The sequence below is a fragment of the Seriola lalandi genome, unplaced genomic scaffold (genome assembly GCF_002814215.2).
Source record: "Seriola lalandi dorsalis isolate HSWRI2012SDOR001 ecotype SW California unplaced genomic scaffold, Sedor1 jcf7180002054351, whole genome shotgun sequence".
Classification (NCBI taxonomy): domain Eukaryota; kingdom Metazoa; phylum Chordata; class Actinopteri; order Carangiformes; family Carangidae; genus Seriola; species Seriola lalandi.
The window spans coordinates 784,017-928,195 of record NW_019524904.1 but is presented as its reverse complement, the minus strand read 5'-3'; the positions used below and the strand labels follow the sequence as shown (position 1 = coordinate 928,195).

The 144,179-nt window shown below is 39.8% G+C and overlaps 2 protein-coding genes across 3 annotated transcripts; both read right to left on the bottom strand.

The window, feature by feature from the left end:
* Positions 1–72,960: 72,960 nt before the first annotated feature.
* Positions 72,961–104,150, bottom strand: plod2 (procollagen-lysine, 2-oxoglutarate 5-dioxygenase 2). Of its 2 annotated transcripts, XM_023407925.2 has the most exons (20): positions 103,647–104,150; positions 92,366–92,457; positions 91,316–91,452; positions 88,442–88,605; positions 86,114–86,226; positions 85,944–86,007; positions 85,536–85,633; positions 84,312–84,413; positions 82,207–82,332; positions 81,991–82,112; positions 81,105–81,209; positions 80,059–80,184; positions 79,056–79,197; positions 78,145–78,207; positions 76,834–76,947; positions 76,449–76,514; positions 76,142–76,246; positions 74,657–74,803; positions 74,313–74,438; positions 72,961–74,106 (listed from the first exon to the last, which is right to left on the bottom strand). In XM_023407925.2, the coding sequence occupies exons 1-20, from the start codon at positions 103,747–103,749 to the stop codon at positions 73,951–73,953; spliced, it is 2,271 nt and encodes a 756-aa protein (XP_023263693.1). In that variant the 5' UTR covers positions 103,750–104,150; the 3' UTR covers positions 72,961–73,950. The 2 variants fall into 2 exon arrangements, with proteins under 2 accessions (XP_023263693.1, XP_023263694.1); XM_023407926.2 differs by lacking the exon at positions 78,145–78,207.
* A 7,545-nt stretch (positions 104,151–111,695) lies between these two features.
* On the bottom strand, positions 111,696–117,059 carry LOC111656225 (phospholipid scramblase 1). Its single transcript, XM_023407869.2, has 7 exons — positions 117,019–117,059; positions 116,287–116,376; positions 115,515–115,557; positions 115,183–115,403; positions 114,833–114,994; positions 114,173–114,334; positions 111,696–113,720 (listed from the first exon to the last, which is right to left on the bottom strand). The coding sequence occupies exons 2-7, from the start codon at positions 116,353–116,355 to the stop codon at positions 113,691–113,693; spliced, it is 687 nt and encodes a 228-aa protein (XP_023263637.1). The 5' UTR covers positions 116,356–116,376; positions 117,019–117,059; the 3' UTR covers positions 111,696–113,690.
* Between the last annotated feature and the right edge of the window lie 27,120 nt (positions 117,060–144,179).

Genomic DNA, 144,179 nt, shown 5'->3' with positions numbered 1-144,179 from the left:
AACTGGGTGTGTTGCACCTCAGAGAGCTTCCCTAATACAGGAGCAAAAATCTGCTGCTATTAATAATGCACTTCCTGCTGAACAGCAAAGGACATCACTGTCTCAAATTGACAGAGGCACACAAAGGCCAGTAATCAAAAGCCCTTATACTGTAATGAGGCAGAAATATTAAACAGTACATCCTTGCCTTTGATCCATGGTACCACCTTTGGGTATGATAATAAGTCGGATGCTAATGTGTGACGTGCTAACAATAGAGACTAACTGCTCTGGATAGGGGCTGAATGCCAATCTGGTCACACAAACTTGTTGCAGAACATCCAGTCAGATCTGAGAGACAGGGTAGAGGAGACCGTCAAAGTGCTGTGACAGCTGAGGACTCCTTGAGTGATTTTACTGATCTGGAGTCGACCGTGGGGTGGGGAATGGGGGGGAATCATCAAACCAGCAACGAAGCAACTATGGGTAATGAAATGTGCTTGCTCAACTGGGTAAATACACAAATTCATTGCCGACCCAGGGCTGAATCTTGACATACATGAACAACATTGCTAATGAACCAAAGAAAAAATTTGGCTACATGCAAATATCAAAAGACGCTGTTGTCAGCCTCCATCATCTTTTCACCACTCTGAGCAGAACAAAACAACAACAAATCATTTGCTACTGTAATATAAAGCTACAAAGAGAGCCAAATCATTTGAAAACAGGGCTGCTTGTTAAGTTTATGGGGTGCACATTTCAGTGCTCAGGCTTAAAGCATTAAAGTATAATGCATAATACAGCAGAGCAAGATACTCTTGTACCCATTTACAATGAGATGAAATGCAATTGGCTGCTAGGATACAAGGGTAAATGGGCCAGGGCTGGTTTTCAGTCAAGTACCTAATCCAGTGGGTAAGGCAGTCAGACAGCCTGACAGAAATGCACAAATATCAGCTGCAGCATGATTAAGCATCATCCCTTTTATTTTCAAAAGCCAGCTCAGTTTTGATTGACCAGTGCTTCTTTATATTTAGGTACACACAGTAGGTCCTTTGATCCTTCAGTCAGCACTGTGTAGAGCCTTCAGTGTGAGAAAAAGTTGTTCAAAGTAAAACCTAAAGGATGTTGGAAAGGAGAAAACAGACATAGTCTGTGCTTGACGCTTCACTAATTCTGACTGTAAAATGCACCAGCAGGGAGAGAGAGAGAGAGAGAGAGCCATAATTAAAAGAGTGCCTGTCTGTTTTGTGGCACATTGTAAATGACAAGCATGCCAAAACACACGCTTCCTAATTTTTCTGTTTAAAGGTGGAGTTAGCGATTCTAATTCAATACACGTTTTGTCAAATTCAGTGAATATCTCCTCATGGTCCACTAGCTGTCTGCTCTGTGTGTGTGCTCAAAATAAATCCAGTGTTGCTCCACAGCCCTGGCTGTGTAAATGGGAAATAAACAAAGTGGCTCGGACCGAGACACACAACACTATTCAAGCCAATCAGCAACAGGAGGCGTTCGTGCTCGTACACAGTACAAGGGAAAGAAGAAGAGAACAGGGGAGATGGAGGAAAGGGGGCAGTGGGAGCGAGACAGTCAATCTGGCACCTTTCTAGATTGCCAAGATGTGTTGTTGGTGTGACGTGAGCTATACCAGCAGGAGAGTTTTGAATATCACTTCCTGCAGCTCTTGTGCTGGCTATTGGAAACAGGGTCACCCTCTCTTCATTTTAGCTTTGCAGCAACTGTAGCGCAATCTGCTGTCTCTTTTTTCGCTCTATATCATGTTATTTGTCTGTACAACACGCAAAGGTTTTTATGGGCACAAAGACCTAAAAACGCAGGTTTGCAAGCACAGTGGATTTATTTGGTTGAATATATAATTCTAAATGCTATGCCAGATAAGGTTACCTTCATTGTTAGCTTAGCTATAAGCCGTCCTCTCCTTTGTCACTCTAGTTTTCTAAAACAATCTAACTAACTCCGTTGTATTTGGATGCTGTGTTTGTGAACATGTTGTTTGTTTAACATTTTATGTTATAAGGTTTGTTTTAATTTAGCTATGAAGAAGAGTATTCACTTCCATAGCGTATAGACGCTCTGGATTGTGTTGGTGTAGGCAAAGCGCATCCATGAATTTGGGGGGTGGAGCTTTTGAAGGAACACTGAAGGGAGGGATGTATTTTTTTTTACTGTTGAGTTCAAATTTCAAAACTCTTTCTCCAGTATTTCTTAGTCCAACTTTAACTCTCCAACAATATTCTGGATTTAGTGTTTGCTTGCTGTTGGATTTGACTGCCTGTTGAATGACTGTTGAATTACCTAATTCGGGATCACCTATCCTTGGCCTTTAATCAGCATTCAGGATTGTTTGTTAGTGGTACAGAACAGCTAATAGCTGGTTGTTGTGAACAAACCATTTGCTGTTATAGCATTATCAGCTAGTTGCTGCAACAAAGATTAGGTACAGCCAAGTAGGCTGAGAGCTCTCCTACTTTTCTACTTCTGATATTGCCTTTAGGTTGTTAGCGTACCTTTGTATTGTCCTGGCTATGCCTCCACTGGATAACCAGCTATTTACCTTACACAAGAAGGTTGAGCTCACTTTTTATTCAACCCACTGGCAGCAGTACCCTCCTGAGTTTCTGAGAGTGACATCATCTGATCCCCCCTGGCTTGGTACCACCACCAATACAGAGACTGCAATACTATAATCTCTGGTTATTGTGAAAACTCCACCAGCCTTCAGGAAGAATCTCTAACCGAGGCTGGGGGCTAAACCCAGGCAACTGGCTTCCTCTACTCCCTCTGCTCCCTGGTTTGCTGTTTCTTGGATCCCAGTCACCATGAAAATGGCACCAGTATTTTAACATAGTTTCTCACCCCAGGGGCAGGCATTGGGCATAGGGTGGGTGTACTCCACTGCTGTCATCCATGACTCCCAGTCTGTTGTCTGTAACAGATGAACAAATTTGACGCCTTTAGATATTCTAGTGCTCCACCTTTTTCTTCGGATCTCTCCCTTTTCTACAAAGGTTGAGTTATCTCTTGGTACTGTTGTGTCTGCTCTTGAGAGAAATCCTCACATTACAGGATTTGTTCAGGACATGCAATGATATTTATTTGCAAATATTATTGTGGGGGGCGTGTCCTAGTAATCACTTGATTTACTCTCAATAATCACTGCCAGCTATCCGTGCCAAGCCTTCCATCAGGATTTTTTTCCTGATTTTAGGGATAAGCAGATCCCCTCAGGCATGAAAATAACTAATTATTTCTCAAAAGCACAAAAAATATTTTAACAAAAAATTTTAATAACTCAAACTAGATTAGTGTCATTGTGCAATTAAGTGCCCACTCACATTCTGACCCTCTAATTAGGTTGTCGACTGGCTCCATCCACTGTTAAGAATAATTGTTATTCTCAGCCTGCTCCAGCTTTCAGCCAACAAAGAGCTATTATAAGACTTACTTTGATGCTGTCATGTGACAGTTGTTTGGAGGCCTTTGTAGGTTAATGGAAGGATAATCGGCAGTATTTGATCTCAGCAGAGTTGTAGCTGGTATTACCCAGTGACGGACATGTCTTGCTTCTACAGTGGTCTGGTATGTTTCTCACTTAGGATTTGTAGCTGTCTCTAACTTAAATGCACAGAACGTTGTATGTAACAGTCAGGGGTTTAAAATTAATAGCCTTGAATGAAGTTATTGATTTATTTTTTTTTTGTCTGAGATTTATTTAGTTATTTTCTCCGAGGGCTCTGTCATACCAAACCAACTTCAAAGACCTATACCAACAAAAGCTGACTGATCAAACGCTTTGTGTTGCCTCACCTCACCTCGTGCTTGAAAAGTTGCATGGTAACACACACCAAAGTGAACCAGCTGCCTGCTGACATGTACATGTGCTTTGTGTCTGCATGCAAGGAAATAACTAGTCTGTAGTGTGTATTCTTAATCTGACAAAAGCAAGACAGATGCAAATAGCACACCTACCTTTTTCATACCCTCAATAATCTACCTGTGATTCTGTGGCATGGTCTTAAACGCTTGGAATATGTCTGAGAAAACGTGTTGACATGCACTTTAGTTTGTAGAACAACATAAGAAAGCACAAAGACTTTGGTGCTGTTTCTAGGTTCAAGACCATTGGTATTAATAAAGAGACAAACTCATGTTGTTTTTTGACCTTCACAACACATTCTATTATTTTGCCCAAATCCAACCTCAAAAGACAGTTTTATGTTCATAATTAAATGAATATTTGATGATGTAGCAAGAAAGACCTTAAATTTATACAGTGTTTCTACCATTTTTCCGACATGTGCATAGTGCATTATAAAGGTGCGCTGTTCAGATTCACTGTTGGGGAATTTTATTGTCTCTTCTATTTTCCATTCCTACTGATCCTTTCATACAAACGTGCAAACACAAGCAGAGTGGACAGGGTGAAGGTGTAGTGGCTGTTATCCAATGAAGGCTCTGTCTGCACTGCAGAAGAGAGGAAACATTCAGCCTGACGTTCTTCTATGTGGTGCATTATCATGTAGTCACTTCTGTCCCTCAATATTCAAAAGCTTTTGTTAGGGCAGAGAATTTTTTTCATGTTCATAATTTTTGTGTCCAAATTCCTGACCCTATAAGCCAATAAGAATTTTATGACGATATGCACCACTAAGGGTTTAGGGATGGGAATTCAGCGTCATAGTCCCTGGTTGAGAACATCCAACGTAATTGCTCTCAAATGTCTTAAAAAAGGGAAATTTATGCAGCTTACACCGATTGTAGTCTTGCTACTTCAGTCAGTCCTTGTGCGGTACACCATCTCACAAGTACTCATCATGATCTTCCATGTACTCTGTCTACAAACACAGCAAAACATCTTCTCATGCACCTCCCATTATTCTCGAGTAGAAGTGAAATATTCACGTGAAAATGTTTGTTAAAATCTTTTTGGTCAAACAGGATTTTTCTTCCTCTTCTTCCTATAGGGATTAAGTAAAGCAGAATAAATTGAAATAAAAACCTAACCTTAATTAATTATCGAGGCTGATGAGGAAGGTGGTCAAATGGCTATGGAGTAATAATTCTATTAAAGGAAAATTCCATTCAGCATTAAAGTCTTTCTCTCACTCAGAAAGTATTATGATCATAGTTTCTCACATGATGCATCCAAGCAACATTTATCTGTGCAATAATTTTATTTTGTCGCCTGCGCCCAGAAAAGCGTTTCCCATCTGCAACCTCTGGGTCTCTAAACTCAGAGTTCTCCTGTTTTTCCCCTATCAGGTCGTTTGTATTCATGCAGCATTCTAGATCTAAATCAGTCCCTATTAGATGAATAGAATGAAATATAGCAGGGCTGTGGGTGATGTGATTATAATTAGCAACTGGGGTTGGAAACAAATACAGCGTTTTACTTTGGGAAAATTATCTGCATTCCTCCCGCGTGCAATCATTTTCAGGTCTGCTCGGTGTCTAGAAGTTTTAACAGGAATAATTATTATGAGTTTTCCTGTATTCAATCAACTTAACATTTTAGATATTAAAATGGGGCTACAGTGATGCTTGGATATAAATTTGCCTCATAATGAGCAAAACATAAAGGGGAAATGCGATTATTTATTTGGCCTGAACATTTAGATCATGATCCAAAACAACAGTATCAATTTCAGCACAATGATATGATGCTTTAGGAGAGGAAGACCACTGCCACATGTTAAACATTTTAGTATCATGCCCTCTAACACAAGATATCAGGGTTGGGGCTGTTGTGTACCTGCTTTTCTTTAGGGTATTTATGGGAAATAAAAAAGATTCCTCCTTCTTAAGCACAGTGTGTATTGTTCTTCTTCAGCGTTGTATACGTACCCAGCTCCTCTCTTTGTTATTGTGTCGTCAATCTACATTTTATTTGACCTAATACACACTTCCAATTACCTTTGCCCAGAGCGGTCTCCTTCAGGTGACCGAGGGAGAGGATTTGATGAGTAATGAAACACGTGTCAGCATGCAGCACTGTGTGTACTGTATATTAACAACAAGTTTCCCTTCTGTGCATCTGCAATGCAATATTCTTATCAAAGAATTATGGCATTATCAAAAATAATTTAATATTTAATTAGAAGTTTAATGTACAGTGTAAATATATGGATCCCACTTTTTATAGTTGTAGGATCATTTGAAATTGAATACTTAAACACTGTAGAATTCAAATTTGCATATTTTTATCATAGTGGATATAACATATTCTTTGACTCCATCTACATACTAGATGCTCAGAGGAAGGTTTTTATGTGCAGTAGTAATGTAACAGAAATCATTCTGTTGTCATCAACACAAAGAATCCATCTTTACTGTATTAAACTTGAGAAAAGTGTTGTTCACTATGTCCATCCAGCATTCCTTTGAACTTGGACTTCAATGTAGTGAGTCATTTTCTGTGTTCATGATGAGACATACCATATTAAATTGACACATTTTTTAAAACTAAGGGTAGATATTTCCACACCAACACAGGGAGGCTTTGTCATAAATTCAACCTTGTCTTTTTCCAACTCTAAAGAAGAAATGAAAGTTGTTGTGTGCTGTTTGAAACACTTTTGTTGTAGCCCTTTTACAAGTTTGTTGAGCCATTCCTGCCAGAAGCGAGTCTTGGAGTGAGAGGAGTTCCATACATCATTGTGCTGAGGCATTACTGTGGGTAATGAAGTGTGAACTAGGAGCAGCACTTCGTTTTGTCATAAAGAGTGGGAGGGAGCTCAGTGTAGCACAAGGAGATTGTGGACAGTCTTCAGGCGATCACAGCCAAGTGCCTCAAATTACAGTTGTCGGTTGAATAAAAAATTGAACTCCGTTGCTTTACATTTCACTTGGAAGTCGAAGGCAACATGATCTGTGTCTGTGGTATAGATTTCCTGAAGATGAGTTTAGAGTTAAAGATTTAGGGGTGGGCTATCTGGCCAAAAGATTATATGACAATCTTTTTAGGTACAATCTCTATCCACGATCTGAATCAAGAGTCTTTCCACAGATTTCGTTGAAGAGTGTAGTGATCACGTGAGTAGTTGTGCATATCGTTGCCTGGCCACAAAACCTTTCTCTTCAACTCATTCCCAACCCACAAATCTCTGCATCCTGTTTCGGTTCTGATTTTATTCTGAAAGTCCTGACCAGAAGTTGTATCTTTCTGCAGGTTTGACTCTTCTTTCGGATGTTTGTCTGCTTTCTGCTACTCTTTGCCAACAATGCCACAATCGTCTGTTCCTCCATCTTCTGTTCATATAGGGTATTCGACTGGACGACACTGTTTTTTAGCCGCGGCTTGTCCCTCCTTGTGTTAGGGCCCCATTTAGACTTGTCATTGTACAATCAATGAAATTCATACAGTTATATTTACTCTTAATTTTGGTGTTGCAAACCATGCTGGATACAAATCTACATAGGGTCTAACATAATCCTATCCAGAGGGTGGATGTAATGCACCAAAAGCTGGTTGCCACACAAACAAAAAAAGCATGACGAACAAAGCAGACAAATAAAAGTAGGAGGAAGAAAAGAAGCCAAACAAACAAACAGTAGTGTTGAAGCTTCCACTCCACCGAAGAGACGAAAGATAGCAGCAGACGAAAGCATCACATCTGTGTGGATCGATCAGGAGGCTGTAACGTTTCACATTAATACATGAAGCAAACATAATTGTCATGTCTTCATCATTTTTTCTGGTTTAATTCACATTTACTTTTGCCAATTTTCTCTAAATGCGCTAAATTTGGATGGAAAACATGTTAATGAGATATATGCATTTATACCCTCTGAACATCTGGTTTCTGGAATGAGATACTAATAAATACAGTGTGTGATCCTTTTTGGTTTTATATTTACTCTAGGCCTTTTAAATAATTTATTATCTAAAGACACAGGCTAGGTGTAAATGTGGTAAAATAGTCTGGCCTGTGTTTCTGGTTTCTTTTGGTTAATTTGCTCCAGAATGAATAGTGGTGAAGAAAATAAATAGTCAAGTTTCACAAAAGTGTAGGATTAAATTACAATCTTCAGGCTGTTTTTTTTTTTTTCAGGTCAGCGCATGTATGGCAGAGTGGAAAAACTAATAGAAAGAACAGAGAGAAAATAGAAATACAAAAAATGGGTATGAGAGTACAATAAGTGCATATGAGAGAACATACTGTGCTTTGTCAACTACTAAATCAAAGTGACGCAACATATTGATAGAAAATCTCCCACCTGTTTTTGCTGTACACTGGATTGCTTTGATATCACCCCTTTGTCTCCCTCTCTTCCATGTACCTTATTGTGCAGCCAGCCTTTTCCCGTAAATTCAGTACAACCCCAAGAAAAATATAACCTGCGGGCTGAAGCAGGCTTTCTGATGGAAACATTCACAGGCTTGCACTTGTTTCTAGGCCGGCACACATGATTTTACAGGATGATTTATTGTCCGCATAGACAACATTGCCCCAGGATATCTTAAATAAGTGCAGTACATTAACAAAAGGGAGCCTTTGTTTTAAGCAGCTGCTTATATAGTCATCAGATTGGATTCAGAGATTGCTGGCAAAGGGGGCGTTATGTTTAGTGACACGTATTATGATAAATGAATACAACTGACCGTTTTGTAATGATGAATGCCAAACATTCTTTTGATTTGACACAAAAGCTCCAACCACCGGTTGCAATTTACAAGTCCTGCATTTTACTGGATACACCTCTTTTCATGCAGGAGAGGTTATGTAGCATATTGATTTTTCATTTTTCTTTTGATTTTTATCTAAGTTAACAGTTGCCTTAAGTATAAAATTGAAAAAAGAAATCTCAAACACAAAAACAGCTGCTATAACAAAGATTACAGAACCCCGAGCTGCATATATCTGATGCAGACTAGTCCTGAACTGCAGGTTTGCCAGTGGATAATATTGGGTAGGTGAGATTCCAGGTACTATGAATCAATGAGAAGATACATCTTTGTTCATTTATGGAAAAAGACATCTCATTTTGCCCAAAGTAAACTATAGACAATTGTTAAAAATAATGAATAAGATGCTGAAAATCCCTACTTTATTAAATCCATAACCGTAATGGTAGAGAATAATAGATCTGACAAATTACATGTTGGTTTAAAGGTAGAAAAAACAAAAGATTTGTACAATTACTGTAAGTGTCTTGTTCATGTTACCACAGTGACGCAAAAGATAGAAATTCTGCACGTAGCAGCAATTGTATGATTTGGCTTTTCTTCCACATAAATTTCACAATTTGTGTTTATACAATAGATAAATTCTATTATGATGTGTCTGTGTTTAGCTGAGCTCGTGGCACTTATTCTGAGCTGAAACCATCGGAGAGTGCAGCTCAGTTGCTTGTCATACCAAGCATCTCTTAGAGAAAATAGTTTACATTAGCAGAATTCCCCTGGTTAAGTTGTGCATTTTATCTGTCTTTTGACTGCCTTTTGTACCGAAATGTCGTTCTTTCTTCACCCTGAGAAGTTGGACACACTTCTCCTTCTCTCTTAAAGAAAGCTCATACCATCCTCGATGATGAACATGAGTGTGCAGGATGTAATTTGCTCACATAAAAATACATGATTTTCTAAATATTTTCCCCAGTGTAGCTTGAACATGTCATTATCAATAGTCACTTTCTCTCTTCTCATGAATCCTTAACCACCCGTAAGCAATGTCTTGAATTCATTGTCTGCACCATTGTTCCGGAGGGTCCGGAATTTATGGGTTCCTTCAGCTGTGATAATTGCAATTTGCAGTTTAGTTGAAAGAAAAAAAAGGCAGTCCTAGGGGAGTATATTAATGTATGGTTTGTGGCTCAACACAGGGCAGGTCATTTGTTTTTATCATCTGGGTTAGCTAAATGCATTAAGTCTTTGCATTACTGTATATAATGCTTGAAGGCACTATGATTGCTCATTTTAATCGGAAAGAATTTTTGATGATTCAACTACCAGCTGTCATTCACACAGTAACATTTACAAGGTTGGATAGATGTTAAATAGAAATAGCTTTTCTGTTGCATTTATTCATTTTACTAACACAGACAATAAGTTTGCTTTTTTGCAACATAACGGTGCATTACTTTAATCATAACCTTTGAGATAGCAAGGAGTTCGGAACTAAGCAAACATTAATGGGATTAGGAGAGACAACAACAACAACATAGAAGAAGGGCTGTGTCTAATTTGTGGTTGAACTATGTAAAGGTAGTTTAAGGTTGTAGCGCAGGATTAGAAATAGCCTTTGACTCCCTAAATCTCCCCATAGAAAATTCAGTGAATGTTCCAGGATTTTTGAATTGTAGTGTGATGTTGAGACTGATCCCAAAACCATGTAATTGCAATCACTGATTGTGAGTAGAGCATACTTTAGCATAATGGCAAAGGCCAGGGGAGCAATGGTGGAAGGTGTCGATCAGAGAAATCAATGCATTATATATTCAGTACTTCAACATGGGGACACACAGAGAACCTAACATTTGCTATCGATTTGTTTATTCCCTTAAAGTTTGCTGTATTTCAGATCCTTTTTTGTGTATGGCCAGCCAAGCTCAAATGCACAAGTCAGGCTTTACTGTAACAGCTGACACAGCAGACAGCAGCCATGCATCTGGATTGGTACCCAACAGGAAATCGATCTGATATAGAGAAAACAAATAACTTGTGTCAGTATAGGGAAGAATAGACTGGATTTTTCTAAATGTGACTGCGAATGTGCACATATTTCTTTGTGTTTACACAGGGTCAGTATAAATGCGCAATACTTGCAAATGTGTATGAAATGTAGAGGATCTATTTGTAGTATATTTCTTGTAATGTGGTCTCATGTTTAACATTTCAAACATACAGTAGCAAATGTTCATATAGGTTGTATATGCAATAATGTTCCATGCAAAAGACTAGCTTGGAAAACATGGAAATATGGTACTGACTGAGTTCAAAGATTTTGAGAGTTAAGGGGATCTGTGGGGAGCTATGTCTTGCTTTCCTTCCGTTGAAGGCCAAGCTCATTGCATCGTCCAGTTTCAATCACTTAACACAAAATAAGATAAAAGAAAAAAAACAAACTTTCTTCTTGTGGTTGCATCTGTAATTATAATCAAAAACAGCTGGGGTGTGAGCACATGATATCCTTGTGCATGGTGTTTGCCTTCACATTCAAACAAAACAATCAGTGCACAACAAACAGCTTGATTTGCTGGGTGACGGACAGATGTTTTTAAAACGAATAGCCTTAACCTGTTTTAACACAACTGCTTTTTTTTCCCCCTCCAGATACGCTGTCATATCACACATCTTCTCATTGCCAGATGCTGTTTGCTATTTTTGTTTGAATAAATTAAGATGTTACACAGTTTTTTCAATGTCTTTTTCTGAGTTTGTGAGCACAGTGATTACTCTTTACCAAAACAATATATTCATGGTCTTAGAGTTGACGAAGGCCCGTTCTAATGGTGCTATTTGTATTCTATAGGTGTGATTTCTCAGTGAGTTAATTTATTGTTTTCTCTATATCTATTTCTGGTCTTGTTTCATGTTATTGAATCAAGGTGGGTCCAAGGCACTAGCAACTTAATCTGGGGAATCACATGCCATGAGCCATCAGAAAGGCAGTGAAAAAGCAATGGAGTATTTATAGTTTTTATGTTGAATCTATATTCCCTTTTGAAAACACAATACTACAGTACAGTTGCTTATTCATGTTCAGAATGTGCCTTTTTTTTCTTTTTAGATCCAGAAAAAGACAGGCAACAAAAAACAAAGCGACATTTAGATGTTTTTAATGATGTGTTTTACATTTAAAAGTGTATATATTTTCTTGTTGGTTTTTACTTTAGTGATACCAACTGGGACTAGCTGCGTGACTCCTGACAGGAGTATGAGAAAGTAATGATATCTTCTTCCACTGCGTGTTGTTTATGTCTCCAAGGGGCTAATTACAATAGTGGAAGTGTGAGGCTGTCAATTGAAACTAGGATCTCACCACTATACTCAAGTCTTGACTTCTCTCTAAAGGAAGGAGTCCACCCTCAAATATTGTATAACTGAGATCTAGTATAGCAGTTTTCATATGTTAAAAGTGACTGAATTATCACATCAACTTTTACTGTGGATATTTTATCACATCAAATCAGATTCATTCTAAACCTTTATTTTATGAACGTTAGCACGGAATGATATATTTTCATAGCCGCCAAAGAAGGGATAATGAAGCCCTTATGTTGATATGAATAAGCAGACAGTTTCTCAGACAGGTAAATATCAGCGTGTGAACAAATTTGGCATTCTGTGATAACCAGCTCGAGGCCAGATGCTGTCAGAGTAGACAGTGCATCATAATCTTGTTCCATCTGGCATAAGGTGGATCCAACCTCCAAAAATGTTTCACTTGAGGGATGTTCTCTCTTAGGGCTTAGCATATCCCCTCCTGTCAACATTTGAGATATTGCACTGACTGACTCCAGACATTCCATTTTAGCTGGATGTCTCGAAATGTCACCCCTGACATCTGTACAAAGAAAGCCATCTCCACCAATCAGGTGGCTCAGGTTGAAGAGATAAATGGCATTCTTTTGGAGAGAAAGTGCAATCTAATATCTACAGCATCCGTAAGTTGCACAGCCCTGATAGCCTTGCACATAGCTCTATTGCCTCTGCCCCTTTGGGAAAGCAGACCATTTTTCTTTTTGGCCACAGTGTAAGAGCCTAGCAGGAGCCTGTGGAAGCCAGATTGGCAATATTTATCTTGGTCTGAAGAGGGACTGAACACAAACATTCAGGGTAATTTTAACCTCTGGAAAGACTGCTAGGGAGGGGTGTGAGGATTGTATCAATATCAAAGTGAAATAAAGGCATTTCATTACCATTCGTCTGGCTAGCATTTCCAAGTGGACACTGCAGTAAAAAACAACATCAGTGAGGATGAAGAGATGAGAAAAACCAAATTGTAATGTTGTGATTTGCTTGTAATATATTAGTTGAGCTCGGTTACATTTTTTGGTAAACTCTACAGTATACGAATGCAGTAGATTATAGACTGTTTGAGCAGATATATACATCTTTTTGAGCAAAATACAATATATATATATATATATATATATACACACATATACAACTTTGGAGGGGTTAGCTGTTGGAACAAGGCCTGATGGGAAATGTTTTGTTGACCAATCCCCAATTGCCAATCAATAAAAAATTCAGAGCCTATTAGCCTCCCTGAACTATTTAACACCAACTGACCTCTATTACTCAGGCCAGTCAATGATGTTTGTCACTTAAATGCGATTAGTACCATTTTCTATTAAGCTTATCACAGATCTCTATCTGTGACTCTAGGGGTCCGTGGTGGGCAGCTCTTCGCACTTAACCAACCCTTGGATGGCCAATCCTCCATTGCTTCCACAGGTTCAATGTTTAATTAAGTATTAATTGTCATGTATTGGTAATCTTTGACGATTTTAATCCATTGTTCGAATACTGTTGTAACAGTTTGTTGTTTTAAAAAAAAAAAAAAAAAAAATTGTCACTTTAAGCCAGCACAATGAGCTAAAAACACAACATTGACATATTATCACCTTGAATAGTTGATATTTTTGCAAAGCTGAGATGGCCTATTTACAACTCAAGCACACATGAAGCATCAGTACCATTCATTTCGAGTTGTGTTGCCTGTCCTAATACCTGACTGCTAGTTCATTGCTAACCTTGTCTTTCTGTTGTTTGATGCTGGGCTGTAAAACCAAAACATGATCCAAAATAGGCTAAAAGGCTCCATAGAGGCTGAGGGAGACTAGAGTTGGATGATTATTCTCTGTGGGTTCATCACTTCAAGCAACATAACACTGTCATTTGACACACTGGTAATATAAAAATATTGATTAGTGCAGCTTTAAATATTAATAAAACTAATCATTTTATGAGACTGGATGTGAACCCTGACTGCCAGACCATGGCTTTGCACCCCAATGTCACACTGTATGGCCCAGCACACTGTTAAAGTGAGGAGGAATCGTTGCTCAGAATAGCTCGGTGTCCTTAGTGACACAAATGAAAGAGGTGGAAGCAGAGACTGTGGCTCACACCTGCAGAGATGACATATGGCCTACCATTGTAAATTTTCTCATCAACTTGCAAAACATCTTGTCATCTGTTTTTGACTTAACACGTCCAAAAAAGCTGCACACGTCAGCATCTGTCAGAGGAATACTTGTGATTGTTACTTGTGTTCTACAGTTTTGTATTTTTAAACTTAAGACAGATGTAGTGTGACCTGTTTTTGTTCTATTGTTCAGAAATATTTTTACAGGGTTGTTACACTTATCTGTAATTTGCCAGTGTGATTGAGTGTGAACATGAAGGTGTCGATGACTTCCTTAGCTTGATCAGCCGGCTGTAGAGGTGGGTGAGTTCAGACGCCACCTTTGCTGTTCTCCCACAGACAGGAGACAGAAGATCAATGGATTGAGTGGAGATGAAGCAGACAATTCAATTGACTCACAAGTCAACCAAAGAAGCTGATCCTCTTTTCCGCTTTATTATAATCATAGTTCTCTTTGAGCCACTTGGGAATTGGAGGAAAAAAAAAAAAAAAAAAGGTGGCGTGACATAAAATTAGACTGAAAAGTAGGAGGAAATAGCAGAGGTTTGGACTGCAGGAAGATGAAAAGAGCTATCAGTTGATACCCTCTATAGCATGCATCTTGCTTGTGGCACTGTTGGCGCTTCCTTTGTGGATTTGTGATGAGATGTTAAATACAGGAGAGATACTGTCAGTAAGCAATGATTTATACATGGACCCGGATTCAATGCAAGCAGTTATATGCGCTAACTAATTGCCACTTCTGTAAGTCTTGAACCATTTTAAGGCTGACATGTATGGAATTAATATTTGACGTTTTGAGTAGTTTTAAATTTCAGTGATGTAATTAACAGAAATATGTTCAATTTTACCGAATGGATGTGAGACAGTTACAATTATGTAAGGAATGCTGCCTGTCATACACTAAACACATTTTTCATGTTTAGCTCGTATGTTTTGTGGTGTTTCTCAGTCCCTCCACTTTGAATCTGGCAGTGCAGCATTTCAGCTATCCACTTTTTCTTGTTACCACATTATAGATAATACTAATTTTCTTTTCACCTTCCAGCCGTTGGAAGCAAAACACTATTTAATACTTTCTCCCTTCCCATTCTTCTCTTTCTGCTCAGTTGGGCCCATAGGCCAAGATGTACGCTTGTCACATTACTCTGAAAAACACATTAATATTCTGCCCACAAAGTGTTTTTTGTACTGTATGCTAATGAAAATGTACTACACTACTTCTGCATAGACTGTTTTTACCAGGAAAAACAGGCAACAGTTGCTTGGAATGAAATGCCTCGTGTCTCTCTCTCTCTCTCTCTCTCTCTCTCTCTCTCTCTCTCTCTCTCTCTCTCTCTCTCTCTCTCTATATATATATATATATATATTTATTCAAGTGTTAATGCACAAGAATAGACCTGAATATGAATGTTATAGCTAATACACGTGAACAAATAGCTGTTCTTTGAGTAGGCCAGTGGGTGTTCATGTCTAGAAATACCTAAAAAAAATCCTGCTGGGTGACAAATAGGATGCACTACTTCCTTGTCTTTTTGGACAAACCATGCATTTTACTCTTGTTGTGATTTCTTTCATTGATTCTGCTCTTATCCATCATGTGTTTAGCCAGGGTAGGCTGAAGAAGACAATAAATTCTCTTCCCCATATATGGCTCCATGTATTATCGGAAAGGACACATGACATGGGTATTCCCAGCATTTGCCAGTATTACGGGTGTGTAATGGTCTGAAGTGTCTATTTGCTGAGGAGGAGAAGAAGGGGAAATGAGAAAAATTATTTGACAGGGGCCCATTGTTGCAGTACTTCACTCATTATAATTGGATGTGTATTTTTGTGCACGTAATTGCTTGAAATAATTTTTCTCCTAAGAGTTTGGGATGTGTTGCCCGTTTAAATCCTGTCAAAAAATGGCAAACTAAAGTAATTTCTGGTAAATATGATGTCGCCACAAGATGTTAATAGGACAAACATTTTTCAGCTGCAGCACCAATGATGGTAAAAGTATACAGTCTAAGAAAATTTTCTAGAGCTATGTTTGCCATTTGTGTGAGCCATGTTTTTAGCATTTTGTGACTCAGTGAATTTACAGACCTGACATCTTGTATAGCTATCTGTATTCAGCACTATTTTACACCCATCAGTGCATTCAGACAGGCTGCTACAGCCAGCCCAGAAAAAGTGCTAAAGCAATTTAAAGGTAGAGCCGAAACTTTGGACAGAAGAAGGCAAGTCTTTATAATTTTCAATTACACCTTTTTGCTGATGTGTCTTATCACAGTGTGCTGGACATTATGCCTTCAGTGTCTTTGGGATCGATTTTTAGAGTGTCTCTTGGCCCTGTAGGATTTGATGGTCCCAGACTCAGTGAGGCAGGAGGCAAGTAGCTCTATAGAGGAGCAATTAATGAGATTTTGGCTCAGAATTGATCTGTATGCTGGAAAAAGAAGAAGGGACCTAAACATCAAGTCCTTAGACATCAAAAACCAAACTTTCTGCTCTGATACTGAATTTGTAGATTAGCTCTGCGAACTCCTGAAATCTTTGTTCAGTTTATGTCCATATACAGTGTTTGACAAGTATGACGACCAAACTACGACAGCCTTTGAGTCCACGTGCTTTTAGTTTTAACATCGGGGCTGCTCCTATTCACAACACTGAACTCTGCAAAATTAGAGCCCTGTCATAGTGTTTCACTTTTTAAGCATGTACTTTCCCTTCAATTTGCTCCAGGGTGTAGCTCAGTTTTTTTACTGGCCTGTTTCTCTTTAGCCTACAAACTGCTCTGCTGTCAGTAAGGCACTATGCTGACAATAAGCTGTGCCACTGGTGAGAATGCTGAGCAGACAGAGAAGCATAGGTAATGCATTTTTGATGCCCACAATGGCTTACCCTTTCCTTGCTTAGGGAGTAGTGTGACTGTGCTCGGAGGAACCCTGTGAATTTCCAGGTCTAGCCTCCGAATAAGTGTTAAGTGTCCCATTAAAATGGATGTCCAAATCAGCAGGGAGAAGCAGATTCTCCTACATGCTGCTAATCTCTCCTTTCAGCCCCACTTATCTGCACTATCTCAGAAGGAAGTTCTCCAAAGGTAACACAGTTTGAAGTCCTTGTGCCCTGCCCCTTGACGGCTCACACCTTTTTCCCCAGACATGTAATCAAAAAGTTTGCCGCCATCACTTCTGCGAATGACATCTCTCATTTTTTGTTTTTTCTTCCATCGTGGACTGTGTGCCATTTTGAGAACATATAGCATTTGTGTGGTGAATCACTGGAACCTATATATTTGCTAATGTAGTATAGTAAATAGGCTATATATATGAACACGCACGTGCTTTCACCCCTTGTGGTATTAATCCTTTTTCTTTTATGTGTGCTATCCATTTTAGTTTAATTTAAGTTTTATTTTTAATTTTACTAAACCTTTTCTCTCACGGTTGGACCACTGGGCAGAAGCCTCTACACTGGGGTTGGGTGTGGAGAACCGGTTCCAAAATTCTGAATTCCAAAGGAATCATTAAGAAACAAGCTAGTGACCCCACAATCGGACGATGACACTCCATTCACTTTTAGCTGCAGAGGGAAAGATGTCAGTGGAGAAAGTTAAGGAGTGCCAAAAACATTTAGGTAAGCAAAGATAAGAATAGAGTTAAGCTAGCTAGCTAGCTACTCACCCCTGACCTACAGTTAAGTTATATGTTATATTTCTTTTTGTTAATACAGGGATATGATCAATTCTATATACCTCAAGGACACCCCCTCCCCTAAAAGGGACTATTTGGCAAATCAGTTACTCCCAGTTAGAACCACGCATACACCTTCCTACTTCTCTCTGGTCAACACCTACATGGGCTGCAGCTGCCTAACCTTGGTTGGTTTTTATTCTGTTGCTGTGTTGTTATCTCAGTGGGTTTCAGTGTTACAGTTACAGTTACAGTACAGGGAAGAAAAAAAACCCCAGTATGACTGAATACATCGTGACTTGTGCTAGGGTTTTTAAAAATACGTTATTTCGGTCAGATAGGCATGTGTAAGCACATGACCTATTTTGACCCCGCTCCTCGAAGAATCAATCAAGAATTGTTTAGAACTGGAATTGATCGCCGGAATTGGAATCGAAATTGTTAAAATCCAGATGATACCCACAACCTTCTCTCCACACTCACACAGTTCTACATAATCTCAGAACAGAACCTGAACCAGAAAGCAAAAGCATTAGTTTTTTTCTTCCCCACCTACAGATGTTTCCATACACAGCCACCCCACTCATATAGCCTGCCACTTTCGGCTTCAACAGAAGCCCACTCAGATCCTCGGGGGCGGATCCCTGTCATTCAGGCATTGAGCCGACATTATTGAGGAAGGTAATTGGCAGGGAGCCTCATCTCTGGAGGTTTCCCTGTGCTTTAGCGATCTGTCAGAGGACTGTGGGACTCTGCCATTAATCAGTGTAGGGATAAGCGAAAGGAGGGATGTGCCAGCGTCGACACAGACCCTTACCTTTCCTTCCTCCTGACAGAAAAATCCTTACCTAATCAAACTGCCCACTCTAATCTACACTTAGCATCTTTGTGGATGTGGCAGCACACAAAATGAGGATAAAACTCTCTACCAATGGTCCTTTCTTCCTAGTGGATCCATTAAGATGGAAACTGTACTGTGTAGTTTTAGTTATACTAATGTATTTTTTTCTCAGATGACATTTGGTGTGTATGAAGAAGTAGTGTGCACTATATGTAAAGAAGTGGAACATATGGGTGTGGATGCTGTGGTCGGTTTCGTGCAGCAGATTAGCGTTTTCAACCTGTTTTAGACTTGCAATTAGAGTAACATTCACCTTGTAATTCACCATGACCACAGTCTGTACTTAACCTTATCCAGGTGTTTTAGTTGCCTCCCCCTAACCATACCTTAAAAAGCAACTGCACCCAGTCTAATAATCTGGCTTGTCCTGACAGCTAGTGGCCACAGAACGCTTTTTCCACACCCTGTGGTGCAGTGATGTAGCGTGTCACGATAGGCCACACCTGACCACACCCAGCTGCGATGTTGCGTGTGATCAGAGACTTATCCTTTTCAACCAGTAGAGGCCAGGAGAGATATGCTTTCTCCTTCTTCCAAAAACTATTGTGAACTTACCTATACTCATACCATATATGTCATTCACAGATACTGTAGAAAATAAGAGGAGAAAAAAAAAGAAGAAAAAAATTAAACTACATTGACATTGTTGTCTGGCGATGGGGTTGCGCTGCCACTTTCTGTCATCTGTCACATCAAGCTGGATGTTCCTACTGTGCGTGAACACACCACAAAACAACTACAATTTTTTGGCATGCACACATCGCACTGTGCAGCCGCGGATTCTTTCAACTAAATAGGATAAAGTGTACAAAAACATCAGTATGGTGCTTCTGCAGTATTATAGAAGGTGCAGGAGTAAAGAAAACAAATATGAGCACCACTGTAAGCAGGGCATTAACACACAGCAGAGTAGGCAATGGACCAGATACCATACACTTATATTTATACATGCTTTATTGGTCCTCATACCTGTACAGTAGTTGTATCTGGAGAAAAAAAACACACAATTTACCAACTAGATACTTTGATTTTCCAAATTATTTGGCTTCTTTTGACCTGTAGATGTTGTGAAACAATTGCAATGAAAATAATTATTGCAGCTATTTTGCAAAAATACACTTCTCTGATTTCTTCTTCAAGAGAAATTATTACAATTAAAATAATATTACTTTGTTTTTGATTTTGATATAAGAAATACATCAAATGCCTTATTTTACCTGCAAAGTAAAAAAAAAGAAAAAACACTGAAAACATCAACAAAAGAGCAAATCTGTGCCCTCTACATCCAATCCCACATGTCATAGTGATTCTCACTTGCTAAGCCCTGGATAGATGCTGCCAGAACATTGTTTTGCAAGTCAATAAGACTGTAATTGCATGAGGTAAGTAGATATTTTAGCAGAGGTCAGGGTAGGAAAATCATTTTGTGGCTATTTGACTTTATGTTCTGCTCAGGAGGGGACGAATGCTCCAGAATGCAAAGTGGCCTCTTTTTGCAAACTGATGGGGGGGAAGATTGGAGGAGAAGCCTGACCCCTCCCTGTGAGGTTACTCCTAATTCCTTTTTGGTCCCCTTTTTTCCCACTGGGTGCTCTGAGAGCAAAGAAAGAGAGTTAAGAAAAAAAAAAAAAAATCTTACTCAACATTTCTTCGTCTATCATTTTTTTTTCTTTTGAAAGAAGCAAATTACTGATTTGTTCCTGAAATAGCAGTGTGGTTGTTCACTCAAGCTGTAATCAGGCAAGCGATCTCGGTCTGTGTCGTGCTTTGGACACAAATGGCTGTGAAGTACAAAGATAACCCTCTGGGCTTTGAGATGATCTTCTAAAATGACCCACAAGATCAAAACGAACGGCAGACATTTGAAATAAACAAAGTTCAGAAGTACGAACTTCAAAATGCCTGACCCTAATCATAAGTCTAGAGCTGATTGGATAATTTTGATCTGGAATAATTGCTATTTCCACTGGCTTTATGTAGAGATTGTTGGAACAGATTACTTCCACCAGAGAAAATTATTTCTTTAGAAAAATCATAATGGTGGACCTAAAACATACTAAGTGTTGAACATATGAATTTAGCAAATAGAACTTCTATCTCAGCATTCAGAATCTGTCTTTGACTTTTCAAGAGTGACCCTTATAAGCAGCCCATGAGGGATGATAAGCAGGTTCACATTTTGCCCCGTGCCTATTGATGAATACAGATGTGATTTTTCTGACAACAGTGATGGATATTCTGACAGGTCCCATTCCTGCTGCCTTTGCTGATGAATTTTCAATCAAGGGGAGAAAAAAACTCAAGAGGCTGGGTATAATTTTTTTTTTTTGGTTTTGGACTGACTGGGCTTGTCTATTCATGTTTATCCTTGTGAATTAATGTGAGATGTGGTCAAAAGTGACACACCGGTTTAGGGCAAGGAGTGAATAAAAGCAGTGAAAAACAATAAGCCTGGTCCCAGCGAATCACCTAAAAAGGAGCTGCGATGCTGTTTGCCTTGTAAGATTAGATCATGTTGTCATTATTGGCATATTCCATGAAAACAAGTTTAAAAATATGATGCTGCACCATTTATTACTCTGTGGACTAGAGTATGAGTCAGACGTAGGGCCAAACTGAACGCAGCATGCAATACTGAAAATGCCTGCATTTAGTATTCAACTCAATGCCATTAAATCCCTGCTACAGTAAGCCAAAAAAAATCTTATCACTCTTATGTCATTGCTTTTCTAATTATTAAAACCATTGTATTTCAACGCACAGCCTGTTGACATCTTGTTTATAAAGGAAGCCATTACATTTGACCTTGAGACCTGTGTGTGACTAATTGCTGCTCCTGCATAACAATTTGAAAAGCACTAACAGCACTGAGAAAACAGCATCCATCAGTGGCAGGACTGGCAACTGGATAACAACTTTGTTTTTACAAGAAAAGAAAATGACAATGTAAATGCGCACGAGTTGGAGGCTCTGGAAATACACTGGACAAGACATCTTGATTAAAGGAGATTGAATTCTGACTTAAAAGTAGAAGGGTTTTAAAAATGTACCCTGTTGTTGTGGATTGCCACATTAGTCGAGACTGAAATATCTCAGCTATTGAAGTGGTTGCCTTTCAGTTTTCTACAGACATTCATGGTTAGTATGCAAAGTTTGCATCCTTGTGTCTTTGGTGACCTCACTACTTTTCTTCTAGTGCCATCATGAGGTTCATATTTGTGGTTTTTAGTGAATGGTGTTGACAATTATAGCTTGGATTGCCATGAAGATACTTTTGTTTATTATCATTAAACACCTGCAAAACGATGACATGCCCATCAGCATCAGCTGAACTTTGTATTTAGTACTAATTAGCAACTCTTAGCATACTAACATGCTAACCCAAGTTGTTGAACTTTGTAAACATTATAGCTGCCAAACATCAGCATATTAACACTGTCACTATGAGCATGTTGCAGGGCCAGATTCAAATTATTTTAGGAAATGACAAACAGGGAAAACTTTTTGCCTTTTTCAAATATTTCCTTCAGGTTTGTTTGAGGTTTGCTTTTTAAAAGATAAGTACGGTGGCCCCTGAGGACAAAGCAGAGACTGAGTGAAAATACAAACACTAAAGGAAATTTGCTCCAAATACAGAAGAGCAACAAATACCAAAACACATGCAAATAGGGAAAACAGATGCAAAGAGACTTGCTACTCTGGAAGTGCTCCAGCACACTAGGGGGAGTGATGGGCTCGATTTGGATAAGCAGCAACATTACAAATGCTTTTATGTGCCCATCAGACTTGATGTACCTAACCTAACTGTTTATTACATTCATTTCTCAGGTGAGAAAATAACCACTTAGATTTCCAATATGTGGCTAAACAGTCTTGTAAGTAGAGTTTTTAAATATCTTATTCAGATCATTTCTTTTGGAAGATAAAATTTGTTCCTGCCAGTTATCGACACATACATGTACAGATACATCACCTCATTTTAATAACATTTAACACATACCACCAAGATTACAATATTTTCAGATATCATGGCCTGTGTCGGTATGCAGCTCAGAAACTGCAGCATAATAATTGGGGTGCAGGTCAATATATTGTGGCCGTCTAATCGATGTGCGTTGTCAGAAAATAATGTGGTCCACATATGATTGAAATCTATCTCGATTAGGGATGGGAATCGAAAACCGGATCCAAACTGTCCCAACCATCATAGTTGTAAAAAACACCATGAGGGTGAATTATTCAGGTAAACTTGTTATCTCTTCTCCAAGTTTGATGTCAGCAAATAACAGTAGGCTGACTTTAAGGTGCTACTCAGGCAGTGCACCTCTTTATCTGTCTGTGTGTTTAATTACCAGCCACTTCCAGGGTTGTTCCGTGACTTTGTGCCTGACAAAAAGTGAAATACAACTTTTTATTATGTTTGATAAACCAAATGAAACTCAGGGTTTCTTGCAAAAACCTCCGTGGAGACCAGTCCTGAGTCATTTTAAACACAATAACAATTATTTAGTCCCTAAGTCAAGGTTTAGTTACAAGTCTGGACTAATGCAAGATGGATAAACATTGACTATTGATTAAATATTGAATTTAAATGTTGATTTGCTTTGCATACTGGGCAATGTGGATACACATCTCTCAGTAATCTTTTCTAAAAGAAAATCTGGAGGAGCCTGATTGAATGGGCCTGATGCAGCTGATGGTGAAATTAATAATAAAGCAGCAGTCATAATCTAAAGGCTTATGTTTACATTGTATAGGCAAAGCTAAGTCAGGTGTGACTGTATGGAAGAAACTTGTACTTTTTACACACAGAAAATTGATCAGGAGTCGTTAAGGGAAATGATAAAGAATCGGACCAGCAGAATTGACAATGGCATTGGTATCAGTAAACTCTTATCAATTCCCATCCCTAATCCTGGTCTCATGCAAACCCACAATTATGCTTTATTTATCATGATTGTTATGTGAGAAGCTTTTCCACCCCTCAAGAGAAAAGATACTCATTAAATATTTAACATTTGAAATGAAAGCTGGTGAAAAAATGTACATCTTCACTTTCTGTGTTGGTATTTGCTTGCAAAAACCCAGACTGGTTGAATCGTGGTGAGAACAGTCAATTAAAGAGTCACTTCCCCATTATACTTTGATGTTCTTCATCTGGGACTGAGAGCAAACCCTAATCATTCTGCACAGAACATCGATAGCTCTAATGCATCAAGGGCTCAGCGCTGGTACATGGTACAGTGTTGGAATTGGAACCTGCTAAATGTGACTTAGTTATATGAAGGGGTAGAGAGGTGCTCTTCCCTGCCTTGGCTTGACTGGCAGTCTTCTTGAGTGATTGCTCTAATGCATCACTCCTGAGGGAATTTCTCATACACCTGAGTACTGGCAAGATGTGCTAATTAAGTGTGGTAACAGCATAATCCCCAGAGATGCATCTCTGCTTTAAGATATCTTATTCTCACATCACACGGAATCCGTGTTGTGAGAAAGAACTTAAAAAAATATTTTTAACAAAGTGGAGGGAAAATAGAACCTTGTATAAATGTAACAAATGGAGGCAGCTAAAATTTTCAATCACATTTTCTTGTGGGGATTATAGGTATGACAAATTGGATTAGGGAATCAGTAATTATAATGGCCATTGGGCAAAAACCCCAGGTTTATCTTCATTCTGTGAGGCACAGCACCTGTGCCACATATACCGAGTCAGATTAATCATACCCGTCTGCATGAGCATAATCACTCTTTCTCTCTCGCTCTTTGTCTTTTTGCCTGCCTCCAGTATCTATTCTGACATTCAATACATGTACAAATACAGACTTACAAAGTTGCGCATCTTATGGAACATTGCACGACCGAGTTCTATTTGTAGAAACATATGTGGGGAGAAATCGTACCATTTGTGAAAAAAGAGTTGATGGTGTTATAATGTGCCGCAACGCTGAGGAAAACCTGTTTGAATGTAGAAAGGGATTTTAGCTGTAACCGGCGGAGAATATGTAATCATTGCTTTTTCTTTTTCATGGGCTGTATGAGCCATGGTTAGCAGTAATCCATATTCTATGCTGCACATAATTAGACATCATAACCAACAACCCATGGTCTATTACGCTGTGTGTTTAACATGCATCACAGAGGTAGAGTAGCTGACAAGGATTTTAGTAAGTTGCAGCACCACGGTTAAAAGTAAATATCTGGATCGCTCCTTAAAGGGATTTTGTAGACTACTTGCAAGTTACTACTACTTCAGAAGTGTTTGAAAAGGGAACAGCACTCGGTCTTGTTATAATGACACAGTTTTTGGGAGATCAGACTATGGAGAAAAAAAAAGTGAAGCCTTATGACAACATTTCATCTCGTTTTGCGTTTCACACGTTGACAGATTTGTCAGGGAATTGTTCTGATACAGTACATCATTTCAAAGGAAATTGTTGCACATGATTTAGTGCTGTGGGGTTTTTAGTCCCTTCTGTTCTCCAGAGAACACCACAGCATTAAACATGGTTTTCTATTAGTTCCTCCAATCCCATGTCTACTGTTTGGAAGATGTCATAAAATACAGGGAATGCTCCTTTTATTAACAAGATCAAAAGATAAAAGCAACATAAAGATCTTATCTGTTGTGCACTGTCATAAACACCCATTGTGGGCTTAAGCTCTGCAGTAAATACGGCAATAAAGGAAAAAAGACAGATCTTATTACATGGTCGGTCAAAGGCAGAGGTGAGAATGGATTGAGGATTGAGACAGAAGCAGTATTTAGCCATATTTAAGAGAAAATATGATTATTTGGAACATATTAAGCATATAGATGTACAGCTGAGAAGCAGATCATGGTGCAGGAGTGATTTAAGACATTTATTCTTTCCTTTCTGCCAAGAAAACCTGTCAATCTAATTAGAATTCTCTTCAAAACAGAAAAATCTACAAACCTTTCAAATCTACAAAGACTTACTAAAATGGTTTGGCGGAGAATCACTCTAAGACTGCTAAATTACAGTAAATTCAAGTCTTAGTTTTGTCTGTTTTGGACACTACTGACTCTCAGCAGCCTCTGTTTGGCCTTGAGAAAGTCATATTGTGTAGTAGCAGATGTTTTTGTGTGTTTTTGGTGTTTTCTGCAGGCACTGCAAGGCCTTTGATGTAATAATTTCTTGTTAGCGCTCTCCAGCACTGATGTTGATCATCAGTGTTTTTAATAATGCACATAATACAGCCGTGACTTTGCAGTTGCTATGACCTAAACTAAACCTTGGCATTATCGTGTCTCTTCTCTGTTAGATCAAACCACCTCATGTCACACTAACTCTGTTTATTTCCTGTCATCGCAGTGCGCAGACTTCAGACTTCTCTTTTTGATAAAGCGCTGGAAACCTAGCAGGTCTACATGAATAAAATAAGATGTTGAATGTGCGCTACTCATTTCTTCATTCATTATTGGAGATGCTTTGTGATGCAGTGTAAATATAAGCTTTAACTAAGACGCCAGAAGTGGCACCAATCTCGATGAGAGAAAAGTTGTTTGAGTTGCACAATAGCTCGTCCTGTAGCATTTGCTTTCAAACATTCATATTCAGATGAACTGACAAAACGGCGCCTTTTTAAGTTGCTTAGCATTGAAAAATAAAACTCAGAAAATAAAAGGGAGCGAAAAGTACTGCTGATGATTCATGTCTCTTTTCCGTTGTGTTTCTGCGACTGTGAGTAGATCCAAGGAAGGCATCAATATTTTACACTTTTTTTTTTTTTTTCAGAACATGAAAGATTTGTTGTGTCCAAAATTCTGATCCCTGGTGAATGATTCAGTTTCTTTGCTTTTGAAATGTAAAAACATCATGGATTTATTTGTTTTTATAATTCACACACAAAAAAAACATTTCATAAAGGGATTTCAGATTTTCAGAAACAGCAGTCAAGTCATTTGTACACTTGAACAACTGCTATCATTCCTCTTTAGAACTGCATTAACATGTACACATGTAGTGTGTCAGCATTCAAATCAGAGAAAGAGAAACCACACACAGCTCAAACATTGCTGCTCATAATATACATATATATATATATATATAGTATTGTTCTATTCAGATTTATTTTAGTTGATTGTTGCTTTGTCCAAGGCCTTCAGGGGAGTCACAGTGATCAGAGAGCAAAAGCCCAAAGCAGCATTCAGGTTGAAGAACAATTGTTGTTCATTTCTCAAAATATGACAAAAAAGCTTTTCATTATTAATAGATTTTCATGAGCTGAGCAAATGTTTGATTCCTACATATTTTTTGTACATAACAGGCAGCATGATATTGCCTGCTCAAACAGCTGGTCAGCATGAGCATCAATACAAACATCAAAGCAAACTAAATTTAATTTAGAACAAAAATCAAGACATCTGCAAGTCCAAAATCCGCTGATGCCTAATGGCATGGGTCAGAACAGTTTTTATTTTGTCTGTAGACCTACACACACCAGTGGCAGCAATGTGGCTGGACATGTAGCCCTGAAACAGAATACTTTTTGAGGATGAGTCAGTGGTCATGGATGCCCTTTTATATTATGATTGCTTATTTCTGGCTACTGTAAGTCATCATTCGGACACAGCGATAGAGTCGCAGAAAAACCAGATGCATTACAGATAAGAGGATTGCAGGCAACCCTCCTGCTTGCTCCTCATTTGAAATTTCAAAGCCGGTGCGTTTCTCCAGGAGCAGCAGCTGGATGCTGCATGCTAATCTTGGCCCACCAAAGTCAAAGAAATGGCTTTCAAAGCTTTGCTAGGTCTCTCTGCCATCATCATTACTGAAGCCACAGATGGTCCTAGTTTTGCATGGCTACTGCAAGGCAGGGGGTGTCAGTGAAGCTGCTACTGAAAGGGAATAGACTGGTTTGGTGAGAGTAGTTTCAGGTGGAGAGACGAAATGTAGGAAATTAAATGTTTCATAGAGCCTCCAGAGCCTTTTGACCATTTCCCAGGTTTTCTTCATCTTCCATTAAGTCATGTTTCTTTTCAATTCTGTATTGGCCATGACTGCAACCCTTTTGCTGAATTTCTGATGTTCGTAGACTTTTTTCCTGTTTTACCACTCCATATCAGGCACAATAACATAATAATACAAAGTTATTGTAGTTTATATCTCTTAACATTTACCCATTTACACAGTTTGTAATTGTTTTCTTTAGGGAAACATTACTACTGGTCATGGGAATAGGCCACAAAGCACGGTGAGCTTTCTTTTTTGATGTTTGAATAGTTGAAAAGCCATGTAGGAAGTCCATCAAACCAGATTTGCACGACCACACAACCAGCAACCCGCTCAACAGGAGCAACGAGGTTGCCATGGTGAGCGTGATTGAGAGCCTATTAGTGAACTGTTTGTATTGGTCACACAACAGGTCGCTGTGATCTCTGTGGAAGCACTAGGCATTTTCTGTTTTTTGTTCTTTCCTTTTGGAGGGATTTGCAGAACTTGATGAAACATTATGCTCTTGAAAGACAATGTAATTACTCCTTGATAGAAAACTTAATAGCCTCAGATTCAATGATTTCTGCAAGCCTGTTATGAAACGTTGGAAAATCAACCGGCAAATTTTTTTGAAGAAAAACAAAGCGTACAGGAAATGGCATCTTCAGCAGTCTTTTATTGTTTCTGAAAAACCTTTTGAAAAATGTAAACAACTTTAATCTAATCTATGAAGAACCTTAAGGCTAAAACAAAAGGTTGAATGATTTTAAATGTCACCAAGGGGCAATCAGTATAAACCCTCTATCTATTACCACCAAACTATCAGAGTGTGTGTGTGAGGCCTGGCTTTTCATACTGTAAGCTGTAACACATGTAGATAATTAGAACATTGACACGGGGGAATGTCCCTATCAGTTTATTTTTTTTTAATTTTTGCCAATCAGTTGCAACCCTACAATCAATTAATACAGCTGCACAGTGCCCACATAGCTCAAAATTTAACTTTTTTTAAAAGAAGGAAAGCAATTTAGATTTAATATATTTGACAGTTAAAAAGCTCTAGAAAATATAACCTGTATCACAGCTTTCTGTTAAATGGTTTCTTACAATGTTTTGAATAGTATTTAACAGAAATATCAGCATGGATGACGCAGCATGAAGTTTCTGACAAGATGTTAAAAGCCTCATTTCATCCTCTGCATAAACAAAATATGGAGGTTTGGAGCAGTTTTCAACCGACAGTAGCACGTTAGTGGCATCTTGTAGGTCACCTGCAAAAAAAGCAAACTAGAATCAAAACAACCTTTTTTTATTTTTTTTATTTAAATAATGTATTCAGGTTCTCAGGTCTTAGGCATATGTGAGTTAGAAAGAAGTGAGCTTGTCAGACCTCGGTAACCCTCCCCTCAGCTCTGCGCGAGGCTAGCAGCTCAAGGCTACATTAGTCGATACCAGCATAAAATACGCACACCGCCAATTGAACTGTTGGTGGCTGGGTAGCATTGTGGGTAATGCAGATGGCAGATACTGAGAAGAAAGATGATATCTCTAAACTACCTAACATCCTCAGACTCATTATGTAGTATTGTAATGTTAAATTGGTGGCGTACGCTTTAACAGGAAATTTATGGGTTTAGTTTCACCCAAGAAAAGAAAATGTGACCTGTTTTGAACTCAATGTTTTCCTCAAAAAGCACTTTGTGTTTGTAGTTTCTTCTGTTTTGGGGGGAAGGAGAAAACATTTAAAAAGGACAGGATGTTGGCCTCTGGCATTTGTCATTGTCAGTAACCCCATCACAAAGCCTATCAGCTTTTGCAGAACTTCAGTAAGTTGGACCTACTTAAACATCTTGCCCAGAGCAAAGGAGACAAAGGAAAGAGAGTCATCTAAAAATAGGGAGCCTCCAGGTTATCCCAAGGAGGTTTCATATCTCAGTGGATCCAAGTTCTATTTCCCTTTTCCCTGTTTCAGCCTGGGTTGTACATACTGAGGGGCGAAGGGTCATTTTACTCAAAGACACTCACCCCGCAGGGATCTATGAAGTTAGAGGGATTATATTTCTAGTGCCTCTGGAATTATTTTCCCGGTTCCTTGGTCTGGCCAAAAGTGGTCATTGTGCAAATATCAGATCAGCAAATCATTCCTGATTTTAAGCATTAAAAGGTGGATTCTTTTAATATGTGAACTAACTTTCTATGTGTCTTTCCTGGAGACAAAGACATCTTCCCTTGGTGATGACAGAGTGTATGTCTTTCCCTCCATTAATCGGTCTATATATACATTTAAACCCTTGGTGATTGTCACCACATGGTTTTCCAAACACATTTTTGCTTGTCATAATCCTCATTGTTACTTGGTCAGCAGGGAGTACTCCTAACATGCTTGATGTACTGTAATATTGCCTTGGTCTCCAAGGATCTTCTCAGCATTACGAATATAATACAAAATTCATATTTGCAAGCATCTGAAGTCTTGACTCTCAATCCACTAGACAATGAAGAGGCAGAAAACATTTGCTTTGCATCTACACAGATATATCTTGTGGGAGCATTTGCATACTGGCTATCATTTGCATGTATTTATTTAACAGAGCTTCCGTGACGTGATTAGTTACCCTCAAAAAGATGTCGAGTGGACAAATGGTAATGCAGGGCCAGTGTGGTCTGTAGGTTCCTCCAATGTGTGAGACAACAGCAGTGGCAAACTGATGGTAATTTCTGGCAGTACAACCTTTCAAACACCCACCTCACTCTCCAATCCTTTATCTCCTGCTCCTTCCTTGTGCCCTTGTGATTAATGTGTTTTACTCTCCACATGCTGCCCTTAAGACAAGAGCAGCTTACTGCTTCCCTTACCCTGCCACAGGTCCCCAAAATGACACAGTCAAATAGGATTAGAGTTCGAATTTGGGGCGGAGGCTGTTTTTGTGCGTATGTGAGGGCACAGAAGAAACATCCATGAAGTAGTTTGTTTTTTTAGCCAATTTATGTCAGAAGAGAAGAAAGGTGCAGCCGCTCGGGTGGGTTGATGCCTTGGCAGTCGTGTTGTTGTGAAAAACAAGACTGGAGGGGGTGAGATAGGGATTCGAGGGGGTGAATCATTGCAATCTGCTACAATGGTATATGTGCCCAAAGCTGAAATCTCAGGCTAGGTTCTGCCTTAATGAAGCCTGTTGGCGTTAAGCCTTATTACTCAGCAGTCAAATGCCAAAAGACATCTGATGTCCCACAGTGAGACTGCAGCGCTCTCTCTCTGGTCTTCCATTAATAAGAAGCAGCACTTTTTTTGTACAGCCATCCATTCTGTTTATGATGCGAAAATTATTTGTCATTGCACCCTGGAGAACATGTTTACTTTTCAATATATAAGGAAGGATGTCGATTAATTTCATACACTCAGTTGTCAGTTTATTAGTAACACCCTAGCTAACACTAATGCAGCAGTCCTGCAATAAATCCCTCCTTCATGCTGGTAATGTTTATGCAGGGAAGTGTTTATAATATTTTCTCCACCCCATTTAAATCAAACACATCTCTGTACATGCAGTTTATTGCAGGACTGTTGTATTGGACTGCATTAGTTTCAGCTAGGTGTACCTAGTAAACTGCCAACTGAGTGCATGTTGAGCTTTGTATAAGTTTTAGGCAGAACATACAGTGCAAACATTAAATTTAAATTGTTACAATTTCACCTAAAGGCAAGAAAGAAAGCATATTCAGCCATTTATTAATACAGATAAGATACTGGAGGCTGATGCCACCTTAATAATTACATAAATTAATGACAGATGCTTTAAAACAACATGAGCAACAAGGGAATGTCTACATTTCAATACTTTCTTCAAGCGACTAGAGCCATCAAGATGAGAACAGGCTGGGTTTTAAATGGTAAGTGATGCCAAAAAGTCCGTCAATCCATTGTCACGTTTTTTTTTTTTTTTTTTAGTATATTTTTTTGAGCCTCTCCACCCATGGCAACCACTGCCCTTATTTGCAAGGAAGCAACCTTGGAGAAATGGGAGCCCAAAGGGAGAGTTGCAGACTTTGCCTCTTTTCGCCTCATCACCCACTCTATCCCCCGGACAAAAGTAACAACTTACAGACAACGCAAGGCCAAGAACACAGATGTTAAGCAATCTGGGTCTCAGGAAAATGTGTCCCTGGTTTCAGCTGCAAATGGGAGGAAATTGTAAAGAAATTCTTTTGCTGCCAGCAAAATCCTCAGACATATCACGGGTGAATCTCTCCGACATGACTGGAACAACAATCAATATAAGTTGCTTCCTGTTTTTTCACACTGTGGATGTGGATTCTGACAATTTTACTCAGTAGCCATATATCTTACAAATGACCATCACAATTTTCCCATTTCTTGTTACTGCAGATGATGGTTTTGTTACTTTATGATGAAAGTAGAATATTGGAATTGGTGCCAAATAAAAAAGACCAAACCCCATAGAAATGTCTGACTTCATTGAACTGGATGAGATTGAACCTGTCTTCTTAACCACCTCTCTGTCCACCTGCCAGTGAACGCCAATTGAGTTGATGCAGGTGCATGCTGAACCTTGCTTGCCAGTCAGCAGTCGAAAGGCTAATACAGAATGACACTCTGTCCATCTGTGCAGGCTCAGTCTCTGTTTATTTTGGAAAGCACAAGTGGGGGATAGTTAGCTTTCTTCTAAATCTACTTAGCCTAAAAATGTGTGTCACATTTTGTGTGTGATGGCATATTTGCTCTGCCTTGATTCTGCTGTGCATCAGTAAATGTGAGCCATTTTCTGCACCTTTCTAATCCTCTTACACTCCATCTTTGACCCCTTATCTTAGTTTTTCTTAAAATTACAGAGCCTAATTACGAATCACCAGTAGAAATCCAGCTGGATGGAATGTGGTTCTGGGCCATGTGTGATGTAACAAAATTTGCTGTGGAACTTCTGGTGCTTAAGCTAATCCTATCAAATGAGGATAAGTACAACACAATCCCAGGTCTAACACAACCACATAGGAAGCTGATACTGATTCCCTCACATCAACACAGCTGATTGAACTACAAGGATAAATGTTTCTGTTGCACAGACCAAACCTACTCTTAATATCTCTGTTGCTTTTAATGTGCTTCAATTATTGGTATCATGATCTACTTTTGAGAGATATTATTTTATGGGAATATTGCGGAAAACACTTAAACATGAGCCATGATTGCAAAACATTATTCGTCTACTTGATTTTTTTCCCTCTTGTAAAGTAGGACTGATGCCCCCCATGTAAAAAAGTTACCTGTTAAACAAGAGAAATTCAAAACAAAGTGACAAGCAAAAGTCAAGCCATAAACCAAGAAAATATGACAGCCTGTTGTACGTTTACATGGTTTTCTGTATTTGCACGGAGCTGTCTCGTTTCAGCAGTGATATGAATTACAGTTACATTTGGCTGCCAGACAGTGGAAAGTTTTTAAAATATATCTGCCATATCCTCTCATAAGCCCATGTCTAAACCCACAAATACTGTATTATTGTCCAAACACATCACAGAGGAAGCCTGTATAGCTGTGGCCTCTGTAAAGCTGCCAAGTTCGCCTGCCGTCTCCATATGAATACTATATATTTGCTGTCGAGGAGTGTAGTCATAAATGAGCAGGTCCATAACTTTCCTCTTATTGTTTATCATCCCATTCCAGACCATAGTCACTGTCTCTAGACCCCCACAGAACAGGGTCATCTCTCAGGAAACATAGATCTGAATTTTGACACCAAACCTGGGATGGAAGGGTGGAAAGAGCAGCAAAGTATGAAAAAGAGAAAAGAGGATGCTATAATTTAAGAATGACAGGCTGTTGGGGGGCATCTGGCTGCAGTTTCTCTCACCTGTGGCCTGTGCAGCTGGGTCATGAATCAAGTAAGTCAGCCAAGCTATCACATATAGTAGAGGTCAAACTTTATCCTCACAAGCACAAATTAGATTTACACTGACAATGATGGGGCAGGACTGGCAAGGCTCTAGAGACCTCAGGACATTAGGGGATGTAGGCCAACATCCCACATACTGTAGATTGATGATGCACTAAGTCTAGGACATCACTGTTCTTCAGTGACAACGTAATATAAAACAGATGTATTCTGTATTGTAAATTAAAGATTGTTTTTGATGTTGTATATTTGGCACAAAGGGACCATTGACTCAATTTAGGACTAAACGTGTGTTCACTCTGCAACCTCTAAGGTTTATGGGTAACTGAGGATCAGAATCAGAATACGTACAGGAAAAAGTTTTGGTGTATATTATGAAAAAATAAAAACAGGATAAAGACTAAAATTAAAGCAGCAATAATTAATTTTTACTCCCCACTTGGAAGCAACAGAACAAGCTGTAAACACAGCACTGACATATTATTTCCTCATGAAGCTGATAAAACTAACATGTTCACAAACAGCAGTCTATGTACACATCTGGCAAACATGGAGCAACATTAGCATTCATGTGGAGTGGTGTTTTTGGCCACCTCTCAAATATAAGTCCAATATTTGTTAAGTTTGTCTGTCTGTGCTGTGCTGTGGTAAAATCTGACAATATTATTCAAAAAAATGTATCAAATATTTTCTGTGAACAGCTTATTGCTGCTGGAAAAGATGTGGTGAGACTGAAGTAAAACAGTACAGTTACAAGATATAAAACCAAAACAATGAGCTATGAGACACTAGTGGTAATTTCCATTACATTTCCATAGTTTTTGAATATGAATTAAAAAAAGGAAATACGGAAGAGGATGTGGATGATTAGGATATAATGTACGTCATCAAAAGCACAGGAAATGTGAGCAGTTATGAATGGGGTATGTAAGTTGATGTAATGTATTCTGTTTTGGTGTTGCTGTTAATGTTATTACATCATTGTGATGAGTTAAGATTGTTTAGGTAAGTAATTGAAAATCAATAAAAAAAACTGGCTCAAATAGAGTGAAACACAAGATGCCAGCATTCTCTAAGCACTTACTTTAAGAAATTCATTGATTCGTTGTAAGTTATATAAAAAACGGAGGGGTTTGTTTTTACTTTACCACCGTGTCATCCGTTTTCCAACCTTTTATTGGACATCTGGTTAATTCTTGATCGTTCTGTTGGTAGCATGAATACTTAATAAGTCGTCTTATGGAAAGACCTGTCTCACCACGTGGGAGAAGGATGATCAGGAGTCCTGCTCTTTCCAAGCTGTAATCATCTTTAATAACAGTATATTTACTATATTAGTCAAGCTCACCTGGAAATTATCTCTCTAATTGCTCTATTAGTATGTGTAGCATCAGCCCCCACAAAAACCAGTTCTATCATTATGTGAAGTTGTCTTGTAAATGAAAGACTCTGCACTGCGTTGAAATTTGCCTTTAATTATTTTATTATTCAAAGTTATGCAAATGTATCATTTCTGTTTTAATGATGATTACATGTCAGTGTTGTCTTCTCGTTAATCACAAACCTCACTCTCGGTTTAGAGTTAATGTCATCTGTGGGTTTTCTTCCTCCTCTGCACATTAACACAGCTGAGTGTGTTGTGGCTTTTATGGACAGAAGTCAAACACCTGCAGTATCTTTACGCTCACATTTGCCATCATTGATGGTAAAAGAAAGCCAGAGGACCAATGATGTTATGCAATTTCCTTTCATACAGAGAGATAATTAGGAGACGAATTTGATTCATTAGCCTATGGAAAGAACCGTACCTTTCTCCCTGAGCGGACGGCCCTCCCACTTCAAAGGGAGCACAGGTTCTTTGATCCACGACCAGGAGTAGGAGATGGGTAGAACAGTACAGAGTACCACTGTGATTACTGTGCACTTCATGGCTTCGCTGGTGCCTCTGGACACCAGCTCTGGAAGATGGATGGTGATCGTCAGCCACGTTAGAAAGATAATGTGATCTGATTCCGAGAGGATTTGGCCCCTGATCTTGCTGTCGAGATTAACTTTGTGTCATGTCCTGTGATGTCCATCTCAGGTTTTGTAACTTGTAGTATCTTTCTTTTCTTTATTTCTTTCACCCCCTCTCCACATGTGGTCTATTTTACAGCTCACTGACCTCAACATTGGCGCAGTCACACACAGACTTGGGAGACAAATGTGTGCGCATGAACATACGCTTCCCTTTGACTCTTTTCTGTCCTGAGAACAAAGAGGACAAGGTGATATTCCAATTCACTTGTTGGTTCTGGTTCTCTCTCAGTGGACCAGTCATTTTCGATTCAATTACAACATTTCGGATGCGATGCTGATGCAAAGCTGGTAGGAGCCTTTTTCAGAATCTCCTTTTTTTACTTGCACTGTCCTAGCTTCTCTTAAAAAGCTCTTCTACAATTCCTACACAGATAGATGCGCTACTTTGGGCCGGGGAGAATTCCAATTAATTTAGAGGTCGTTTGTTTAGTCCTTCTCATCAGATCAATTTTATGCAGGAGGGAAACAGGGAAAATCGTTATACAGCTTAAAAGAAACCTAAGTGAATTACAGTAATTATTTAATGCTTGGTCTTGATCAAGCTAAGTGTCTGTACAGGCTCTTATTTATTTTCTTAATAGCCCCTTTATCTCCCAGGGTCCCTCTGTGGACTGTGATAAAAGAAACATTCATGAACTGAGGATGCATCCAACTGTAAAGAAAAGGAGCTGCTGTTGGAAAGTTTGTACTTATGATTTTTGTTAAAAACCATTTTGGAGAAGTCTCGATTTAGTGGAGAGGCCGTAAAATGGACACACATTTTCCCCACTGATATAGGAGATAGTTTTGTGCCCTGAGATATTTGCTCGTCTTCAGCTGTAATCAAAGAGGGTGCATGCTTTTGTAAGTCAATAATAATGGCACACAAGGTGAGCGGCACAATACACGTAATAGCTTGTTACCGTGCTGAGAAGTTGGACGTGTGCAGCCTGTTGCCTGCAGCTTTTCATAGAACATCTCACTGTGGTTGCTCCCTCTTGTTCCATTCTCTTGAAAAAAATAACAACATAAAATACCACAAATAACCATGGCTCTTTTTGTAGACACATGTTTGATAAATGATCGCGGTCAGAGCTAACCTGGTTGACAAATACACTGTTTTGTGTGACTGCTTCACAATGAAAGCCACCCGGTGTTTAGATGCTGTTAATGTGAAGCTGCAACAGTAGGAAATTTTCATTTGGCATTTGCAATAACAGGTCTGATACAACTTAGGGAGAGTGAACAGTAAATTGAGCCTGATGTCAATGAGATAAAAGTACAAACATCCACAGTATGCTTGCATTGTTTACAAGGAATCACTTGTGTGTGATGAAAGGAATTTGAATCCAGTGTGGGACTGGCGGACCCCTCCACTGACAATTTTAAACTACTCTTTCTGTTTTAGATTTTTTTATTTAAAGGCTATTGCTGAAAAAATAGATGGTAGTAATGATAAATATTAACAGTGTTTTGTTTCTTGAAAATATTAAAGGAGCTATTTGTAAGTTTTGCTATTGCTAGATAGCCAATTACCAGTCTAGAAGAAACATGTCCAACATCAAAAGTTCTTCCTTCACTCGCAGAGAGCTGTCTCCAGTGGTAGAAGGTAACCCTTTTGCTTTGCTTCTATTTCTATAAGTTCTTTTCTTCTATTTAAGTTACCATGCTAACCAACCCGCCCCCATTTGGCTGGAGTGTCTCATCACTTTCTGTGATAGAGTTGCTGTAGCGTCCAGCCTGCCCTGAAGAAGCAGCTCTGCTCAGAGGGCGTATTATAACCTTTTGTCTTGTAAATGTAATGACGGCTGCATATGTCAGAGACTGGTAAGTAAGCAGCTGTTAATGTTAATGTTGACTATGGTGCATTAGCAAAACTTACAAATAGCTCCTTAAAGCTTTAATATGTTTGAATTATTGAACTTCATAAATCGATGAAATGTATAAAAATCACTTTTCACAAAGTTTCAAGATGTTAATAACCATCGTTGTGTTCAAATCCATCTTTGACATCTCAACTGCTGCTATCTTGTCCGCAAAACCATGGAACCACATTGTTTGTCAACCACAGAATCATAGCTGTGTGAAAGTTAACATGGTTTTGGCTGCACTATGTCACAATATGTAGTTCTGTTTTGGTCCAAAGTGAAATAACATCCTGCCAGCTGGAGTTTCACTTGAAGTACAGAGAATTTCTGTGCTGTTGTTGGTGCTCAAGTCAGAATTGGTGGAAATTCCCTGTCAACACCTCTCACATACAGCACACAAAGCTTGACACTCTTCAGAGAGTAGCAAAGTACTCCAGCACAAGGAGGCAACAGGAAGGTCAGTTAATGATTTTTTGAGCCATAAAGCCAAAATTCTTCTTCTTTAAAGGGCACTGCCTGTACAAGAGCAACAGTTTTATATTCTTTACTCGGGACTGGAGAATGAGAGAAAACAAGATGATCAGACAAGACGAGACAGTTCAGTGCAAACAAATGAAGATAAATGTAGCACCACATTTGGCAGACCAGTTGGAGCTGCATCAAACCCACCTGCTAATTCATATGGCTACACAATCTGACATGGCTGGAACTCTGAGAGCAGGTTCTTTGCTGCCTGGTTTAAATTGCTCCTTGTTGTAAATGTGCATTAGATGGAAGGAAGAACTATTTAACACTGGAGTAAAATCAAGGAACTATTGCACAGAGGTAGCAAGTGCACAAGGTTTTTTTTTGGACAGTAAAACAGTGTCATCGCTAAAGCAGAATCATTTGAGCCAATAAAAAGTATCTTGTCATCATAGATGACATGAAAACTTGCTTCATGATTCTGTCATTTAAAGAAGGAAATATGGGTATGCAGTGTAGCAAATTGGGATAATACTTTTGAATGAAACTTTTTTTTCCTATAATGTAATTTCAGATTCACTGTGTCCTTTGAGGTCAGTGAATCTCTGTCTGACTGTGCCCTGGGAAGGTAAACTTAATTTACTGCTATATCTCTTTCCACTACTGAGGCGCAGCATATCCAATAGTGAACCTCCTAAACATAATCAATTATCTGAGCTCCAATGGCAGAGAATGCAGAATGCTGATAAGACTTTGTAGACTTTTTTTTTGTCTAATGAAGAGAGAAAAGACGATTTGGTTCAATACCCTGGGGGAGTTTTTTTTCTCTCCTGGTAAAAGAGAATTATTCATTGCATCCTCTAAGGGAAAAGTCGATCATTCCCAATAAGTCACAGAGTTGTTGTCCCTTCTCGGTTGTGCTGAGTAGGACCCTAGGCAATGTCGATTTTATGTCATATGCTTTGCTTTGCTTTTTCTTAAAGGCGTGGTTGTCAGGCTGACAGTGAAGTGACTTTGACTTGGTGGTATTATATATACAACTGACACTCGGCCATATTTACCAAGGTGAGACAGTGAGACTGTCATGTTGGACGTGCTGGCACAGCCTGAAATCCGTATCGCCCCTGCTCTCGGTGCAGCCCTCTTCCTTCGGAATCATCCTTTCTTTCTGTACTATTCAGCACTGGCAACAATGAAGCATGAGATTTATCAGAAGCCAGATACTGAGGGTGTGTATGTGTGTGGGCTTTTTCGGTATGATTACTTTGACTACACTCTCTTGGCTGTAATATTTTAGTATTCATGTTTCTGTTAAAAACATTTATTTTGCCCCTGGGTCAAGTTTATGAGAGGCCAGCTCCCTAATGCAATCTATTGATCATTTCATCCAGCTGATTTGCATGTGAAGAGCCGCTGTGCAATGCTGCACATAGATAAAGAATGACACTTCCCTGAAGATCATCTCTATTGATTTTTGCTCTTTTTTTTTCTTTTTCTTTTTTTTTTCTCGCCAAGCTTGATGACATCCTCAGGCTTGTCTTGACAAATGCTCCACGTGGGGCTATGCAAACAAGTGAAAACAATGGATTAGCCTCTTCTGCCTTTTTAATTTTTAACAGTAAAATGATTCAAAGTCATGCTGACCTTTTGCAAGCAGCATCTGTGGGGAAACAGAATTTATGTTCCGTGGGCCAGGCTTTATGCCAACACACAGGCTGCTGTTTTTCTACCATTAAACAAGAGTTATGTCACACTTCCCATTTAATCACAGGCTTTTTCAGGGGTCTGGGCTGAATCAGAGCGCTCAGCCAATGACTTACTGTGGAGGGCCCATTTGACAGATTACACCTGCAGTCACACTTAAAGGTAATGTTAGCAGGCCCTCGGCTGAGAAGGAAGAGAGCCTAACAATTCCATTAAATGTTTTCAATTGACCTTCACGGCAAATGAACAGTTGGGTTCCACATAGTCAATGTAGTGCTTAATGCTCAAGGAAGCCACAACATTCAATATTCCTGTTATAAAGCTGTTAGTCATTATTTCTGTCAAAGTAATGCTTGCTATCATTGTATAAAGTCCACCTCTATCCTTATAGAAGTCAAATTTTATATCCTAAAATTACTTAAGTCAGAGTGTTTTCTCAAGGGTATAGCAGCAGCTTTGAGGACAAGCTTGGCAGTGTCATGGTCCAGTGGTGTGCTGTAAGCTCTGCGCCGCTGCCTAGGAGAGTCTCCCAATCATCTAGACAGCAGAGTGACAAAGTGGGGAGCAGAAACCTGTTTAACACTTCATCATCACTGTCATAGACATCCAGAAGGAGTGAGGCAATTCACCACATACAGGGAGAGAGAAAGACTCCCGGCAAGGTTGATCACATCTGTGAAATTAGAAATACTTTAGGCCTAAATGGCCACCAAGTGTGTTTGCTTTTGTAATTATCTGCAGCCACTCGTTCTCAGTCTCCCTTTTCCCAGAATAATGCTACATGCTGTCCCCATCCTGAACACATACAGCCTGAATTTGTCAAAGTCAAATAGAATTTTTGGGCAAATCTCACAGCAATGAATAGACCAACAAACTCTATTTCATGCGCTGTTAGATTTAAAGAGTATTATAAGCCATCCAGGAAGATATGTCTTAAGGGTATTAGGTTTGGGTGTGTAACACAAAACATACTGTAGGATGTTATAATGGTGGTTAACTGGCTGAATCAGTTTATGATAACACACTGGTTCAATAACAGTTAAAGAAAGTCACTTCAGATGATCTCTTAAGAAGTTTATAAACACGAATGTGTGTTTCTATGGAACTGCTGTATTTCTAATTTTCTATTTAACTGGGATTTTATTGCTGCATATTGAGGTTAATATTATCAAAAAGTTCCATACAAGTATGTGCATGTATTCTAACCTTGCCTGATGTTAAATATCTAAGTCCTTTTCTACTTTTCACCTCTGAAATTCAGATTGTTTTCGGAAGCAGGGCAAGTTCCTGGCCTTATTGTAGATAATAAGTGCACTATATGCACATACTGCCCCTGCTAGTTTTACTCAACCAAGGATATGACCCAGCCGGCAAACTGAATGCTCCATTTAGTAATGGGAATTGAATAGCAAATGCTTTCCACCTGGCATAGAACCCACCTTTGTGTGTGTCTGTGTGCGTGTATACGGGTGTATGTGCACGTTGTACGTTCATGGTTGTCTGTCTGTACGCTAGGTGTGTGAAGAGGATAAGAGTTTGGGGGGGTTAAAAAGGAAGACAGAAAGTTATTTTTTATATTGACCCACATTCCCCGAGTGCGTGGAAGTACAAAAGGGGGAGGCAGAGATAGTGCTTCTGTTAAGGCCGCATGGGGTGAGGGATGAAGACTTGCTTTGTGGAAGTTTAACAATAGAAAAGCAGCAAAGCTTCTGCCCTGGAAAGTATCATTTTAAAGCCTTGCTGTGAAATCTGGTTCAGCGTTCTCTGTGAACTGGCTCTCTTAGAATGGGTTTATTTGCAGTGCAATCCACGGGTCCGGCGCCCTTTTTGTAAAAGTTGCTCCATCATTTTAATCTTCACTGGAAGGCGATAGTTTTTAAGAGATCTAACTTGTAAAGGGAGAACTGGCTTTGGTTGTATGGGAACTGGGAATTGTTGGTGAGCGAGAGCATAATGAAACTTTTACAACTAATTCAGTTGATATCCATATTACACTTCATAGTTTTTGAATGTTTTAGAGTTTGGGCTTTCAGTGGGTTGTGTGTGTGTGTGGGTTTGTATGTGTGTCAGAGTGTGGAACCAGAAAATAAAATAGAGGCAGAGCTGCTTGAACATTATTGAACATTTACCAATTAGGATTCACTGAAAAACCTCACTACAGGCCTCATCGTGCGGTAGCTGAGAAATACTCAATATGGGAAACGAAAATGAATTAATTTTGTGAGCTTTCATAGTGTGTTAGTGCACATGGCAGCTTTTGCTCAGTGATTAGGGATCTCGAAAATATTTAGGAAGGCCCAGCTAAATATACAGCCAAGGAGACGTTCTCATACCTTACTTAACCAAGTGTGAAATAGCTTTGGCTAAGTAAGGGGACAACCATTAATACTGATAAAAATGGGACTAGGTGCTCTCAAGGTGGAATGTGAGTTCTCACTAAGAAAGTGATTTATGTCACCTTCAACCGAGGTTAAAAAAAAAAAAGCTGGCACTTTGAATAAAAATTTTTCACAGACACATACATACTTGTATGCACATACACACTTCCTACCAGGTTGTTGTACTTCAACTCTGAAAGTTACAGTTGTTATATTGCATAACTTTTATAATACTACATTATCTTTTATCTACTTTAAAGCACAGTATCCAGAGCTAGTGACACTAGATCAAAAATTCATTTTAATGTAGCATTTACCTTTATCTTTAAGAGCAAAAGTCTTGTCAGTTGATATGTCTTGTATACTCCTCTATAGCTTTATGATCCTGGCTTTCTTTAAAATCCTGTCTATATTGCCTGCTTGGAACACATACACTAGTTTTTGGAATCAGTTGTCGCTGTTTTTTTTGTTTTCTTTCATAGTCAGCAAGGCCAGAAAGAATCACGGCTGGTTGTAGGACGCTGGGTGACAGTTATTTCTGGTATAATAATCTTGTCAACCAACCCACATTTAAGATGCAATTTAGAGGTTATAATTCTAATTATAAAAGCTGCAGCTTTGCTCTATTTTCTTAGCTAATGAATGTGATAAACAAAACAAGCACAGACTGTTGATCACTCTTATTTTATCATCAACGTTTCAGTCTTCAGACCTTCATTAGGTAAAATCAACTTCATCAGGTAAAATTTTACGTGCTTAAAGGGCCTCTGTGGAGTGTAAACAATTTTCAAAGCTGATTTGTAAGGCATTTTAAATCTTTGAATAGATTTTACATCAGTTCACTAGTGTCCTCTACTCTGCCTCTGATGGCTCATTCCTGCATTTCTTGTCATGTTACTTCCACTTGCAGATCAGGCGAATAGTGTGACACCATTGGTAAGACTGTGTATCAAGCCACTCACATACATGCGTGGATGTGCATCATTGTGCGTGTGCTTGAGATAAACAAATCAGGGACCCTCATATAAAGAAAAAGCTCTATACTAGAGGGCAAAAAAAACACACGGGGAACCTTTTAAGGTGTGAGAACGAAAACATAGCTAATAGAGTGAGTACAAGCGATTGATAGCATGCATTGATAATACAATATCCTTAAAAGCAGTATATTGTATTGAGAAAGAACTAGTAGAAATCAGTCATTATACAAGGTTCATTTGCATGATGTTTTCTGTTATGGTAACAGAAAATGACCCCGATTACCAAGCTACTTAAAGCCACTGAGGCATTTTTATGTAATGCAATGCCCTCTGGTATTCATTAATTTCTTAGTTCACATTAGGAGTGTTTACTTGCAACAGTGCCTACAGTCAGATAGCAACAGGGGCTATTGGCACTTTACCTCCAAGTCTGGAGCCCCATGAAGGTTGGGTCTGTGGTTGGTACAGATCCGCCCCAATATACTGACTCTATTCCAATAAAGAGCTTGATGTTCGTCCGACTTCAGCTCTGACAAAGTGAGTTTACTAACTTTTAGCTATGCAACATCTTATCTGATAAAATCACAATAAATCCTTTGCAATCTGTTGTTGTCAAATGACCTCAGAAGATGTTTTAAACAAGTGTCAGATCCCCCATCTGTGAAGACACTTGTGCTGGGTAGTAAAAACTGGTTTCTCTCATCCTTTTTTTAAATCCAGTTTCAAAATTCCTCCCTTGCGTCATTATCATAACATGAGATTCTGAGTGTCTGCATAGAAAATATGTCCAGGGTTTGTCACCTTCCTAACTGGCCGAATCAGCGCGCTGTACATGCCTGTGGATATGCTTTATTAGCCTAATCAGGTCTCTAGAGGCAAGACCTCCAGCATAAGACCCTTCTCAAGTAGCTAATAAGGTCCTTGGTTGAAATCAGGTTGTAGCACTATAGCATGCCAACAATATAACTGTGGGGAGAAGGGTTGTGAACACTGTATGTCTTTCAGAAAGGATTAGGGATTTATGTATGAATACTAAGCAAGTAATATATGCAAGTGCATTCAGCACTGCTGATGCTTTTTTTTTTTGCGCAGAAGCCTTAGTTGAGCCCAGCCTTAGCCTGAAAAAGACCATTACATTAGAAATGTGTACTCAAGGCTGCAGCAAAGGCCCTGGACAATGGCTGTGCGGAAACACTCCACCAACATCCACAACAAGAAATCACTATTTACTGGATCTCCTTCACATGTTGCAGCACAAATAAGAAAGACCAACACGATGACTTACATGTGCACATTTATTTTGAGAAAAAGGATGTGATCAGTATCTGTGTCTGAAGTTTCTAAAGATGATACTGACACTTGGAATCTCCTTTTTGACTTCGGCACCTGTATGTACTCGTCTTGAAAAATGGTTTCAATAACTAACATTCAAATACAGTTGAACATTGTTTACCTAGCTTTGCCAAGACCCTCAGGAAAGTTTTTGCTGTTGTAAATCGTCTGGTGCACAGGAAGTGATGCATTTTATGTTTCTGGCAGAAGCATAAATATAATCACCATAAACTGAATCACTGTAAGACATTAACCCGATGTGTAGTCCCAAGCTAATGCAAACGGTAGAACTATAAAACAACAAACCACAATTAGCGCTATATCTCTAGCTAAGCACTCCGAATTAATGGATGTCTCCATAAATAATTTTCCCCTTTTTATCCTCTCCTTAGCACAAGGTGATACAGAAGGGCATAATGGCGGCACCCTTCTTTAAAGCTTGGTACAAAGAAACTAGTTTCTAATGCAGACTCGTATCCTCCTCACTGAAAGTCTGTAAATGAAATAAAACCCTAGCTTCTTTTCAGCTGCAGCAGATCAAATACAACTGAACAACCTCAAATTTATTTGACTCTGTGCCCTCTCTGAAGGTAAATCAGAGAACATCACACTAAATTGCTAAGCTCACTAAATTGCAAGAGCATGCCTATATTCCAGAAGGCCTTAGATGCTATTGTAGCCGACGTTTGTCAAGTGTGTCTACATGGGGATGACTGAATTCAGCACCATGGACAGTGTGTTATGCTGCATCTGTGCTAAAGGCCACGGACAAATCAAGAGCATCACTGCAGGAGGGAACACTTAAGTAGCCTACCCTGCTTCTTCAGCCACCCTTTCTGCCCCTCACAATCTTAACAATACCAATATCTGACTGCAGGACCGATTTTGTTTTAGTGAAATATTTCACAGCTGCTGAGGCTTAGAAAAATATACTCAACCTGTGGGTTCATAGTTTCCAACGCTAAATTGTATTCTTTGTTTCATTTGAACAAAGGGGTTATAGAACTGCCAGCTCTGTATGAAAGAAGGTGTAATTTTCATTATATTAATTACCTGTTTTAATGATATTGGTAGTGGGCATTCATTTAGCAATAGCCATTCAATATACTTCCTTCCTGTAACTACTGATGCACTTCAAACAGAACTCGAATGTAAATATCACATCAATCCTGACAGAATTTTTTATGGATTATATCTTAAACTAGCTAAACACAAACAAAATAAACCACATTTAGCCTATATTAGACCTTTAATTAGCATTATTGTGGAATTGTATCTTGAAATTATGATCACATGGTTTATAAAAATAGGATTGTCCCAATTAATTTATTCTAGCAAACTGGAATATTAATTTGATTATTTCATATATTGTGATATTTGACAATTATTCATGTCAATATTAGCGATTTCAACCATTTGATCTGGGCTAATCTTGACACTTATGGAGCTAATAATGATCAAAATAGGACAACAGGAAAGTGCCATGGACTGTTGGCTTGCTATACGAGTTACTGTCATATATGACAATATATTATATACTTGAAAGATTAAGCCTGTGTGATTGTAATGCCTATGAGTCTATGTAAATACTTAACTTAAGCACTGAGGGATGGTAAGATCAGCATTGCTCTGATGCTTAACTAAGCATTGCAAGTCTCTAGTATCTTTGTGGCTATCAGTCTATTTATTTATATCCAGTTTTTCTCATGCACTCATCATGTTTATTCTCCAATAAAGTCCACTGAACAGGAACTGTGCTCCATGACATACAGTAGGCAGGCTCTGACTCAGAATGGCCCCACATCTCTGCCGCTCTGCCTGTCCACTGCCCGCCGCCCGCCTGCTGGCTTGTGCCTTTCCCTGCCATATGCAGCTGTTTCATGCGCCTCCTAGCAACAGCTCGTCCCGCAGCCCAAGCTGCTTTATAAAAACCCCGACAGAGTCAGACAGACACACTCACATGATCACATGTGCATAAATACAACAGGCTTACTGGTATACACTAACATGTTTACATCCACTAACACTGTTACACAAACGTGTACATACATGCATGTAAACTGAGAAATAGTGCACATGCTCAAATGAAATCCAGTCTGCCTTCTAATCCTTTTCTATATAAGCAAATGAAAGTGACCGCGGGAATCGTTGATGGATGCTCTCAGTACCAACAGAAAGGTTAGCAGTTATTAGCCATCATACAGAAAAGGCAGTCTCATCCCAGTGAAAATATCACAGCTGTGCCTTCACATAAGTGTTAGCTGGATGTGAACGGCAGCCCCGGGAAACCTCATGTCTCTGCAGTGATCGAAATGTCTCTGTACTGATTAAACTATACAGACCCAAACCTTTATTTACTTGCATCCCCCACATGGTCAGCCAGTCTGCTCATGTGTTGTGGGCTGGGATATGGGGCCATGCTATTTATGGTGTTGATAATTGACAGATTTGTCCACCACAGCAGCTATTCCCAGGGTATCAGGATGTATTTCCCGTGTGCTCGCATTTCATTTTTTTTTTTTTTTTCCATTTTGTTGTCTCATATTGACAAAATGCAGTAGATTCTGACATGCATCAATATTCTGCGCGCCAGCACCAAAGGAGGAAAAATGAGCTGCCAGAAGCTGAGGGGGGTGCCTCGCTGTTTAGTGGTACAGAAACAGTAGGAACAACAGGAGCTCAAAAAACAACAAACTGCTACATCCCAAAGAACTTTTTAAGGTGTATATAATCATTTTAATGTAAAGACACTTCTCTATTGAAATATTAAAAGATAAATTCTGATACTGTGAAGTCTTTGCCTGTTCAATGTTTCATGCGTTACCCTTGCAGAAGTAGTTTGACATTGCTGTTTAATACAGAAGCTAGTGCAGCAATTGACCAGGATAAGTAATGTGGCCATGATTCTTTTCTCGCAAAAAATAGCCTGCAGACAATTTTATCAGATGAGAGATGTTTAAGCACAAAGCTGTAGTAATTTGACAACAACTCTTGTGTTTGTCTTTGTCTACAAACAACCAAAAGAAAAAAGAGAGCAAAATTATTTTTGCTTCAATTACTGAAAACCTCATTTGGCTGATTACTGGTGTAGAATGAGTCAATAGTGAAAGCAAACTTGGCTTCAATACCTGCCATGATGTGACTGAGCAATCTGAAAGACATGTGCAACTTGGAAGTGACAGCGTGGAGTTGCATTTAATGAGCATTGAGCCATAGCGGTCTGGTTGATGTACTGCTTATATAAAACAATAATTTAGCCCGTTGTTGATCGTCTCCCAATGGATGAGGGTCAGATCAAAATGTCATCAAATTCACCTTGTCTTTAGTCACAAGTAATTCAATTCTGGACAAATAAATCAATCATTAGCAGCTAATTATGACATGCTGAGGACTTGGAGGCAAGAGGGGTCCATGGAAACACTGGGGGGTCAGCAGCACTCCACATCTATGCCACCACTCGCATCAATAATTCAATATTTTTTCAAGCTTAAGACTTTACACATTGGATTTTAAATGTATATGATTATTTCTAGTTGTTTTTATTACTTGTTTGTACATTTTTTTAAATGTAGTAATTTTATATAATATATATTTATTATAAATATACTTTATAATGTAAGCGAGGAAGACTGCCAGCCATACCAATGCATAGCATAGTTCAAAAAACAAATTTGTGAAAACCCCTTCATACACAAGTGCATCAGTCAGATGCATATTTAAGAGCATATACAGAACTTCTGTGAAGGCTACAACTAATTATATGAAACTGCAGAGGAATTTTAAATAGCCGACACACTCTTACTGTGTGCTACTGTGTTGCCTTCTTAGCCTCTGATCAATCTGCTCTGATATTATGGCATCCTCCCTCCATTAAGACTGGCCTTTTCCAAGCTGCAAAGAAGAGAAACCTGTTATGACTGAAACCTTTGGGCAAAAATTAGTTACAATTTGGAATTGAATCCATTCTAATTGAGTAATCTGTAGCCTTAATATTTTACTCACAGCAAGTCAGTGTTGGTGACCTGTGGCTGGCAGTCGAATACAGGAGCTCAGAAGCAAAGGCAATTTTGTGTAGTGCAACAATTTTCCAGACAGTAATTTGGCCAGCATACGGGCTGAGTTCAGTGCTTATACAGGTTAGAACCAGGAAATTGGCCACACTTACTGTACTCTTGACATGTTGTTGGGCATAATGCATTGGCTGTCTATTACTTTATTCTAGGGTACAGAAAAATATCAGGCTTACGAGGTCACATACTTTAGTAAATAGCATGTAATGATGCAACAAAGAGAAGTGACCTCATCACACTTTTAAACTGGTTTGTTAAAATACTGAAAATGTGTCTATGAAACAGACTATGAGCTTATTTCATGTTTATGATTTTATAATTCTTCTCACCTATGTAGAAACATGGACAAATAGTAGAGCACTCCCAATGTTTTTCTTTGGATGATGCAGATTGCAGCTTTGTCTTTTTCTTCTGCAAAATGATGTATCTTGATGGCCACTGAAGTCAGTCCACTGTAATAATGATTCTTCCTCTGCGCTGTCACCACACAAACACTAGGCCTGTATCCTGCAGTGTGTGATGCTAGCAATCAACCAACCAGTGGTTCAGATAGACACCAATCAGCCATGGTCTCCATCTCACACAGCATGACTGCCCGTATCAGAGATGGCCGGTACCACCCACAGGGTGCCATCTGCTCTACATTTCATCTGAAAGTGCCTTTACCATCTATCTGCGTGCTTGGTACACACTTCGGAGACTTTAAGAGGAGTCAGGGCTGCAGTTTAGATTGTAAAGTTCTATTGCTTCAGTGTGTTTTGAATATTTCTGTGGCGTTTATGGTTACCTAAAGATGTTCACCCCATTTATATAAAGAGTGATCGTGTCTCATCATCTCGTTGTTGTACAATGTCATTGTTTTGCTCTTACGTAAGGCATAAAGCTGGTATTATTCTGTAGTTTTGTTATGTCTACAAATGGCATAAAACACTAAAACCAACAGTGTGTTAGTGTGTTGTCTCTTACTTACCAACTTCCCTAGTGACACACACAATCCCAATTTCTCCTGCTAAAGATGTAAATCCTTCAAAACAGGCCATAAATATATATTTTCATTTTTTAAATCAGCCTCAGTAATTTCCTATAATAACTGCACATATAGTGACTGTTTATTGCTCATGGTAATGGTGGAATTTTACAGCCTGTGTTTTTAATGTTTATCTTTTAAAACAAGAGTGGAGGTCTGTGGCATAGAGGAACCAGGCTTTGCAGATGCAGGCAGTTGTTACTTTTAGCATCAATTAACTGCTGGTTCTGGTCTTTTAATGGGATTTGTTGACGATAAGAAAAATAAAGACTATCACTAGACCTTTGAGCTCAGTGAATAAGAATTCACATTAAACTGAGCAGTGCCTTTTTGTGTCACCTGTTTGGTTGAAGAGGTTTGGATGCAGATTAACAAAACAAGGCCTAAGAGGATAGTCTTTGTACTAAGCACCACTCTTTTTTAGAAGTGAACTTCCAAATACGTTCTTTAGACTTTTTTTTTTATTTTTTTTTTATAGCTTCCAGCCTGATTGATTCTTTTGTGGCTTGGCATTAACATCATCCAGGATTCTCTCTTTTGAATGTTCCGTCACTAAAGAGCTCAGACAAGAGTCAGTTATCAAGCTTGAGCAAACCTCAAAGACTGAGTCCAACAACTGTGCTGACCTGAGGAAAGCTTGGGGGGGGGGGGGTTTGAATCCAGAGTCGAAGTTAATGGTTTACTTCTGTCCATATAGGGTACGCTCCAGGGCTCCAGCTGATTAAAATGTAGCTTATGAAAAAACATTTCAAACGGTACTTAAAGAATATTTCATAGGGATGTATGAGGGTCCCTATGCTCATGGAGGATTGTTGATATCTTTTTTTTCTTCTTTTCATTGCACAATATACATCACAGTGACATTCATTATCATCTTTCTGACTGAAGATGATGTTGTGTTAACCAGATCCAATCAGCATGCGGAAACAATCGTAACACTGTTTGCCGCACTCCATTGTGTCGAAAATTATTCCTCGCCGAGCCTACAGCAGCAGACAAATACCTCAGAGTCTGCTGGCGGCCTTGACACAGGAGCCCTTAGATCCATCATGCCATATCTTTGTCTTAGGGTGCTTTGTTACATTTTAGGGGCCTGCTCTCGGGTGAAGATAAATGCTGTAAACACTCCTTTATGAATGAATAAATTCCCCCCGCGCCGACACTGCTCCATGGCCCACTGTTAATAAACTGATTCATGGCGTAATCCACTCTCTCAAGCGTTCAGAGCCCCTTTTTATACCCCCTATTTATGTTTGCTGTTATTTCAGAGAGTCAGCTGAAAGGAACCACAAGAGGAAGAAGATAAATCACATTTCCCTGCTTTAATTTATGGAGGTGAGCGGGTGTTATATGAGCAAATTCTATCCCAGCAAACACCCACTGGTGAGGAGCAGCGGAGGGAAACCTGAAAGCAAAGTCCAAGTCAGGCACAGCATCTTTCTCAATAACCTGCGAGCAGGAAAAGTGAGCAAGTTCATTACAAAACTCATTGTCCGTAACATGACAGGAAAGAAAAGTTAGTCCAAAAGTGAAGGATGTATTGCTCTTCAAACCTTAGAAAGAGCACGTCTTTCATCATTGTTATCCGCAGTTATGAAAAATTGAAGGCCATTTTTTTCACAGAAATGAAATCATTTTGCAGAAATGCTGACAGAAGCATAATAATTTTTAGTGCTAGTTCCTGGGAAATATTTATGGCTTTAACAAATTTGTCAGAACAGATGATCGTTCTTTGGACCTCTTACGTTTGGCAAATCTATTTTGTCAGTTACCTTTCTCATTTCACAGTGGATTGAAAAATACAGTATGTGACAATATCAATCCTGTGGAACAAGAGGAGTACAACATATCATGACATGACTTTGAGCCATGCTCAAAGAGCACACAAACATTTAGTGACGAACGAGGTGACCTGCTCGATGTGTGGTGATGCCACTGGAAACCAATGTCAGCATGCAGACCTAACATAGAAGGCTGGGGTTTGATCAATATCCTTACTGGCACATACGGTAAGAGTTTCATCTACTGAATCACAGTCCCACATGTGGGATTTTTTTTTTTTTTTTCCACAATTAATATTTGTGGGAAAAAAGAAAATAATATTTATACATACACCCAAACTCTACACCAACTTGTTTTCGAGGATGAGTGAAACAGGTGAGAACAAGCTGAGCGACTCCTGCTCAGAGAGTGATTTGATATGCAAATAATGTTGACCTGTGGTCCAGGTCTGACAGAGTGGCCATCTGTTAGCAAGCCACAGAGTGGCTGGTGGACGAGACCTCCAACAGTAATCCCTCTGCCCTCAGCCCTCTAAAAATAACCTACCTTCCATGTTTGTTGTTCTATTTATGCAGCAATAATAATGCAAATCTTTAGTTGTTTCTGTTTATGCTGACAGTTTGTGACATGCATATCAAAACATATCTTGAAGGCACATTCAGTAATAAATGTGTATTTATTAGGGTATAGATTCTTCACTGCAATGACAGAATGTGGCCCTCTGCAGAATCCGAATTAAACCAGATGCTGAAAGAAATGTTTGATTGATGAAAGTTAAATTCAGGGCATAGATCCGCATTATTGTATGTGCACTGTTTACATTATTATTGTATTATATGTCACTAACGAAGAGGAAATAAAAACATGTTATGTACTTGACCCTTCTAGGCTCTGGCAGAGAACAATATCTGCAGCCAACAACAATTAATAATTCATTATTATCATTACCGCCACCACCGCTGGTGGAGAAAGTCTTATGATGAAAAGTGCATGCTGAATATTTTCACAAATAGTAGGATGATGTGTTTTTCATGAAAAAAATGGGAACTGGCCTTGAAGTTTATCCATAATGAACCACAGTGCTTTAGTATTTAAATATAAAATGCACTTAGATGTGCAGAATACACCTGATATGAGATCTGGCAGTTTGAAGAGAAGAATCTGAAGACTCTGAATAGGAACAGATGGTATTAAAGCCTTGACCTTAACCTAGAGTTGCAGTGTGATCAGCAATTCTGCTTGCAAAATAATTTAGCTGGGAAAGAAGCAGAGGCATGAATAGTTCAGGAAGCTACATTTTCGCTAGAAGTCATAGTACAGATATAAAATGTATGCTACAGAATTTAAGAAAATGTAAACACACATTGAACACCAGCCATGGAGAGTTAATTGGGTAATGGTTTGAGTAAATGTATATGTGAAGAGTTACAGTGCAGCAGTTAGATGCAATCATAAAAAGCTGGAACACGAAGAACAATAATTAAGCCAAAGACCAAAGTCAGGTCAGCTGCACGGATATTGATTACAGACTAGGAGCTGCACAGCTGAACACAATCAGGCTAATTAGCTATTTCATTACAGCCACTGATTGTCCACGTCTTCAGGGCTCGAGCACAATGCCGGCGTGGTTGAAATGAGAACTTAACCATGTCTGACCATCTAGCTGTCTGACCATCTAGCTGTCTACCCAAAAACCCATCTCAGAAGAGAGGATTAAAGTATCGGGTAAGCTGTGTTTAAATGACCAGGCCAAATATTTAAAAAGACATCATTTTTGAATAGGACCCAGTATTACATTTGAAGTAATCATGTAACAATTGGCATCTGCACTGTAGTTTGTGTGTTAGGCTCTAAAGTATCAACTTGGGAGCTGAGATTCAAAGCACATGATATGTATGTCATAACCAAAGAGAAATGGATATTTTCATGCAACAACTGAATGGACTTTTAGGTTTAGTCCATTAATTAGGATTTATTTTTCTTTTCTTTAAGTTTATGAAACTGTTGCAGAGACACAAATCACTGTTTATTATTTAGAGATCAATAAGTTTGTGCCTGAGGTTATTGGCCTTATGAGAGTTATGGTTTATAGTGGGTGTCTGCCTCTGAAATTCACTGCACAAGTGAAAGCACAGTGAATACTCCCACCAACAGATCTATCCAAAACATACAGTAACTTGATATTAGAGCTGAGCTCCAAGTTGGGAAAAAAAAATTAAATTAAATGTTTTCCATCTATTCTGCTACCAAAGAAAAACCCTATGCCCCTCATTTTCTGCATTGTGAAAGGCAGAAATAATGATTTCCTATTTGGTATGCATTTTTTCTGCCTCTCACTGGTGGAATGTTGATTCAGGGGGAGCAGAAAGGCAGTGTGGTGCCTGTGCCTTATTAAAAGTCAGCTCTGTGTTCGGTATCTTATCAAAAACAGAGACAAAAATTACGAAAACGAGCCACTAGGTTAGATTGTCTGGCTGAATGGTAAATATCAGGTGAATAATTAGCTTTCCCTGTCGCTGCTTCCCTCTTTTGTAGTGTAAAGTGCTTCAGCACCTCTGAGAAAAGGGTACTGCGTTCCTTCTGTAAACATCTTTTCCTGTCTTACTCACATCCCTGGGACATCCAGTTTCTTAGTGGCATAAAAAACAAACTGCATCTTCAATAAACCCAATTATGGGAAAAGTTCGATCAGCTGATCCTGTCCTTGTTGAATAACCTATCAATCCCTCCCATAGAAGCAAATGCTGTAGACTACTGCAGCAAGTGTGAAGCAGATTAGGCTGTGGGCTCTACCTTGTGGCCTGTGGATAATTACAGTGTAATTAGCAATATAGGACCTGACAAAGCTTGAATGACACAATGATCAAATAAAAACATATGCATGTACATGTAGTAGGCGGAGAACATTATAAACATTTGTAAATGAACTGTACATTAGTGGAAGTGACAGTTAAGCCTGAACATTGATTCATAATTCAGTAAGAAAGAAACTTGATTTTTCATACTGATTCATAATTGAAGAACTCAACTAATACATGTGTACATCAATATGTAATGTTATATATGCAGTTAGTGTTTGCATGTATCATTAAACAATGCATAAATTCCTCAAGACATATTGTACATATTGTATGTGTGTGACGCAGTACACTTATTAATGCGTTCACACCGCTCCTAATTCTGAATTGAATCTTTATGCCAGGCAGAAATATTGACAATGAACTATTGAATAATAACCACATTTTTGTTAACATTAGTTTCTCTTCAATATAATTAAGATCTAACTATTTATTATTGGATGGATCTGCTCATTCAAACAGTATTAACTTGTAAATGCAAGTGCACAGCATCAATCTTTGAATGAGCTTTCAGTGCTTTTCTAAAATGTAGACACCACCTCTGAGAAAGCTTAAACATTTCAGCAGTTTGTGCTGCATTCACATCCATATTCTCTGCCAACATAATTACTCAACTAATTTCTATTTCATGATTTTAATTTATTTATTTATTCATTTGATCGATCCTGTGCTTTTGATCATGACATTCTACTGGATAAACTGTATTTTCTAAATCTATCTACAAACTGTTACATCACTGCCCAAGTGTAGATCTATTTTAAGGTTAGTCCTTCTAAACAAAACAATATTTCCTGCATCACTCTCCTCACCATCCGCAGTTGCCTCCCATCTACTCACTTTGTTTGTGATTGGTGTTTTTGTGGTTTTGTGGTTTAATTAGCCCGTCTGAATTTCTTTTCTTTCCTTGTTTTTTTTTTCCGTAACTGAATAACATAGACACCTTCCAATTTATATACTACTACTTTATCTTGTCGATATTATTTTACCTGTTATTTATGCTGTTTCATTCTTTTGATGCATTTAATGCTTATAAACATACATCACCTCCACTGTTTACAGCTAGACTGCACCAATGTGAAATAGGCCTGTACAATGTAGCTGCTTATAATGGTGAGAGGTATTGCCCTCAGCCCTGAGATTTTGCCTTGTTTTTGAACAGTATTGAATTTTTTAATGATTGAGATATCTATGGAAGAACAGAGGCAAGATGAATACTGAACACTCCAGCTAATTTTTCCCTCATGTTGACAGGACGATCGCTACAGACTGCTGTTTAGATAGTTCATAAATGTTAGTGATTACTTTGTGCTACTGTCAATAGACCAATCCATAGAAGAACCAATGACTGTTAGTGTAGTCATTTAAATGGCTGAGTGTGGTGGTTAGGCTTGGGAGATGTCCAAAATGCAATGCCAAACATTACGATATATAATATATATAATTATGATTGATTGATTGATTTGTCACATGCCAAGGTACAATGTACAGTAGGCAGTGAAATCAGGGTCGTACTCAGCAGCAGGGCAGACTGTGCAAAATTGTAAAAAAAAAAAAAAAGAAGAAATCTCAATATTATGAATATTGAATATTATTGCATATCGGCCCAAGCCTCGTCGTGGTTACCTTTAGCTTGATTCTTTCCAAATGCAAAGTTCTGTACATTTACAATATTGTATGAAATCATACTGTTTATGCCTCCAGCTAAGATTAACTGTTTGTTAGATCATAAAATCTTGACTGCTCACATTTTCATTTATTGCATATTTTAAAAATACAGGGGTTGTTTCATAAATTGAATTTTTCTTTTCTGTCTACATTATCATTATGCCTCCAATTTGTCTTCCTGTGTGCTGCACCTATACTCACAGGCTCTCAAGTCTGAGTTTATACTGCTTGCACATAACAAACTCGAGACCTACAGTGTTTGATGTCCTGTGAAATTCATCAGTCAGTGTCAAAGTCATCAACGACTCTGTCAGATTTTAAAGAAACCATACCCAGCTGTCACAGGAATATGAGAAGTGACGTTGCACTAAGGATTTTCAGTCCATGATTTGTATTTACTTTGAAACATCAGTGACAGGACTCATGCCAGCTGTTACAGAACTACCTTATATATCTTATACTGTGCTGAGTGTTGTGATGGATTCCACTGCAGATCCTAAAATCTCACCTAGTCCTGTGAGATTGAATGACAGGGACCATCTTGGTTTTTCGAGTAAGACGGGCACAGTCAATCTAGAGGCAGGTTACCCTGAAAGTTCCAGTGCATCTGGTTGTTGTAACGTCGTTGCATTTTTCATCTCTATTATTTGTATTGGAGAAGTAAGACAAGCACACAATCAGCGATTTAAGGTGTATGTTACATGACACCACATACAATACTCCAGTGGGACAAGCATTACATTGAGTCGGCACCATCCACCTGTGGGGCAGGGTGCACACTGGAGAGATGAGGAGTTTTGTTTTTGTGTTTTGTTTTGATTTAAATATATTTGTAGTGACTAATGGATGAATAAATAAATACATTCTCTCTTTCTTATTTATAAAATGAATTTAATAATAATACAAAGCAAATTGTGAGCTTCTCAAAGATAGAAAAGAGGGGTAATGATATTGTTGTGTAATAATAGCTATAATAGTAATTAGGCCAGCCTCACATAGCAAGTGTGGTCGACAGCACTGGGAGAAGAAAGAAGAAACTGTGCTTGTGTATTGTGCATGTGTGTTTGTGAATATGTCTGTATGCATGGTTGCTGTTCTTTCAATTGAAATGTGTTCTGTAACTAGGTTAATCCAGTGAGTGATATGACACGATTTTCTAGATTTCCAGTTTTGAAAGATTATTTTCTTCGTGATATAGTTAGAGAAATGAGTAATGGATTTCTGTGTTTAGTTGGGAAGGCAGCCTGTGTAATATCTCCCAGCAGGCAGAATGATGGTGAGAATGGGACTCTGCAGCTCAAGATAGTGGAGAGTTTCTCAGTTACTACCCAGAGTCCATTGTGAACGGGTGTCTGTGCCAGCCAATACCATTTTAAACATTTTACCTTGCCAACACTGCACCTCTGGATCACTGTATTGAGTGATATGAATTGGTTGTTTTAGAATAGGTCTAATTCCCTTTTGTTGCAATGATGGAAAGTAGACTGGGGTGTTGATACAGTTATGGTTTTGTTGTGATGTATTGATTAAGTTTGAAAAAGCCTAAGGATGTTACGAGAAGCATGTCTGTTTTTGATAAAAGCCTGTCTGGTCAGGGTGAATTGGCATAGGGGTGACTGTCTGTTCTGGTCGCTAGGGCTTTGGCGATAATTTTTAAGTCAGTGTTGATTAGTGAGAGAGGATGTTAGCTGGAAGGGTGGGTTGGGTCTTTATTGGGTTTTAATAGAAGTGTCATGACAGCGGCATTCATGTGCATGAGTATGCTGGAGGTAGCTTTAATTTTGCAGTTACGCTGTAATAGTGGTGATGAAATATCCCAGAAGTGTCTATAGAATTCAGCCAGAAGTCCATCTGGTCCAGGTGATTTATCGTTTGGCATTTTATTCAGGCTTTGTTGAGTTCTTCAGAGTGAAGGGGTGCATCTAAAATGTTTGCTTGATCTGTAGCTAGTATTGGTAAGTCCAAGTCGTTTGGAAAGGCATCTATTTCTGAATGGTAGCGTTTGTGATCCGAGGAGTATAGGTAGCTGTAGAGACTGACATGTTATGATGAAGATATGTACTTGGAAATAGTACACTGCTTGTTCACAGAATGGTGATGTAAGTATTTGCGTCATAAAAACTGATCCATTGTTAGAAATTCATGATAAATGTATACAATAAGTACTTGTTCCTGTGAAAGGGTTTACCTCGAGATGCATTCATAGTCCGTAATTAGTGAATCTTTAGTGAATGTCATTGTATTCAGTACTGTAGCTGTAAAATGAAGATGGTACTCTACAAAGCTCTTTCTCTTCTGGTCTTTATAATGGCATGTTTCCCGTGAAGGCCAAGCACTTGAAGACTCATCTCACTTACGTTTGTCTTGTCACTTCAGTTGGCCTCGCAGAATTGATGTCTTAGTAATTCATTATTGCCGAAAAGAATAGTCACAGAAGTTCACTGTCCGTTTTTATGCCAGTGTGCCAGCGACAGATGTGGCCAGAGGCTCTCGGTTTTCGGATTGTCTGTCCGTCCCATTCTTGTGGATACAGTAGGAAAGCCTTGAGGGAATTTCTTCAAAATTTCTTTGAATGTGGTACAACTGTGTACTTGGACTCAAAGATGAACTGATTATACTTGATACAACCTGACTGGCTGGCTAATTCTAGTTTTTTTTTTTTTTTTTTAAGTTTTTTAAATTTTTTTTATCAATGATTCACTGGTAGAGACCGATTTTCATGTTTAAGACTTTCTTTGGGCAGCTATGCCTGTGTACTCCTCTTGTTTATTTTTAATAACACCCACTAATCTTACGATGTGTCCCATTGTGTCTGTTGCACTATATTCTCTTCATTAGCTGCAAAATAGATGTAATTGAAAATATCAATTACAGCATATCAACATAGGCCTCACTTCAGCAATACGCTTCCAACACACAATAACAAGTTTATCATGGCATTTATTTCCTCGACAGCAGTAGAAACCTAGTAAATTGCACTGCGAAGTCATGTCATCTTGATAGCTTTTGTACTTGTGCATCTCTCTTTTTTGCCTCCTCTGGCTGAGATTAATTGCTCCTGCACACAGCACTGACAACAGCGTTTATGGAGGGAGGGCTACAGATATGGGATGCCTGTATTTCAGGTCCTCTGCCTCCCTTACTTTTCTTTTTATTCTCCCTCTGTCCTGCTTATTTACCACTTTGCACTAGAGGAGAAGCACAGAGGGAACATGTAATGGGAATATGGGAGATAGGACACTACAAGCTACTGCCTGCAGGGTTGGAGGTGACTTGATGTCTAAATTTTTGATCCACCTCCCACATTTTTTTGGGAAAAAAAAAGATTAAATTCATCACGTAGATACCACCTGCTGCCCTCCTGCCACTACTGATGCCTTTGTCACCCACACAAATACCCTGACTGTTGAAGAACCAGTGAAATATTGTAGTTGCAGCTTTAATTCTTCTAAGTACAGAAAGTACATATTATAGTAGAGTGCATAAAGTATTAGGAGACTGTCATAGCACCTCTCAACCCACAAAATTCAAATAAGGTTATAAAAACATTCAGGATTCTCGTGCCTTTGACATTGACCTCAACTTCCTGACAGGATGGTGGGAAATCAAATAGGACTGTATGGACGCAACAGACAGAGTGTATGACCTACTGTTAATAATTCATCTATCTTTCCCACATGTGGGACTCCATGCGGGACAATGAGGGGTGTCTTTGGACTTGAATGGGTTTTATTCTCTGCTGAATTAATTCACCTTGTGCATTGTCCTGTTGTAAGGTTCTTGAGAGGGACTCAGGGACGAGCACTCTAAAACGCTTTAAGAATTCAATGTGCTTCAACATTGAGGTCCTGGCATAATGTTCTCAGATGCAATTGAACAGTGTGTTGTCAGATGACATAATAGACAAGGCCTTAACTCAATTCACCTTCACTAACTGTCAGTTACACAGTTATTACAAACTTTGCAATGAACTGAAGCAGGGACTGCACCCATTTCTACATATAATTCATAAGGCTAGAAAAATTACACTAATGATAATAACATCATATCATTCGCATTTAATCTGTCAGTTATCAGTTATAGACAGTATGAAATAGTGGAAAATGTCCATTCCAATCCCAGATCTCAGAATGACTTATTTAGAGCTGAAATGATGGTAAATGAATCTAAGAATTATTCTGCAATGATTTTTTTTGTGGGGAAAAAAAAATGAAATGTCAAGATTTCTTGTTTTTCTTTGTCCTGTATGATCTTAAAATAAATATATTTGGCTTTAGAGTTGTTGTTCAGACATAAGTCATAAATACGTCATCTTTGGCTCTGTAAACTTTTTTTTGTAAACTCTTATGACATTTTTGCAGACAAAAGAGTTAATTAATCAATGGAACAACTCTTCAGCGGACTAATCAATAATGAAAATAATTGTTCCTTGCAGCCATAGAATGAAATTGCTTGTTTTGTCTAGCCAACAGCCAGAAATCCAAGATATTCAATTAGGAATGATGTTGAATGTAGAGAAGCGGGAAAATAGGCTAAAAACAGAAATGTTTGCCATTTTGTTTATTTTAATATCAAATTGGGAATATATTGAACAAGTATATAATAGATCAGTCATTTCAGCCCTAATAATGATTCTGGTATTGTTTCTTGGTCAACACATGCCTGTGGCTCATGTTTGCTTTTACCATTCACAGTGCTTATGATGTGAGTCGGTCCCCGGGATTTGCAAGCCGGTTCAATAATTGGAGAGCAAAGTGCTCGTGGTACCGTCATTTATCAGACACAAAGAGCAGGATGAGAGCCAGTTCTGTTCCTTTGCCACCTGATGTTGTCTCTCGGGATCGCAATTTTGTTAGATAAGTGTCCTTATCCTCGGGTGATACGGGACCCACCTTGAGAAAAATCCCTCACATTCTATTATGTCTCCACTGTCCAGACAACACCTAGAGTCACGGTTACTACAGACATCCATCATATCTCCCTGGACACAAACACAGAGAGGGTAAACCAAGCCTCCTCCATGACCATTCATCTCTTCTTCTGCTTGTGCAGTCTCCTCTGATCTTCTGTGAAGCAGGACAGGCTGAATAACAATTATCTTTGACAACACTTTTCAACTTATTCTTTCTATCTACTTCGGAGAATAATGACACCAGAGTGTTTGAATTTTCAAGGGGTAATATGTTTCACATTTAAGTTTATTACAAAAGATGTGGGCCATTCAATTTGTTTATGAAAAGAGAGCAGAGAGTAAAGCACATCATTTTTTTATGTATTTGTCAAAGACATCAGCGATTCCCAAACTGTCGCTGTGCCTCACAAAAACATTTACTTTTACTTTGCAGATGAAGCTCATTTCTGATCACAAATTCACTGACGCCACAGAAATCCGCCACGCAGCCACATTAAACCAGCGAATGTGCGCTGCTGTTTACCCCCCCAACACACACACACACACCAGCTCCCTGTACCCCCCTCCATACCCCGACCCGCTTTTCAAGCCCCAGTGGCATTCTTCTGTTCAGCTGATGAAAGAGATTGCTTGGGTCTTGCGCTAATGAATTGGCATTATTATTAAATGATGTTTGTAAATTATGACCCAGTTTGCTCCCAATGAATGGCGCAGGAACTCAAAACCCACATCGTCAATTAGGAGCTCACAGCCACTGTGAGCAGTTAGTTGAGGAGTTGTACTGGGGGGGTTTAGGATGCAGGAGTTTGGAAATTCCATTCGCAGCTCACTAGCGCTGCCTTGTGGTGCTAAGACGAACATCCACATTTCCCCCTTTAAAAATGCTCTTTTAGTAGTAGTTTCGGTAAAGTAAGAGACATTATTATTATTGTTTCATTGTTTTTAGTTTTTTAGTGTTTTTATTTGATATTTGAGGTAATTATAACCAGCATGTGATATGTGAAAAATTATAGCTGTTTCTTATATTTCTATTTTATTTCATGAGAATACTGTTGTTGGCTAAAGTATCTAAAGGCAAGGAATAACACATTTAAAATATATGCTTGCATATCTAACAGTGACTCCTTCATTAGGACAGATTTTTGTGTCCCATCTTCAGCCACAAGGGGGAAGAAGAGTGGAACAGATGCAAACGCAGAGCTTCTCATCTCAGTGATCAAATATTTCTTTTTCATTTCAAATTCTGCTTTGTTGCTAATGATGTTGACAACAACTTCAGTCAACGTTTGATAATTCTAATGGCTGAGCATTTGACAAATGCAAAAGAGCAGATGTTAATTAGGTTTTTGATCCATTTAAAAAAAAAAATACTCTCCTTGTAATGTGTTTATTATCTTGCATAAGAATGGTTGGATTTCAGACTTGCAACAGCGTCATTCTCACAGTGACACCTTGTGGAGGCTGGATGATACAAGCAGCACATCCAAAGTTTGATTTCAGTTGATCTCTCTCTCTCTTTGAGATTGATTGTAGACATTTCATTACAGATGGTAAAATGGAAATAAGAATACAATTTCAGTTTCATGTGACTGTTTGCATCACAGAGTATTCAGTACTTAATTTTTAAGCAAGTATGGTTTTTAATTGATATTAACATATTAATTAGGGTCTATATTCTCCAGTACACATCATGTATTGAAAGATGTTTGTTTAGTGTGTAATTTGACACCATCTTTGACTTATGGTGACCCCAAACAACTCAGCCATAAACACACACATACACATAGGGTAACCGGTCCAGGTGTCCAATTTTACAGTGTTTAAAATGCACATAACACTACAGTTCTACTGCCACTTTCCCTCCCTTAGCTTGGACAGCTGTGTTATCTGAATGTGAAAGGACCCCCAATAAACTAAAACAAAGGACACCTTGGGATCATGTTGTTCATTCAGAGGTAGTCAAAGATGCACAGGAATGTTATTCCTTTGACTCTGTTAATGGACCACCTAGTCAACATTTGTTATGTGCATAGAGACTACAGCAACATACCAAAAAGCCACTGCAGTCAGTGTGATTAGCTGTGTGAACAAGCACAAATGTGTAACAGTAGGTCCTCGTGTTTCCACACAGGGGTTTTATGTCATACAGTATGTATAAAACAACATCATCACCATGAAATAATTTATAAATCATGAACAGACCCTGTTTGTCCTCAGAGGAGGCTGGTGTTCTTCCTCCAGGCAGTGTAACATTTCCAATACAACAAGAAAATGTATCTGTTACATGAACATGAGCACAATTTTAATTACCATGTGTATCTACCCTCCGTTTCAGAAACACAAAACCTCCTGGGAGTGAAGGTTTAGTCTTACAGTGTTGCATGATTGGCTACATTCCACTCCCATACTTCATTTACCAGATGTCTGTCCCACACAGCAGACAGGCTATAGAGTGTTTCCAGCCATAACGTATGACTGTATCACACACCTCCACCATACAAATCATTTCAAAACTCCAGAGAATTTATTCATCTCTATCAGTACCGAGTCACAGAATCAGTTCGGGGGAAGTGACTCCTAGGAAAAGACGTAATTCTCAGGAATCTTTCTGGCCTCACTGTGAATATATATCTCCCCAGTCCTCTCACTGTATTTCACTGCTGGTTCATATTTAGTTTTGCATCTGCGAGACAGTCCCATTTAAATTCCATAGCATTTCATCAGTATCGCAGTAATAACACCATTCAATTTGGCATTTAGCTTTATGTTCCATCCATGCCCAAGACATAATGGAAGAAAAAACTGACTTAATGTGTATTTTTTGTGGCACAACCCTACAATTTGACAAGGCTGGATTACAGCACATCTCTGTAAATAGCAGTCAGGGAAAATAGCAAAATCGTGCTGTCATTTTGGGTCTCTTGTTATTTTCTTTATTCTGCTTAAAGTGAAATTGTATTATCACCATAGTGCCTCATTATCTGTGGGTCCCCATGAGTTACAGGGCTACTGCTTGTCTTAAATCTGACTTTCCTTCAGAGGTTCTGGGCAGTGAACGCGGACTGTCTCCGCTCCAGATGAATTTCACAGATTTGTCCAATCCAGACATGGCATCAGTTAGAGCTGGAGGGTGGGTGAGGAAGGGGGAGGTCACATTCCTGACCCACTGAGGCGAAAAGGAAATGATGTCACCCTTGCCCAGACTACCATGACTCATTAGTTTCAGACTGCGCTTTAATGTTGTCCTACATTTGAAACCCTGGCAGTTTCAACTGTCTTGGCACTGCCACAGTAACTGTATGAGGAAAAACACCTGGACTATTACATTTTTTTCTCAACACCCATTTCCATGTTTCTTTCTTTCTTTTTTGGGGGGGCATGAAAAACAAGCCAAGATTTTGATCAAATCTGTCCAGAATGCAGACTACAAACTGAATTCTTTTACTCAGCTCTCTTATGAGGCACACTTTAGTGCCTTGTTAGCAAGTGTTACATTTTTTACTTGTTGCGATATATTCCTGTGTGCAGCAGTGGAGTGTTGCGCAAATTTAGAGCATTATACAGGATTAATGAGTTTGATTTTGGAACGGGAAGCAGTCCTGAAAGCTAAATGTTTTTCATTCCGTCAAGGCTCACTTGAGAGTCATTTCAGATCATTATGGCTAATGTACATCTGATTTTCTGGCAAAATCTCTGGATATTTACACTGTGAATCTGCAGCTATGGAGACTTAAGCTTAAGCAGTATGCATACAAAAACATACTGATAAATAAATTCCATTTTTATTGTGTATAATGGATAATACAACATACACGCAACAGTAAGGAAATTCTTTGACGCGCAGGGTTCGACTGTGAGATTTCAGTAGCAGAATCAGCATGTTGTGGGTGGGACAGGAGGCAATCAACACACCCAGTGCTGAGTACATAAGTATACATGGTTAGGTGGCCATATGTGTACATTTAACTGGCTTCCTTAGCAACTGAAAATTACATGAAATTGTGTGTGAATATGCACGTAGGCAAACATAGGCCAACCACTGATTGACCCCAGTTATTTCAGCCTACAGACTCAAGTCAAATGAGTGCCTTGAAAGAGTCTTTGTGTGTGAGTACATGAGTGGGTGTTTTGCGCTGTTGCCTGTCTAAAGCATATTCTTGCACATTATCATTCTTGCATGCATCCACTTTGTATACGTGATCTAATGTTTTGCTCAAAAGAGTTACGTTACGTACACTTGAATGTTTTGGGTGTTTTTTCTGAGGTTGAGATTTCATACACCCAAACTGTAAATCTGTCAGTACATTAACACAAACGGCTTCATGTCATGGGTTGTTTTTTTGCAACTTTGTGGTTGAAATGTTCACGATTAAAATGCCAAGGAAGTATCAGACGAATAAATTATATGCTTACTCGAAAAAAAAAGGTCCTGCTTTCTTGCTCATTTAGACACATAAATTGATCTTAGATGATATGCTAGAATGCAGATGAGGTAATTACAAAGCTAACAACAAAAAATAGAAAAATTCTAAATGAAAATGGAGTTTGGGAGTTTGTTTTTAGATGACGCATATTCCAGCTTTTCACTCCTCTGTTAAGGCCTGGGTTGATTGTCTGCAGCTCTGACTGAAAAAAGGGCCGCAGCAGAAGAGTTCGTCATCTACAACATTCCAGCTGTTTTATGCGAGTTGACGAGCAGGCCAGTATAAAGACAAGCAATGAATTATGAGGTTCTCTCAAGAGAGTCCATATGTGTTTGATGGTATATGATACATAAGAGGTGGATAACTATAGCAGGCATAAATGTATGAAAGTTAGGATTTTATATAAATGTTACCAGGTTTGTCATTTGTGGCACCATTGTTATTAAAGTTGCCTCACTACAATGGTGCATTTTCTTAAAGCTTAAGTGGGCAAGCTGATTTACTTGCAGTCTGTACAAGGGCTCAATTTTTTATGCCTCATAGACCTTGTGCCTGTTTTCATTCTGTGAGAGGCTCAGAACAAAGATGTGTAGCCAAGTGCTGCCAAGTCGCAGGGTGCATTTGGGCAATTGTTTGCAAGCCTCAGTCGCAGGGAAAGCTTGTTGAGAGGGAGCTACAGTATGCATGATCAGAGGTTAGGAGCTCTGTATATGTAAGGCTTTGCACAAGAAGAGATGTATGTGTAAGTGGAAACATATGTACGCCTGCAGGATGCATGTTTCCTGTAATAAATCATAGATATTCTGAAATTTTGCCACATGAATGAGCTCACTGGCTATTCCCAAGCCACATAGCAGGAAATATCAAACAACATGCTATTTTTAACATTTTTAATCAGGGGTCTAACATGCTGCTACAGAGCCGGATTAAGGATAGACAGTGGTGGGGAGAGAAGAAGCGGGATGCAGAGAAAGAGATCTGAGAAAGAGAGAACATTTGACCTTGCGAACCGGTCTCAGGCTCTGCATTCCTGGGCGGTTATGTTGCTCGAGAGAGCTATGTGATTTCTAGCTTTCACAACTCCCCTCGGTTTCTAACCTCTCTGTGTTTATGTGTGTGTTGGGGTAAGGAGAGAGGGTGTGGGTGAGGGTGACGGGGGGGTGGAGCTCCCATGTGTGCTCCATAATGACCACCACTTGACTTTGGCATTGTGCTCTGCACTTGTCTTCTACCAAACCCTGACCTTCAAAGGCTAAATTTAAGCTGCCGTCTCACAGAGAGGACCCTCTGCTACGTTCAGGTTTACTCTGTAATTTTATCAAACCAACCCTTATACTTCACATAGTGGCACCTGACAGATATAAAAGCAAAGCGGTTTATCTCCTGCAACCACATACATTATGAAATAGCTAGCAGAGAGTAAGAAGTCATCCTCTGACCAAGGAGAAAATACATTTTTATAAAATTTCCACTGAAGTTATTCACTATAATGCAATGTTTGCTCTCTGATAAAGCAAGTGTACTGTACTTGGTCATGGCACATGGCAAACACTTAATACCATTTGTGGTTCAGTTGCATTTCATGTTTTCTCTGCAAAATGTACAAAGATACACTGGACTTGTTTTTGATTCCCTCCTACCATGTAAATGTATTTGCATTGAAAAACCTAAGATTTGAGCCCTTTAAATTGACCCATTCTCCTCTTATGGAAAAAAAGTGGATATCTCTCTTCATCTTCTCCTAAATTCTGGATTGAAAAAGGAAAAAGCATTTATTGAATTTTCTTACGTGAACCTATAGTGTTTGTGTGCATGCTGTGTGCCTTCCTAGGAAAATCCCCCTCGTAAAATCTAATATTAAAGTATTGCACGGGTAGTTACACATGACCCAGATCATGAATTATCCCTCTATGTAAACTTGTGAAAGTCAAAACAAAAAGAGGGTTATGGCAGTGTGCCCAGAATGAGGCATAATGCCACAACACAGCTACAGACCACAGCGTCCAGTGTGGAAGAGTTGCTTTGTGCATGCAACAGAGGTATCCAAGGGAAAAAAAAAAAAAATCGCTCACTTGTGGTTGGTCTTTTAAGTGGGAGCCAAAGAGCCAATTAGAAGGATTAGGGTGGATCACCACTGGTTTTGTCTTGATGTGCTGCGGTCACCAGATTGCCAGTCTGCTGCTGTGTTGCTTTTGGTTCCTCAGAGGGCAAGAGGTTCACGTGGATGGCTCAAAACAAACGCGGTGGCACGCGGACTTTCTCTTCGTCTTCCGTATCTGATAGTACTCGAAGAAGTGCTAACTACAAATCCAACAAGAGCCACACAACTGGAACATACAATTATATCATACCAATGGATAGACAGGCAGTGGGGGAAAGCTTTCTGTGGCACAAGGTCAAGAGTAATGGTGGGAATGCTCTCATGTCACGAACACTGCTTCAATCCTGTTTCTTTTCTCTGTCTCAGTGAATGGAGCCCGGCCTGCACTGCTGCAACTGCTCATCCACAATTGAGTTTAAAAGTGGCATAAATATAGACTTAGACACCAGACAAGAAAAAAAAGAATGTGGTTGATGCATTTTGTGTTCTGGGATGAGCCTCGCATTCGCCCTCTGGCACCTTCAGATTAGCAAGATATTTGACTCACTGTCTTTCACCACAGAATTCACAGTTTCAGAGAGATCGTTGCTACTGTGTCAATGTGTTGTTGAAATCCCTCATTATTCTGAGGGCATGTTTGATTTTGAGAAAGCACAGTGATGTTTTCTTGGATTTCTTCCTCTTCTGGTACAGCTGATATGACTCTGTTGGTGGACTGTACTGACAGTTATTGACTTCAGGAAGTTATCCAGGCAGCAGAAAGCAAACAACTTTGTTGCCACCTCAAAGCCTTTTTTTCTGCCCTAAGGCCTCATCGTTTTAGAAAACCCTTTGCGTCTGCCAGTGAGGTATAACAATGATTGGCTAACACACAACACACACAGGCTGCCCCACTTCCTCAGTTAAATACTTTTTGCTATAGATGGAAAAGGTTAAGGTTGTTAGATTTTTTTCTATCCTACTGTACTAAGGAAAGAAAAAATCATACACAGCCTGAGAAAAATGTTTATCTGCAAGTTTCTGAGACACTATAGTTGGCATAAGGGTGTGAACATATTGGCCTGGCAGCCTTTATGACAAAAAACATATTCCTAACCTGTAAAATATTTTTAGTTTTTGATGCTTAACTTTATATATTCAAAGACACTTTAATTATTTATTATTCTATCTTTTCCTGATGTATTTTGTGCTCTCATTTATCCTCAAAGGTAAAGCCGCCTTTTGCGGAAATTAAATTAAAACTATCAGTGATATATTTAGGCCTTTACAACCCACTCTCCACAAACATCAGATTCTTGTGACGCGTCGTGGATATGGCAAGTGTGGGTGGCCATCTTCGACACTGTGCCAAGACTCACAAACTAACTCTGATGAAAGTAGCAAGGAAATTGACCACATGACAGTCCTCAACAAACATTGCAGACAGTAACATCATCTGACATCTGTCTAAAAGAAACATCAAAGACATTTCATATGACTTTCCTCTGCTTGTCAGTGTCAACATTTTAACCATTTCAAGATCATATCTTTTTTTGGGGGGTTTTTGTGTCAAAATATATTAATTTCCTTAAACAATCTCAACAAAACAACATGAGGAAACAAGACCAATCAATGTGATTGCTCCAATAATAACATCACCCTGATCGGTATATTTCATCTGACGCATCAACCTGTCAAAAAACAGTCAAGTCAGAATTTCTACTTTGCCCGCAGGCGCGTGGGATTGACTTCTGCGGAACTGTATATCTGCTCTTCATTGCATCAGAGCTTGCACTTGTCACATCAAAGATTAATGGATAATGCTGCAAGCAGAACTTCTCCTGTCAGTGTTGTTGTTGCCAGACTTCTCACTTCGCAGTGGCAAATTGTTTGACGTCCAGTTTAGAAATGGCATAGACAGTCTGTACCCACATGGGGGCTCTGAGGGTCCGAGCAGCGGCCTCCTGTTGCTCCTTCCTCTCCGCCCATATTGACCTAAGACACGTAGCCTCCGCACACACAAGGGCACACACATAGACACACACCCTGACACCAGAATACCCTACACTCCCCTTCTTTCATCTGCATCTGCAAAGTACCGATTGGAGGAGCAAAACCAGACTAAACACACTGAAGGATCTTTCAGAAGACCCCAAAATAGCTCATAAAAGGCACATTGTGTGACTTATATTTTTCTCCACTTACTATAAACAGAGCTGCTGTGGGTTTTGAAAACTCTCCATCCTCCTCCCGTTCTCCACTCCGCTTTTGTCTTCTCCATAAATCAATATCTGTCTGGGAGTGTGGGGCTGCAGATTGTTTTTACAGAGCATTGCTATGTGTAATTTGGCTAAATGGTACTTGCACCCGGTTTACTCTGAGATGGTAAACAGTCTGGCTGGTAAAAAGGGAGTGTGCTGATAGTCTCAAAGCATACAATCAGCGATAATTGGTATTGTGGACTGTGGACATATTTGATTACTTACCTGGGAGATAGGCATGATGGCAGCCTTGAAATAAGAAGTACTATTTTGGTTGAATTACACAATAAGGATCATTTGATATCTCAGGTTTTACCTGACATGTCCTAATCATTTTTAATCACCGGTATTAGCCTAATATGAAAGTTTCCCAACATAAAAGTGAGCAGTGACTTTACACACATGAATTCTCACAGTCTATTTTTTTTAACAGCCCAATAAAGTTTACTCAGAAACTTTTACAATGTTTTTGAGCTGCCACTGTCAGTGGTCTTAAGTTGTGAAAATCGAAGAATTAAAGGCTTCTTCTCTTCAGTGTATATAGGGCAAACAGGCTGTAATGAGAATATACAGGTTTTAATAAAGAAAGTGAACTCTAAATGTTAATTTGATGCCACTAAAATCTGAGAGATGATTAACTTTTATATTTGAACAATATAAGCTAAAAATAAGTTCCGTAAATATATAGGGTATGTAAGCATCTTTGTTTGCCTTGCATTATTGTAAAGATGATAAACTGGCACCCAAAAAGTTCCCTATATGCAAGTGGGGATCAACATAAAGAACGAGTATTTTATCTTTATTAGCCTGTAATAATGATTGAACTTACTGACACTATGCAAGCAGCTGCCCTGAACACGTTTTTGTTTCATGCATTTTGATTTCAGTCTCACTTTCCTTTGGTTTGGTGAATGTACGCTTAATGAACAAGTATCAAAACAACAGCCGGCCTCATATCTCAGCATTCCTGTTTTTCAAAGAATGTTGAAAATGGGGGTCGTTTAGCAGAGGTGTCACGCTACCAAGTAGCAAATTACACAGAGGGGGTCTTGTTTTAAACTTTCAAACATTCTTTTATTCAATGTATCTCTCTCAGACAGACACACACACACACACACACACACACACACACACGCTTTGTTCCCATATATATGAAATGTGAAATTTAATAATGTAATTTCCTATGAACTGCACACACATGTATCAATAATGAACACCAACTAATCCACTAACACACACAAACACACACACACATTCACACTCAAATCCATCTGTGCACAGCTGTATTGAACATTTCCTCACTGTATTCTGGTTGTATCCCAGTACTTTTCCAGTAATATGACTCACAATTGCACTGTGCCTGAACTCGGATGCCTCCCACCCCTACCCTCCTCTTCTCTAAACACAATTTGAGAAATTTATATGAAGTTGACTGTGTGGGACATTGTATATATCACACACACATAGTACATCATACGATGGCTTCTGGATGAACAAGTTGCGTTGCAAACTTGTTTAGCTAGATTTCAAGTGAGACGGTTATTTATTTAACCCACAGTATCTGCTTCAAAACTATTCCACAAGAACAAGAAAAATGACTTAAAGGGTGAAGCTGGTGATATTCTATATGTTTACTATCAACAAGAACAATGAAAATACCAATACCAAAAAATAAATTGATGCCATTAACATCCCTGGTTAGCTGTAGACCTCCGATGTCGTCTAAAATTGATTAAAACCCCATCACTGAGGTGCATTGTCGCACGTATGTCTTCAGTTGGAACGAATGAGGACATGGTCTACTTTCAAGACTAGTTGTAAAGTCTGCAAAAAAAAAAAAAAAAAGATTTTCCAAATTTTCTGTGGCACCTACCAGGTCATAAAAGCTGGTACTCGTGTACTGTAATAAGACTTTGATTCATAGCCCCAAGTGGTAAATATGTGACTAAAAATAAATAGGAAAATGGCTCATGAGTGGCACACAATATAGGCTTGAAACTGCTCATTCCCACCACACAGCATGATTGTCTTCCTCTAAACCATGCACACCAGTCAGTGTACCCCCACACACGGACTGGCCTCAGGCACTTGCATTCTTGGATCATTGCAAAGACTTAATTTAAATCCTTTGTTTAGTCAGGACCAGTATGTATGCCGCCATAATGGCTAAATCACTGTCTGTTACTGGGCACCCTGCAGTTTGTGGCACACTTGAAAATACTCTGGTATAGTATCGCGTTTCCCATCGTTAGAGCCATTGACCCCTAAGCATGAGTATTCACTGGGTTAAACAGGGAGTGTGTGGCCTCCTCGTGTTTTCAGCTTTGCCTGTAAAAACATGCACTCCAGAGTTGAGGGAAAGGCTCTACAACAACCTGCACTTGCATTCCCAATATTCACTTTGCTTCATTCTTCATCTAAACTTTAGAAATAAATCAAACGTTTTCCTCCGTTTCTGTCTTTTGATAAAGTCATTCCTGCGAGAACCTGCTTGGAATGCAGCTTTTTCCTCCACGCCTGGCTGGGATCAATGTCACCTTTCAGAGGGCCTGGACACGGGGCAGACCAGGGGAAACGATGGCCACAAAGGGCTCTTTCAGCAGCACAGAGCCTTTCCCCCATGCTGACCTAAATCTCCTCCTTCTCTGCCCCTCTGCTCAGCGTCTCAGACATTCAGCCTTCATCCAGGCTTCACAGGGAGAAGCACAATCGTGTGCCTAGTCAGGGAGTCAACCCTGCAGGACCCCAGAGCTGTGGGTGCTAAAAAATAATGAGTTTTGATAGGGAGGTGAGACTCCAGATGATGTAAGTAAGTGAAGGAGTGATCTAACATCAATATTGTATTTAGTTTTCTAGATGGTACACACGGAGAGGCTTGTAACTGCTAAAAATGAAATCACAGTTCTCTTGTATATCTATTTCTAGTTCTCAAAAGTTGATCAGGTTTAGTGAGATTACTCAATCCAACCGGCTGATTAAAATAGTAATCAAATCTAAGTCAATGAGCACTGACCCTCCTCTCTACAGGATGACAAGTATTCTGTAGATTCCACCTTCCATACTCTCCCCCTCGATTCCGTCATCAATCTTACAACCTCCATCTGCACTTTCATACTGTTACATGTAGATGTTTACACTCAGCCCCTAAGGTAAACTGAACTACATTTGCACTGATGTACATCACCACGCCCAAAGCACTCCGGTCCTTACTCTTCCAGCAGAGCGCTGCTCCAGTCCAGACCGGGCCTGACTGTTTCTACATGTGAAGTGTTCAGTGGAGAACAGCTTGACAGATGAGGTAGATGAACTGATAACAGTGATGAAACAATGGAAGTCTTTCTCCAGTGGCTAGTGATCTCTTCCAGACATGGCTTTGCTTCTGCCAAATTCTGCACAGAGGAATTTCTTGATTTTGAATTATCTTAAGTTACAGAAAAAGGGAGGAGGACTAGTTTTTGCTTTAAATAGCCTACTAAATCACTGATGTTTTAATAATGCAGATAATAATCAGAGTAAAAAGTAAAAATAAAAAGGAATACCTTCATATTATTTTTTAATAAAGACTTTTATTAAATTTCAACAATAAGTTAAACAACTTAGTCCCAAAATCTATTCACACAGATCTCTCAGAGAAAATATTGCAGAAAATGTTTTCAGGAAAGCAAATGAACGTTGCCAATTTCCAAAAAAAAAAAAAAAAGAAAGAAAGAAAGAAAGAAAAAAGAAAAAAGAAAGCCTTTCAAGTAAAACAGAATATTGAACTTCATTCAAACAGAATTCATACTGAATTCTGCTGTCTTGTTTTTCTGGTGTGCAAAATTACAAAAATAGATTTTTTTTTTTTTTCACTGGGCAGAAATCAAACTTGAATTAAAATCCCAAATGACTCAAACAAATGATTGTCTTTAGGGTGGAAAAACACCTTAACTTACACCCCACCAAATAATTGATTAAGAAGGCAGAACATGGTGAGCACCAGTAGTAATTATTGAAGCAATGAGTTTTTTTTTTTTTTTTTTGTACAGTATAAATGACATTTTACCTGAAACACAAATAGATACACAACAGCTATCTGCACACTAGCATGGTACAGCTAACTGCTAGCAAAGCCACCAGTGTGTGTCAATGACGTTACCATGACAATTGTAAATCAAGTATTGTGTAAATCATGACGGCCTACAGTACCAACAGCTCCTGCTCGGAGTTTGGTTTTCAATCTAAATATAAACGGTTTGAATGTGAATGGAAGCCCTGTACCCTGCTAGCATTTTTTCTTTAATCCAATATGTATATCTTAAGTGTGAATTGATTTTATCACTTCCCTTTCCACTCTACACTCTGTTTGACAGAGATTTTTTTAATGCAATTGGTTAATCTTTTAAAGCACTTGCTTTAAAAAACAGAACTGCATCAGAAAAAAAAAAAAAAAAAAAAAAAATGCGGCCCAAAACGTCAAATGACAAAACTAAACAAACATGATGGAAAAAAAAGCAAAGCAAGGTCAAAAGACTAATTTGCAGTCTACTCAGGTAGTTCAAGGATCAATGAAAGACACTGCGATGTAGCGGGTGCCATTGGTGGTGGGCAGGCCTTCGTGGAGATGAGTCAGTCGTCCTGGGTGCATGAAGGTCCAGCCTTTCCTCGGTGACTCTATGGAGCAATTATACCTATGGAAACGGCAGCCCCCACCCTAAAAGAGGAGATAACAGACGGTGGTTGGAGATTTAAATTGGATGAATAATTGTGGAATAAGTCACAGGGTTAACAAGAATATTAAGGAGGAAGATGGTGTAAGTGGAGGAGTTGAGATTAAATCAAGTTTGATGATATCTAGCTGACATGCCAATCCGTTATCAGTATGACTCATTCCCCATAACACCTCTTCCTCCTCCGTACCTGAAAATCTGTGTCTTTGTTATTGAGGGCGATGTTGATGGTGAAGGTGGAGGAGTCATGGTGGGGTCTCAGGTACGCTTGCCTCTCAGGCGTGTACTTCACCACGAAGTTCATTAAAGCGTAACCCTGTATTGAGAGGACAGGAATATATCAAGTTAGCTGACAGTCAGTGTATCTTTTCAAAACCTGCTTGAAATCACTTTTCAACAAAGAATGTCAAATACATGTAAAAACAGGTCTCAAGAGGAGATCTAACTGTTTCTGCTGTTTCAGCTTTTGGGCAAATAGAGGTGGGGGGATTCACTGTTTATCTTTCCGTTATTTCTCCATGAAGTCACTCTAACCTTTGTGTAGTAGCCAGAGAAAACTTTCAACGTGACGGGTGATATGAACTCTCGGATGAAGTGTAGCCACTCTTTATCAAACCCGATTTGCTTCATATGAATGTCGTCCGTCGGCACGGTCTCATAGCCTCCGGCAATCCTCTTGTCCTGAGAAAAAAGGAGAGAAAATAAAGCACATTGCAGTGTGATTAACGACGGAACAAATTACCCTCCATCCTCAGTGTGTGTGAGAGTGCGGTTTTCAAAGTGATGATGATGATGATGATGACGTGTCTGTGTGTGCGTGTGTGTGTCCTCAAAACCGCAGGCTGTACTGTTGTCTTCCTGCATCAGGGTTAATGACCCATCCCACTCAGCGATTCCCAAACAGAGTTGGTCAAAGGATCTGTACATGTCTAGTCTCCCAGGCAAAGTTTAGGCACATTAATTAACAATTTCAAACTACATAAAGCAGGCCACATGAATTAAACACCATACACACAAAACACAATATCATAATGTTTTGTTTCATTATATTTTAATGCCAGACCTTAATATTATTACCTGATGGTAATAATATTAAACATGCGCATACAAACACCAGTTGTGTGTCTGTGTGTGTCCTTATAAACACATAAAATAAAAATGTAAAAAAAAAAAAAAAATGGCTACACTACATCTGCCTCACACAAGGGTGTGAAAGCTATCTTGAAGGTAACAGCTCCCCAAACCATCTTAAAGACATGGCTGTTACAATAAAGTTTACAAGGCATTATTTATTTCGGTACTTCCACTATTTCCTAATGGTGTCTGGGTGTGATTAATTACAACACAAATGCAACAAAACTTTCAACCAACCTTACCATAAGTATCAAACTCAGGCAATTTAAAAGTAGTGAAAGTTTTATAAATAAATTACAGGAAATGTCTTCTGAATGTTAGAAAATGAGCACTGGTGTCTCCCACTGTGCGCACATTGTTGGAATTGATGTGTAATGGAGAAACAAACGAAATTGCCACAAACTTTTTGATAGTTGTTATTTAGTGCTACAGTAATTAGGCAATTAAGACAAAATTGAAAATGAGCAAAACATTTGAGAAGATTTGCAGGTTTATTAACTGATCCCTTTAGATCTTTTAGCTCTGCTTGTGGTGTTAGCAAATGTTAGCATGCTTATGCCATGAACTAAAATGGTGAGCATGGTTAACATTATATCTACGAAATGTCGGCATGTTAGCATTGTTCATGCTGATGTTAGCGATTGGAAGAGAAGATCTTTAGCTCCGTCATCAGAGCTAAAGGTGTGCTTTGACATTTTAGAAACAAAACAATTGATTGATTAATCGGAAGAAGCTAATTATTTTCAGCTTGAATATTAGCCTTCACACATTTCCTGCCCTTGCAAAGATGTGTGAACATAACTGCAGAAAGAAATAAGGGCATGTGTGCCTGCAGGGTGCTGACTACAGATCTGTGTTCAGGGAACCTGAGCTAACAGTACTGACCTCATGTTTGCCTCCAGACCATGAACCGTAGTGCTCCATCTCCTCGACTATTTCATCACAGGCCTTCTCTGAGAACACTGGGAACCAGAAAACATCTGGGCACGGCTGCAATGCACACACACAAAGAGACATCTGACTAATAAACCTGAGTCATACACCGTCACCTGGAGCTGCAGTTACTGTAATGTTCTACCCAGATACTGGATGTTGAAAGCAGATGTTGTATTTCTGCGCGACATTATGTCATTCTTCTTCCCTGTCTCTCTACATCCTGAACACATGCAGATACACACACAAAAATACAAACCTCTTCCATGCGGTTCTCAGTGAAAATTCGAGTGTAGTTTTGGTGGATGTACTTCTCTTTCCAGTCCTGCACAGAGAAAGAATTTCGGATTAGTGGCCTTTTTTTTTGGGGGGACTTTTTGCTGACCTGCATACCTCAGAGAGCTAATCCCCTCTCCCACAGGGCACGTCGCAGCGTGTTGAATACAGTTGTAAATCACAAAGCCTTATCAGACAGGAACCTTATCACACTGAAGTCATTATTTCAAAATCATCTCACATCTGTAATCCATCCATTATGGCTAATGACCTTTTACAGGTGGCTGCTGTTTATCTCAGCTATTCAGAAAAAAAAAAGCCTTTTCTTTTTTGTGGTTGAAGAATAATGGGAGCTCATAATGACTTACCACAGGGTTTTCAAATATCTGCCACAAGTCATTGTTGTAATGAGAAATGTTATAATTGGCTGTGGAAATGAGCCTCCCAAAGTCGTGACGGTTTGTTAAGTACATGAAGATTCCCTGCAGCAAAGAGAAAAAAGTTCAGTCAGCTTCACAGAAGTTAGTTAGTAATTTACAACAGATCATATCTACATAACCAAAATACATGCAGATCTACATTATAGACACATTTTAGGTTACTATTATGGCAAATGTATATGACAGTCATAAATGGTTAGCACCGACATAAAACCAGAACAAAACCTACCAAAAAGCTTCATTTGCTCGAAGATTTCAATAAAGTCTGATTTAAGTGCGTTTTAACACACTGAAATCCATTCTGTTTAACTTAGACAGAGGTGCCAAATAAATAATCTAAGATTATTTATGGGTTGTGGGTGGGGGGCTGCAGGGGTGTTGATGGGTTGGGAACAGGAGAGGGTGGGACAGTGAGGTGAGAGGAGTGGGAGAACAGGAACAGACGGGTGCTGGGTAGCTTCTGTCTCTTATACACATCTCTATCAGACTAGGCTTTGGAAATGACAAAAAAACTGATGAATTCAGGATGGTTTTAAAAGCTCCCAGCTTAAGTTTCCAAATTGCTTGTGAAAGCTGTGATTTAGAGCAGAAGGTTTACACGGGTGAAACAAATTATTTTTGGAGCCTAGTCTGAGATCAGTGAGTGTGTTTAGAGGGAGCAGCTCGTTACATGTGTTTGCTGTGAGGTTTGGCTGTTCGGGGCAAAGCATCAGGACAGGGGACTTGCATGTGGACTGACTCCAGTCCTCTTTTCTCCTCCTTGATCTCCTCTCGGAAGCCATTATAAAAACAGGACAGAGCACTGGTCTTTCTCTCTCTAGCTTAGACAAATCCGCGTTTACCTAAACTCATCACAAGCAAAAAGTCAACATCAATTTCCAAAGAGCTGCCAGTCATCTGGATTTCTTATGAAAGGACATAGACAGCTACTCAATATTAATATCAATATTAATTAACACTTTCTGTAAATATGGAACTGCCCAATCTGAAATAAAACCTGATAATGTTCATATGATTTCCAATGGAGAACACAATGTAGGAAACTGTATTTAAAAATTTGCAAATTTACAGAATTAAACTCAGCATGGCCAAGAAATCCTCAATCAAATTAAGTACACGTCTTTTGCATGTGAAAAAGTGTCTGCCTATGTAATGAGCCATAGCTTGCAGTGGCCTCTCAGTGCTAACCCATTGGAAATGGATGTTTCACAAAGCAGAGTAATTAAAACAAATGGAAACCTTTGGGGGCCTGAGCATATGGAATGATTCCGGAGAAGGGGAGTCTTTTTCTCTGTGACTGGTCTAAAATGAAGGAGAAGCATTATGTAAATAGGATAACATGAATCAGTGTTTCAGAGGAAGAGACAGGGTGGCAGTTGAAATATATATGTCACATACATAGCAACTCAGGAGGAGGGGAAATTCGCCTGCATGAAAAAGGAGCAAGATTCCCTCTGAAGCTGATGTTTTTGTGGGTTAACATAGGTGGGATGCACGTGGGGGCGGGGGGAAAGGCCAAGCAATCCAACAGCGTAGACCGAGTTTGGATCAAGCATGGTTAGTTGTCTAGAGCTGAGCACATGTGGCATGTCAGTCAGTGACATCAGGCATTAGCTGGATAACCATTTGAAGAGTTTAAAGGTGGAAAAAGAAAAACACATAACAGACAAGGCAACTTTTGTCAGCTAGCCAGCCAGGCATTGCAACCGGTTGCACTGTCTGTGGTCATATGACAATGAGGGCAAGAGAAAGTGATGGGTGATGGGATATAAGTGGAGCAAGGAACCTGAACACACCATAGAGCAACCGTAAATAGAAGAAGAATCATGCCTTGATGACAGACAAAGACATTTCAAACCAAGTATACTTGCCAAGCTTTCATCTGTGGTTTCCGTTGAGCTGTTGACTTTTGTCAGGGTTAAGATTCATTGCATTTTTAAACTAGCAGTGCCAAATCTTTTCACTATGCACCTACAGACTTTCATTTTCTAAACATCCCTGAAAGTGGTTACATCCTTATTTAGACATGTTTTGAATGAATAAAATAACATTCATATTTTAAGGACTACATAACTGAAATAGCCTACAGCGTATTCACATTAGTTTACAACATGAATCCCTCTGAAAGACTGAGGCTGGGGCCTTCTTACCAGTTCTCTTGCATTTCTACACAAAGCCATATCTGGGTCCAGTTTCTCCAGAACAAAGTAGTTCCTCTCTTTCATTTCATTCCTCAAGACATTGCCCTTGACAAGGTATACATGTGCCATGTAAGGAATGTTCCACACACCCCTAGAAACAACAAGACACAGAGAAAAGAAGTGTTCATTTTGCTGTAACTGTTCAAATTTGCATTCTTGGGATGCCAGGGGACATTTTTCATTGTGATATTCATGCCATCCATGACTACAGGTATATTGTAGGAGGTGTTAGGGAGCGTGTTAGAGAGCTACATGGTAAAATAAAGCAGCATGTCAGTGTTATTCATTCAAACTGTTTTGTCTATTGGGTTACAAATATAGAGAAACCAATTTGTAAAGATTTTTGTTTTATTCACTGAAGTGAAACCGTTTTTTTCTCCCAATTTGAGATGAATAGTTCCATCACACTTCACTCTCTGTCACTGCTAACTCCCACTGTCAGCCTGGAGATTGACACTGTTCCCGGATCCCAACCTCCTCCACACAGGCACACTAACTAACCAGTACTGTAGGAGTTGCTAGTGCAGCGACAAGGACCTGATCCCTCCGCTGTTTTCCCTCCCCGCAGGTTCACGGGTGATTAAACCAGTTTCCACTGTGGTGGGTGAATGTTTGTTCCTCTGCGCCTTGTGGGTGCCATTTCTACTTATTTTTAAACACATAAAAAGTGAGTCAGGCAGCGACGCCTCAGGCTTTGATGCTCGGTGTTGTATCACTGCTCAGGTCTGATTGTGGCTTAAATGACTCTTCATGTGTGCATCCTAGGACATAGCTCATAATGAAGGCATCTTATGTGTCTTGTTTCAGGTGAAACAAAGCTATCAGCTGTTTCAGCACAGTAGGACAAGAGTTATTTACAGCCATAAACACAGAGAGATCCAATACTCGCATGCAGGTGTACGAACCATAAAAATGCAAAGCTGTGTGTGTCTTTATTGCACTTGTGACTTACACGCGTTTTCTCTGCACAATGTCGACATAATCCTCAGAGCGAGCGTAATAACCATCCAGGCTCAAGGCTCCCCAGAAGTTGGACCACAGCTTGCCGTGACGAGTGACAAGGGGACCAATTATTTTTCTGTAGAGAAGCAGGAGACAGTGGAGAGATGGTAATTCTGTCAAAGCAGATAAAACTCAGTGACATCTCACAGACAGGCGGCCACCTAATGCACTGGATCCCTTAGTGGTAAAACCAGCGTGCTGCATCGAGGAGATCAGCCTCTTACTGGAAAGATATGATCATCGCCAAGTCAGTAAAAGATCGTAGAAGTAAGAAGTACGTAATGCAAACCAGGTTCATGCATCATGCTGGACTGGATTGAAATGGTACAAAGACTTGCTGCAGCAGGCTCTTTTTTGGTCTTTTTCTTTCAATTTAGACGAAATACAATAACACAGGATTTTTTCCACTGTTGTTCTTTTAGTGCTACTAACCCAAACCACAATGAAAGGATTTTTTTTCAATTTGAGGCATAATTCAGTGTCAGCTGATACAGATGGAGATGGATGCTCTACAGTATACTAATGCTAAATTGTCTTGGTAAAGAGAGATTGGCATTTTCCTCTCACAGCTTCTGTGCCACTAGAGAATTCTCATGCCGTCTTTAAATATCCTAGAGAGGCTTTTGCTTTGCATGCCCTAGCCTCCAACAGGTCACGATACCAGGCCACAGCCACAATGACATCTAGTTTATGGGAAGCTTTCTTCACAATCATGAGCTGCAGACGGTTAAAAAGGGGTTTGCATGTTTGTTTTTTGTATAATGCAAAGTGGCATTTCGGGGTTAGTGCAACAGACTTTCACTGTTTCCATGTGGCAAGGCGAAAACAGGAAGCCAGAGCGGCTTATTTTTAAACTTTCATTCACTCGGCTGTAATGTTCCTGTGGTTTTGCCACTCGAGGGATAAATTGAACGGTTCAACGATCACAACAGCTATCAAGGAGGTTCGTTGAGTGGGTTCCCGTAATGCTTCTATTCCAGTTACCAGTGGGATTACCTGTTCTGCTCAATGAGGAGCTTCAGTGTCTGTCTGTTGGTGAGCATGACGTCTGATTCTATGCTGAAGTAGTAGTCACATGTGGCATCCTTACGGCAAAGATCCCTAATGAAATTGAAAACACAGGCATGGCAGAGAAAGCAGTTATTATTCAAACCAGAGCCGAATACAGTCAATGAAATACTTGGAAGCAATCACAGTCACAATTTGAAATTTATCAGCTCCATAAGTATAAGATGTCATTTTCAATTGCAGAGTCAGACTATCTTTAAGCCTCCGGTGGATAATGTGATTTTTGGAAGATTAGAGACTGCTAATAAACCTTAGACTTCTTCATTATAGGGATGTCCTGACCAATGCTTTTAGGCATGCTCTGCTTTTGATAGAATCTCTGTGATGAGGCCTCATAGGCTGAATTTTCACTGTGACAACACACTGTTACTCAACACTGAACAAGGACAGGAAGGTCCAAGTAGGAGTAAACTGCACCTGTGGGGCTGCCATGTAGTAAATCACATCCACATGTCTCTACCGTCCAGCCAAGGGAGAAGATATTATCAAGAGTCTGGAGAGTAAATTATTGAGCTGACAGTATTCCAACCACACTGCAGTACATGCACAGATAAAGTAATTAGTTTGAAATGAACACCTAGGAAATGATACATTGCCACTGTTTAATATCTGTGCTGTGTTCTGCAACATAAGATGACTGCTTTCTTAAATAGAAATCATGAAAGCAGCATTTAGAGCTTAAAAAGTAATTTAGCTGGCAACTTTTCCACACAGCTAAGATTAATCTGGGCCAACAGTACCATAATATGGTTTCATGAGTCTTGCTTTTCAAACCACTGATTCTGAGAGATGATAGACTTAGAGGAACACATACATGCCCATGTTCCTGGCCTCCCCTTGGCTCAAATTTTCTTCTGGTCCCACAACCTTGAAACTTTTGAACACATTCCTGTTCTCTTCCCAGAACTTCTGGATGTGCTTCTCGTGGTAAACCTCCTGAGGAGGGAGCCAGTGTTAATGGATTAGGAGCCACATATAAAGAGTCATGTATGATAGTGATGTAGCTGCAGCTGCAGCTGTGTACACTCACATTATTGTGGACAAAAAGTTTGAGTTTATCCTTTGGATAATCCAGGGTCAGCAGCCGCTGGAAGAATTCTGGAAGAAATGGAGTTGGCTGCTCAATGAACACTCCAACCCACACATTTGGAAAGTCCTGTTTAGATTAGAGGAGAGACAAATCAGTACTATTTCAAACAGTGTTTAACATAAATCACTGATGATTTTGACATTTCAAGTCAGATGTAAACAGTAAAGTTGCTACAGATGGTGTCCATGACAACTCTGTCTTCACTTTAAAAACACTTATTTGATTGTATTTAACTGACGTGACCCTTAGTATTCTCTGCAGAGTTCAATTGTTTACATTTATAATTTGTGTGATCTGTGGAAAAATACGTGGTACAGACAGGACAGCTGATGTTATTCATCTAAAAAACTCCCATTAGATAAGCACATTAAAAAATACTACTTTACGGGAATTCTAAGTTCTAACCCTGATTGCAACGTGTAACTCTTGGCAGTGGGAAGCCCATGTACAAGATGTTGAGGCAAAGAAGACAGAGAGAAATTAAGCAAGAGACACAGAAGAGAGGAGGAAACATTTTCCCATGACACACAGCTCCAGCCCACACAGCTCAGTCTGGACTCCTGATCCTCTTGACCAGTTCATGGCAAAGGTCTGGGCCAGGGATCAAAAGGGTTCCGAGCCGAACCGTCTAATTTGCAAGTCCCACAATGACTGTGTTTCAGACACACGAAGGGGAACTCATGCATCCAGCCAGTTGGAGCTTAAATTGTCAGAGAAGGGACAGTGTACAGGCGCAAAGGGAAAGGAGTGGCACAAAGAGCAGTGAAAGGCTAAACTAAATAAGCAAAGCATCTATTAAATCAGACAGAAGCGACACCTCGACTTTCATTCAACCACAAAAGACAAATCTACAGTAGGCAGCAAGGTGGTTTGGCTGGCACAGTATTGGCTCTAGTGTCTTTGCAGGGCCTAAGCTCAATCCTAAAACCAAAGCACACAAAGAACCGAGCAGTACTGCCAGTGATCTGGGTTTACCTCACAAGAAAGGGCAGTATGACCAGTGTATCCACATGACCTGATCTAGAAGTCTCTGTCCCAAACACAGACTGACACAGTGGAACGATATACTCTCACTAACTTGCCTATTATTGAGAAGCAGTGCTTTTCTGCAACCATTATGGAGCGTCACCGAGAGCAGCTTCCACAGAGCCGCCTTTCATGTAGCTGGGTTTGTATTGAATCAGCTCCAGTTAAACTATTGAAGCACATTTATTCATGGAGCCTCTGGGAGTACAGTAAATCTTTAAGGATGCACGCCTCAGTGTTATATTCTGTGATAGATGCTGTGCTGTTTGTGCACTGTGAAAACACTGATGTTATTTAATTACGAGGACACATTTTGTCACATTTTTGAACAGATTTGTACCAAATTAATTTGCAGAAACAAAGTAGATAAAAACAAGGATTATAGAATATATAGACTTGGGTATTGTGAATGCTTCAGTACTCTGCCCACAAAGAGAATTCTGACAGAAGCAACCACACAGCCAGAGACATTTCCTCATGCCTGTCATTCCCGCTGTCTATATGTCGCCGGTCTTGGCTGAACTCTGTGACAAATTTTCAGCGTAACCACTATAACTTACTATTGTGGATAAAACCCATACTGAGAAGCCCACTAAAAGCAAGGCTGGTTGACAGTGACACCCCTTTAAATGAGCCCTTCTGAAAACCCCAGAAGCCATATCCTGCACCACAGCAGTGCAGTGCTTCCTCTTCCCCAAGGAGTTTCCCTGGCACTTATGCTCTTTTTAAAAAGGTCCAAAAGGACCAGCGGGCACATTACCTATTATTCTTGGAAAGGGAGTGTGTGCAGCACCAACAGTCCTGCATATCTGTTGAAATAAGGCTATATAGGCTCCACTCCTATGGTCTAGACAGTCACTGAAAGATGGATGGCTTATACTAGGAAGACCAGGCTATGTTTCATCCTTTCCTTTGTCCACAGGGAGGAGGCGAAAGACAAACTTTCCACAGCAGGAATTTAAAAATGGACTAAAGAGGACAGCAAATAGAAGTGAAATGACTTAATTGGAAAAACTTACTTTTAACTGAGTAAAGTCCACAACATCGTCATCACAGTGGCTACATCCATGTTCGTAGTTCCATGCATTGGGGACATAGTTGGCTAAGTAGTTCAAGTACATCTGTGAAGGAAAGAATTCAGAGCAGGTGAATGACTGGATACAGAAGATTAATATCAGCATAAGCAAAAGCTTTTCTATGTCTCAGTAGAGCTCACTTAAAACATTTTCCTGATATCTTTGGAAAGTCCTACATAGATTTACTTTGAGGACGTGGGATGACCTGGCAGAGTCACTTATCACTAAGTCAGACTAAAGACCACAGGGTTATAAAAGTCACCTCTACTGAAATTGAGACTTGACAATCTAGTGTAATTATTCCTTTTCTTTGTAGTTGTCTTCATAAATTTCAACATATAGTAATCAAAACCATAGCTGCTCTGTATTTAGTGTGCAGGAACGTTACGCATTTTCTGGGAACATCCAATTTCAAGTGTGGTACTGTTTACACATCTCTTATCACAGACATTAACATAGTCATCATGTGTTCGCCACCAGATTGAACCTGGCATGCAGACTGGAAAATAATAATGAACTAATGGTCAGAGATCCAACTAGGCAGCTCGAGTGGTAGAAACCACTGCTAGGAAATGGATTCTGTGATCTACCATTTAGAGTTTCTCCTCCAGCTGTTGAAGCCTCTGGGAAGAATGACTCAACAGTATGGTGGGTTTGGTTCATTACCAAGGAAGCCCAAAGACAGGCGGCTGGTGGTGGAGCAAGACGCGTGAAGAGTTAGGGGAAGGGTTAAGACCGGAAAAAAAAACAAAGAATGATGATGGTATTGTACGGACGTCCTGGTTTTTAGCTTTATTGTTCTATGTCACTCTAATGCACAGAAATGGAAAAGAGAAAATGTACTTAAGCATTATAACCTAGTTTTGGCCAGAGCTCTCTTCTCCACAAAATAATGAGCTGGCTTTTATGGACCGGGTCTGGAAAGTATCACATGAACACTATGTATATTTCCCGAATGTGTGGGAATTTATGCACTGAAATGCAATCTTTGGTGATGAATGTTAAAAGGCACAGGCCAACAGAAACTCATTAGCAAATGGGAAAGATGGGTTTAATAATTCAACCCGAAGCTAGTGTCGTAGAGGAGGATGATTAACTTAAAAGTATCTATGCTGTGCCATAAGTAGACTATATTTGGTGTGCCAGAGGGCATCATTTCTTACTCACTTTGGTGTTTCCGTTGCCATGGACAACCACTGGCAGAGAGTCGTACACTGGGTTTCTAACTCTCACTCGGTCTGTTCCAAACTTGAGAAGCACTTCGTCTGCCAAAAAGAGGAACACGAGACATTTAAGGCCAGGTTAGGAAATCGACTTACCACATGGGCAAGAGCTGTGAATTTTTCTAATTTGCAGGGTAAGTCGCCAAGACTACAAGAAGATATGCAAACTTTCACAAGAGTGTGGGTACAAAACACGGTTGGTTTAAGTCAGCGCAGCATAAGTTATTTAATAACCCGGTTTTAATTTTTCATAAAACTGGGGTTTTAGGTAACAGAGTTTAAAATATCTGACAAATGATATACATGTTAGCAGGAAATTGAATTATGAAATTCATTTGCTGCGATTTCTCACCAACTGCCCCGTTCAGGTTCTGGAAAATCTGGCACTTGTGGTCCAAAGTCATATTGAGAGTTTGCTGAAAGACATGAAAACAGAGATAACTGGTAAGCCTTCTAAGATACAGTATGTTTTCAAGGTATATATTTTCAGACTAAGTGTTGGTGTTGACACAAGATACTTACTCTTTGTAAAGGATCCACGTATATTTTGGTGTAGAAGAGCTGGTCATCATCATTGTCATGGAGGTTCCATTGTGAAACTATTCTGTTTATGTACGGGGCGTAGCCGATTATACCTGCCAATAATAAACAGTGTGTTAAACACATATGCAGCTCTAAAGTATAGGTTGAGAGACGTTTACAAGGTCATATACAACTGGCAGGCCGTTGGTGACAATTAGACTGCATGTGCTGGCTCCACGGTTTAAAGAGTTCACTCTAGGAAGCCTGAACGCCTTATACAAAGAGTGATTTTTGGCAATAATCCCGAGCACACAAGAAATGGGCGGGGACTTTCTCTTCCCGCAGTCTGCAGATAGAAAGTGTAAAAATGGGCAGTACGAAAGTTGTAATTTATATGTTATAACTGTCTCACAACTCACTACTATCCGAGCCTCTGGAACAGTGTGTACTACTATCTGACACCGTCTCTAAATGTACATTCACATGGCAACCTCTACTGTAGTTTTACCCTGTCTCCTCTTTTTCCTTCTCTAAGGTCACTGACCACAGTAACAGATTGCAGGGTTTGGCTATGTTGCGGGTCAATGCGCCATTTTGCATCCCATCATTAAAAAAAAAAAAAAGCCACAGACACTGTAAACAACTCAATGGATAGACATGACATAATCTAAATAGCAGGGGCAAAAAAAGTTAAAAAGAAATCACAAGATTTGATGCAATTCATGTTGTCAGGAACTGGTCCACAAAATGTTGGCTTAAAAAACAGCAGATCCTGGAAAACACTGGGAAGTGTATGCCTTTTTGTCCCAGTCTGTCTGGAAAAAGTCACTGTTTTGCACTGCTCTGTAGTTCCAGTCATTATTAGCTTGGTCGTCCTAAATAAACGCACACAGTCACACAAAAACACAACCCTTCTGTATCTTGGTTCCAACTCCAAAACACTCTACGCTCTGTGACACTGTAGTGTGTGTCCAGATGCCATAAAACATTCCCTGGATGGTCACTTGGGCGGTATCCGTAGGAACACAAACAAAAGCTACAATTTTATACAAACTGTGGCACATTCGGGGGGCCAAGACAAATCCACATGTCATGTCAATGACAGTGAATGCTAAAAACAGTCTCTGATCAGTCTGTGAGACAGCACGGCTCCAATATGGGAGGTCAGACCGGGCTGATGACCACAGGGAAAGCAGTAATTCAGTGTCTTGAAGAAGGGGCAGGATGCAGCTGGCCCATTTAAGAACATTTTGTTACTGCTCCTTCGTTGAAGCATCTGCACATTCACTACTTGTTTTTCTCTCATTCTGTGTCTTTTGTGCACTGATGATCTATGTAACATTCCAAAAATCCTGTCTCAAAAAGATGCAGAAAAACTACTCCATGTGTTTTCCCATCTTGGCTGGATTATTGCTATTCCTTATTATCAGGCAACCGCAAGAAATCTCCAAAGACTCTCCAGCTGATCCAGAATGCTGCTGCATGTGTACTGAGAGGAAAAGACATCGTATTTCTCCCATAGTTACTTCTCTGCTCTGGCCCCCTGTAAAATCCAGAGTAAACTTTTAAATCCTTATAGATATAGGAAGAGGAGGGTGATCACAAAAAAAACAAAATCTAGAGTGAAAGGGACTGAAAAAAGTTTGCAGTTAACATTCAGATGAATGGACCTTTGTCACCTCCTGTCCGCTTGGACAGGAAATACCTCAGATAGGAAGTTTACAGGGAAAATATACTTCCATTTAAGAGATAATAATAAAAGCCTTGTGGTTTCATATGTAAAAGCTAACACCGGTTTGTTGCTATTCCTTGAAGTCACTCCACAACTTTCTAAACCAATAACACTTAGGGTTGTGCCGGTGTTTAGCCCCCCGAATTCTTTCTAAGCCTGCAAGTCTTCAAAGTTTGACAGCTGATGGTAGAATGTATAAACCCCTCCACACCCATGGAGGCTATGGGTTTACAACAAGTTTAAACAGTAATCTACCCCAACATAAAATTGCTATACACATAATAAAAATACAATGGCAACCATTTAGTGGTTCACAGATTTTAAAATTATACTTTTTCACATTGTCCCACTCAGATAACCATCACACTGAAGTGTAATTATTTGTCCTCTACCAATGAGTGTGTGGTATATATTTATTCTTCAGGTTAAAGCTGCACATAGCTTTGGTTAAGGTGAAACATTGGGGTCAGGGTAGAGTTAGAGATAGACCAGATTAAAAAGATGCAGCAGCATGTCTTGGGTGACACTTTAACATCTACTTTTTCGTCGCCTGATCATTGAGCATTTCGATCATACTTTGAATTTTTGGAACCCACCTCCGGAGTTGAGGTAGCGCTTGCCGCTGCGTACTGATGGGTACTTGTCAGCTAGTCGCTTATCTGGCCATATCAGTCCCTCTGCAGCGAAGAGCACTTTGTGATTGGCTTGCTGGAACTTCCTGAGAATCTCCTCTGGTCCCCCGGCAAAGATAAGATCATAGCTAAAAGGGAGGAGTGAAAATGAAATGCAACAGATTCTTATCAGTTTTTTTTTATCCTTTAGGGGCAGTCTGACAGTTTTCTTAAACAAGTATGTTTCAACTTACATCTGACTCACAACCCAGGCTTCTACTTGCTTCAGACAGATAGAAATCTAAATGTAAACAGTGGACCTTCTTCATGAGTGAGCATTTGTATAGGGACACATTCCTGGATTGTAAGGTAAATTCAAAAGAAGAAGCTTTGCCAGACATTAACACACAAAGACACACAAACTGTGTTGATGCAAGCATTGCCTGTCGAGTTCTGTGACAGATAGAGGAAAAAGTGCCTAGCTGTTTACATGGGCCTTGTGGTGACTTGTTTAAAAGCCTGTTCTTATTCAAAGGGCAGATACTTTTGTGTTTGGAAAATCCTAATGGTTCTGGGGATTTTATTACTTTAAGGTGTGAAGCCATAAAGGTAGAAGAGCTGATTCATGCTATAAAACGCACTCTTCCAGGAGTGACTTTGATTCTCTAGTTGTGTCTGTGTACTGCAGTAAAATCAACTGATCTAAAAAAAAAAAATAAATAAATAAAAAAAAATAAAAAAAAAATGTTTATATGTTATATACACAGCAGTTTCCACATCTGGCTGACACATGTTCACATGAATACCCTCTGTCCCTTGTTAACTCATCAATCATAGTTATTGTGCCAGTATAAAAGCACCTGCAATCCATAAGAGAACATACTGGACTGTGTTGAAAAAGTTAATTATATGAAAATAAATATATTAAGACTAACCTGACCTGGGAATGAACCCATCTGTTTTCTATCATCTCTCTCTTTGCTTTGCTTCTGTAACAGATGATATTTGGTTTTACCGTGGTTTTAGAGGATAACTCAGGACTAAAATGCTGTTTAGTGGGTTTTAACTCCTGGTTCCCAAAACCCATTTAATTAACAACGTTAACCACATGAATTCAATCAATAGCTGATGGGAGAGAAGCCGAGGGTTGTATTTTAAGCTGTATTGAACATCTTCTCTCACAAAGGACTGGGAAATTAACTGAAAAATTAAAGACTAACATTTAGAACCTCTAATCGACTTGATCTTGCAATACTACCTTGTGTTCAGTCATGTACCTCCGCCCCGTCCGATCAATGTTAGTCTGCATTCACTCAAAGTGAAGCTGACAATATGGATGACACAAGCGCAAACACTGAGCCTCAAGCTACATCCACACTAATATGTTTTAGTTTTAAAACACATCACTTTTGTTACATTTACGCCTGGTAAACATTCGCCTTTTGAGTGGGTTTTATCAGTTACGACTACCAGACAGTGTTGAATGCATCATGGATAATGACCAAAGGTAATTTGTTTAATGACTTGGAACACAATCACATTGCCAAATATGAGGAGCGCATGGCTGAGAGAGAGAGAGAGAGAGAGAGAGAGAGAGAGAGAGAGAGAGAGAGAGAGACCAATAAGTGCCAAAGTAAACGCTCATTAATCGTAATCGATGTAAAAGTTTGAAATAATCGTGATGTTGATTTGAAGTCATATTGCCCAGCCCTACTCTTACATGGATGTGTATCTGCTTTAACCTTGTCACACCCATCAAAGAGCAAAGAGCAAACTCATCCAAAAAAAGCTGCGCGCCAGTGAGAGGGAATATGTTACTCAATCACTTCATGAATTTTTCTCTCATTTTATTTTTGTTTTGGGAATTTAGCACACGCTCAGAGGCTCAATAAATTTCAGTTTCATTTAACATTTCAGACAAAATGTAAGACTGTGACTGAACCAGAGGCTGATGCTGTCTAAAACACCCGAGGTGGCCCCGCTGGATTATAGATTTTAAAATACATTTGAATGGCTTATTATTTCCTGTGAAGAGTGGATGCAGTTTATTACACTACAATCATTTCCACAAGAAGACAGAAAAAAGATTACATTCCATTTACCTGTTTCAAGGGTGTGACAACTTTGCACAGTATTTATGGGTAGCGTTGTTCATGTGACATGCTACAGTAAGTATCATCATCATCTGCTCTATTTGAGGAAATATGGCCTTCAAAGCCGTTATTATTCTAAACCACTCACATTAACTCAGTGAAACTTTCCATTGGCCTTGAAAACTCGTAATTCAGCTACCTGCATGTGAGAATTACTCCCCTCATATATTTGCTGATGCTCTATAATAATACCTTTGCGTAAATGAGTGGAGGGCGGTTTTGCGCCATATAATCATGCAGAGACACCTCTCACTGAGGAGGAATCGCTTTCAAAGCAATTATTACAGGCTGTGATTGTGAAAATGAGTTTCATTTCAGATTCATAGATCTACACAGTAATTGAAGGTGGTTTGTGTCCCGTTGTTGTTATGGAAATGTTTCATATTTCAAATCAAAGCTAAATCAAATCAAAGCTAAATCAGATCAAAGCGCAATCAAAATGATCTTTGGGTAATAGCTGAACATCTCTAAGTCAGAAAAGAAAAATGAAAACAATTTGATCTTTTTGTCTTTATTATATTTAGTGGTTGCAAACGTGTGGATTCACAATCACTTCTCTCCATTTAAGTATTTTAAAGTATGTCCTGGGAACGAGCATTTAGGCGTTGGCTGGAAATCCTCTCACTCGGTAAATTACTGTCTGAATTTGAATTACTAAGAAAGCCACACTACAAAGGAAAGCGAGTATTGGCCTGAAGCAACCTACCTATCCACGACAAGGACAACAAGATCCTCCTGGTCAGCCAGAGCCTCCATGGCCTCCTTCAGTAGTCTGACTTTCTGCCCTCCACCGATAGAACGTCCCACGTCACCGCCCTTCCATGCGTCTCCCATTCCCAACACCTGAGCCAGAACACAAGGTGGACACATTGTAGAGCCCAACATGAACTGGCTTAAAACCCCCCAAAATCCCCATAAGGCAGCCTTGCAATGCTGTAAAACTTTTTTTTTTTTTTTTTTTCCAAGACCTTTGCTAAATTAGAGCAGAGTAACATGAGTCTATCCACTAATCCACTAATATCAAGAAAATTACACTTGATTCAAAATGGGCAGAAGAAGGTGCTGTGGAAAGTGGGTCAGTTATATTATCCTGTTGGATGATTCTTTTCACCCAGTGATCACTAGAACGGCACGTTTCATTCACTCCTGTGTGTAAATGCGGCCAGAGTAAACTTCTTCACATTCCCATTGGTATAAATGAGAATAAAGTTAGTCTCATACTGATGATCCACATGAGCCAATTTACTTGAGGTAACACCTGTGTTGCAGTCACACTATCAGATTGTTGTTATTCTGTTTTTACTAATGCAGTGTTTAAGGTTTCTCGCATGGACCATGATGAGTAAAGGCCCAAAAAAGGCAAGGAAAGCAGCTTGCAAGAGTGTGTCTGCAGCAGATGGTGTACAGGTGCAGCAGGATCACACAGGAGTATGGAAATGCAAGCAGGACATTAACTCAGAGCTCCAAGCCAAAAAAACAATGTTTTTTTTGTTTTGTTTTGTTTTTTTGCTGCTGCTTACTGCCACAGAGGGAAATTCAGGACCCACACTGTAGAGTGCGCCTTTATTTTTGCAGCTTGCTGCACTTCATTGTTTCATCTAACAGGCCTAATCAATCTTGGGAAGAGTGTTTTAAAAAACATTTGGCTGCTCTGCATGTGTGCGTGTGTGGGTGTGTGTGAGAGAGGGTAGCATTGTTTGCTGGGACATACTGCCCATTTGTTGACATAATTTTACAAAATAAGAGACCCTCTTACCTTCACAGTGTAGTTGAAATAGTTTGCAGACTGCATAAAGCGGAGGAAGCCGTCTGTTTCCTCCGTTGCAACAGTTAAGACAAGCAATTTTTCTGAAAAAAGAGAGAAGAGAAATTTCCGCAACTGATTATAGGGATTTGGGAAAGTATACTTTTAACAGAAAACTGTGACCTAGTTGTGAATTTAGAGCTTTATACATATAATATGTATATAAGTTGTTTTAGATTATTTAGACTCCCACTTGTGTGAACCAAGTTCCTTGTAAACCTCAGACCTATGTCAACAAACTGGTAACAATTTGGTTTAGCAGTCTAACCCCTACATTTCAAATTAGGAACATCAATGATAGTTTTAATTTGATTCAAAAACAGAAGCATATTTTTAAACATTGCCTCAATAATTTCGTTCTTCTTGGGTTAAAGGAACTCCCACAAACCTCCAGGACATTTCCAGTGGTCACGAGTGCTGAAGTCTGAGGTTTCAGGAAGGGTTAGACCAAATACAAATAAGCACTATAGCCTCATGTAAAGCTAGAGAGGCAGACTACACCCACTGATAGTTTTCACTGGAGGAAGCTTTGATCAGAAAGGCTGCAATCTGTTATTGTGAGCCAAGGAATAAAAGATCCTCTAGATGTGGGCAATCAAACTTGATTATTCCGAGAAGAGGGCACACTGATTAATTCCCAGCTGCCTATGGATCATTACAAAATGTGCAAAATGATGTTCTGTGATTCCGACAGGCCAAAAAAAAAAAGAAAAAGTTAATGACACTTTAATATGGTTTTATAGGAACACTTGAATAGTAATCCTGCTTTTCATGTGTCGAGAGCCAATCTGCCTTCTATTTAATATAAAGTGCTATGTTCCACTAAACCCTTGTAAATTATTTACAATCCTACATTGCCAAGTAGGATTGAAAGTATGAAAGAGTCCATATCAGGGCCGTATAAAGGCTTTAAGAAGACATAATTTCAAATGCACTCAGCCCCAGAATGTCAGCTCTTTAGCTGTCTAAAGAGCTGACATTACACCTTTGGAACAAAAAGATGAACCGGTCTTCATTACTAAATTTTTTACAGAAGTCTGTAATTAGCCTGGAGTGTATCGATTATTTGTCTTTTTAACTCTTACCATCCACATAAAGAGTCGAACTATAACAGCTTACAATTCAAATAGAGGATGTGTGTTGACATGAGATTTTCTCGTGGTATAACCCGCCTCACTCCCACTGGTCACATAAAGCCTGTACTTCTACCATGAAAGGGAAAGTTATTTTACTGGGAGGAGGACAAATATGTTGAAAGAGTATTTGAGTAAAGACCACTTTAATAAAAAAAAAAAAAAAGTTTGTACGACATAGATGCACTGTGGTTGTTAAAACGCTGGATATAAGGAAATTGAGTTGCCTGATTTGTGCTGTATTTGTACCTTATTTCCACAGTGGGAAAGTAAACTAAACAAAGCCTGAGGTTAAGTCCTATTCTAAAGCTTTTTTTTTCCTGTTCACCCACAATCACCCACATCCCACCCACTCATCCACACTAAAGTACATTACAAGCAGCCTTCTTGCAGCTCTTTTCCATTTTTCCTGTCAGTGTCTTAGCCATTATCTCATTCCAGTCTAGCCTGTGGCCCTGTCATCGCTCTAATAGCCATTCCGGTATTACTCTGACACACAAAGTCTGTCACAGGTTGGAAATAGTTCCCCATCTGCCTCTAACAGCATCAAATGGCACGTAGCAAAGAACTGGGCAGTTTCAGGACAATGTTAGTTTGAAATTAGGCACAGGGAGGGGGATGCAAACTCTGTGCCAAAGATGTGTCACTGTTCTTGTTTTTGGCTTGAAGGTAGAAGAAGATGGGGCAGAGAGGGGATGGTGTCTCCTACATCTGGGAAACACATTTTCCATGCAGCTCTATAAAACCTGTGATTTAAATGGATACAGGACAGTTTAACATGCTGTCAGATTGTCACACTGACAAAGTTGAACCCCATGTCGTGTAATTAGGTATGCAGAGTGCAAGATGTGCAAGATCAAATCTTCTGGCAAAAGGTTGCACAGTTAATTAGAATCGACAGTATTTTTTCCTCTGCTTTTGCTGTGTGGGGATAAATAAAGAAATAACAGTGCACAATTTCGTACCATCTCCACTGGAAAGTGTCCTGGCGCCGTGAACATTTTTTGCTGAGAATTCTTGGCAATATTTGGAAGCCTCCATGAAAATTCTGCATTTCATAATGCTGTGATTACAGCCAGGACATGTGTTTTGAATATTCCTGAAATGAACTTAGTTCATCTTTCTCTTCCCATAAAATGTGAATCACCACCAGTAGCTTTGTTTGTATTTCTGCAAATTGAAGCAAATGTTGAGCTGCTCTATTCACTTAGAAATCATTTAACCCATTTTTATTTTCTAAACAATAAACTATTAAGATCTGTGGTTTTGTCTGTGCTGTAATAAACACTGACACAAGATAACTGACTTGTCTGATGGCAGAGAGACATTTCCTGTCAGGAAGAAATAGACTGACACCCAACATCGATCATCCTTCTGGGACTTTGCCCTGACCTTATACAGCCACAGAGTTTTCCTCCATCGTAAAAATGCAGGCCACATGTATCCTAGCAAGCAAGCTCCCAGTTAAGTACAGCCTAGGGATGCAAACCTCCTTAGATTTAAAAGAGATGAGACACTTTTATTTCCTACATTACAAGTGTTTTTTAAACACTCCAGCAAGTCTCTTTTATGGTTGTTCCATACACAATTCTGAGTGGGAAAAAAAATCGCTTTCAGTGGCCTCATGTTGACTGTTTGGCTGGAAACCTTGGCTGGATATCATGGCATTGTCACCAAATACAAAACATTCTGTGGGAAGAATTAGGATCTGCCAATTCAGTGCTGAGCCAAGGCCATTTATCTCTGTCTCTAACTATCATTTATCATGCCACGTTAGACAGGGGGTTATCAATAGCCACTTTAGGTCCAGTTTTTGATTGGACTGGATCAGTTTGGCACACTATAGTAGGAAAGACTGCTGAATTGCACATCGGATGATAGGCTAAAAGCGACCAACCTTGCACACTTAGTGTTCAGGTGCCTTTTTTTTTTTAATTGAAAAAGTAGAAGTAGATTAGTTTTAACTGCTTTCATCCAAACTTTAAAAACACCCTGCTCACCATGGTTAAAAATATTTCTGACCATCTGTTTGCACAGCTCAAACAAATGGGATGATCCTAAAAGATTGATTGTACAGTGGAACATAACAGGATGAAGGGTGCATTATTCTGTGCTTTTCTTACTTGGTTTAACAGTTTCTGTCCAACAACACTCTCAGTCTCAGACATCAGTGCTTCCAACCAGCACATGATGTTTAAATGCAAATGAAAACTTATCTCAACAAAATTTCATGTCTGTGAAAGCTGATTTTCATAATGCATTGAGACATATCTAAACCAATTGTTGCCTGGGAGCTGCGAAAAATGCATTAAAGCAATCATATGTAAAACATCAGTTACCTAAGCCCACAAGCTTATACATTTATGTCTTCATGATGAAAGACCCTTCAGGAACAAGAACGTTGTCATAATCGGTTAGCTAATGACTGCGCTGGTAAACACTTTGCTTTTAGCTTCAAACTGCACACACACCAATCAAGAGAGACCAGTTTCTGTGACTATGTCTAATAATTCAGGCACTCATCTGAACTAGCCAATATGTCTCATCTGATTTCCTTTTGCCTACAGTTTAGTGTCAAAGCTGGTTAGCCCTTTCCGTTGTATCCAGACAAGTTACTGAGAAAAAACAAACAGGCTCGTTGGAATTATCGAGGATATTAATGGAAGATACATAATGCTTCGTTGTTCAAATAGAGAAAACGGCAACTGTTGGAGGACAACAAAACTACAAATCTACTTTTCTGTCTAATCACAAGGTGAAATCCTGGGCCAATCGTCCAGACCTTTGATAGGTTTATTCATGTAAACCCCATAACCGCACTAATAATGAAGCATAGCTGAGCGACAGATGGCAACACTCAAAAGGATAGGTTTTCAGACAGCTGCGATTTTGGAGGATGAGTGTCTAGTCGGAGTAAATACAGCATGTTCTCTTGTCAGTACTGTATGAACAGCCCACAGGAGGACAGGAATGTTGCTCTTACAGTGCTGCTGTGTTACTCTTCTCCAAGAACAGGCATGGACGCCAAGTTGTCTTTCACTCTCACTCTTTCTCTCTACCACATGGGGCTCAGCCGTCTAGGTAAACTTTCACACTTCAATGAGCAAAAGTTCTGACTCACTGGCTGGGGCTAAGTTTAAGTAAGCATTTCTTGCAGAACGGAAAGAGGTATCATGGGAATGTGCCCTGGCCTTAAATATAAGGATAACAGGATCTTTCCTCTTTCTCTCAGAGACAGTCTTGGCCAGTGAACACAAACCCCTGTTCTATTTTGGTCATCCAAGTAGATAAACAGTTTTTACCTACAGCGTCACAAAAATGATGTAGACAGTGTCAGGCCAAGGAAAGTGCATGGAGTTAAGTTAATGGTCTACATAACTTTGCCCTGCATTTATTTGACTGGGCCTGCCTTTAATCGTAAACTTAAGCTAGAAACAATGAGCTGGGAGATGGAAAAAGACGTGCTTACAGCCACATTTGACCTCATTCAGACTTTCATGTAAGGATTTCACATTGTGGTTGCCTTATTTTGCCATTCCAATGTGCCATTCATGAACCTGGTTATTCGCTTGAGGATAAGCATCCTCCTGAAAAGCAAGGACGCAACATATGAAATGTAATTTTCGCTTTCATACATTCTGTGTGTTCCTTTCCCACACGTCAAATAATGAAAGGAGACGTCAGTGGCAGAGTGCATGGCCAGAGTGGTGAGAATTTTTTTTTTTGAATGTTGAGTTTTATGGGCTTTCAGGCATTTACTTTTCATGGATGGGCTCTGGCCTTTGAGCTGTGCCAAAACTGTCAACAGACAGTGATTCGCGTCGTCAGGTTGTACAACTGAAAGCTCTCTTTGAAATGCTCAAGGTAACATAAACTCTTTCCACCCTGACAGCAACTTTCTCTAAAGGGACATGTTACGGAAACATTTCAAGCCAAGTTGGATAAGAAGAAATTTATGGGGGAAAACAAGATTGGATGAGTATTCTGATGCTATGTAATGCACGGTTGGCTAAAGCACATTTCTTGTTTAGTTTCCAGGGTAACGGGCTAAACGGTTGTCTTTGCTTGTCCTCCTAAGTGAGTAATAGAAATGGAGGCAGCCTTGTCACCCAGGTCATCACAGCAAAGGGAGGGACAAAAACAATTTTCAGTACGTCATAGGGGTTTCACAGTATAGTCGACTAGTCGACTATTCGAATATTACAACCACTAGTCGACACTGTGCATTGCTGTAGACTAATCGTTCATCTGTGATTTTAGCACGGTGCAGTAATAAAGCAGTGGCATCTACAATGTATCTACAGCAGATATGCAGCTGGGGGCGCTGTGGGTATTTGCTGTTGTAGTTGTTGACAAGTCACATGTGATACTGTTGGGCGCTAAAGCAGCAGAAATGCAGCGAAAACAAGAGGCAGAGAGAAACATGACTGTACGCCCCGATGCTCGACAGTCAACAGTGTGGAAATATTTTACCAAGGCAGATAAAACCGTCAGCTGCAATATATGTAAGGCTACTCTACAGTACCACCAAAGTACCAGCGCTATGCATAACCATTTGAAGCTACACCTGCTCATGGTTACCGCTAACAGCAGCAACAACGAGGAGAAGCGCCAACAGAGTGAACAAAGCAAAGCGTCCGATCACCGACCACAGAAAAAGGGAAATAACAGGTCTGTTGGTAACTTTCATTGTGCTGTCGCTGCAAGAGAGCAGTCCGTCATGCAGTCAAACGGTAACTCCAGGTCAGACAAGCTGCTGGGGATTTAGTCCAATCAGATCGCGGCTCATTTTTAAACAGCCTCTCAGAGCCAATCGAGGGCTCTGGTATTTCACCTACCCCCAGGTTGGTCCCGCCTACACCCTTTACTGGTTGTATGAGACGTTTTTGACGATAATTGATCATTGTTATTGGGTGAAAAAAATATGATAGATCTCCCGCGATTAATCGACTAGTCGACTACTTTTTGGGAGTAGTCAATGACTACTAAAATACAGCACTCGTGAATGCCCTAGTACGTCACTGTGTAAGCAAAGACAGACCCAAAATTCACATTTTAGACTCTGAACAGATTAAGTCAGAGCAGAAACCAAGCTTATCTCTGTCCATGAGTTATCAATTTGTAGCACAATTGTTCAGAAATGTAGTATTCCATAATGCAATGCCTACTATAACTTTTCTTTTTTATTGCCATTCAGTGGCAGCAGAAACAAGTTGTGAACACAACACTGACATACCAGGTCAAGGCGATATAATGACCACTGTTAACTGCGCAAGTAGTGTACAGTGAGTTTTTAGAGCTCTTTCACTGTGGCTGAAAATCAAGCTATGAGAGCAGTGAGAAAGGAATAAACAATAAGGTTGCAGCCCTGAACAATGAGCTGAAACACACTGTAAAGCCGTGCGAAGCTGGATATTCAGGTGATTACTCTCTGTATCTTCATCTCTACGAGTGACCCTTTCACATAGTTTTCACTTTCATTCGATATATTGTCTGCAGCTGTTTGTAGAAATATGCTAAAGAAGAACTGCATGAAGTGTCTTTGTATGTTGGATTAACATTTTTTCTGCGTTTGTATGGGACTGAATGTAAATAGGAAGGATAAACATACACAAATCTCTTGTTGGACAAACACATTTGTTTGACAGTTCAGTTCAGTCCTCGCATATGTATCACTTCATTTCTCAGCCCCCCAGCTAAACACAGATGTATGCTTCCCAACCTACAGTTACTTTTCCAGGGTTCTCCAGCTTTAGAATGCATTAGAATTTTAATGTAACCACAAGCAGCTTCAGCACAAACTAGCACTTTTGATATCTAAACGCCACGAGCCTCCAGACATGCAGACATTCCTTTTCACCTACAGTAGCAGCAAACACCATTATCGCTACTTAGGTGAGTGCTCCATGTGCTTGTAATTAACCTCAGTAACTAGATTTGAGGGGTGCATACGGAAAAAGGACTAGAAAACCCAACAGCTCACAGGCTGGTTAGTCAGACTTTATCTTAGCTGCCCAGAACTAAACTAGAGTTTATTTTCTATTGAAGTTTTCAAAGTCACCGTAATTGATAAAACACACAATTTCTATAATACAAGAGCCGTGCAGTGCATCCGCAGCAACAGCTGTGTTTTCAATTACACGTCAAACCGCAGGCACTTCAGCCGTAGGATATTGCGTGATGATGTCACCAGCATTGGGCCAGGAAACAATTTTGTCTTGTCGCATGTCATTTTGAATCTAGCAGAGCTTATTTAACTTACCCTAAAAAATAACAACAAATTTTATCTGGTTTGTGTCATGCAGTGCTCTTGTCAGGGCAGGGTGATGATTACAGTTGGGACAGTCATTTCCTCTGTCCGGTGTTGATGGTACACACCTAGAGGAATTCAACATAATGCACTAGAGGTCAACAGTTTAAGTTCCAACTACTACATTTTGATAATATTTGATACAAAGGTAATATGAGCTGAGCATTTTCATGTACAACCACATGCTGTTACTTTGAAACGGCTCCTGTTTCTCTGCCTGGAAAGTGAATTGAAGCTGCTTCTTGAAGATAAACAGTGATTTGCTCCCTAAGTGCATTGTTTGGCATCTGCATGTTCTTCTCAGCCAGCTGATTTGTTTTAAAGGCTTTTTGAGATCATGATCTCATAGAAACGCAGAAAAAGGACTGTACTTTCAAATGTTGCCACTGTACTACCTTATTCAAGTAAACGTCTTTGTTGTTTTCTCTCCAGTTTGAATGTATTATAGTTGTGACTTGATCAAGAGGGATTTTGAACAGTCCACCCTGTCAGCTGTATCAATACAAGATTCAGCCAAAATAGCTTTTGCTAAAAATCAACAACTGCTTAATTCCCACTTTCAGACAGTCATTATTTAAACGATTCCCTAGGTTGAATAATGGAATATTTGTACCACATGGATTGTCCTGACAACCCTGCTGAATTGTCATCTGTTTTCAGTACTGCCTAAGACGAAAACACTTTACATCAGGGGAACTCTGCTGGATATCCTGCTGTTCTTATCGGTTTGATAGTTGGCGGAAAATACCTCAGACACAGCTAAGATAAAAGCAGACAACGCAACACATATTTGGCTGAAATGGTGGCACAGAATCAACCTTGTGGTGATATAGTGACAATGTTCTATGACATGATTGCAGGCTTAGCCTGCCAACAGGGTTTGTTAGTTAGTTAGACTGGAATTACAGGCAATAGAGAGCGCCATTATCCGGTATATAAGGCATGCACAACCTTAGGTGGAGTTTCCTTTTCTTCTCTATAAAATGTTGCCTGCTGACACGTCAGTGATGTCTGGGAATGGTCTAATCTAAAAACACCCAATTCCATGGGACGGTGGAGCAGACGATCATACTGAGTAATGGTATTTGTCCCGGCCTCCCATAAACATTCACTCAAGAAATATATACTAGTAACTGTCAGGAATACAAAAGGTGTCTCCAAGTAAATAATGCCAAAATTTTACAACTCTATAAAATATAGCTGAGATAAAACAGCAGAGGGCCCCTTTGAGATCTTTAGATCATCTGAGCTTTTACACTTTTCAGATAGAGGCATCTTCTTGTTAGAACTTCATAGTTTACCAAGCAGTCTGGCAAAGGACAGTTAAAACACTGGAGAAAAATTGTTTTCTGAAGTACGCCTGACAGAAGCTAATCGAGTGGTTTTCTGACTCGTCCATTTTACTTATTGGGAGACCAATATTGTAAAATGACTCCGAATGCAAATCAAATGACAGAATCCAATTCATGAGTCATGAACAGAGCTATGCAGTGGCTTAGAGTTACACCACAAGAACTAGTTAAATCCAATACTGCTGTTCACACAGTCAGTCAGAAATCGGTGAAAGGCTCCTTTCAGACGCCTGGACAGTGGGGGTCTACACCACCCAGTTTTTGTAACTTTCCAAAACCGACAGCCACGTCCGCTGTTCTCAGTGACTGACCAGGTGCGCATAGGTGAGAAATGGGAAGAGCTCTGCATTCCTACTGTCCCTGTTCACTGTCCCTGTAGCACCTTTCACATCTGTGCTACGACCGATGGAGAGGCACTACGCTCTTAGAAAAGAATTGACAAGCATCAGAATCAGTCTGAGCAGAGAAACACTCTCCCTACATCTCTTTTCTCACAGCTGGCATTGGACACAAATAAGGGAATAGGAATACGTGTGTTACATGTCATGTAAAGTCTGCAGCATTTTACTGGTGCCTTACGGACTACTGTTTGTGCTTTTTAATACCTCCGTTGCTATAACGACCAGCATCTTGCCCCACCTAAGAGGACTGTAAGTCTAAAACACTCGGAACAACTTGTTCTTCGTATTTAATCCGTAGTCCATCTGACCAAGACTCAATATGATCGTACTGAGTACTAAAGTTATTTGTTTCTCTTTTCACACGAATACTTTTCTTACTTTCTCTGGAAAGGAAATTAAAAGTGGGGGGAAAATGACTCATGAAATGGATATTCCACACTATTAATACATCATCTAATAGGTGTTGTGCATGAGTGTCTGACGTTATGACCCAAGAAGCCCCCCCCCCCCCCCCCAACGGCTGATAGCTGCTGGGCTAGAGTGTTATATCATTATGTCCTAGTCAAAAACATATGGATCCTATTTGGATTAGAATGAGAAAAATAAAAGAACATCTGTGCTACATATCAAACTGGCATTTAATGATTAATTGCCTCCTGTAGTGTGTTTTAGGCCTTGGTCTATTGGGCTGGCATTTAAAAAAAAAAAAGCGTTTCTGCTTATCATTTTCATTCAACTATCGTAGCAAGGTGCCACAATGTACAAATCAAATTTTTAGTGCACTTCAAAACGTTCTATATGAACACGGAAGGTGAGTGAATACAAAACTGAAGACAATCCAGTTAAAATACTTAGATATAATCAGGTGTTAAGGTCAGTCTGCACGGTCACATTAAATATGAAAGTTTTCATTTACTAGGTTAATTTAGTTGAAAACTTTGCTGTCAGTCATGATTTAGACACCATAACACACCAGCTCCCTCTTCCCTGATGTTATGATCTTTCCTAGTTGTTCTAAGGATTACACAAACAAACATGTTAACCATCGTAAAAAGTTAAAGTGGCTACGGTGTGGGATACACCCAGGTTATTCCAGACCAGAGGACAGTAAGAGCCTGTGGAGACTGAAGTCAGCTGTTGTGCCCTGATAGCGTACCGCCTCCCTCAGCAAAATTCAGCATTAGAAAAGCATCAGATTTCCAGACATATGCCCATGTATCCGTTTATGCTGCTGTCTGCGGGTTTTACCAGATGCCCTGTGACTGTGACAAAAGCTGTGTTTAACTGAAATCATTTGAGGGTAATTTAGTGCAATTTAGCCACAGCAACATGTTAATGGGGCGAGGATTTTCAAACAAGTCAATAAACCTGTACATGCACCAGCGTATAGGTTGTCTCAACAGCTGAGCACTCAACTGTAAGAGCAGGTTGTGCTTGGCTCTGCTCCATGAACCTTCAATTATAACAGGTTTACAGGCGCTTCTCTGTGTCTCCAACATATAATTAAAATCCAATGCTAATGGGTTTTTCTCTCGTATTCTGATGTGAAGTAAATCACGGCTCATGTATGATTGTTCTAGCTTTCTTTTATGTATACATGCAAAGCAATAAAACAAAAGAAACCATCAAAGACCTGCATCTAATTGCTTACTTATTTCTAACAAGCTGACATCTGTATATAAAAAGCAGGGGCTACATGCAGCCAGACAACATAAATAAAAACAGGATTGTGAGAAAACCACAGACAGTTTTGCTGTGTCAAACACAATCATGTAATTAAACGCCTGTGTGGCGCAACCTGCACCCCCTTCTACTGTAACATCATGTTGCCGGTCAATTTGCACAATTTGCGCAATTGGCACGAGAGCTCGGAAATGCAGCTAAAAGGTGTGAGACTAAACAGCTCGATCAAACATGGAAAAGCATTGAGATGTGATGGAGCTTCATGCGTCGTTACTGTACGTTAGGCTGCGTGAGAGTTCGGGGCGACCCACTCGCAACAACAGGAGGGAGTAAAAAGTTTTCTCGCTGTTTTACCTTTAGGAAGAGGCGCGGGAGCTTGGGGTGTTTCAGTAGAGTAGACACAATTTGAAAACTTGATCCAGAATGAAAACACAAAGCAAAACTTGAGGTACTCCATAGCTGTTATAGTGCGTGTTCCCGGACAGAGCGCTGGGGGACCAACTGGACTCTCGCCTCCTCCTCTCAGACCCACAGCAGTGGTCAGGATTAACCCCGCGGGGTCGTAATGTGCGCTCTCGCGATAATGAAATAATAAAAGGGGAAAAAAAGAGAATCCTCTGGTGAATATCACTTTTTCTGGGCAAGCGGTTCTTGAGACGGCTCGCTCTGCTCCAAGGAGGGGTAGCAGCCTATAAGTACTGCAATTCAGGGGACTTAGAGCAACAGGCGTGGTTCCTTAATTGCAACTGCAGCCACTTGGGCTCCCGGTGAAATTCCTGCCCGTAAAGAGAGAGAGAGACGGTGGAGGAGGAAAGATAACGGTATTCACCCCTGACACAGGGACGTCCTGCGCGAAAGTGTGACTAAGCACAGCTGTATTTGAACCCCCCACCCCCAAACTGTTAAATATCCCTCCCCTGGTCCCCTCCCCCTGCGCACTCAGCGTCTGTCTAACACTAAACCCCCTCCACAGTACACCCTGCCCAGAGACTCAGCAGTGTAAGCCCTGGAATAAAACTTCAATATCACACCTTAAAACTGTTTTATTCATTATTTTCCCTTTGTTCAGATCACATACAGTAGTGCACATGTCCCTGTTTTATCAGTCTATATAGGCCAGTCTAGCATGACAGTGACTCTATACAGTGGAACACCTATATAGATCCCTCTCTTAAGTTAAATGTAAAAATACAATGTTACAGTAAAGTCCTGCATTGACAGTCATTAACAGAAAAATGTACTGTGGAAGTAAAATTAGTTTGAATCATTTGTTGTATCATTTATTCACTTTGTTATAATTGTGTACTTCCAGAACAAACTCTGTACCGACTGTGTGCTAGGTGAAGAAAGTGAACACATCACGTTAATGTGTTCCAGATGTTCTATGTTCAGGCTTCTTTTCTCTGGCAACTATAAACCTCACCTATGTTCATCATCATAGGTAGGTTAGTGACTATCCAGTTCGTGGACAGTTCATGGCTTCTATCCAATTGGTTAATATCATGTTGTTTTGGGCAAGTAGCCAATCATGGCCTTCATCTTCACTATAAATTACACCTTAGTCTTCTGTTCGAGCAGATTCTCCCCTTGGTTTAAAGGTTGTAGGGTACCTGTGTGCAGTATTTTCCTCAACCATCAGTGTTGTGTGTGTTTATTTCTGTGCAGTGTTTTTCTCTAAACACACCAACAGTAAACAGTAGCTACTTGTTATGTAAGCTGTTCCCTGTCAGAGTTGAATTATATGTTTATTCATTTTTTTTATGTATTTCTTTTGATCCCCGAACAACCCTAAGCAACTACTACTCCTGCCGTCCACACACAACAGTACGATCAAATCCAAGGTAAAAGAAAAGGGGAAAAAATACAATGAATCAACAACATAATAACAACTACAATGACAAAAAGTACCCACTCTACAACATAAGTATTAATGGGACATAATAGTCAGTACAATACAGCTCAGAAATAGTTGATGGTAAATGACTAAGAAATTCCTCTTTAATGATCATATAGTCATGTATGGAACGACTCCATATTTAGGATTAGGTTTTCTTTAAACCGTTTTAATTGTTAAATGTATAATGTCTGATGGCAAACCATTCCAGATTTCCACTTCTCTGTACATGACAGTACACCACCTTTGTCTAGCATTAAAGTTCTGTACATTACTACCATATGGACATTGATGGTACAGAACATTTGGAGTTTTAGCCAAATTAAATATATGAACACAGAAAGAACCATCCTCCCCTTATGATGTTAACTCTTTTGTTGCAGTTCTGGGTCTTGACCTCATTATAATGTGATGACTGAACAATTAGAGAAGTGCATCAACTGTCGAATATTTTCGTCTGCAAATTATTATTATTATTATTATTATTATTATTTTAATTGTTTGATAGTCTAAGTTGTCTGAACATAGTGAAGAAATAAGCCCATCGCAATTTCCCAGAGTTCAAAGTGACATTTTTATGTTGCTTGTTTTATCGGACAAAGAAAAGACTAAAGAAATAATAATAATAATAATAATTATAATAATAATAATAAAATCATTTATAGTATGAAAAGCTAGAAAGAGAGTTTGGGGGAATTTTTGGCTTGAAAAAAGTTGTCAAATTTTTGGTCGATGGATTAACCAAATAATCACTTCAGCTGTACTTTCTGCCATTCCTCTGCACAGCACAGTAGATAACCCCATGACCTCATCTCACCAGTGACGGCACACATTTATGAAATAGTTGAGCTGCAGATGCTAGAGCTGCTCCTGCTCCCCTACAGCAGTGTGCTCTCACACACGAGGGAGAAATGAAGAGGAAAACAGAAACCAGACATTACATCCAGCTTCCATTTACCGTCTGATTCTATCTGTGTCTCCTAGTGTCTCAGCTGACCTTGAAATCAATGCTTTGTCTCATTTGTGACTCTCATTCCTTATTAGGAGTAACAGACTTGCCCTGTGGCTCAAACCGTTTCTAAACACTTTGCATTGCAGTTGCGGAGACTTCCAGTGCCCAGATTGTTTTACTCAATGACCTCACCGCATTCATGGTTTTTGAATGCAGAGGCAGTAGAGGCAGAACTTTTTTTTTATGAGATAAATTGCTTCACTTCAGTGGGGCCCTGATAAACCTCGAAAACTTAGGACCATGCCAGAAAACTCAACGTAGAGTACTTGAATTGGACTTCAGCCATTCGTCCTTACTTTAATTCAGCATGCAGCTGACACTAAGGAAAGCCAGGCACATTCATAGGAATTCAAGAGAAAATTACCAGTGGACTCTTGCTGTCTAACTCTCTCTCAAATGGGAACACATTCAACCTAAAAAGGAAATCCCCCCTACTGTGAAACTCAAATAAATACAAATTAAGTCGTCTAGGCAGACTTACAAAGGTATCAATGCTATTATTTGCAATCAAAATGAGCTTTAAAAAATCTGTTATATAACAGCTCAGTGACAAATATCTAAAGGACTTTTTGCCCTGTGGGTTAGTGAGGGAACTATCTGCAGCTGGAAGATTAAAGTGTTTGTGGTAGAGAACCACATGCTGCATGTTGGCGGGATGTGATAGGGAATATGCTTCAGTTCAGTGGCACAACTCTGAACACCCACCAAACATTTTAGAAAAGCTAGTGAAATGTCCTCTGGATTTGATTAAACCCTGACAAAATGTCCAGAACTTGTATGAGTGGTTTAAAATCCCATCAGAGCCCTGTGCTGGAAGACATGATATACTGTAGAAGTTTGTCAGAATCATGAGGCCATCCATTTCAGCCATGTATCTTTACTGGGTCGGGATTTGCAGATTTCTAGAATTTGACACCTCTTAACTGCATGCAGTGGCGGCAGTGGCACTGATGGCAAGTTTAAACTTAGTATAGGCTACATGTGGTGTGGGTGAAAATTACATTTAATTACACAGAAATTGCCATATACAGCATGCATAAGCTGAGAGACTGCTGCGGTAAGAGGGGTGAGGATGGAGTAGAAAGCCAGGAGCTCATCAGGGCAACCACGCACAATTGCACATAATTATCCCCACTCTATATCAGCTTGGGTGTCAATGGATGATAGCAGACTTTGGACTGCAAGCACACGTGGACGTACAGCTAAATACAGCTGTTCACCAACCTGAAAAGAGAGCACTGACTCTTGGGAACTTTCCTACTGCACAGGTGGCATGCTCCAAAGCCTGCTTTTTAATTTTGGTTTATTTCAGTTCCAAATAAAACACACAAGCCTCCAGCCTCTATGGTCCTTGCATTAGTAAAAGACTAAACAGTGTTGCAGTGTCCTGACGACAGTAGAGCATCATCTATTTTAAGCACTGTTGTGGAGACAGTGGGTTTACAGGCGCTGTTTAAATTTAATCAAGCTGAAAGTAGAAACAGATGATTCATCAGGGAGACTCTAAAGGACATACCCTAATTTTGAACATAAAGCTAAAGATTCCTTAAAGGAAAAAGAGGAGTCCATGAAAAAAGGTGGACACATGGGAAAGTACCTCTGAAATTGTTCTTCCATTCATCTACCGATTTTTATGACGGCCATCAATAATTTTGACCGTATAATCTAAAAAACAATGTGTTCTCCCTTTCATTTTTGCCAGTGCATTGCTTTAGGCAATATCTAAGCCAAAATCACAGACCTGTCAGTGGTTGGGACACACCTTGGACTTCTTTCTACTCTATTTTTTACGTTACCCTCTTTTGGTGGTACAGCCGGATGGTTTTGCAATTGGTGGTGAGTCACATACCCGAGACACATGGTGCCCCTAAACCTTTCTTGGGGAACCCACAATTGCACCATGATTTTGAAAGAAAGGGTTTTAATTTTATCCAAAATGCTTTGATCACTCCGCAGAAAGTTAAATTACTAGTACAGATCAATGGAAAGGGCAGCACTCCATTCCTTCACTCAGCTCATCTTCTTGACAAATCATCGCTACGTCATCCCTGGCCCACTTCTGTCTACGTTGGTTTTCACTTACGAGGCCACAAGGCATCCATTGGCTCATGGTGTGGTCTATGAGTTTCTGGGAGGGGTTTCATCAACACCACATTTAATCCAAGACCAACGAACTTTAACAAGCACAGCAAGTACATTTTAAATGTCACCCCAGTGTCTGGCTGCAAAAGGGGAAAGGGGTTCGATGGATTAATTCACTTTGATCACGATCTTTCATCTGTTTTTTAATCCTGACCTTACCGTAAAGCAAATGACTGTACTTTTTTTTTCTGAATCAATGAACAGTTGAAGTTGTTTGCGACTTTAAAACTAGTGCGATTTTCAGTCCCATAAATTTGCATCTCTACTGAATAGGCTGGGGTTTTTGGGCAGTTTCCTTGAAAATTACACATAATAAGCTCTTTACCCAGCCTTTCATTTGAATGTCACCATTAGGCGGCCATGTTAAAACCACAAGGCTCCAAAAACACACCAGAAGTAGGATGAGGAGAAGAGGATTCACCCTTGCATTAATCCTCTACTACCATCTTAAAAAATATGTTTATACTCTACTAATTAGATTAGCCAGGTATAGTTTGGAGGAAACTTAATTAATGCCTGGATTCCATTCACTGAATATTTTTTTTTACTGTTCAGAAAGGGTGACATTGTTATAATACCCAGAAATGACTGGGATTTGGGTCCTGTGTCCCACTTATTGTTAGTACTAGCTACTTAAATACTATGATCATTTCCTAACCATAACCAAGTCATCTGAGTTACTGTGGATGTTCAGTGCAGATGACGCTCAACATACTGTTTGTCATTACAATATGTTGATTGAAAATGCATCTAAGAGGAAGATTGTTTCCTATAAAACATAGTTACTAAAGCAAAAGGGGAATTTTTAGGCGACAGGACTCTAAAATATCTCCAGACTTTGATTTGTTCTTAGGAAATACCAGTGTAACAGTAAATAACCAACCCCCATTTTATATTACATTTGCTGTCTTTCCCCCCACTTGTGTGAATGCAGTGTTTCCTAGGCTGCGTTTGTACAGATGTCGCTCCAGCTATTTGTTTATTGCAGTGGGTTTAAAGCACTGATACCAGAAATTCCAGTTACTGTGTGCTGCTGGGAGCCAGCCGCAATCACCCTAACATTGAGTAAAACTGCATTTAGCTGCCAGTGTGTGCTGAGCTCCAACGTTGGCCAGAAACAGAGTTAAAACATAGTTTCCATTAAGACTGTAGTTTCACTGATTTGTAATCACAACCATAACAGCACAGAAAACACTACCAGTCAATTCATTTTAAGGTGTTTTCACAATTATCCAAAGTGTGTGCAGTACGTAAACCCAGCAGTTCAGTGAAACAAACAATAGAACCTCAGCCCACAGTGAGAGTGTTTACACTGAATGTGTCATTCATTGCAACACAAGGCTGATTATTTACGACAACTGCTGCAATCACAAAGGCAAGGCAAGTTGTTTGTATTGTAGTTTGTTTGCATCTCCGGACTCCCAGACTTCAAATTCCATTGGGTAACAAATTGTGTCATTTTTGAAAACATGTGACCTACAATTATCACACATTTAACGGGCCACATATTTTAATAGGAGTCTAATTATTAGGGAACTCAATGCGGGTGTTGCACAAAAACAGAATCCCACATACTGTAGTTTGAGGAAACAGCTGTGTTTTTTCCACTTTGGGATGTGTCTGCTAGCAAATCATTGCCGCAATGACATCAGTGCCATCCCTTGTGTGTGGCCTGGTTGTTCAGTTCGTTCCAAAGGAGCAGTGTTGCTCTGTATCATTTCATCTTACAGCACAAAGTTTCACAGATCAGGTCTCTTCCAGAGTGGTGTAAGCCCCAGAGAGGATGATTTCTAAGGAAGTCTCAGCAGTTCATTTGCAAGGAATTTGTGGGGAACAGTGGGCAGTTACACATTAATCTCTTCTAACCGCAGCTGTTCCTGTACAGGCTTTTAGTTGGACAAAGTTTTCAGTGAAATTACTTGGAATGTAAGGTCACAAGGAGTTCAAAGGTTTAAGGTTTAATGTCAACCAAGAATCAAAAATTACAGCAGCAATTCATTTGAGCCTACAGCAACAATAGAAATGGTGTTATAGAGGGAAGAGAAAAAACAGCTTAAATGCGAGTCTATTACCAGCATGCAGCATACCATTTTATGTAGGTAGTGGAATTCATTCCAAATTTGTTTGTGGTCTTGTTTGTGTGTTTAAGTGAAAAAATTGTGAACAGATTTCGATGAATTTTGGTGTTAAGTCATGGAACAACCACATGGTGGGCTAGAGGAAAATCAGGTGATCGCTAAAGTTGGTAAGATTCATCCGCAAGGGCCCATGAACATCTGTTCAAAAAATATAACTGCAATCCATGTAATAGTTGTTGAAATACTTCAATCTGGACCAAAGTGAACTGTTTAAATGTCAGGCAGGCTTTGCAAGAACCATGCTGCCAGAAAATGTTGTCATATCATCAAAAAATGGAATTACAAAAGAAAAAAGGAATCATCCCTATCCATGTCCTCTCTGGCCCTACATGTACACGCCTCCACTGTTCACATTGTTTTCCAACCACAGCTTCATAAGATATAGAATTCCGAGCAGTACTGCCTCACATGTTCCAGAAAGTCGCGCCAGGCAATGTGTAAAAATCATCACAAAAAAACATTGCATTTACTAAGACTTGCAAAGACATAGAAGATACTGAGATAGTTAAAAAACTATTTATAGGAAAGTTTAAATGTAAGAGACGTGGTATCAAATATTTAGTATCACTAGAATCACCACTGACCACAGCAAAAATGTTGGGTGATTTTTTTTTTTCTCTTCCGTCAATCAAATATCATAATAAAAAAGATTCTATTGTTCCAGAGGGGTAACAGGAGCTGTTCCAAACTGCACCAGAAACAGCAAGGATTGAAGCAAGACCTTCTATTCCAGCCTTCCTCTTTACTCAGTCCCAGAGTAGCTCATTTCATTGATGTGTGATTAAAAAAAATCTTTAAAAGCAGAGGTTTTTTTTTAGGTTACACCCAAGGTTAACAGCTTCAGGTTAATGGCTTATTTGAAAAGGGAGAAAATTAAATGTTCTCATTTCGCTTTTCATGTTATCGTTCAAGGACATCTACGTTTGACGTAATCGGTCCAGTTTTTGCAGCAAAAAAAAAGAAAAGAAAGAAATTTTACCTGAGCAGTTTAAGAAGACTGCTTAAAATAAGATGAAGGTGGTAATTACAGTAGCGTGTGAACCCAACTAATTAACAAGCAAGGCTCAGTGGTTTTACATTACCCTTTACAAGGTCCGACTATTGTAACACTCAAAGCTAGTAACTATATTGAAATGACTAGAGGCCAGATTGAAACAATCAAGTAGTTTTTAAAGCCTAATTGATCCAGTGATGTAAGGAAAAAAATTGAAAAGATCTTCACACGTCACACTGTTGTGTTTTATTGAAGTGTTTCCATTGACTGTTTGCACAATTTAAGCTTAGCTCACAGAGTTAGGTTGCATTCATTGCATGACTAAATGGTTCATCAGTTCACAGTATTAGTGCAAAAGTAGAAGAATAAGTATTTTAACTGTTTCTCATATGACTGACTAGACATAGCTGAATTCCCTTTGTATCACATTCTGACTTAAATTTTTGGCTTTTAAACACAATCAAAGAGGCTTCAGAGGATGTAGTAGCAGCAATTTTATACTATTGATGCATTCTACTCAACATGACATGCCAAATGATCAGGCTAGTTAATGGCAAGAATAGAATTAAAATGTACATAAATTGAGTATTTTCTCAACAACTTAATCCATGAAATCAGAACAGACTGCAAAAACATCCATCTTAAGTACTTAATCATGTTGTTTGTCTTAAAAATTGATCTTAAAAAATGCTGCTCTGAAAGACAAATACACTTGTAATAGTACAAACAAGTGTCATTACATTGAAGGCCGAAAAATAACACTGGCAACACAAGAAAGTCTCTTCGCCAGGTCTCCCAGCTGTCAGTTTATAATACTCTATACAAAAATAAAAGCCTTTATGCTTGATACCTGTTAAAATTACTTAAGATGGGTGTTTTTAACAGTTTTCCAGAGTCTCATGTGGAGAAAACTTTTATCAGGCTACAAAAAAATGTTAATGGCCTTAATGTTTATGTAGCACATAAATAATATCTTTGCTACAATGCTTCACTTTATACCATCCCGAATCAGATTGCCATTCTCATTAAATCAATTTTACAATGATGCAGGGTGCACAGCAGTATCAATGGCCATTTGATGGAAGGTTTTATCTGACATTTTGACATGTGCAGAGCTGTCACATGTGTAATGTAACAGTGGAAAAGATCAAAATTAAAGTTGATAGCAGGATATTCAAGCAAAATCTGACATATGACATGTATATTTAGATGATTTAATGTATAAAACCTCCTCTCAAACATTAATCTATCCTTATTTTGATAGTATTAGGCGCAGATGCGTAATTCTTGTAGCCAGCAGCAGCCAACACTATATGACTGTAGCATGCATTTCAACCTGAGTTTGTCCAAAAATAAACCATGTCATCAGACACTGATATTTGAATAAAAACCTATGGCATAAGCAAGTATTGAGTTTGTTCATTTAGGCTGTGTTGGGTTATTCTTACACAACAAGCTAGCTCCCTCTTGTGGACAAGACTGGTACAGCACACAGCTTTAACCTGTCCATTCCCAAATAAAAAAAAAACCTACTTAGTTGACAATGCATAATTATTATGGCATTGTAAATATACTTTGTATCCTGTGATACTTTATGTTTCCGTTTACACACAGAAATACACTCATAGCACACATACACATACACAAAGCTGTGCGCGCACACGTTGCTCTATGTTGACAAAGTGCTAAACAGACAAAATAAATAAATAAGGGAGTTGAATATCTAGACTGCAATCGCCTATATTACATGAGTCCTTCAGGTCTCACACAATATAGCTAAAAACATAGTTTTCTCTATAAATTAACATCTTGACTATTAATACGACCAAACTACACAAGGTTGACCGTCTTTGCATCCAAACTATAATGACAAAAATCCTTCTTTCACAAACTGAATAATAGCACTTGTCTGTAATAGTGTTCCCTCTTCAGTCACTTGTATATGAATGTTATCATTCTATTCAAGTTTTTTTTTAGTAGTAAGAAAAGACACTCACAGCCCATGTTTTAACAACCAACCTGAGCAGCTAAGACTAAAACAAACCTTCTATTTCATTGTTCATGCAAAATTATAACACTTAGGTAACTCCTTGTACTTTCTTTAAACTATCCGTTTGAAGGTTGTTTTGTGTTAGGGCTTTTTGGACTGATCATTGTGACTTTGTGGCCTTGTTCTTCCAGGAATGTTGAATGCTTTCATGGAAATCCATTTCGGCTCCTAGTTAGTACTCTCAAAGAACATGAAATCCTGTATAGAAAACAAAGAACAAAATGTTAATTAAAAAGCAAACACATTAAATTAAAATTAATCTAACGCCTAAATTCAGTTAAAATATATCAGCCAAGGTGTTCGAAGTACTCACTGAGAAGTCACGGCAGCATTTTTAGCAAATGTGACTCGTGCTACTACAGAAAGTAGCTCTGTAAAGCTGTTTTGCATTTGTGGTGATTGGGGTGGTTTCAGGTCACATTTCCCACAAAATGTAGGCTAAGTGGTACATTAAGTGGCAGGTACATGAAATTTCCGACTACTGGTGAAACACATTCCCCATAAAAGCTGGGTCACATGAGGTTACTGCATCTGTAATAGCCACAGTTCTGGCAGCAGTTAATTTACACAAATATAACTTCACAGGCAATGATGCTCCTTTTTGACAAGTTGATATTATGTTATCTTAAAATGCTTGTTATTGCACTTACAATGAGGAAACATGCACCGATCATTACAGCCTTCATTCTCACATCCAGATCCATGGGGAACTGGATACCAAAGTTGTCTGAATCTGTGAACGCTTCCCGCAGAAGTCCGGTCCATTGCTTACTGATTTTCCCAATCTTGCTGACTTCATCCAGTGTCAAAATCTGAGGAAAGAATTACATGGAGGACAAATTGCTGACATGTGTTGCATTAGGATTGTTTGGTTATATTGGAAGGAGATCATTGTACAATCCATAATCCCATCCAATGGCATCTTTTTGCCTGCTGCCACAGTAACTGGAGTTCAGTATCCCCAGTAATAACTTCAAAGCAGCTAAGGAAGCACCGGGACGGTAATATCATGCTTCAGTTACCCCTCCTCTGGGTCTGGTTAAAGGTCTGTATCACTGACCCAGATCCCTTCACAGCTCAGTCTAATAAAACCAGCTGAGCCATGGAACAATGGTCACACTGTACCACACAAGTGCATGCCCTGTGCGATGGCTTCATCTACGCTATAGCACGCTCTGATTGGAAACATATTTCCTGCTTTCCAGAGCACGAGGAGGATCCCTTACAAGAAAAATTCCCAGAAGGCGATGTTACCGTGTCGTGTTATGTTTTCACAAATTTAATGGATTTCTGTGTTTAGATAAACCCACCTCAAAGTCAACATCTGGAAGGCAGCTCCACCCACAGAAGGGCCCATGGATCTTCAGTACAGGCTCACAGTGTTCGTTCGCAACGATGAATTTAGGGGAGAATGGGTGCCACTGCTGCACAACGTACCCCACTGTGTTACCGGGGGGAGCCTGCACCTCCAGCTGAGTGAAGGATTGTTGGAGAGCAGAGTGTGATTTGTAGTCATATCCTCAATAGAAACTGTTTCAAAAATACATGTAAAACTAGAAGATGTGAGGTGTCAACAATATAGTGAACCAGAACCATCTTGAACACTGTAATTTCATAAGGTGCTCACAAGGTGAGCGTGTTTAAAAGTGGCTCCTCTCACCTCTTGCAAACAGCAAGGGAAGAAGCAAGACATGCACTTAAGTGGTCTGGTGACGGTGATGATCTCTTGTCCGAAATTGTCGAGGACGTGGATGGTGAAGGAGCGCATGGGACCACAGCACTGTCGACTCAGGCAGTCGTTCTCCTCGACAGCGTAGAACACATTCTGACCCATGACGTTACGGACTTCATACTTGTTGTTGCTTTCGAAACCAACAAGGGCTGTATGGAGACGAACAATATGTATGAAGATGTTATTGCCAAACACACGTGACTGCACAGAACAAACCCAGCAGCAGAAGTATTTTCTTTTTGCATGTTTACTTACTGTACCTTCAACAACCTCAACTTTCTGTTTGATGAGCAGCTGATCCACCTAGAAAACCAGATAACCACATACATTTGATTTTAAATCTGCGATTTCCTTTCCCTTTTAAAGGCAGTGGTTCAGTAGTGGTGGGGGTGGGGGGGTGTTGAGAAAGTTGGCATAAACGTGCTCCTATTTTGCATTTGGCCAATAAAAGCACATGCTTACATTCCTAATATAACACTGATAGGACTAGTGTGGTTAAACAAAGTTTTGGAAATGCAAGCATGGCTACCCCATACAATGTCAGATTTCCAGTCAGTAGGTTTATTTCTAAATACTAAAACTGTCCATAAATATACTATCATGACACTGTGGGAATCAGTTTTCTATACCTCCTGCTGCTGACACATTCTTGACTGTTTTTAAATTGGAAACCCATCTATTTCGGTGTCCCATTAAGCCACTGGCAGTGTGACAGTGAGCCAGCATGCACAGTAGCAGGACCCTGAAACTGTTGCAGTTAAAATAGAATTCAGCCATATTTAATTTTAGTATTTATTTTGTAGGAACATTGCCTTGTCACATGTACGGTGTGAGATGTACTAGTTTGATGAAATGCATCAGTTGAGAAAAGTACTGTATTAGTCTGTAATGTGGTATCACAGGCTTGTTGATGTGGAATATCTATCCCTTGACTAACAGCGATATGCAAGTGATAGGTCACTGGAGTATGTGGCACTTTCACTTCATTAAACATATGTGTAAGAAAAAACAAACAATAATTTAAATACTTACTTGAGTCAGGTATTCTAGTCCTGGTGGACAGCCGGGTATTCCCGGGCTGGGCACAGCATACATATTCATTTTGTCAGACTGGAGGGAGACCTGTTGATGAAAACGGAGATATGGCGCCATCTTGTGTGCATTTGCGTGACAGTCATAAACAAATGGAGATATATCACGGCAGACGGACAGCGGTTAATATGGTTTTTTCTGTCCGTCTGTGTATCGTGTGTGAGCAGCAATGTAGCACCATTGTACTTTTTCTGTACTGTGTAGGCTTTTAATAGCACGAATAAACGGAGAAGGAGACTATAGCACGCCCACAGCCTGGGGGAGGTGCTGCAGCCCCGCATGGTGGGCGACACAGTTATTCTTGGTTTATCTGGAAGTGACGGGCTTCTGACGGGAAGACACCACCATGAGAAATCCTCTTACTCTGTGTGTGTTAACACGTACAACAACAGGCCTTAAGCCCACACAAGCTTCGCCGCTCGTGTCTAAAAATGTAGGTCATTTAACTGCACATCTCTGTGACTCATTATGTTAAATGAGTGATGAACGTTTCGTCAGTGGGTAAAGAGAGCGCACGCCGACGGGTGATCTGTCTACTTTTTCATCCAGAGGAGACAGCGAGTTGTTAAAAGCGACTTCCTACCGCCAACACTGAAGTACAGTCTTACATAGGCTACATTTATATTAGCAGCGAGACACATAACTCTTATAATCGGAATCAGAAATACTCACCGATATTTCACCTGCTACATAAAATAATAACAGGCCACTCCGGAACCAAGCCCGTGGAATAAACCTCTAATCTCATTGGTCGGTGTCATAATACTTCCCATATTCATGCGCCAATGGCAAAACAGGAGTGTAGAACTGAGCACAACAGAGCCAAATAGAACAGACTACACTAGAACAGGATCGCCAACAATAGAAAAGACCAGACTAACGATAAGTTGCCAATTTGCACAATTAAACAGGCTGCAATATAGAGGGAGTGCATATAGGTTTGCTCATTTTGCAGCAGCCGTGGACTACTTCTGGTGTTTCTCATTAGTAAACAGTTTGTTAGCAGCATAAAAGAGGATTCATTGGGGGAGTGTGTCAGGAATATTTACAGTGATAATAGAGCAAAAGATTTTTATTGTTCACCCTCTAGATGTCGCCATTAATACAGACAAACACACAACATGCACAGCACAATGAGATCCAACAACAACCTTACATCATGGCACAGTTTAAATATTAAATCTGGAGTAGCCTCTTTTTGCTACTTCAAAATATAAGGATATTTTTAAACTGGGATTATGCTATGAGAAGCTGCTGTTGTCTTTCTTTAATACCAAGAGACATTGTTACACCAAACTGATATTTGACAAACATCAACCAGATTTGAAGATTTTATTCTTGTTTACATGTCTTACAGTGACATTTCAGACGCATATTGGGGTTTATTTCATTTTAAATACGGAGTTGGATTTAGATTTTACGATGTAATGGATTCTATTGTTATTTCTTTTAATATCTCCCATTCCAAGTTTGCATGTGATGTGTTGGGCCATGGCCATATGGTATTTGAAGCCAGTATGATGTAAGAATGATGTAAGACAATGAGCATCGCCTGGTCTAAAACCACTGCTCAGTTTATCACTGTATGAAACTGTCAGCTGCTTTCAGTGTTATTAGCAAGTAGGCCATAAGCCACTTAACGTTGAATACATCACAGTCTACTGATAAACCTGTTCATCTTGCAATGACACATGCACATGGATATTAGCATGAAAGAGAAGAAGTTTAACTGGCTGCAAAGTCTATGCAAATGTTTTTAAAAGATAGTGTTTTAATACTTAATGTCCACACAAACATCCCTATAACCCACCCACAGTCAGAATATGAGTAAATGCAGATTTTTTATTATTTATAATCATAAAAACACACATTTTCAATAACAGTATGTGTGTGGAATATGTGTAGATACAATGCATGAAGACTGAATGAATGCTATGCTCCAATAATAGCCTTGCTCTCCTGAAGTTGTGCATATACTATCAGGTGTTAAGCACAGAGTGTGTTAAATTTGTTGCGTTCTAGCAAATTGCATGTTATGAGAAACACAATAGTTGTGCTGTCCCTACAATGCAGTGGTAGAGTAATTCTTAACAGCTGTAGCCACAAAGCTGTAGTGCACGTCACTCAGCAGCACACGCAAGCAATAGAGACATGAAGGTAAAAGGTCTTTGGATATGCTTTTGAATAGATCAAGGTACCACTCGTGAGGACATTGAAAAACGGCACCGCTGGATTCCTTCTGACATGTTTCAGGTAGAGTTCAGGGAGGTGTTGAGTCTGTTTTCCTTTGAAAACGATGGGGGATAAAGGTAGAAAATGTATTAACTTAAGAATTGAATAGTATTTCAAATTGTGTTTTTTGTGCTTTTATTATAAGGCAAAAGGCGGTAGACAGTGACCAGAAGATGATGTCACTTCCTGCAGATATACCTGAGATCTTAGCATGGGGGGAAAAAGTCTTATGATTCATAAAAATTATTATGATTTAGTCAGCAGATTGTTTTGTCATCGTCACTTATATTTTTGTCACAGCTCAACTGGATTGCTTTTTCATAAAACCTAGCCTGCTAACTATAAGTCATCTGATAAATTTATTGATGACAACAGTGTAGAGAAAGACAATGTTACCATGTTAATTAAGAAGCAACTATTGGCAGATAGAATACATGTAATAGAGCTGGGACTTGATGGAAACTGAAAAGCAATTCATGCTAAACAAATGAGAGACAAATGTCCTGTGAAACAGGTGATCTCTAACTTTTCTTGCATACTGTAAGAAGCACAATGAAGCTCATTTACCAGATTAGGTTTTAGGATTTTGTTGGCAACTATTTCCTGTTGTTTGTGTTGTTTCAAACATCAGTAGTTAACAGCATGCTGTTTGTAAGTTGTAAAACAGAAATGTAAGAAGCTGAAATAGAAAAAATCTTTACACACAGCTAATGTGCACTTGAACTTTATGTGCAGGTTATAATACTTTGTATCCACTGGAGAGCAGTGTTGAGCTAATGATGCTCGGCCTCATGGCCATTACTAAGACTAATGCAGAATTTGCCTTTTCATTGTAAAACAAAATAGTCACAAATAGACACACACAGATATACACACAGTACACACACACGAACACACACTCACAAACATACTTGCTACTCTGTTACAAATGACATGACGTTGTTGGGTCGAGTATCCTTATTTGCGAATACAAATTACCTGATTTCCTCAAGCGCTACTGATTTCTCCAAGAAACCCTAATGAGAACAAATGATGACTCGCGTGCAGATCTGCTGACACTTCAGGCACAGACAACTAAAAACATGTTTTAATTGATTCATGTTACAGCAATTGCTTACAGTGACCTGAAATAGCCGAGGAAGCACTGCATATACAATCAGTTGGGTGTATATATATATATTTTTTTTTTTTTTTTTACAATACTTTTTTTTCATTTTTACATTTTGTGTCATGTATTTAATGAAGCTTTAAAGACACTTTGTCACATGCAAAATAAGCTGAACTGCTGGTAGCATCAAGGGCCCATTTTATTATTCTGACTGCCCAACACGAGCTCTGAAACTTATGTTCTTCATCAGTGAGATCAAAACAAAGTAATGCAATGACTTTGAAATGGTGGCGTTCTCCGCTCCCATCTGAATAAACAGAGCCGACAGTCAGGGGTCTTTGAAAGCCAGTCAGATTGTCTTTCTGACTCCAAGAGCCCAGTTACTCCCACCAGGGGTCTGAATGTGTGTGTGTGTGCGCGTGTATGTGTGTGCGCACGTGTGCGTGTGTGCGTGCGTGTGTGTGTGTGTGTGTGTGTGTGTGTGTGTGTTTGTGTGTGTGTGTGTGTGTGTGTGTGTGTGTACCAGTTGTACAGTCTCTGCTCACTACATTCCTACCTGTTTTACAATTTTTCTGTGTTTGTGTTTTTTTTTTTTTTTGGTGTGTGAAGGTGGTGCTCTTTACTCGCATGGGTAATCTTTCGTGCACTCCTAACGAGGTTGTCATATTCGCCGCATAATGAGGAGCCTAAAGATGAATGTAAAAATGCCTCCATTACACCGCTTTCATCCTCTTGTTCATTAGGTTAGCATAAGGTTACAATACATTACTCCAGTCCCAGTGTTCCACACACACACACACACACACACACACACGATTGCAATAGTGTGTCACATAGGGCTTGTGTGTTAGTTTGCCATGATAATCCTCATTCATGTACACACACAAACACACAAGCACATAGTATTACCTGCCTTAACCCTTAGCTGAACCTCAACATAACTAAATCTGACTTTTGCCTGTAATATTTGGAGAGTAGGTTTTATAAATATCCACATCACAGCAATATGCCTGTAATTCACACCCACACGTACAAAAAAAATGCAAATCTATTTAGTATTTTTTCATCATCCGTGGATGTCCAAATTTGCCAAATTCACCGCTTTTGTTATTCCATCTCTGTCTCTTCACCTCTGCCCATCCCTCACCTCCCTCCCTCTTTTTATTTCTCCCATTTCTGCACCCCTGTCAAGTGCTTTGTTTGCTGTGACTTTCCATGCGGTTATCTGAGCGGAGACAGTATGCCTCACCCTGGCACAGGACCTCAGTTTCCACGGCAACTTTATAATTGTTTTGGATGCGTTCCAAACGCCACTGGATACCGAGGCATTATTGATGTCAAAAGAAACATGTATGAAATGAGGAGATGTGGAGGCGTCCATATGGTTCCGTACACAGCCTCATGCAAAGCCATTTAACCGTTTTTCAATGGGAGTTTTGTGATACTGCTGAATAGATCCCACATGTGTCGAATGATATTTCATAATTTTGATCTTTCTGTATCACAAAAGGATAATGGCACGCAATACAAGCCACTGAACTGTGCAATATTTCCCCTATTAATGTCATTAAGTCATTGTCACAGTATGCACTGCTGGGTTGAGTATGGTGACCTTACTGAATACAATATGTCCATCATAATGCTTTTTTTTTTTTTTAAATGTCTAACTGAACACATGACTGAAAAATGAAAGTCTGCTGCACCAAAAGCTTCTCCAGAAACGTAAAGTACATCGCTGCCAGCCTCATTCACTTCAAGTAGTCTTTGTTTTGACAGGAGAGGCGGCATGAGTTATCCCAGCGCTTGTCACCATAACCATATTGTGACCCCCCCCTCTGCCCCCTCTACCCCCCTCTTTCACCCCACTCCCCACCAACTCTCTCATGAACACACATGCTCACACACACACACACACACACACACACACACACACACACACACACAAACACAAACACAGCCTCGCAACACCTCTGTGCCATGAGCTGTGGCCACATTAACCACGACGCAGCAACACTCATTAAAATAACATATAGTGTCAACAGCAGTGTGGCCCCAAGTGGATAAACCCAAAATGCTTCACTCACAAATCCACAGACTAGTCTGTCTGTGGATTTGAATTCCCCTCCAAGCAGCAGGTTTGCTTCTTTACTGTTGCTTATTAAACTTATGAAACTCTTTCTGTGCCGTTATATCACAGAATATGTGATAAAAAAAAACCAACTGAAATAAAGTCCTGACTGATCTTTTTTCTCTGATCTCCAGCCTCCCCCCTCCCTCCGCTTAATTTATGACCTGTGAGGAGGAACCCAGGGAGTGAGAAGTGAGTGAGACTGGTGTGAAAGCCCTGAATAGAGCAGGGGCAACAGGCCCTCCAAATAACACAAAAGAGGCACCACAGCTGTTTGGAGGCAAAACAAGCCTTCAGGAGGCACTGTCTTCTGCACTGAGCTCCCAGACTGGCACTCACGCTGACTTTGTAAGCTGAGTTGTTATATGAATACTGTAACACAATCATCACTTCAAATTTGTGGGTAGAAAACCTTCCAAGACCAAGTCCACGTGAAATTTAAAGTTTCAAAGAAAACAGGTAATGTTACCAAAATCAATCTGGGTATTTTCCTTGAACAAAGTCCATCATTTTTGACACTGATATTTATTATGGGCACTGCAATGGTCACTGAAAAGAGGATGTTTCATACTGTGACATTTTGCCTTTGAATTATTTGATCTTTATATGATGCTAGCAACCGAACAAGGAGAGAAAGAGAGGGAGAGATGTAAATGAGGTGGAGAAGGGATCAAACCTGCTCTATTGCATAGTGAGAGCCAAGAGGAAGGAAAGAAAAACAGCACAACAGCCGATCACCTTTACAGAGGGTTGGATCATTCAAGGGCCCTGCTGAGCTGCAGGAAAGTGTCACTAGCCTTCGTGAGCTCGCTGTCAAGTGCCGGTTACTGACTGTCAACTGCAGCTAAAAATGATTTCAGAATCCGGGGGTTAGAAGTTCAGCGTACTGTTTTCTTCTCCCAGACTGAGGGGAAAACGCTGTCACCATTGCTGAATTTATTCCCCCCTGTACAAAACTCTGTTGGCTCCCCATTCCTGTGTCTGCTTCTTAGTTTTCCACTCACGCCCATTAGCTAGCCACATGCAGGACACGTGTGAACTTTCAGAATGATGGCAACTTTTCGTATAACTTAATTGCAGCCCATATTCATCATCGTGACTGTGTTAGAGGAGGCACTGTCATAAAACTGCTTACTGTTGAGCATCTTTGTAGTTTCTTCTGTATTATATTTGCACATGTTCTCAGCATAACTGAGCATGGAGTGCAACCTATTCAGTCTCTGGATGCAAAAACTTGAATCTTCACAGTTAGAATAGAATAATGAATTGTTCAGATGCGATTATGTTTTGAAACTTTTTTGGACATCACAATCCTCTGACTTTTGAAAAATATTTTTCTCAGGTATAAAACAGATGAAAAAAGACCTGTGTCTGGTCTGTTTCTTCTCCTCTCTCTTTCTTTCTCATCCATCTATAGAGAGAGTATCTGGAGCCATCTGCAGACCACGATCCATCCCCAAACACTGGGGATCACAAAGGTGTTATTTTTCAAAGCTGCCCCTGTCCACCTCCTGCCGAGTATGTGCGGCTGCGGTTCAAGGGAAGGTGGGAAACTTCTGAGGCCCTGTTCCACTTGTACCCCCCTCCCTGTCGCCTGCCTCCTCAGGGGCAGCCCTTTGAGGGTGTCATAACTGCGGCCTGTATAACATGGGTTACTGCTGACCGTGGTTGGTCACAGTTGATGAAGCCTTTAAAGAAGCCTCCCCTCTCATGGTTTCTGTTAAAATTCTGAAGAGCAGGAGCAAGGCCTGGCTCCCAGACAATTACAGACATAGTAATGGGACGACTCTGGGGCCGAGCGGACCTGCATTTTGACTTGTGATGGGTAGAGGGTGCTCCAAGTCCATGTTTGAGGAGAATGTTGCAACCCTACTATACCGCCTTCTTTTCCCCCTCCAAAAAATGAAATCACCCTCTCCATTTTAGTTTGGTGCCTCCATGCTTGCAAGTTGCTTACACAAAATGAGTCCTCCATGTTTTGCGCTTCGCGGCGGGCTCCATTTCACAAAAACTAAAGGGGGAAAAAAAAACATCCATGAAGACTCTCTGTAAATATGCTGTAAATGGACAAAGCTGCAGAACATGCAGCTGTTGTGGTGCCATCCTGTTGTCTTGGGGGGTTGGGGGAGGGTGTCTGCAAGGTAAAATGGGACAGAAAACCATGACAGTGTGGTGGTAATAGTGTGAGAGGGTTCGCAGCACCTGGTACTCACCTCTTTCTCCAGAGAGTCCCTGTGGACACGCTGCCCTGCTGGCACACCGTAAAACTTGATTGTGGAAAACACCATCACGCTGAGACCGATAAAAGGAAAAATAGGAGATGTTTTTATTTTCAAATTTCGGTTGTAACAGCAGAGGAGGAAAGAAAATGTCCTGCAAATAACATTTTCATTTTTTATGTTTATTTCCAAAACCCTTGGAGATTTATGACAAATTTTTGTTAGAGTGCCAAAATCTTATTTGAATTCGTATACCAGTTACCCTTTTTTCATGAAATCTATTCATTAGGTTACACTGGCACATGACACATTAAATATTTAGGTAATGAACAATTATAGATATTTAGCAAATAAAAATATTTTTTTTTCCTTTCTAATAACTTTGCATTTTTTTAGCTTCTTTTCAGTCTAAATTATTGTCCAGATAAATCAATAGTAATTTTATTTTAAAGGGAATTTGTTAACAGAGGCTTAGACATTCTAATTAATAATATTTAGCATTGATGCTGCAGTTTGCTTTTGTAATTAATTTGAATAATTGGTTAAGAGTAAGAGTCAGATATTTTCAATTTATTGTTTAGGAGAAGAAGTTCATTTTCATTTTTTTTTACATTTTTTATTTTTACTTTTTAAGTGTCCACATTTTACTACAATTGATTTTCTGGGAAAAAAAAAACATTTCTTTGATTTAGGATGCATTATCAGTTAGGAATTACACTTTTCATTTTCCAATATCTGTGCTGGAGATGAATGTGCTGGGGATAGTGCGCCAGTGTTGAATATTAAATGTGAAACAAGTGCATGTGTATAGTGAGTGTGCTGTTCCTCCCCGGGTGTAGGGAGTGTGTTGAACCTGGCTCGGCCAGACAGATACAGTGAGGCGGCCACCTTGCCCTGTGTGAGTCAGTGTCAGTGCAAAGTGCAGAGGTCAGTGCGGTTCAGGACTTCTCCTCAGGCCGTGCTACGTGAGCTGCAGCATGTGGACGACGTGCTCGGAGTGAACCTGAGGAGGCTCAGCGCCGCACAATGCTCCTCTGTTCTTTGTGCTGTACCTCTATCTCGCTCTCTCTCTGTCTCTCTCTCTCTCTCTGTCCTGCAAACACACCCTCTTTCTCTCTCTCTCTCACACACACACACTCATGCACGCACACTGAAGAGTTCTCTCTACACAGTTGGAAAGACAGGGGTCACTGACTGGATGCTCCCAGCTGAGTACTTCAGTGCAGCCCTTCTCTGAAACACACACATACATATGCGCACTGACACACACACGCACACACACACACACACACACACACACACACACACACACACACACACACACAAACACAAATCCACACGTGCACTGTGTTAATGTCTTTTTCCATGCTGGCACCCTGTACAAAGCTTTGGCGGTGTTGTAGTCTGCATTTCTCTCTGAAACTCGAGCATTAACAGAATGTTTTTCTCATTCATTATATAATCAGTAAAAATAGTGTCACGGAAGCATTGTTAGACCGCTGGGGGAGTGCTCTCTTTGTTGCTAAGAACATCCATCTTGATAGTAAAATGTTTTAATAGTGTCTCTTCAGATATATCAGATTTAAACCTTTTGTTTTTTCTACTAATGGTTTGTTTTTATTGGGGACATCTCAGAATAAAAAATGTCTTCTTAAATTAAATAATAATAAAAGTGATCAAGTAAAGGGATTCTCTCAGTCCCCTATCATCATTGATCTTCTGTGTCTCAACCAGCACACTACTGAGATCAAATTCTGGCTGCTTTCAAGCCTGGAGCGAGGCAACCTTCAGCCTGGAATCTTACTTTGGGACCCCCGTAAAATGAGTAATTTCTCTGCAAGATCCTTTTTATATTTATTTTACAATAATGCGACCATTAACGGTTCAGGAAAATTGAAACCATACAAGATATTTGAAAACAAGGTTTGTGTAGTGACTGGGTATTTCATTAGTCCTATAAGGGATGTCCTGCAGTGATTAGCTGGAAAGCCCATAAAGGTACTGAGTTTCACTTTATTACAAGGCACGTTTTTCACATCATAGTAAATTGTAATAACTTGTAACAAAAATAATGTTGAACAAAAAACAAACTGAATTTATGAAGAGCATGTAGGGAGATATTAAATTATACATGTGTAATAGACTTTAACTTTCACAGAACTGTAACTTTTTTCCTAAACTGCTGGGCCCTGATCGGCGGATGACTGAATCGACAACCTCTCATTGCGCCGCTGAATTAATCACCGCCATAATGCTGTAGTATCGATCGAAAACACAAGTAATCCTGCGGCCGTTAATCATTCGTGTCAAAATCAGAGAAGTGCAGTGGGGCGGTGCAGAGGAAGTGGAATGCATGAGGTAGAGGGAGGTTGATCCCTCTGCCGCTTTGACGTCAGGCATCCATCTACTGGTGTTATTCCTTAATCTGATTCACTTGGCTGCTCAGCAGACCGGTGTTGCCTGTTGGAAAGGTTTCATGTGTGTGATGGATGCTATTGTCAGAAATGCCAAGGTCAATATGCGATGCAGTAGCAAAAAAAAAAGGAGGACTTTCTTATTTCAAAAGTGCTTCCCATGTATCATCATCTCTGCAATCTGACCTTGCTTCCCTCTGTAATAACATTCAGAGGGAGGACAACTGCTGGGTGCATGCTCATGGGCTGGCGTTGATCTTTAAAACGGGTCACGGCGCCACAGAGAAGAGGCCCGTGTCACTCATGGCAGTATGCAGGCGTATTACTTACAGTGAGACGGATTTGGAAATGGAGTTGTACTGTCTGGCTTGAATGCTGGGGGACAATTATGTCTTGATTTGAGCATCCTAACAGAGGGGCCACGGTGGGACTTCACGCTTTCTGTACAAGAGCAATTAGCTGATATTGGGGCACATCATCAAATTATCATGTAAACAGATTTAGAGTAATGGAATGTCAGTATTGGCCAATGACAAACAATGGAGGAGAAACAGACGGGAGAAACAGTTTGTCAGTTTGACTGACAGTGTCAGCCTCCGTTACTTTCGCCTCACATTATGTGACTTACTGAACCGCATCAACATTAAAATATAATCTCAGCATTGGCAGTTATTAATACCACATGAGGCACTGGGCAAACTTCTTTTGAAATTTGAAAGCTGCATTTTCTTGTCAGCATGTCGATGCAGGAACTATATGTACTGAAGTTAAAGACACGTTTCAGGAGTGTATAAAAATATCTGCTTGGAATGACGTTCCATTATAAACCTGCTCTGTCTTCCGTATTGAAAAAGCGTCTACGAATATGCTAACATTTTTCATTTCAAAAGTTTCACTATGAGATACATTTAAGACACATTTGTCCTCACATTCTCAATCTATGTGCACTTTAGGCTTCGAGTCTTCACATCACACTTTGTGTAAGTTGCATACTGGACCGTGATTGGCTTCCAAACATGTTGTGATGTCACAAAATAATGCTCCTACATACACTGAGATTAAAAGTGAGAGGCTTTAGCCCTTGAATGTGAAACCAGCCTTCTAGTATCAAACGCTGCACGTACATCATTCCTAGTCTGCACAGTGAAGGTCAAACATCCAAGTGAAATAAGCAAAACACATTTGTGACTGGAGGGGGACTTCAAGCTATTATAGCCATTATACTATAGTTAAGCTATCAAGTGTTAATTGTTGCTGAACGCTCGGTTAATAGCTCAATCACTGATATAGTTTTAATGGGATTGTCTGATGAGGAGAAAACAATTACACGTCGAGCTATAACAAGGATATTATCACCCAACAAGGTGGACATCACACCATCAGCTTTTATTTATTTATTTCCTATCCTGAGTGATGTAAGGAAATGGCTGCTAACCCGAGTGGTGTTTCCCCACTGAGCCCTCATCCCCGACCGTCCACTGATTCACCGCTCTCACAGGGGAGACTGACCTCCTCAGCCACCTGGGGAAGACCCCCCCTACATACAGTTAAATCTGCTCACAGGAAGGAACCTGAGAGGAGAAAATCATGTCGTTAAGACTCTACATCAGGCCTGCTGCCTCCGCTCTGTCCAGCTTCCTTTTTTTTCTTTTTTTTTCCCAAAGAACAGGGAATAAGAAATACCCCAAGTCTTGGAAAATGACTTCAATTAAACATAATGTTAATCACTATTGCTCAGAACAAAAGTCAAGCTGAGAAATCCCTTGATGGAAATTGTTATAATTGCCCTAACAGTGGGGATGAATATTTCTCCCTGCTTAATTACATGTGACTTAATATTTAAATATACCATTTGCGGGTTTTAAAGTATCTTAATCACAGCCATTAATTTTAAATATCTAGCATTTGGAGTGGCAGGGGAGCAGACAAACACCTTTTACAGTGTGACTGGTTACATGTGGCAGGTAACGTTAGCAGAATGTCAGGTATGTATTATGCACGAGGTGCTGCTGACAGGGCCTGTATGCCTCGACAAGAACAGGTAATTGTGCTTCCCCTGTAAAGTAGGAGGTGGGGAGCGATCTGACCCATCCATCGTAAACAATGGCACCTTTCAGACAAAATTCAAACAGATTTTATGTCACTAGGATAAAATAAGAAATGTTATGCTAATGTGCTGTACTGCAAAAAAAAAAAAAAAACTCTCTCCTTTTCTATGTGTTATTTAATAGCTAAGTTCTAAATTTGCAGGATTTAGTGTTTAAATGATGAATTGATAAGTTAAGGTATGTTGGCCAGGAAATAAATCACCAGCAGTTTTGGCAATCGGTTAATTAAGTCCGTCATTTATCAAGCAGAATTGCTAAACGTTAGCTGGTTACAGCTTCTAAAGTGTTGAGGATTTAAAGCCTTTATCTGAGTATCTGGGATGGGCTTTTTTTTTTTTTATACCATTTATGGACATTTTATGGTCTGAACAGTGAACTGACTTCAGGCGTCACTGTGTCCGAGAAGCTAATATTTTGTGAAATCGAGTGCAGCCCGGGTCCTCAGATGTTCATTCCCTCCTCTCCCCTCGCTGTGGTCATTTAGGAACTCGTGGCATGGCTTCTCGAGGATCAGGGGTGGCAACCCCCAGAGTCCTGGCCAGCAGCCAACAGTGACTCTCCCAATCTGGCCACCTAAATCACCGCCTCATCTAATTGGCCAAATCACCTGCTGTTCTCAGACCCCCGTTGCTGCGTGGCAAAGGCCTTCTGAGGAATCAGACAATGTTTGCAAACTGTTAATGTTGTGTTTGGTCAGTGTTTGGAGATGCTTCCAACAGTTGGGAACATACAGGTTAGAATGTCTCAGGAAAAAAAAAGTTAAGATCAATATACAGCAGAACCATATTTTTCCATTTCATGTTTGATTTTGACTGTGAGAATAACTTTCTAGTTCTAGAGCAATTACTGCAATATACACAAATCAGCCCGACGCTGGGATGCAGCATTTCCACCATGCTGTCACTTGTCGAGAGTTGCCAGTAAGCTGAAATGCTGCAGGGCTAACAAACACACAGACATACATTAAGAAGCACACACATCAACAGACAACTGTGCGTACACAAGTTAAGTTAAGCAGGCCTTTGGGTCACGCAGTGTGAGTGAAAAACAGAGAGTGGGAGTGAGCGAGCAGCTGCAGGAGCCATGGGGTGGGTTGGGCCTTACGGCGAGCAGCAAGGGGCTGGGGGAGGCTTAGGGGATGGGGGAGGCTGGGGAGGGGCTGCGGGGAGACCCAGAGCTAGGGGCCGCCTGTTTAATTGGAGCTCATTTACACAGCAGTGGAGCAGGAGACACCTGAAGGGCCTTCCCTGCCTTATCGGCTAAATAGCTCCCGCTCCCCATCCTCCACAAGTCAGACTCCTCGTCTTGTTTATTCACTTGTTTCTCTCTCAGAATACCATTTCTGCTTCTGATGTTCTTGCTTTTCCTTCATGTTTGGGTTATTTCAACTGTCTCCTCAGTTAGTAAACTTCACAATGAAGCACATAATAAAAGTTTATTATTAAAAACATAAAGAAGGACTTTGCGGGAAAGTGCGAAGAAGTTCTGAAGTTCTCGCTGCGCATACAGGTTGTTGACATGCCACAGAATCTGAATTTTAAATGATCTTTACCTTTTAAATATATAATGCCGCAGTAAAATAATTAAATCAGTTAGTGTTGACAATGATAATACCCACCATACCATCTTCCTGTAGCTTTGAAAAGAAGGTAGAGGATGGTAAGGTGGAAAACAGGAGGGAGCTGTGATGGGGAGTATGATGAGAAGGAAGAGGAGGAAGAGGAGGAGGGAGAGGAGCCAAAAGAAGGAACAACTTACTGTAATCATAGTCATGTTCAATCAGACACCTGCTATTAAGTTGATAAATACACTTTTCCCAGTGTGAGTCAGGATACACTGAGTACCCCTAAGGCACTGTTCTGCTCTTTAACTACCTACTCTGCCTGGCTTCTTCACTCAACCACCGACTCTCTTCCCATTAACTCACATTTCACCCAGTCTCACAAAATATCCCGAAATCCATTCCTTATAGGGCACTGTATGATTGACTAAATGGAGCAAGTCCTCAATGGTGGGACTGAGAACAGATTTGGTGAGTGGTCTTTCTGGCTTTTGGGGAGTGAAAGGCTAGGGAGTTGGGGACATTTTTAGTCCATTAGTAAGTACTATTTTGTCCTTTTTTCCCTTCATGCTCACGGTAATAAGAAAAAATGGGAGCAGAGTGTACGTGTGTGTGTTGTGGGGTGGGGTGGGAGGGGTGAGGGTGTAAGGAGAGGTTGTTGTGTTTGAGGCAGGGAGGGTGCACAGACAAAGCTTCTTGCCTCCTTAATCTCTTGTCTCGCCTTTTCAGCTCCCGTCGGTGCCCACATGCTGGTGACGGGGCCAAGAGGATGCCTCCTGTAGAGAATCTTACTCAGCACGTTGTCATGGCCGCCACAACACCTGATAAACATTAAGTACAGGCTGTGATACCTAAGTGTTATTATTGTTGTTTATTCATTTTATGTCCCCTTAGTGTTTTACAGTCTCCGCAGCTTGTCTGCAGCTGTCATTTGCTAAGATAAGGAAGTGATACTGTGGCTTGCATGTTTTTTAAGATGGCTTTTCATTGGACCAGAAGAAAGGAAAAAAGTTACTTCTTTAGCTCAGGTTCTAGATTTAAGTGGGTTCTGTGATTTAATTAACCAGATAACTTTGTAATCCTGCTTTGTGAGTCAGGCACCTGAAGTTACCCTACTGTTTTAGGGACTGTATGAAAATTATAGGGGTGGTGAGAGGATATCAATATCAATGTTTTCTTTGTTGTTAAAAAAAAAACAAACTACTGCACCCGTCCCAAAACATGTCAAAATAATATACCAGTTTCATTTACCTAAATCTGAATACATCACTTCTAATGTGCGTCACCAATGCGCACATTATTGAAAATATATTAAATTTTGATTTCTGTCATGAAACATTAGGATGAGTGATCCATAATAAGAGCTTATAATGTTTAAGCCTCTAATTCCCATGTTTTCTGTGTTTCTTGGCAAAATAAAACTGCAAAAAAAACATCATCTTCAAATAAATTTCTTCCTGGGTAAATCAGCTAATAGGCGTCCTATCATCAGCAGTGTAACAATATTGTATTTGGGTTCTCCTTGCATCAATATTATGAATGTGCTAAAGAATGAACTAAGCAAACTCGTGGAAACAGCGTGGTTAAAGGCCAGATTTCCCAGTGTTAGTGAAATCAAAACTTGCTTTGAAACATGAAGATCCTGTGTACATTGTCCCGAAAATATTTTCCTTACGTTCCTCTGAGCCTTAAAAGAAAATTCATAACTTTGCGGTCAAAGTTCAAAACCATCCTCTTCTCGAAACACATGAAGAAAAAAAAAAAAAAGTGGCATAACATACAGATCCCCTCTTAAAATCACATGTCACTGATTGAGTTGCAAACTGGCTGGGACGAGATGCGTCTGGAGGCATCGGAGGGGGGTCTCTCTCCATCTTTCTCATACTCCTCCATCCCTCTCTCTTCCTCCATCTATCTATCTATCTCTCTATCTATCTACCGGCTGAGTGGAATTCATCATCTGTTGCGAGGGGCGCGGCACACGATAAGCATGCAAGCGGGTGAGCCGGGCCGCTATATCACTGGGAATGAATGAACGACCTCACTTTGACCCAACCAGGGGAGGAAAACACATGTTCTGCTGGTCTTGGCTGGCTGGCTACCTGCAGAGAGGGTTGGGAATTCCTCCAGCAGGAGGGATGGGGAGATGGAGGGATGGGAGAGGTGAAGAAGGAGGAGGAGGAGGAAGAGAGTCGGTCTCCATGTGTCTACTCTGCCCTGACATTAACTTGGAGAGGATGTAGGCATATTGTTCTTTTGTCAGACATGGCTGCTGTCTGGTTGAAAGGGTTAAATAATGTAAATGTATGAAAGTTTGGAGATGGATTTGAGTGAAGTAGTAACAGAGGGGGAGGGTTGACAAAACATGTAACCAGGATGGAAGTTTGGTGAATTATATTAGTCGTATATTGAACTTGTTATTGGAACAATGTGTGAGAGTGTTAACCTCTGCAACAACTGTGGACTAATAGACATTTAACGTGACGTTATAAAGCTGCTAAGCTCTCTTAGACCCTGCTCACACACTGCAAATCCTGTGTTTCCTGCTATGAGCTCAGCAAGCTCTGTGGCTACCTATTGTTTTTTTATTACGTGTAAAGCATTTTTCCACTTTCTAAATCTATGAGGGAATGTGAACTCTTTGTCCTCCATCGCCTCAATTCAGAATCACTTTCTATACTTTCTCCACCCACGTTCCAATGAAACCCAGCTCTGGATTTCATTACCAGTGAATTTGTGTGTATGTGTGCGCACATGTGTTTGTGTGTGTGTGTGTGTGTGTGTGTGTGTGTGTGTGTGTGTGTGTGTGTGTGTGTGTGTGTGTGTGTGTGTGTGTGTGTTCGTTAATGCATGCATGTGCTTGTGTGTGCAAAATGGGAGTAGTCAGCCCCACTTGAAAACCTTAATTTAAGGTAGGTCAGTGTGCAAATACATGTGCACATGTGGCTATGCGCATCAGTTGCGGTGTGTGTACACATGCTGCTATGATAGAGTACATTTTGTATGTGCATGCATGTTTGCATTTGTGAATGTTTTCTGCACATGGAGAATCGCTGTTTGCACCACCACCACCAGAGGCCATATACTGTAGCTGCCCGGCCGTGTTTCAGTGTCACACTGTTACAAACTGTGGAGAAGAGGCCTTGGCCTCATGTCTGGACATGGAGCTGGAGAATGTAGAAAAGGCGGCATGTGGCAGTGGAGGTATGGACGGCTACAGGAGGGTGTGGTCACTGCATAAAGAGACCGATTCCTGTTACTGGGCTGTGGGATGAAGGGTGGAAAAGGGGTTGGTAAGGGGGTTGCTGGAGGCGGTCCACATCGCCCCTTTATTTACTTTGACCCCAGGTCCGCAGGAGGCCCGGGGAGGGCACATGCCAAACTCCCCAGGCGGGCAAAGCTGTCCTGCCCTCTCTCTCACCTCTCTGCCCGCCCCTCTGTCTCCAGTTAGATATATGTCTGTTTGGGAGCCAGGGCTACATGAGCAGCGATGATACCCCTCTTCTCTTCTCGTACATATCTGAGTTTGGACAGTTGGTCTCAGCTGAAATAAGGTTTTGGTAATAGTGTTTACTTTTGAAACTGAGTCTTTTAATGTTTTACATTAGCAGTATGATTCATAGTGAATGAATGAGTGAACGCATTCTTTTCAGTTTGTTAGTGAGTTCTAGTCAGTTAGTTACTTTTATTGCTCTTCCTCATTTTAGTTTTTGTTTCACAGACCTCGCTGCACCTTCATCATAGATTCATCATAAATAGCTGTAGTTGTATCTGGGTGATACTTCAACGCTATTTTGTCTTTTTGCGTTTCAACATAAACCAACCTATGATTTATATTCTTATAGAATAGCTAGGGGATATTCTTAAACAAATTAATTTCTCAGTCATGAACAACAAGACACATTAAACTTTAATCTTAAATAAATGTGACACATGTTATTTGAGGATGCAATTTTATAAATGTGTAGAACTAATTGGTAAATTATGCATAGGCCTCATCAATCCCTCCCTTAATAAACTTACAATTAGAAGCAGAAATGGAGAAAAAAAAGGAGGGAAAGGAGAAAGAGCAGTGGCTCTTAAGATGTTAATTATTCAAATGAGGCAAAGTGTACCTGCCTGATGTCAATGTCATCACAGTAGTAATTATTACCATGGTAATGCTATTGCCATGGTGAATCAGAGAGTGATTTATTTAGTTAAAGCAATTAGGTTGTGTGATTAGAAATGAAAACATAATTGAAAATTTAAAGTCAGTTTTTCACCTTTACAGGCCATTTTCTTTTTTTTGTAATGCACGAGCAACCTCTGACACGACCCTCTACTGTCACGGCAGCATTCGAATGTTTCAATAAGTCATTTTTCATCATATAGAAGGAAAAACGACGATTCTTTCATAGCAAAGAAAAGCTTTTAGAGTCAGTTTTCAAACTTTAAAGTAGTCAAAACAGAACTTTGGGGTAATCAGCTCGGCTCAGCAACTAATATGCCTTCTGAAAACCATTTATTTTTATTTCTGAAGCCCAAACTTCCATGTTCACACTGACAGGTCTGACAGCAGAGGTTAGCCTGATGCTGACGTCATGGACTGACTGACTTTCAGTAGCGAGCGATGTGGAATGGAGAGGTCTTGTTTAGCGAGCTGGGATGGTTAATTGATTGTCAAATCATGTCACAGTGTAGCGGGTAACTGAGATGACTCCGGGGCAAATATGTCCTCATGAAAACGGTGCCCTCCTGCCCGGAGAGCTCAGCGGAGTCAGTCGCAGCACAGTGGTAGTGCTGAAAATGTCACCCCAAGATGACAGTTGTATTCCATTACAGCTATTGCTCAATATCTTCATGGAGGGCAAATTACAGCGTCTCAACAGAGCATAAAGACACAAAAGAAAAACCATATGGATATAAAATAAACTCAAATTATTTTAGTGAGGGTTTCATAACTCTCAAATTGTGCTTTATTTGTGGATTTGATAGTTAGCGCTCATTGTTGCATTCATGCTTTAAAAAGAATAAAAGGGGAAAAAGTTTAAAAATGAAAAAAAGAAAAAAAAAACACTTGAAAATAGACATGTTTTGTGTTGAGAGTAACATGCTGGGACATATTGAATGACCAATTACTCTACTGTAAACCGCTTTGCCATTGAAAGCTGAAGCCAGTGACAAAATCTATCCAATTCCAGTGGTTGTAAGTATCCAGAATGTATTGGACTTCTATGGGGACGCGAATGAAGCTGCTGGGCATCCAGCGAATTTCAGCTCCATCTTGTTTCTTGCCGAAAGGCTCTGGCGTGGGCCTGTGGTTGCCAGGCACCTCCTGAGGTGACTCTATCAGAGCCAGTCAAGCCTGAAATCAATCACTCACACCCATCAAAGACTGCCCTGCACCGCCATTGTGACTGAGCCATCTGGGCCTCAGCACACTGTCTACATTTATCTCTATGAACTATATGTGGCTCTGTGTGCATGCTTTCATGTGTATGTGTGTGTGTGTGTGTGTGTGTGTGTGTGTGTGTGTGTGTGTGTGTGTGTGTGTGTGTGTGTATTTGCATGAGTATACATACAGTATATTTTTGTGTTTGTGTACTTGTTTGCAACGAAGTAGGCTGTAAGTGCAAATGAGATGAAAGTAACAGGGTAAAAATTAATAAGGCATACTGCATTGCTTCCTAAACCATAACCATCACCAGTTGTGAATGCAGGGGGAAGCAGTAGCAGGTCTTAGCATCCATCATGCAAGCATGCTTTTTTACACCTGTTCACAGCCCTCCACTACATGCCTCTCCTGCATGGCATCATCTGCTTGAACTAGTTTTCCTGTGTGGAGGCCTCGCTCCTTTGGCCCCGCTTTGGTCAGTCCCCCCGGTCTCCAGTCCATCCTCTCAGTGCTGAGCGCTAACTGCCCAGCACTGGCAGGCAGAGTGGAGTGGAGCGGCGCTGAGTGTGTGTGGCAGCTGCCATTGGAGGGCAGTAGAGCACCAGCGCATCCATCTCTATCAAAGTGGCCCCCGTAGCCCCAGAGGGTGCCCGAGTGTAAAGCACTACTTAGAGGGATGTTGGGAGCACAGAGACAGGCTGGGGAAAATGTGGACAGGTCAGGCCAACACTGGACTCCAGTGGCTCTATGGACTCTGTGCAGTATGTGCCCTCACAGCTTCACATGGAGACAGACTGACTGGAACAAATATATGGAGAGGGGAAAAATAATTGCAACAAGGAGAGCAAACGGTCACAATTAATGCTGCATTGAAATGAAAAGCTTTCATCATTTACTTACTGGTTCAATAGTAATCATATTTTAGAATATGCCTTAAATGCAGTATTATCATTCTGCATACTATTAAGTGTAGTCACCATATACAGACATATGTACATGAAACTGCAAATGATTCATTTTACCAGAAATCTGTTACAACAGTGTAAAACCAAACACTATGTAGCATAACATGATTAAATTTCAAGATTAAATGCTAACTCTAAGATTTAAAAGCATATCCCTCCTAATCATAAAGTTACCCAGAATGTCCTTTGAACAAATAACTCCCTGTCATTTTTACAGGAAGACATCTAAGGTCAGCACTATTCTTCCAGGACCAGTCAATGCTTCAATATTTCAATACTGTCATTTAAAAGCCTTTTAAAAAAAAAAAAAAAAAAAAAAAAAAAAGTCAAGACACACGTCTCCCCTTTTTGCCTGGACATACACCCTCTAATCCTTTTTTCAATACCAGTTCAATACTGTAGGGATATGGTGCCAATATCCATCAGCTTCACTGTTCCGTGTATTATTCAAATCCCCTCATATGCATTTGGCCAATAATCTACTGTAATTTAAAATGAGCATTAAAGCCCTTTTAATACTGTACAGACACAGTTAGGTGAATACTTATGGATTCAGACTGAAAGTCATTTTTCTAATGATAATCTCTCATAGGTGTTACAAAGGTAGAAGGAAAAATTAAATATACATTTCTGTCACTTCTTCAAAAAGTCTAAAGTTTTTTTTAAAAGTTTAACACTAGTACCTTTCGTGATGGTGATTTCTGTGCAAGATGAATAGTATTTTTTAAGTCACAACACACTGGTGTTTGACATTGTTAAGAAAACAGAAATTAAAAAGTTGTAATAGATATGTAGACTATTCTTTATTATAGTTCACATATAAATATAGAGAGTGATGCGATAATTTCATTAATGTTTACAGTTGTATTTCTGAAAAATGTTATGATATTCCTAGAGGGAGTATCATGCATCTCTTTGAGTTTTAATTTTAATTTTAATGGTTATCTATAATATTTTGAGGCACCTCTACAATAGATATGTTTTTTTTTTTCTTCTTGTATGTGTTTATATTTAATAAATATACAGGTTCAATTATTCACAAAATAAATGAATTGATAGAACATTGTTAGAAGGAAAACTAAGGTAGGTTGGATTCAGTAAGAGAAAACAAAAGTAAGGAATAAAGACAGAGACATATGAAAAGAAATCAAAAACACCAGGTCGAGCACATTGTCCTACATTTAAGTAGCTCTCAATTCACTTAAAACAAACCAGCCTGGAAACTTTCATCTCAGGAAGAAAACACGTGTTCCTTGTTTTCTGCTTTTACATTAACGTCCATGTTTTTTCTCCATTCCACTTAGAGAACTGGGATTCCCCATTCCCGAGTGCAATGTCCCAGACCTTGGCCGGCTCTTTTATGTAAACAGAAACTCCTCGCTGTGAAGGGGTCCCATAGTTAACAATTCCACTTAGAGAGCACGCTGAACTCTGCCGCGATATGGGGAGATTCATGTTCTTGCCCTACGCTTTAAAGCTACTTCATGTAGCTCTAAATGTAGCCTCAATACCCAGTTGGCTGAGTATAAGTAAGTACAATAAAACAAGTCAGCTTAAGTCACAAACTTGTTTCCTTTTTACAATTTTACATGTGAATTTTTTATCATGGCTGAACCTCCGTTGACACATGCAAATAAATATGTGTCATTAGAATTAGAAGCCTGTTGATACAATCATTTTCTGAAGACATGGTGAATATAGATTTTATTTTACTGCACTGTGGAGTGTAGTATCAGAAAAGAAACTTTGAGAGATTATGTTGGTGTTGAACTGTGTAAAGAAAATAGTAAAAAAATAACAGTGAGAAGTGCTTTCTAATCTTACTTCTCATTCACATCTTTAATTTCTGCTTTATATAATACGTACATGTAATATTCATACATGGCAATTGTACATATATTCAATATGTAAATAATTATTTTCAACTAATCCAGCAATTCTAGATAAGCAAATTGTGATATTTCTCAATAAATCTGGAAATTTTGTTTTTGCAATTCACCGAGTTCAGTTCCTAAAATACGCACACATAATAAACAGTTCGTAGACTTGCAGTATATACCCAGTGTTGTTTAAGTCATAGAGCTGTGTTTCTCCTCGTCAGGATACTGGGTTTGATAGCGTTGCAAAATACAGCAGGAAACAGAACATGGCATGGTGACGGCAGCATTTCCCAAACACTGTTGCCATGTTTACCAGTGCCAGAGGGCGAAAAAGGACCTTTTATTTCCCTCCTGCTAATTGTTTGATTTCCTGTTGCCGCTGGAGAGCTCGGTGTACTGTAGGGGAAGAGAGAAGGCCCAGGTCGGCACCGGAGCTTGCACACGCTCACTTCATTTGTCTCAAACACTGCAATGGCTCCAGGCTAGCCTCTCTCTCTGGAGCTTTGTAGAAATACCAAACAGTGACATCTGACGTTGTCTGTCTGCAGTTCCTTTTTTATCATCTCCGTCTTTTCTTTCCCCTCTCTGCCACCTCAAGCTGTTACTGACACCCTTGCAGTGCCTGTCATTGTTTATCTTGCAGCCCTCACTTCACTAATAAGGAAAGGACGCAACGCTGGTGCTTGTATGTGTATCATACGAGAGACCATGAAATGCTAAATCATAAATCATAGCTTTTAAAGTGCACGTTTTAGAGGGAGGGTCCCACTCTGCTTTGCGTTCTTGTTTCTACCCTCGGCTGTTATTGTGTATATCTCAAACTTGTCATCGGTTAGTTTGCATAGAGATACGATCCTCTCATCCCACACTGATCCCTGTTCTTATTCCAGCAGGTGGTGGGCTTTAAAAGTTCTTGTTTGTAAGCTGCCGTGGGAGAGATGACACATTTACGATGAGCAGCGCAGGCCAAACAGCCTGGACACAGCCAGGCAGGGAAGATCCCCTGCTCGTGGCGTGCAGCGCAGTGCAGTGCATTGTGGGCTTGCTTCTGAGGGGCCATAACAACACATAGGGCGCTGGACTCACCTACCACTGTTTAATCACAGAGGGCTATTCTCATGTAAATGTATGTTAATCAGGACACAAGGAGATTGTTTTAATCGGATTGCTGGTTTTTGTTTTGTTTTCCTCTGCCTTCAGAACTTGGGAATGCATCAGGAACAAAAAGTGCCGTTGTCAGGTGGCAGTAAGCCAGTAATTCCTCTTGCAGCTTTTTGACGTTAGCACAATCCCGCCGACAGACAGATTCTCTGCAGGGACCTCCATGGTGATTGGGCTTCTGTGCAATCTCACCCCTGAACCTGGGCGCTGTCCTTTTGAATTAACTTTAAGCGAGGCTGCATAGTTGGGCTGCTGTAGCCCCTGCATTTGAAACGGAGCCATGGAAATGGGCAGCTGTAAAATAATAAATAAAAACCATAAAATGAAGAACGTTTCCACGACCAAACTATGAGGGCAAGTTCACAAGATAAACAAAGCAATGCAGTCAGAACATAACTTTTAATGTCCCTTCATCGTTAAATGGCTTCAGTGCAACCACCTGTACTGTTGTGAACAAATAGATACAGTAAAAAAAAGCACAAATAAATCATCTTTAGGATGAACTGAAATGTTTAACTTCTACTTATTAAGCCGGAAACACTCTTGCATTACCATGTCATTTTATAAGAACATGTTATATTATACATGTAAATTAAAATGAAAAAATTTCATGAAATTGCATTACACCACCTTGTGCGATTGTGATGTGGAGAGCGACAGCGGCGGCGAGTGACTGACTTGTGCCACATCGCCTTGGGTTTTGTGTGACGGATGCCCCTGCCAGTGCCAGTGCATTTCTGCCTGCCAGCATGCCTTTAATCCCTCCTAATGGGGGTTGTCATCTCACTGCTAATTTAAATGCTCCAACCACGAAGCTCCCCCACCTGGCTAAGCTAATCCCAGTGCGAAGGGCCCCCTTCCCCACAGCTAGCCGCCTCGTTTTGGGGCCCAGGGGCCCGGGGGCCTCACCACCCTCCTACACAACAACAGCATCTTTCAATCATCTCTCCCTGATTGTATTAATCTTATCTGTGTTTAATTACATTTTTTAAGATTATTGCTGTATGCCATCTTTGCACACTGTGGGGGCCGCAGAGGGCTGCTCATTTCGGATGCATTTTCATTTGGGCACAAATCCCCATCAAAGACTGCCAGAAATTATAGGGAAGCCATTTTTTTTTATGGTTGGGGGAGTTCGTAAACTTCATTCTATAGCCTGAAGTTATGTGGGCCATACTGTAGTTCTGGATTGCATCGTTTTTTTGTTGTAAGATTACCAATTAGAAATAATATTTTATAGACAATGGATTTAATATAAATGAAGAAACAGCGATGGATAAAATATTCAGATCTTTTTAAGTAAAAGTAGTAATATTAGAAGTACTGTAGAGAAGCATTAGTAAGATGTACTTAGGTATTTCTATAAAGACATAGAACCCACTTCATTATTATATTGTTGATTAGTATATTTTTCAAAAGAAATTACTGATGCATTGTGGAAGTGCCACTTTATTTACCTACATTGTATCCGGTTTGGTAGTTTAATCTGAATCTCAGTCATCACAAAGTAATCAGTAACTATAACTGTCAAATAAATGTAGTGAATATTTCCCTCTGAAATATAGTGGAGTACCTTTATAAAGTACAGGTACCTGGGGTGCCTAAGTACTATGTTCAGACCTTTTTCAGCTACAGTACCTGCTCTCATCTCTCATCATTTTATAATTTAGTGATGGTTTTATTTGTATTTCTGTGACATCTTGAACCTTCCTTTCCCACAAACTGATCATAAAACATTCAGGCTTTATAGGTTCATGTTATTCAGGTGTGCACTGCCTTATTAAAAATTCAGAACTCTGTCTTGTACCGACAGTAAGTAATTTTGTTTGTGTCACTGTGCATTATTTACACGGACCCTGGTGAAGGGGGAGAATAGCTGAAGAAAAACAGAAGATTTGTATTTATATTTATTGGTTTTTTTTGTTTGGTTTTTTTTTGCAATGGTCGTCAGTTTTGTTAACCCGGGGATAAAGGGCCTCAGGGTGCTGGAGGAAGGTCCAGCAGGTGCATTTAATTAATCTTGGGCTAATGCTCCAGTGTAAGAATGACAAGTCTCCAGGCTTCATCTTGACGTGTCGGCAAGATGCGCACGGTCCAGATTAACATTAACATGGTAACTAACAGGTGTTTCCGCATCTACATCATCATGATTTTCCTAACTCTGCCTAATGAAGCTGCGATGGTTGAGAGTGATTGCAATCAGAGATATGCTTTCTTTTTACACAAGTAAACAATCAGCCATCTGGTCAGATGAGGAGTTTTTGTTTGATTGCAAACTCTGTGCTCGTTTTCTTGGCACTGACCTACTGTGCTCATAACATCCTACAGCAATTACAAAGAAACTGAACAAATGCAATATCTTTGGATAAAAATGATGCGTTTCTATAAATAACTGCTGTGAATGTGCATCAAAAATGGAATAGTTGCCGTTTATTGGTCCGTGCTACTGCACAAACACATTACAACACTCATTCACTGCTTATGTTTTATCAATAAAATGCACCATAGCAAATGTGAAGGTGTTACAAACTGTGTGGCAGAATATTTACATACAGTCACTATGAAATCTATATTCAGCCCAGCACATTCTTCTGTAATGGTGTAATGCTGTGACTGTAAGGCTTGTAGCAATCAGCAGGACCTTGTGTACCACTTTAATATGGAATACAGGGGTGACGGCAGGCACACGCAGAGCCTGTTGATGATTTTTTTTTTTCTGTGCATATTTCAGGGAGTGATGTGAAGTTGAATCGCAGTGTTTCCATCCTAAGGTGCGAGTTAAATGCTCGTGTAAATATAGCGAGGCGAGGGCCGGCGGGCGTCTGTTTAGTGGCTCCCCTTGAACCGGGGATGCCGGGTTCACCACCCGACAGGGGGCGGCGGAGCTGATTATTAAAACATTTTCAAAAAAAGATTTGATGTTCAAAGCTGCTGCACCTGAAAAGAGGTGACACCGTGTGCAGCTACATCACATAGGATTACGTGCAAGTTATTGTTAACGCTTCAAGTGGTGCTGTAAAATAAATGTGATGGCGAGCTCGGCTCATTTGAATAATTTCCAGAGCGCGAAGACAGATATGGTTTTTTGGGCAGAGGGTGTGGTGTTCCAAAAAGGGACAAAGAGATGGGACTTGGCAGCACATGAAAATGATCGTTTGACTTCAAACATCCCCATTTAATCAGAGAGGAGAAACCTATGATTTCATATGCTCAAATTTTTTTGATCTGTACCCGTCTCCTTTCTTGTCGAGTGGTTGAACTTTCCAAAGTTAAATAACCGAATGTCTCAAACACTGATTTGCCATAACATCCCAACACCTTACCGAGGCCAGGATTCCAGGTTAATGATGAAAATTAACATATAACAACATTTTCTTGATTTCATTATTCTGGAAGTCCACAGGCCTCATATGTGGTGTCTATTTCTCTCCACACACTGGTTGTGGCCATCCGCAGATCAGATCACTTCTGAAGCTCCATTACCAGCCATTCAGCCCTAACACTGGAAGAGGAGCCCCAGTCAATGTGTGACACTGGAAGAGGAGCCCTGTAATGACTCCCTTCAACAAAGCATCACTGATAAAAGGATTAACTAATTAAATTAACAGAGTAAAGTACTTTATAACTGTTAATTATGTGGTTCCCTTGGCTGCTCAGGGCCACTAGCACCCTTTGTTTGAAAGCCCCTTGTCTGTCCTAATTGACCTCTGGGGAGCTTTTGGTGTGTGCCTATGTGTGTGCGTGGGTGTGTGTGTGTGTGTGCATTGGAGGGTGCCTTACACAATCAAATGGCAAGTATAAACAAACTGACAATTTACTTTGGTGTGTAGAGTGACACTTTGTAGAACGTGGGGACACTTGCTTAAATGACCTTGAATGTGCCACCAGAGAATAGTGCCTCTCTCAGGGTCGGGCCCCTCAGAAGCCTCATCCTGCGCTCTGAGAGGGCCCCACTATCTTTTCCATTGAGACAACAGTCAGAATTAAAAGCTTCACTAGTTTTGGGGACATAAAACTCAAAGTTCTTTTTTAACATTTTCTATTTTTTGATAAAAATTTAAATGAACTATTAATTGGAGAATTATAAACAGTTAAATATTTATGGGAGCATCCACATGTGTGTATTATTTATCACCCAAAAATCTGTTGATTGCACTACGAAGCCGATGTGTAATAGACTGCCTCATAGAAAACCATAAAAGGTTTGTTTTGTTTATTCGCCCCATGCTTTAAACTTTTCTTGCCATCACAAGAAGGCAGAAGTAGAGACTCTTTTATCCTCAATGGTGTCTCCTCTAACGCGTGGCCAATCACATTATTAATCTCTATGGCTGCAGTCAAAAGGCTGATATATGTGACTTGGTCTCCCATCCATTCCCGCCTGAGCCAACTCCATCTTTTCCCAGTCATTCTTTTAACCCCTTCTCTTCTTCCAGTGGGACTGGCCACCAAAATCCTAATGACGTCCTTGACAAGTGATCCATCAGTTGGCAATTACAACATCTGTCGCCATGACAAAGCTGCCCACAAAGATGGCTCCGGCACTCTCTTTTGGGGCGACTCTTCCTCCCCCGCGATTATGTCTGGGTTTGGGGAGAGATGCAGAGTTGGTGGGGTCATGTGGGTTGAGGGGGGTTAGCCACTTTGTGCAGTAAAAAGGGGCCGCCCCACAACACAGAC

What these genes read in the sequence shown, in the direction of transcription:
- plod2 (XM_023407925.2), bottom strand. Translation starts at nt 103,749, where the DNA reads ATGGAGTACCTCAAGTTTTGCTTTGTGTTTTCATTCTGGATCAAGTTT. An exon ending in TCCCGCGCCTCTTCCTAAAG is followed by an intron (nt 92,458 to 103,646) that starts GTAAAACAGCGA and finishes CTCTTTTTTCAG; the next exon opens with AAAAATTGCTTGTCTTAACT. An exon ending in TGGACTTTACTCAGTTAAAA is followed by an intron (nt 82,333 to 84,311) that starts GTAAGTTTTTCC and finishes TAATCTAAACAG; the next exon opens with GACTTTCCAAATGTGTGGGT.
- LOC111656225 (XM_023407869.2), bottom strand. Translation starts at nt 116,355, where the DNA reads ATGAATATGTATGCTGTGCCCAGCCCGGGAATACCCGGCTGTCCACCA. An exon ending in GACTAGAATACCTGACTCAA is followed by an intron (nt 115,558 to 116,286) that starts GTAAGTATTTAA and finishes CTGGTTTTCTAG; the next exon opens with GTGGATCAGCTGCTCATCAA. An exon ending in GAAAGTTGAGGTTGTTGAAG is followed by an intron (nt 115,404 to 115,514) that starts GTACAGTAAGTA and finishes GTCTCCATACAG; the next exon opens with CCCTTGTTGGTTTCGAAAGC.